The sequence below is a fragment of the Apteryx mantelli genome, chromosome Z (assembly GCF_036417845.1).
Source record: "Apteryx mantelli isolate bAptMan1 chromosome Z, bAptMan1.hap1, whole genome shotgun sequence".
Lineage (NCBI taxonomy): Eukaryota > Metazoa > Chordata > Aves > Apterygiformes > Apterygidae > Apteryx > Apteryx mantelli.
In genome coordinates this window covers 84,832,106-84,958,267 of record NC_090020.1, presented here as the reverse complement: position 1 = coordinate 84,958,267, position 126,162 = coordinate 84,832,106, and the positions used below count along the sequence as shown (strand labels likewise).

Sequence of the window (126,162 nt, the reverse complement as noted above, 5' to 3'; positions counted from 1 at the left end):
ATTTGGGCTTAAAAACAACAATTTCCCAGGTGTTTTTTTGCTCTTTTGTATGTAAATGCAAGGGGAAGTGTTCCCAACCAACACGTGACTCGTGTCTGCGCCCCGCACCAGCTAAGGTAAGTAAAATTGCCTCAGTTGCCAAGCTGCAATAATGATCTTACGTTTCTGCAGCGCCTTCCATCCGAAAGGAACCTAACGCAGTTTATGAGCTTTGCTGATGGGTAGGCGAACAGCACAGAAAAGAAACCGTCCACCTGCCGCTGAAACGAACCCTGCTCAGGGATGCAAACCAGGAGCTGCACTGGAATAAAGGAGCCTGGCACAGTCTTGTCAGACCTGCATTTAAGGTTCTGCACTGCCACCTCCTCCATGCACCCAGGCTCATCGCTTGGGGAAAGGAGGCACCTCTATGAGCGCTGCAGGACTCGCCAAGCTTGTTTCTGGGTGAGAGAGGTGGTTGCAGGCTCCGGCCTGGCCCAGGCAGAGCAGTGACGCCGCGGGAACCTTAGTTACGGACGCGGGTTGCTCTCTCGGAGCTACCTTTGCTGTCACAGGCTGTGGAGCATGCCGTCGACAGCCGCAGTTTGCTTTCCCAGAGCTTTGGAAGCAGCAAACTCAACTCAGATAGGCGGTCAGAGGGCTCAACACCCACCGAATTGGAGGTCCCACAGTAAAGCTCGGCATCAGCCTGTGGATCGCGCTGGCTTCGCGCCTGCAGACGTGGGTGGCTGCCAAGTTCTCGCGTCACACTGACAAACCACTTGGTTTTAGTGCAGTTATAAAGAAAGAATCTCGCGGGCTTTTTCGGAGCAGGGTGCAAGAGCAGGCTAACGACGCAGCTCGTTTCCCCTCGGGAAATGCTAACGGTACAGCATGTTCCAGGGAAAGGAGGAGAACATCTTCATTAAGATGGACGACTCGTGTCATCCTGAGCACGGGGATTTGCTGCTCATCAGCAGAGGTCACGCGCTCGGCTCGGCGGAGCGCTGCTCTGCACGCAGCCCTCGCCGAGAAGGCAGGAATCCCTCTGCTTCTGCATCACCTTTACCAACGATAAAGACGGGGGGGGGAACCTGGTGGGAGAATGCAAGTTGACTTCATTTCTCACTGTGTCCTTCGTAAGGACGCATTCAGCACCAAGATGCTGTGACACTGCCATGGTACCACATGTACAGCCCCAGGCACAGCTTCCCGTTGCCTCCACAGAGCCTGGGAAAGGCCGAGTGACTTCATGGACTGAAGGCAGCTAAGAGCTGCTCATGGTTTTTCAGTCTTTAAAAAGCTGGAGACCACTGACGGAGATGATAGCTGGGAATTCGGTGCAGTTCTGTAGGATGAAATGGGGAAGGGGAGGAGGGAGAAACAGGGCAAATAATTCCACACCGGTCAGGTCAGCTTTGCTAAGCGAATGCACGTGGCCTCGCTCCCGGCTGCAGTCGTCTGGGTGGGGGCTCCAGAGCCCGGAGGAAGGAGCAAAACGCAGCCCTCGGCCAAGGGAAACAGGCCTCCGCATTGCACCCGGCCTCCCCTCGCCCGCTCCTGCCTGCTCTCCTCGGAGGCCTCGGCCGGTAGAGCCGACACGCAGGGGAAACGCTGCGGAAAGAGATGAGCGGCGATGCCAAAGGGAGCCCTCTGCCTCTCTCCCTCCAAACCCTGCTTTGTCACCTGCTCGCTGCGCGGCTGCAGCAAGGTCACCCCTCCTTTGCTGCATGTATTTAAGACCCCTTGGGCTAATCCTCTCGGACACACAAGTAGCTGCACTTACCCGGGGGCCCAAATATTAACGACGCGAAGGTAAGGCATGGCAAAACATTGTCTTTCTCACCTTACTTCGTAATTGTCATTTAGTTATAATTAGAGATGAACTGCCTAAGTCATAAGGAAGCTATAGTAACATGAGACCTGCTACGGCATCTGACATTCAGCCTTTGATGGGACAGGTGAAAGGTTTTCTTTTTTTTTTTTTTTTTTGGTAAATCACAAAAAGCAAATTTTTGCAGCCCTTCCTTGGGCAAAGGACCCAGAGTCCCTCCTCATTCCACGAGGACATGGGGCTCCGGCGGCGACCCCTCCGCAGGGTCCAAGGCTTTCAGTCCGGTGTCAGGAGAACGTAGCAGGTCAGCAACCAGTTGGGGTGAACTCCGATCCCCAGCAATTCCTGCTCTGCCATAAGGAAGTCAAAAGACACTTTTCCTCTGAATTGCAATATATGAATGCACACCCAAACTCAATGCGACCTGTAGGCTCTTGGCAGGAGACCGCCGCTGTCTCCCATGGAGAACAGCCATGGCGTTACTCATAAGAGTAAAGCATTTGACACAAGTGAAGCGCGTCCGCACGCCTGCTGGATGACTCGAAACGAAGGCTGCATGCTTCAGCACTCTCGTTCTGGCCTTCTTCCCCAAGATACCCCAGTCTTAAATCATTATGACAGCATCAAATACCAATCGCAAATCTGGAAAACCTATTTGTGCTTTATTCACAAATAGATTCTTGGCAATCGCTAAGCATGGTAGGTGACGATTCTCTGACGGCCTCTAAATATTTTAAGAGCTTTCAAACAAAAAGCACTTTGCATATATAAGTGCAATGCAGTATAATTAACTCATCAAATATACTCACTAGCCAAGGGCTTGTCTTTCTAGCTAGACCGTAAATCTTCAGACATATACCGGGCAGCCTTAAAAATCAGTGTCCTTCAGAAAGATGGTGCTGCCCCGACAGAGTTCCTCAGCAGTGCATTGCACGGTGTCACCTAGGGATCTGCACTGTCCATGGCAGTGAGATGTTTAAGGCGAGTCTTCAAGGTCCTCTACTTTCTTCTAACTCTGCTTGCCCTGACACCTGTGGAAATGTCACTACTGGCTATTCTGAGAGAAATGCAACCCACACTTTGGGTCCTCTCCACGCCCTGCTCTGCCACGCTAGGGGCACCTACGGGCATGGAGGACCTGCTAAGGTCTAAACTGTATTTTGCAAAGCAACAGTACACTGCAGGACCCCTCTGGCCCTCACGTACCTGCAAATGTCCTGCCAAACTCTCCCCCAGAGGTGCACAAAACTCGTGCGAATCCCTCCTGACAGCCAGCCCTTGCCGCTCTGCTCCCGAAATCAAGCAACCGGTTGGGGAAACCGGCCATTTCCCCACTGCTGCAGATAGCGTGGCAGGCACTCAGGAATCTTTCAAGTAATTCAGCCTCCTCCTCGTCGCTCCGACAGCACCCAGCAGTCAGCTCCCCTCACCCATGCTCCCTGCAACACTCTTACCAACGCGCAGCCACAGCGGGAGACCGGCCTCTCTGCCCCAGGCAAGACCGTGTGTCTGCCCTCCCCGTGCTGCACTGTTCACCCTGTTGCCCCCACAGCTGCCCACCAGTGGTTTCTGCACACGTTTGAATCCCCCCGCACCGTGTCAGCTCACCTCTCTGCCACTTGTGGCACACACCTACTGCCCACCACTGAGCTCACGGTGGGTGAGCCTACGGCGATCACATACTCATGTTCAGGGTACTGTCCTGAAAGCTGAGTTTAAAAGGTCTCCTTGTCTTTTCTAATGGTATTCGGGGCTTCTTATTCACTAAGTACTGTAGAAATACCCCTTGCCAAACTCCTTGCTCTACTTACTGAGCAAAACAGAGCGATTAAGGATCAGTTTTCTTAATTATTTTGATCATTTTCAGGTGCTCTTCTTTTTTCTGCTTCTGACTTGAGACCTCTGCAGCCTGGCTTTCAAGAGCACCGGACACCCATGGAGGAGAAAGTGCTCAGCACCTTCAAATCCCTGCCCCTGGATGTCTCCAGTTGGCTGTTCACCATTGCATGCAGACTCAAAAGCAGAAACGTGGCCAAACCTCGGGAAGAAGTGGTCACAGTGTCCAGGCCAAGAGGCCTCCCACTGTGGGGTCCTCGGGCCGATGATGCCTGCAAGGCTGTGCCACGGAGGTGCCACTAGCCCCCAGGCCCAGGGGAAGTGGTAACATTCCCAAGGGTGGTGGATGTGGGAAGTTTGACAGTTGTTTGTTGTTGCAAAACGCGGGACTCACTTCGCTGGATGACTCTGCTCCCCAGAGCAGCGCAAAACAGAGAAGTTCTGCTTCACTGCAAAACTCCTCCTACGCGGCTCCTGCTGCCGCTTCCCAGAGACACTGTTTGATCCTACCCGGTTCACTCCTGCAGCAGGCAGGAATAAGACCTTAAAGCCTGCACGAAAGGAGAATTAGTCCGTTGACGCACCACTTTTGGGACAAAAGCCTAAAAGGCGCATGAAATTCCAGTTAATAAATTCCAATTTGTGCAGATGTTTCTAACACACAGGGTAGGGGTAATTTTAGCTACATTTATAATTCCCAAGTCAGGCATTTGCTCATGCTCAACCAGCGGAGAGAGCTCTACTCACCTCCTGTGCTTCCATCCTCAGGCAGCCTTCTAAATCCAGAAGATGAACTGCCTTCTTGGACTGCCTGACTATCCACTAATAACCAGGGGAGCTTACCCAGATAGCTAAAGCCATATCTCACCTTCTGGAAAGCTGGTGTTAGGCAAGGCTGCAGTGTCAGGATCAGTTTAGGTCAACCTCAGCGGGGCTGGCACCAAAAGAGTTGATGCCACCCTCCTGTCCCGAGCGCAATCACAGACCACGGCTGACAGCGGGGTGCGACCAGAGCCGCTCAAGCTGCCGTCAAGCCTCAAGCTGAGATGAATTTCTCCCTCCCTGTGTGCTTCTGGAATTGTTTTCCATATATTGTTGTTTTTAATAGCTCTGGGAGAGGTGCGAAGCCAGCCTGCTTCCTGGTACGTGCACAACCCCTAACGCACTCCCGCCGGTTCCAGAGTCACTTCCCCTTAAGAAAAGGGAAGCATCACTAGGAAAACAGGACTGAGAAAATGCAGGCGGGATGAAGCACTGGATAAACACTGAAAGCAGAGGAGGGAGAACAGGCACCGAGCTTCCTGGCTGCTAAGCCAGATGTGGGGAGGCTACATCGCCCTCGCAGGCCTGGCAGCAATAAGGACCCTAACGGCCTCTCCCCAAGACTTCCGATGACGGGAAACATGCTGGGAGATCCCTTCCGCCCTCGGCAACAAGCTCAAAGACAGTGACGGGAGCTAAGATCGTGGAGTCTAACTGTGCTGGTGATTCTTACAGCACTCCTTCCTACGCCTCTAACAATGAATTTTTATGAGGCTTCTTTCACAATGAAGACATTTCGCCAGTTAGTTTTTGACACATAAAGATCAGTCAGCCCTCTAAGAAAGCCTCAAGAATAAAAGAAGCAAAAAAAATCATTAAAAGGCCAAAAAAATGCCCCAAGTCCCTGCAGCCTGGCTGGCAAGGAACTGCAGCATGTTTCTCATGGGCAGATCTGCCCCACAAGCACTTTGCATCACAGAGCTGAGCTTCCCCACGACAACGCTTCCCGGAAAAGCCTTGAAGTAGCGCTCCTGGTTTGATATCCACACTTTGGACAACCTCTCCGGAGTAAAGAGTGAGCTCCAGCCCTGCAGGAGAGGGTGTTTAGGGATTCTGCTTTCAATATCAGAGAGACCTGCCGTTACATGCGGTCTAAATACACAGCATGCGTTGAGCACCCCCATACCCAGCAGCTAGAGGGGCAGGAGAGATACTCTGAGAGATTTTACCCAGCTGACCAGTTTTTAGCCTGGGAAACAAGTCAGAAGCCACCTAGAAGTTTCAGCAACCCAGGCTCAATCTGCCTCTGCTGGTGGGTGACTCGTGACAGGGCACAGCAAACATATCCTCCTTTCAGCTCCCAGAAAAAACTTCCGAAAGTCTTCCTCGTAAGCATCCTCACCAGGTCCTTGAGATCCTGGTAAAAAAACCCAGAGTTCGACACTCAGGAGCTGATCTGTGTCCGATAGCCAAGCTGGGATTTCTCTGTGGATTAACCTCAAACACCAGCACAAATCCTCCTTGCGGCTGCATGGAGCCAGGCTGCGGTCTGGGCAGCTTTCTGATGAGGACCCTCAAATGGAAATTTAACTTCTTGTCATTCTAACAATGCTAAACAGAGGCTTTTTTAGCTGCTTTCTGAGACATCAGCAGCATGAAATAACATTAGACAAATAGCTTTTCACAAAATGGCTTTGATTCCTCTAAAGTACTTTTCACCATTAAGCCAAGCACAGAAGCCCTTGTCATGTGTGGCAGTACATTTCTTTTGCCAGAGCCTACAGAACAGCTAACATTTCTCTTCTAATGGTCTAATTAGGAAAGTTCAGTTAAGTGAGTGTACTGTGGGTCTCTCTCTCCTCAGCAGTTCCTTACTGATTAATCCAGTCCTCAGGATCTCAGAAAATATTGAACATGTTCAATAATCTTGTATGACTTAAGAACACTTTTTGATGTGATTAACATTTCTGGAAACCATGTCGATTCTCAGCGCCACCTTTACAAAGCAGGGGTGTTAAATCCAAGACTTCCAGCCAAATGGCAGTTCCTTACAGCGTAACATATATTTCACATTTGCTTTCAAATTCAAAGGTTCTCTTTTTGCCTGTCACAAGTTCCTCTACAGATGCTCAGACATCACCCTTATGATGGCCATAAAAGGTCCTTGGGCTAGATCCTATTTACATGCTTAACCACACTGCCCAGCAGACTCATCTTGTGCGAGCTAAGAACCATGGCACCCATCCAATTTACTGGGTGAGCTGGATATCTTAAGGAACCGCTCTTCAGAACAGCTGATTTGGGAATTCCTTGAAGGAGATGGGAATAAACAGCAAAGGAAAGAGGCAGGAATATCACAAGTAGAGGGAGGTACTGAAACCTGGAACAAGAGACAAACCCCTGCCTGCAAAGAGATAGGTTTTTCTTCCACACCAGGGTGAAAACAGCCTGATGTTTGAGCCTTACTAACTGCTCTAACCCTCTTTGGCACAGCTGGAGCAAGGACTTGAGTCTAGATCTTCACACCCAGCATGAGCTGCCTGACTCTCTCCTACCCAATGCATATTTATGGCTGCAAAGTGCAATGACTGCTCAGCCTCTGCTAGTGCCCTGCCAGGCTCCCTGGGGACACAGAGGCAAACTCATCTCCAGCTTCCCCTCCACGTTACCCACCACATGCTGTTTGCTGCCCAGGGGCCGTTGCTCCAGCTCGGGTGTCCCCTGGCCTCTCATGCCTTTACTGCTTCCTCTGCTTCACCTCCCAGCCCGAGACCCTCTTTGCTGCTCCTTCCTCCTTCGCCCTTCTTGAAGGCGTGTGCTCTCACTGTCGCCTTGTGCCCGTCTTCTCCTATCTGTGCACCTGAGGGTGTTGCCGTGTGGGGCTCGTTCCTCAGGTGGGCAAGGGCTGGCCCCACCGCTGCAGGATGCCCAGAGACCCCTGCCTCTGAGTATTATGAATGTAAGAATGCTTTACAAAATGGTAGGAAAACACCTACTGTGAGGCAGCTGCCCTGGTTTTCCTTGCTAGTCCATGATCTCTTCATTACCTAGTGACCTTCAGAAGCAGACAGACACGCAGTAAGGCATTTCTGGTGATTTGCAGCAATCAGATTCTCTTAGATGTCCTTTTTGACATGATGTCCACGGGCAGATTTCAATTCTAGATGTACAGATTCCCCGGCCTCAAAATGCACCCATGTTTGTACAGTGCGGTAATAATAGACATCATTTCACATCACACAAAATGACAGATATAACCCAGAGAGATGCATCCGTGACACAAACAAAACAGAGCATTTAGGGAAAACACTGAGATGATGCTATTATGAGCTGTGAATTTCAAACACAGGGAAAACATGGAACCCCCAAAGTTACGGTTTTTCAGGGATACCGAACCAAAGCACTGACCTTTACCCTTACAACACACACTGACATCTGCTATTGCCTTCAGTCATGTTACTAACCAATTAAAGGATTGATATCATGTATTGAAGCAGATAAAATGAACTCTTGGTAGCTGCAGCTGACAGGTAGTCCTGTCTGCTAGCACACACACTGAACAACTGACACCGAGGGATAAAACAAAATTAAATCATTGATTTTTCCGTTAATTTCAGGAAACCAATTTCCCCCATCTGTCCCAGTGTAGTAGCTATTCCATCCAGAGGCATAAGCCAGCTTCCATTTAAGTCATCAAGGAAATTTATTAATCTCTGCAGGACTTGGAGCTTGAAGAACCTCTTGCAAATGTTGCTGTTTCCGAGCAAAATCCTCCATGCCATTCGTGAGACTCGCAAGAGCTTCAGCTGGGAAGAGAGTAACTAGCAAGCAGAGCACGGACAGGCTTCTCCTGTGTCCTTGCTTGTTATTTTTGCCACCTAATGACCCTGCAGGCTCTTGGCAAAGCTGCGTGGGAACCTGTTCTGGTTGACTAGGAAGGTGCTAGTAGCATTTTCCTCTACGCTTAGCAAGAACACATTGTGCTTCAGCGCAAAAGCCAGCAAAGCTCAGACACAGGCACGCAGGAGAGAGCAGACAAGTGTCATTTTGAAACACCGTTGAAATTGGTTTCTCAGCTCCCATTTCCCCACGGCAAAGGGCATTTATTTCTGGTGCTGCGTCTGGTTCCCCCCTTTCCCCACACGAACTGGTGCAGCCCTCCTCCAAACTCAAAGAGCATGAAGAGCATTAAAAAGCACCCACGTCTCCCCCAGCCCTCCCTTTCACCCAAATGAAATGAAGGGTAAGCTGTTATAAGCAGCACAAGCTTTGAGCTAGTCAAAGAATTACTGTAAAAGCAGACCACACACATCCTTTGCTGCAAGATTTCATTACCAAAATTGCAAAATTCACAACTCCAGTTGACTGACCGAGAGCTACAACCTCTCCTTCTGAGCAGATTTTTTGCTATTCTCTTCCTAGAGGTGTCTCTGAGACCCAAGAACTCCTCCAATCAAATACATGTTACAAGACAAATCTAGGGTCTTCTGGTCCCCTTTGCAAGTACAGCTGAATACATATATAATTCTGAACGATAAAACCTTTTTTTAATATGAAAAGGTTTTATAACACTCTTGGCATTAACAAGCTGGAACGAATGAATATGAAACCCAAGATACAAACACATTTAACACATCACAGGTCAACTGGAGGCCTCCAGTGCTGCCTGTATTCTTGACTGACCTGGAATATACCACTGTTCTCATTCAATTAAGACCCTGAGAAAACACCCGAGTTGCATCTGTGTTTCACTCAGTGGAGAGCTCACTTCTCTTTGCCAGGACCCAATGCAAATAAGGTGAGCAAAGCCGGTGTGTTGTGGTGTCTCGAGAGCATAAAACCATGTTTCAAAGCCTCTCTGCATTTCAACTGTGCTAACACACACTCCCATGAGAGCCAGAGGAATGTCTTAACAAGATACACCAGCTTTTAAAAAAAAAAACAGAAGAGCATCTGCTGAAATGATAAGTGATCTGTTGGCTGTCTTCAACCCAGGGGTGACAGGGACGGGACTGAAGTGGAACCATCCTACCAAAGAAGCGTGCCTTTGTGCTGTGCCTCCCTCTGCTCCAGCGGTGCAGGCCCATCTCGTGGCCAAAAGCCAGAGAGGACGGCGAGGGCCTCCAGCTCCTCCGGCAAACCATGAGCAACCAAGGCACCGCATTGACTGTCCCTTCACCACTACGCTCCCCTCACTCTCACAGCTCTGAACGCTGTAATGGGCAAATATTGACTGCTCTTGGAGACAAAGATGAAGATTTACGCAGAGTCATGGAGGATCCCGATACTCACTGAAGGAAATCAATTGTGCCCAGGAACAATTAATGAGTGTATCAAAAATCCAAATGAGAGGCCAGAGATCAGTCTAATTGCATGACCATCAGTGGGGTTTCAAATTAGCAAAGGTTTCCTCAAAATCAGGGTAAATTAGCAGTGGGCTGTAGCTAAACATCCGTCAGTCACTGTTTTCCTGAGCTAGCCACTAACTGCCATTTTTTCCTCCTATACTACAATAATAATTATAATAATGAAGTTTCAAAGGATTTGACCAATGCTTGCATAGTGCTTTGAAACAGCCAAAAAACCCCACAATGGATACATGGATGATCAGGAATCTTTTCCTGACAAAGTGTTATTTTCCATGGGGAAATGTCATCCATGCAGAAGCGGTCTAGGGGAAAAAGGCTTGCCTCTGACAAATTTTCCAGCCAGGAAAAGAGGGTTCAAAGCTGTCAAAGCACTACAAGTTTTCAAGATAAAACATTGCAATTTTTGGTCTGCAGTTACTTCATTTAGAAAGGGAATTAAACAAAAGGAATGAAACATTAGGAAATCACTGGGGTTTTCTGTTTTTTTCCAGATGTTCAGCTCATGGAAGTTTTCAACCTACCACCTTTTCCTGCTGACTCGTACAAATTTTAAGGAGCCAAGAAAGCTTCTCCTGCCTGGCCACGCTACAAAACCACCCCAAACCATACGCGCGCTGCTCCCCAGCACTCCCATGACTTCTCAGACCATTTTGCTACACATACGTGTTGCCGCAGGTTCCTCATGCAAACTAATGCTTTGCCCCATCTGCATCTACAGCTTTTGGGCCTCTCTGGAGTCTCGCAGCCAGGAGCACCTGCAGGTACAAGGTCACAGTGACAAAGCTGGTGACTTTGCACAGTGATGCCCCAGATTAGCCACTGGTCTAAATGACACTAAGAAGAAAGAAGAAAAAAATTAAAGCAAATCTGCTCCTGTTGTGCTCTTCACCCCAGATTAAAGCCTCTTTGTTATAGCCATTCATCACCAGAGCTGCTCCATTAACCCAACAGCGGGTTCACAGCCGGGTACTTTACTGTGCATTTAACAGCATTCTCTTTAAACACCAGGGAATCCTTCCTGAAACCCTTCTGTCCTCCGTCCTCTAATAGAAGTTACAGAAAGTAATGATACGGAAAGTATTAAATGTTAAGCTTTGTTTCGGTTTGCTACAATTAATCATTAAACATGGACCTCATGAATGAAGAGAAATGTAATGTATCAGGCCAATGTGGAGTAGGTATTTGAAGAGGGAAGCAGTTAATGGTTAAAACAAAGATATATGGAACATATGACACTGCGGAGAGATGTAGGCAGGCCAGGGATACCCTCTGAAAAGCATCTGCCAGCAGTTACCAAACAGTTTGGCAAACACTGCTCGCTCCTGTAGTTAGAAGCAAAAATAATTACAGCCTCTCTTCAATCCAGCAATTATCTAATGCTGGCTTTTGAATGCAAGTATTGAACAGAGAAATCAGCTCTTGCAGCCATTCAGTGGGCAACGCAAAGCCAGAGAGATGCCTTAGCTTGTAAAGTCACAGGAGGGAAAAAAAAGGAACAACAGGGAGAAAGGGGAAAGGAAGGCAAACAAACGCCTAGGCTTTGCAAGGACAGCAAGTGAATTGGACAGGTAACCAGAAGAAAGCCATCTGTGAATGCAAACCCAGCTACACCACTGCAAAAAGGGAGCAGGTATCGCTCAAGCCCCAAGAAGGCAGTGGTGGGGTCTCAGGACCGACAGCGAGCTCCAAGGGCAGACGTTGACCCGGTGAACAGCCAGGGCGCTATGAAAGGTAAGCCGCTCCGCCTCACAAATGGAGCGTTTCTAAACTTGCGGTAACAAACCTGAATTAGCTACGTCAGAGCAAAACAACACTGAAGACAATGTAATTTGGGCTCTAACTCGTGTTAGCAGCTTGCATTCAGTTCCACAGCTTCCTGTGAACCTCAAATCAAGCTGCCGATTAAGTTATGTGTCTTCAGGGCTGCTTTATTTCAGCTGCCACTACACATTAGGACATACTTTTTCTTGTACTGAAGTCCTCAGTCTTGGCACAGGTTTCCTGGATGTCTGAGTAGAGAAAACCAAGAAGAAAGTAGCAAAAATCTCCTCGAGGCAAAGAGAACTGGGCCCATCTGAAATGGCACTTGGGCCAATAAGCTTCCACAGCAAGGCAACGCGCCACGTTGGATTCGAGCTCTGTCCCTGCAAACCAGCTCTCAACCCCACCACACTGGGAAGTTTAGGCCACCCGGAACTGAGCACCTTTCTGAGCTTTTTAGCAATATGAACCAAACACTACAGGGAGAGCTGAAACCAGGTAGGCTTGGATGGCACGTTGTGCTAGAAGAACGCCAAATGGTTGGTGGCAGGGAGTAATTTTGCAGGAAGAGAGAGCTACCGCTGTTACCTTTCTGGCTTCTTTTATATGCAATGGAAGGAAACCAAGTTTTGCCTTGTCAGCTTAATTACCAATAATTAGTACAGTTCTAGAAGCACTGACAGGGAAAATGCAATGCGTATCACTAAAAGAGAAGAAAGAGTCTCATTTCACGAGTATGGTACAGTAGTAGTGCTTCTGTACCTCCGTTGCCAAAGGAATTCCAGTGCTCCGCTCAAAACTGTGCCAGCACCAAAAGGCGCAGGGGCACAGTACGGATCTGCAGGTGTGCGGAATAGGGAATGGATGCCAAGAGAAATCCGGGAACTGTTGGGCTTGGTGTGAACAGACCAAGGAGCAGACAGGCACATCTTGCAGAAAGTTCTGGAGCAGAAAGCAGTGTAGAAATGCAATTCTCCTCCTCCAGGCTGAAAGCGGTGTTGGGAAGGTGGAAAATAGCATTTTGCCTCCATTTGTCCTTTTCATCTCTGTCTTGTGCAATCGAGACAGCAGGAAACCCAAAGAATCAGATAATGAAAGGTTAAACAACTTTCTCTGAAGGGCTACTGGAGTTATTTTAACGGTGCTCTCCATTATCCAAATTAAACATCACTTCTGCCTGGTTATTTCATTAGAAGCACTGAAGACATGAAGTAAAGTGTATATGCAATCTGGATGCTGCTCCTGAGTCATCTGAGCAGCTGAGGCCCGGATCTGGCAGTGGGGAAACAAACACCTAACTCTATCTGAAATGTGTATATCCGACAAAGGGCTGGATTCTGGGGGAGCACTGCAGATGATGAAGTGGGAACTTCAGGATGCAACCTCATCATGAGCAATCCCAGTTTTCCTCTCTTCTCATTCTCAAAGCCTACTGTAATGAGAAAGCATTACTTCAGTGGCCTAAAGAAAATAGCTGCAGAGACCAACAGCAGTCATAAAAACAGCAGTGATGCCATTTAGCTGCAGATGATGGAAAATGTAGCCTATTTTCATGGAACTAGTAACCAGATTCCCAAAGGTATTCCAACTGATGAGGCCATGATCTGCCATCCATTTCAAAAGCCCAATTCAATGAGAGCTTCGGGGCAAACTGCAGTACAATACAGCAAACAGGTCTTAAAGCATAATAAAGGATCTGTCCTGGGGGTCAGGATCAGAGTGATAAAACTTGCGGTTACATCTGGTTTTTTTATACTGGTGGAGTCACCTGGATCTTTTGCTTATGAGCTTGACAGAAGGATTCGCTGTAGTGCTGGAAGACATTAAGAACATGGAGGGACACCAGCCTTAGCGGAATTGAGTGCCAACTTTATTCCCACCTCCTACCTATCCTAGTTCTAAAGGTACAAGGAGCTCAGGTCACACTATCTCAGACAACATTGGGCAAATCCCTTAGCCTCAGCTTCTGTAACTACAAAGCAAGAACAAGGAAAGTTTTAGGGAACTTTCAGAAAGCACTTTCCTAAATTTCTCTATAGGAAAGTTCTCTGGTATCTGCAGACCATAAATCTTGTCTTTTTAATAAATACATACGAGCTCCAAAATACCAAGGAAGCAGTAGAGCACGACTGCATTGTCATCACAGAATTTGGGTACAGACAGATCACTGTGCTCCAAGATCATCTCACCAGCTGAGATGTCCCCATTCAGTGGGGAATTCCCACCAAAATCCTTAGGACTCATCTGTACTTCCCATGTTGAACAACTACAAAACATTCAGGCCATGGGAAATTATGTTTCCACGTGATGATTTAGGTTCCTGTGACTGGGTTAACAGCTCCAAAACCACTGGCCTCCTACTATACTGGACCTGCAGCAAAGCCAGAGCTAATGATTAGAAATGCCCGACAAGCTTGTGAAAAACCTGTGTTCAGACCAAGCTGCCCCCCAATCGTGTACGTGTGCCTGTGCACTGAGGTGCGACCAAGAAAGAGATGCAGTTCCTTACACCAAGAATCATAAAACCAAATCCCCAAGGAATATCGTGCATAGAAAAATAAGTTAAGAAATGTAGAGACATGTTACCTGTTTATCAACATTGAACGTATTTTTACAGTTTCAATTTACTTTCCATTCACTTTTTCAATCAGGGCAGCTGCTGCATCTGCCTCCGTTTACATAGCATATCACGAGATTTTCTAATTGGGAGCCCTTGTGCTGTCTAGTGCAAGGACTAGGGAATTCGGAAATTTTCTTCCATTTTTTCCATTCTCTCTCTTCCCTTTCCCTCCCTCCCATTACATCAGTCCTGGTTCGTTCCCATGCCTCAGCCTGGCAGGGAAGTGGCACTTTCACAGGCGTGAAGGCAGCCTGCGCCTGACTCGCGTTACTGATACACATCACCTACGTGCCAGAAAAGCGTACAGGATTTGCCCCGATGCTGCCGTTCTGACTTTCACTGACCCTTTCAAATCCGTTCATTCCTCTGGGCAGTCAGAAGGTCCTTGGGGCCTTTGCACCGGCTCTCGGCTATCGTTTCTGGAAGACATACGCAATTCTCCGTGCACTTCCAGCATTTCCCCGGGTTAGAGCTGAACACTCGGTCACAATAAGCTCTTCCTTTCTACTGAACCTGCTACAAGCACCGGGCGTGCTCTCTCCTTGGATGAATTCATTAAAGCTCAAGTGTTGTAACAAGACGTCTATTATTAACAAAGCACCACAGGTGCTAATTAAAGAAGGATAACAATGCAAAGGGCCGGATCCCGCAAACCAGTAGCCTCGGGCCCAGGATTCAGCACCGTGCTGCAAAGCAGGGCTGGTCTAGCAGGGGTTATACCGCTGACTGTGTTCATCGTATGGACTTAGCTTATCAATTCCCATATGGGGCAGATTTGGCAGGAGCATGATGTGATTCGTTTTTTCGTTCCCTCTCTCCCCCCCCATCCCCCCCGAATCCCTCCCTCCCTTGCAGAAGCCTTTCGAACGTCCTTTATCGCAGCCTCATCCTTACCGGCGCTGCGGCACCATCCCCGCCGGGCACAGCAGTGCACCAGCACAGCAAAGGGCATTTCCTACCCAAAGGAGCCAAGAAGCAAAGACCCAGGGAGTGGATGAGATGCAGCAGAGAGACCGACGGCAGCGGGCGAACGAAGCTGGCACTGGAGGGAAAGGCAGCCCGGAGCGCTCCTGTGAAGGATTCGCACGTTTTGAGGGATTCTCTCAACATTTCAGTCACAGCAGCAGAGTTAGCGAAGCAGAAGGAAATATGGGCAAGTTTCCTGCAGCTCCTACACTCCCAGGCCAGGGAGATTTTAAAGCTGAAACTGAATTAAACCTTCCCACCAGTAAAGAAGGGCTCCTGCTGCTATGTTCTGCAGGAACGTCCACGGAGAGCAGGGTTATTCTTCAGGAAGGGTTATTCTTCGGGACTGAGGGCAGGGAAACACAACGTTTATACTCCCGTCTTAGCAAATAGCTTTTTCCCCTCCCCTCTTCCTAGTTCCTTTCAGCCATGAACCAAAGGATCTCATTCTCTGCTTTGAAATCCCTTGGACCTCGCAGGAACATGAAGTTTCTATCACAGCAGGGGCTCCATCCCCACCCTTCCCGAGGCCCGAACGGCTTTGCAGACCCCCGAAACCCAGTGCTTTGCCAGCCCTGCGATTTCAGGGGACCGAGCTATCCCCCCCAGCTCATCGTGAATACGGCCAGCGATAGGAACAACTAGCCATCGGAAGATGCTAGGGAGCAAGCGACGCCGGTGCGCAGCTGTGTCCTCAGCAACCTCCGCGCCAGCATCTCCATCGGAGACGTCCTGTCCCGAGGCCCCTGGAAGCGGCACAAGCTCGTGCACTGAGCTGCTGGCACCAGGCAGCACTTGGACCTGTATAAAAGCAAGCTGCCAAATTAGAGGGCTACTGTTCTGAGCTCCTCCGAGTAAAGCTCTTTTTTATTATGACAAGCAAAGTCCTCCCCCCCCCGGGCAGGATCAGACCCTCTTACGCAAGAGCCGTTTCTAGCACAACAGTCAAAAATTAAGGACGGGGTGGCTATGTTCGGCCCCTGCCGCTCCGGCACCGCTGGCTCTGAGGGGCCTCACCTAGGACCAGCAACAGATCATATACCTATTTCTTCCCCAAAACAGTATTTTTCAGATTTCTTTAATACCAAGATCCTACTGGAAGCCCAGAGCAACCCTGGTCCCAGTGAGAAGCAAGGAGACGAGCAGAGCTGGGACCAGCAAAAGGCCAGAAGGCACCAAATAGGACTCTACTGCTGCTGCCGCTGAACCTGTCCCTGTCCCCCCGGGACGAAAGGTAGATCCAAAGGGAAGCAGCAAAAAAATGATCCCAGAGTCTTGGCTTGAATGGTAGAAAAATATATACAATTTTCACATACACACCACCATAGTGGAAGTAAGCGCAGCAGCGTCACTCAACGTGACAAAGCCACCTACACTACCCAAACCTCTTCCATGAAAACAGGACCTTTCATTTTAGTGGCTGGTGCACTTGTGGCCAGGCCAAATTATACTAGCAAAAGTGTCAGACAACACTCATTAATCCCCGGAAAGAACAGCAAACAATGAAGAACTTGCTGACACTCGCACAGATTTTCAGTAGTGCAGAAAAGCTACTTGGCTGACCCCCAGTCAGACCGACCGTCTCGCTAAATCAACCGTGGTAGCAGCTTCAAATTGTTGAGTACAGATAAGAAGTGCGGAAAGGTCGCTTTCCCAGGGGGACCGAACACGTGAGAAAACACCGGGCGCCCCGGTTTGCAGCCAGAGAGTAACTAGATAAAGCCTTGAACAAATGTTGGTTTGGCGCATACACCAAACAGCCAACATACCCGCTGCCATTAATCTAAATAAAACATGTGTTTGACACAACATTGTAAAGCTGGAAAAGCCCGGCTTTATATCTAACAAGACGCTCGCAATTATTCCCTTGAGGTCCACATGCTGCACAAGCAGCTTTGCTCTCCAGCTGTGCCAAGCACTTCACAAGAGACAGACGATGTCTCAGCCGGTACCTTTTGTTGCACCTGTAGCCTTGATCCTGCTCATTCTTCACTTACAGGTTTAATAGCTGCAGTTTTATGGCTAAAAAGATGCTGATTTGAAAACAGCAGAATTATTTCCTTTACCTAAATACAACCATTACTTGAATCAATGACGCAGAAATCTCTCCATTAGCCATATATCAGAGTGGAAACGCAACATCTAATCACTTTGCCCTTTCGGTTTGGCATCTACAATCTCCTCTTCTAAGAAAGAAATGAGATAATCCAAGCTTTGCAGCCTGGAAGCCAGACGCTTCATCAGAGAGAGCTGGGCCTTCCTCCTCAAAGGTGCCCCGGGGTTGCATTTTACCTGTGTTATCACTGGTGGGGCTGAAGCAAGGTAAGCAAAAGCAGAAAGATAGAACTATACATATATAAATATATATAGTCTCTTGGAGCATGTCTAACCCCACCCTTAATCTCCCTGTTCGCCGACAAATCTCATGCTGTATCGCAGTTTATTTTGGGGGCCTGGGCTGGACCACTTGCAGATCTGCATGCTCAGCTCAGAAATACCATCAGGATAGGCTTCAGAGAGAGAAAAAGAACTGCATCTGTCTGCAGAAATCATTTCATAAAACGCTCCCATCTTCACTCCTCCCACTGCAGTCCCACAGCCGTGTCCCCACAGCGCTGCAGTCCCAAGACACCAGTAAAAGAGCTGCTCCAGCGACTTCTAACTGGGTAAGAGAGGAAAAGAGGTAGAAATGTGAGGTGCAGAGACTTGCCCAGTGACCGAGCCACAACTCTAACAGTGACACCCCCTTGTGCCTCACACGTTGCACCAAGCACATGTCAAAGGCTCAAGGAATCAACAGGAGCTCAGTGGAGCTATACCTTCAGCTGCAAGCTCCTGCCTTCTTCATCCTTGAGAGGTCAAGGAGCAAATGACAGTGACTTCCGCCTACGAACAACCTTTTGGGAGCCTGATGAAAGCCTTCGTTGAACTGACCTTCCTCCTGGCTGCTTGCGTTCCTCGCCTGCTTGCATCCCTGAGAACAAGGAGCTTTTATGCGGAGCAAAGCAGAGCCTCAGTCCGCTGCTCTTTGCCGTAGGCTTTATGTCTGGGAGACGTGCTGTGAGCTAGAACGTGCTGGGACGCAGGCAGAGCTGTGCTTTACTGCACAAACGATCCGGTTAACAAGACAACGTACACAAGGAATCGTGACCTGCAATCCATCACAAACAGCACCGGCATAGGTTCAAACATCGAAGAGAATGAACCATAAATCCATGAGATTAGTCCGACGTGGTATTTTACCATGAGTTCAGTGGTATTTGGCGACTGTCGTAGAGTCAGCCATTGGTGTCAAATGTTCATAAGAGACTCTCACATACAAGGGTTTAGGCAATTAAGCCTCCCAGAGTGCATTTATACCCCTCTTCAAGGGCTTGAGCCTAGTTTCGAGTCTACACTGGCTTCTCCCCTCCTCCGTACGGACACAAGCCCTCACTCCGTGTCAGGCTTCCCCGGTGCCCAGCTCTGGCCCACGTTATCTCCCAGCACAGCCGAAACTACAGGTCCCCATGGCTGAACCCCATAACCCATCTGTCTGCCATCATACGTCCCGTTTGCCTTTCCCTTAGGAAATGAGTCAGGTCCTTCCCAGTGATGGGGACTCGGGACGGGGAATGTGCCAGACTTGAGCTCTCTCCTTGGGTTGACTCCAGGGAGACGAGGTCCCACAGTTGCAAAAAGATGTGGAAGACCGGGATTCCTAGGCTAATAACAGCACCACAAAGCTTCCCCACTTCTCCCCCAGGAAAAAGGCCTCATTTCAACGCCTCTTGAGTTTCGAGACTTTGGGAGAACATGGTGCGTACTCATGGGATGCTTGCAGCTGGCACGGTGACAGCCAGTGGCAGTGGAAGAAATGTGCTGGCACTGTCAAAAATAACACGGGAGACTTTTCTAGAGAACTAAAAGAAAAAACGTTGCAAGTCCTGGTCCTAAAATAGCCTGAGCAAAACCAAAACACCCCTAGCGACTTTTAGCCATTGACATCATACACGGGGAATAAAAGGCTTTGCTGGACCACTGCTAATGTTTGTTCTCAGTATAATTGCCTACTACTATAATGAGATTATGTGGATTAACTTTATTTTAAAGGAACATCAATGGGCTGAACAGCCCATCTATGCAGATTTTTGATGCTACACAGAGTAATACCAGAAAGACATCAAACCAGACAGCTATTTTCAGAAAGCATCCCTCTAAAAAAACACCTCCATGGAGAGAGACTGCAAGGCAACAGCAGTAGCTGAATGAGTGAGAGAACATTGCTCAGGAAAACCAGGCCAGATTCATCCCTGCTTTCTCTTGGCCGAGTTGCACAAGAAACGAATTTAGCTGGAGCCTGCGCTTGCATTTTTTCAATGGTGTTTTATGAAATGGACTCAAGCTTACTTGACACCTTCTTACTGCACTGGAGGGAACGAAAAAACCCGGGATGTGTTCTACCACGAGAGAAAAATGTGACATTCATAGCCAGGAGGAAACGTGAGGGTCTGGCCTGGTGCCCTAAGGTGCACAGCGCACCTGTACTCACCAATCCTGCAGCATGCACAGGGCAACTTGAAAAAGATGGTCAAACGCATTTCAAATCCTGATCAAAATGATTGTTTAAATTGCCCGCATGGTCTAATGACATCAGCAGCTGTGAAATGGGGATTCTTCCTCCTGCCACGCCAGCAATGAGGAGCTTGCTCCCTCCAAAAGCTGGAACTTGGGTCCTTCTCCTTTCCTCCTCGCTCCTACCTGTTGATTTTGAGTTTGGTGCAGAGGCTTTGAAGAGGCAGCTAGAGAGATGTCCCCTGCAAAACACCTGGCAGCTTCAAAATAAGCTGGATGCCGCAATGCCAGTAGTCCTTTACTCTTTTCTTTTTCCACAACAGAGTCAAGCTTGAGACTCAGGGAATGAAGCCCAAACATTTTGCTCTCCATGTTCTGTTGAAGCGCATCTTTGTGCCTTTCCCCTTGTGACTCAGCCATGCCTCGTGCTCCCGCACGAAACCCAATCAGGGGTTAAGCACCAGAGGAGCACAGTAAAACGATGGCCCCTAGCCCAGGCAGCTCACAGTCCGGGATCTTTAGCTCCCACACTGATGAAGTGACAAAAATAACCCATTAAAAAGTCACTTTAATTGCCTTACCAGTGGTTTGCACGAGCTCCAGCTAATGCTTGAGGTTAAAATGAATTAAGCCTTTAACAACAAATTCTCTTCCATTCCTCCCACTTTTCCCCTTAAAATTTAATGGGGTTACAGAGAGCAGGGAAACAGATCTAAAATGCTGCTGAAGAAAGTTCCCAGAAATACCATCCTCATCATCAGTCACATTTCAACATGTAGTAATTACCACACATCACCAGCCTCACTTGCACAAAGGGTCGAAATCCAGGGGTTAAGGCATGAGCTGGAGCCACTTTGTCATTGAGCAGGCTATCACAGGGACGTCTGGCTGCGTTTTTATGACAAAGCTAGTTTTCCAGCTTCCTCGGCTCCTTTGCAACAACCACATTCAGTCCTGCTGAGCCCGCTATGCCACAGGCTCCCGTTGCACGCATGCAATCTGTTTTGGGGCGTACCATCCACACTGTTGTCTAGATGCAACCAAGACTGTTACTACATTCCCACTCTTCACGCCAGAAGGGATCTTATACAAGATGAGGAAACTGAGAAGGAGCAACCGATCCTCTCTGCATCATTCCACGATCCTCCAGGGCCCTGGGAATGACCGCTTGTGACTGTCCCCCAGGGCAGTGCCACTCCAAGCTCCATCCCATGTGACCATGGGGCTCTTGTGCTTTGAATACGTTGCCTGGCATTTTGCGTGCCAGTTTACCGCTACTCAGGAGGAAAAGTGGTCCACTACCCGGGCTCACTTTGAGGAAAAAGAGATGCAAACAGGAGATGAACATACGCACCAAAGCCCAGGCAGCAATTCACAGGAGCAGAGAGTGTTGTCTGCCTGCTGCCTGGCTATCACCACAGCTGAGACGAGCCCTTAGTAAGAGGATCACCTGAACCACGCGTGATCCTGCTCCCCTTGTGAACTGGGTGCCCAGAAGGGATGAAGAAGGCCAGAGCGGCTCTAAGGCTGAACCGTGGGGCTGCAAAAGCTTTGTGGTGTTTTGCTCTGTTTTGACATCCGATGCTTTGAACCCAGGGCCAGATCGTCAGCTGGCTTTGGCTTCAGCTGATGCGAACTGCGACCGTTTCACTGAGAGCAATGCAATTACGCTCCTTCGCCCTAGCCTGGGGTCTCGGCTGCCAGGGTTTCGCATTTAGCCAAATCCTGCTCTGTAATATCCCTTCTGCTCTACACAGGGCAATAAGAGAGCGATCCAGATAGAGCAATTACAGCAGGCCTAATACATTTCTTGACTTTTGGCTCCAGTGGGTGGTGAAATACCCATTTCTGCAGAAGGAATCATGCCAAGAATGCCTGGCTAAATTGTTTCGTAAGACCCGTGTCTCAAAGACTCACCTTTTTTCCCTTTCAATATTTACTGTTCAAAAACATCTTGTATTTCTAGAGCTTTTCATGTGCAGATCTCACAGCACTTTTCTGGGATCAAGGAAGGCTGCCAAATATATATTACGGCAATAAAGGCTTTTTCTTGTCTGAATGGTAACAGACACACAAGATAGACAAAAGAGGCCAGCACAGGAGAGGAGTTTATATTCCAGGATATAAGCACAAAACCATAGGGGATTTGTACAAATAGAGCTCTATTCCCATTTTACAGGTAAGTAAATCTGGTCGCAGTGATGTTAAATATAGTCTTCGCCATGGTCCAACTGTCTCGCATGCTCCTCCTGCCCACCCTCAAACACCAGCTGTGGGCAAAGCACTGGCATGTGCCCCAGGGCACAAGGAGCAGCTTCCAAACCAGGGGTGCTTCTGGTATCTGCTGAAATGCACAACATTTTCGGATCCTGAAAAGATGCTGCAAGAGTAAGTGGCATTTCCTTGAAACCAGTTCCCTCTTTCCAAAATGTACTCTGCCGCTTTGCTGCATTTGAAGAGTAGACAGTAATTAGCTTTCAAGCACAGAGGCTGAGGTTTGGGGTTTTTTTTGTCCTTAAAACCATCTTTTTAAAGGAAGGGATCATGGCATTTCTAATGATTTCAGGAGACAAAGACCGTAAAAGCCTTTCCTGAATGCAAAATTGCCTCTGCGCTTTATAAACACGCAAGTTAATGAGGGCCTTCAAGTACAGTGATCAAACTCCTTTCTGCCAGCCTGATTAGCACCGCCAGCGCTGTTGTTTGTGCGCTTGTGTGCGTCTCTGCCATCGTCACAAAGTTCGGCCACTGCTCTTCGCAGCATTTCTGTTTTGCTAATCAGCTGTTATTTACTGAGCCGCTTACCCTGAGCTCTTGTTCTGCCCGGGCACCAGCCCTAGCGCTGAGGTACGTAATGATGCGCGGCATAATTCAGGGATGCACCGAAGCATCCAGATGGCAGCGTCTCGGAGCGACCCGGGCGCCCGGCACCCACCGGTCCTCCTCCCGTGGCACAACCCCTTCAGGAACAGACCCGAGCCGGGAGGAAGCACAACGACTCCTCACCCTTGACAGCCTCCCCATTCGAATGAGTGCTGGGAACCCCTCCCGTCCTTAGTTTCTGCAGGAGGAGGATTTTTTACCTGAACGCGGTCACCATGTTAGATAAATCCTCCCCATGAAATGTGACGCAAGGACCGTTTCAGCAGAAGACACGGTGTTGGACAGCTGCAGGAAAAGAAAGCGGATTCAAGCCTGCAGTCAGGCAAACTGCTCAGTGAGGCTTGGCCAGGGGAACTGCAGGCTCAGATGCCTTTCATCATTACTCATCTCTGGAAAACTGGCTTTCTTCCCCCCCCCTCAATTACTAACCCCAAACAAAACTCAATACAGAAGAGGCACTCAGCTGGCGCGGACATCTGTCACGCTTCACGTCAAGCAGGTATTTTGGGAAGCAAGTGAGGCTGTGTCATTACTGCGATGGCAGGCTTAAAATTTTGTTTTCTTCCCTTTTTAAATGAGCAAAATGAACCGCTAATAACAAGGCCAGGTAAGACTCGGAGGAAGCTGGAATTTAAACGAGACAGGTTTAAAAGTCAAACCGTTGATATTGTTCTGAAAATATAACAAAGCACATCAGGTGCCATTCGATATTTCACTGTTTCTTATTCAAGTAGCAGAGGAGACGCACGTAATAGTGGTATTGTGTGCATCGTGATCCCTTCACAGTCACCCTTTAAAACACCGAGCTGTTTTTTCTAAGAGAGTACTGCCAGATTTCCTTGTTTGCCTCTTATCAGGGAGTCCAAGACTGATCTCAGGTATATGGCAAACAGGAAAAAAAAAAAAAAAGAGAAACAGGCATATGAAACAATCTTTTTAAGACTTATCTCAGGGAAGTTTAGAAAACGGCAGTGCAGTCTTACAGGAACGAGGAATATCCTTTCGGCAGACGGAAAGCTCCCAGGCTACCATTGCTGGCGTAGCTGTTTGCACTCTGGGAACCAGCCCTGCAGCATCCCTCAACCCTGCGCACACAAGGGACACCCAGGCTCAGGTCTCATCTCCCGTGAATGCAGCCAACTCCCCGAGGAAGCAGCTGCTCAGAAATGAAGCTCCTGCTTCCCTAATAACCACCTGGGGCCGGCGCACGGCAGCGGCAGCCTGGACGCTCTCCTTGAACGGCACACGGACCGGGACCTGCTCCTGCTGCATCCAAAGTGCGCTCAGCACAGAGCTCGAGGGACCCTGCGGCTTGGGTAGTTTCACCCCAATATGAACAACATCGCTGGGAAACGGCGAGGAAGACCTAGCCCAAAATACGTTATAGCAAGGTGGTGAGCCACGGGTCAACCTCGGCCCGCCGGCCAGAACACGACAGGAGCGAAGCACAGAGCCGGGACGTCTCTGCTGGCGGGCGAGGGCCCTCGCCACGGCGAGAGTTGCTGCTCTTCTCGATCCATGACCGAGTCCATGAAGACCAGACCAGATCCCGGAGGGCCGCTCAGGCAGCCGAGTCACTTCCAGTCCAGAACAGACGCCAGGAGCTGTTGCGTGGGCTGGATTCACGTCACTGGCAGTCTTTTTCACACCTATTCCTGGTGCTTTTATTACAGCAGCTCATCAGAGGACTAAAACTTCTTGGTCTACTTTCAATGAAACGTTTTGCTTCAAGGAGCGAATCCCCAGCTATGGTGTGGGTTAAGCTATCCTGCTTTGTGAGGCTTTTAGCAATTCTGCAAGGCCTCTAGAAAAGCACCGTTTTATCCCTCAGCAACTTCCTTCTGCCTTTGGTGACCTTCCTCTCTTCCAGACTTCAGCCACATCCACGGTATTGCCCGGACTCACCTAAATCCCCTGCTTATTCCCACACCTAAACCCACTTCCCCACCGTTTCTCTGGTCACCCGTTCCCAGGCTTCCTTAGAAAGGCAGTGACCCTTTGAAGTCAGGTAGCAGGAACCCCACAGTAAGCTTAAAAACACTTCATTTAAAACAAATCATTTCACACAAATCAGAAACTGTCTGCATTCGCCACAGCTCCCTGGCTGTATCCATCCCCGGCTGTGTCAGGAAATGGATTCACAGCAAAGGAGAACTAACGAAGCTCCTGGTGTAATTAATCCTCACAGCTTCAGCTACCAGGAGAGAGAATTTAATTGGACAACTTCCATCCTTTACTGGTCTGCCACTTGGTGGCTGGTTTTTAGCCACATTTTAATGTGACCTGGCTGACCACAGAGTCTGGTTTTGCTATTCGGCTCCTCTCCCGCTCCCATCTGCTGTGTTCTTCCATCTGCCCTCGCTTGTTCCCGGAGCTGCTCCTCACCTGCGCGCCAAGGCCGTTTTACAGTGCAAAAGCGCGCGAGCCGTTCCCAGCCGAGGGCTTTGCTACAGAATCGGAGCTGACATAAAATAGTCTTTTACCAGCTATCGGAATGACCTACTAACAGCCCCATGCCACGCTACCTGCAGGTCTGCTCTGAGCCGGAGCAAGGAGAAAGCACATTCGCAGCTCCCGGGTGGAAATGAGGATTTCATAAGCCATAAATCTTGTGGCGCCGTAACGAGGTGACATTCACCTTAGAACAGAGCCACGGGAAAGTGAATCAGCTAACTAGTCCTTGGATCAAATTGCTTTGACATGAACGTTGTTCTCCGCAAGCAGGGAAGCTCAGGGGAAAGGATTTGTTCTCCCCTGCTATTAGCCAGCATCAAGATAAAGCCTTTATTTTAGTTTAGCTGGTATTGGCTTTATGATGCTCGCATGTACCGTTTCTGGTGCACTAACCGCATCGATGGGAATTCTGATGTTATTCCTTTTAAGTATAGCTAAATCCATCCTTTCTTTCAGGAGCAGCATGGCTGGTGGTAAATGAGGCTCTAAGCGCTGAGCATTGGATACTTCACAGCAATAGCACTAGTCTGCTCCATACTTGCAGGCTTACTAAAAGCACATAATGATTTCTAACTGACCACATCCCTGCGCTTCTGACCACGCTCAGCCTGGGAGATAGGCGGAAGGAAATTCATGCTAGCCCCTTCATTTCAGGAGTGGCTCTGGGGAAATGCTTTCTAAAGCCGATACAACCTGGAATCATAAAAACAAGCAAACCAAAAAAGGCAAATTCCCAGAAAGCCGAAGTACCATAATTCTTAAAGAAATCATCTGAAATATTCTCCTCATCAGGTTCATTGCTTAGAGAAGACACTCAAAACAGTTCCAGCGTTTAAACCTACAATACTGACAGCTGCTTTATACCCTCAAGACCGGCAAAGAAACAACTTTTTTTTCCCTTTCTCCTTGATCTCATTTTAATTGGAACCAGCCCCAGCTGAATCAGATCCCGAAAAGCTCAGCACCTACCTTCTGTCCTTGAAGTCATTTTAGCTGGGACCTATTTTTGCATTCACATTTTCAGCCTTGCCTTCTCACAGCAGGCCAGGGTTTAATTTAGCTTTACCCAAAGGCACTCTGTAATAGTTGAAAACTTTCCGTATTTCACAGGACTGGACAGATCAGCAGAGCGAGTTAATGGACCACGCAGCCCTTCCCCACCAGGGCCCTGGCTCTCACCCAGCCCAGGTGAGCGAGCAGGGAAAGCCGGGGCCGTGCAAGAGCGGTTTGCTGGCACACTCCAAACAGAAGATTTAGTGGCGCCAGGTTGTTTTTCCAGAGATATCTGCACCTTTCACACCTGAAATACCATGAGAGGTGTCACCAGGTCACCCCTTTCTCACTGAAGACACCTGGAATTTAACTGATGCAGAGACTGAGCCTTAATTGTACACTTCAAAGTGACTATGGCAACTCGAGCGCTTCTCTGAGATGAAAAGAAGGTACACTGCTGAGCAATGGCTTTCTTGTGGCCAGACTGACACCCTTGTTCTCCTGGATTGCGGAGACAATTCGTTGATATTAAATCCTGCTGCGTGGAGGAGAGCATCCGTGGCAGCCTGGCACTGGCAACCCAAGGCCTTGGGATGGCGCTTCCCTCCAGGTCCTTCAGGAGCAGCCCAAGCTGATTTAACGTTGGGTCCCCAAGCCGACGGGTTCAGACACCCGGCAGCAGCGTGCCCAGCACGTACAGCAGGCTTGGGGGGGCAGCACAGCATTTCTCTGCAGTCTCTTAAGAGCAAAAAGCCAGGGCACCCGACCACACGAAAGAGTCACCTACGGGCCCCTTGCGTTGCCCTCCCCAGTTCACCCCACCCGCAGCGCTACGACGCAGGCTGCTCCACGGCACGTGTTTTCCATCAGCCAACGCTGGAAAATCTCCTGAAGCTCGTTAACTGCCCCGAGCGATGCCTGGGACTTCCTTGGAGGCACATGCAGCCTGTTCGCTCACCTCGCAGTGAACCTGCCGTACCATTAACTTGCGTGCTTTTCCCAGAACGGTACCAAGTGAATCAAACCGAGCCATTCCTCCTTAAATCAGCAGCGTCTACGTTGCAGCAGTGGGATGATTTTCCCTTGCTCGTAAGCATGATCTAGCCTGTGTTTTGTTCCATCTCCTCTCCTACATAAACAGCCAGGCCCAAAAAGCACGTGGTCATGCTTGGCCAGAAAAGCAGCTGCTCGGGAGCCGGGGATACCTCCGGCTCCTTCCAGAGGCAACAGCAGTGTCAGAGGCACAGAAGTAAGAGACAGAGAAGGGGAATATCTTGAATCTGTCCCCCAAAGAGCCAGCCTGTGCTTGCCCTTTGCAGATCCCAGTCCGTGGGCAGTCCGGGGCAGATGCCAGGCCCCACTAAGCATAAACAGAGGTCTTGCTACGGCCCCAAGATTTTACTCCCCAGCATCTTTTCCGGTTGTGAGTCACGTAACCCGCTGCTGCTACTGTGCACAATCCCTGCTGGCTGGAGACTGTGCCATTAATGGGCTGATTTAATTTAAATGCCCGACTGAAGTGCAGTCGGGGGAAAGCTGGTCTCTAAACCCTGCGGAAGCGAGGACAGCTGGCGGAGCTGGAAGCGAGGACAGCGTTCCCGGGGGCTGGAGCAGGTCAAGGGAGAACCACAGCTCTCACAGGGGGAGCAGACCCAGGCAGGTGCCAGGCACCGCTGCAAAATCAGGCAGAGCTTTGCAAAATGGGGCCTTTCAGCAGGCTGATTCAGGCCATATGGGCTACATCTGACTAGGAAACAGACGAGTCGGGAACCTTTTTCTGGCCGTGACCCACACCAGCTGCCTGGGCACAAACCACCTCCACCCAGCTAAACTCTCTTATTCCCTACAGCAGGGTGATCACCTTCAAAGTGCTCCCCAGGAATGGTCCCTGGCCCATACTAGGTCAGGTTTCACCCAGAGAGGTGCTACATGGTCCAGGCAAAACCCACACTACGAACGCAACGGTGCAGACAACCACGTGCCAGCACTTGGGCTGTGTCCTGGCCCTGCCTCATTTACAAGCAGAAACATAGCCGTGACACCCCTCATAGCGAGCGAGGGCAGAAGCAGGCTATCAGTTATCAGGAGAGAGCTGTCGCTTGAGAAACTAGCGCCGAAAGAGCGCAGTGGAGCGAGAACACTGCTACCTGAAAAAGGCAGCCTTGCTCCAGCAAACGACCCACATTTCATCTCCTGGAGCTCAAGGAGAAACACAAACTCACTCCTCGCTCATAAGGCAAGAGCTGGCAGGTCCCATAGCATTCACTGGGCAAACAGATGAAGAAGAAAGGTGTTTAGCTGACAAACAGTATCCAAATACCAAAGATCCAAAGGCTTTTCTAGAGGAAAACGGCATGACAATAAAAGTGAAAGGAGGACCAGGGAAGATGGACAGCATCACCACTGGGAGAGGACCCGGTGCAACCCACTGCCTGATTTCCGTTGCAGCAGCTCTCATCACACCATGGTTAGGCTTCAACGTGCAAACCCTCTCCCCTTCTAGGGGCCAGCGTAGGCTTCTGTACATCTGAGCTTTACTGCCGGGCCTCTGCCCCCTATCCACAGGTCCCAGCTCTGCTCAGGTCGTGCCGGTATACATGAAATGGCTGCTTCCCTCCAGCCTTGATCCGTCCTGTGCCTCCAGAGGAAGCTGAGAAGCCCCGAATAACAAAGCTACACACTTCTGCCAGGTTACAGATATGGAAAATAAATCCTTAGCCTCCATAAGGAATCGGCTCGGGCTCCAAAACACGGAATGTGATTAGCCTTTTTATCTCAGTTGACATAGCTAATTGCTGCAGGTATATCAGTTACCCTGTAATTAACACCATCGTAATGTCAGGTGTAACCAAGAACTGACTACTGCAAACAGAATCAGGGCAGCAGGAACAGATGGACACCGAGGGTTACTGACCTTAGGGCTGTTTGCTCTTCTCTGAATCCGGAGGGATCCTGACACATACTGTGGAAGCCAAGAGATGGCCAAACCACTTCACAGGGAAACCGCGTGGACCTGGAAAGCTTCCTACCACTTAGCCTGGGAGTAAGACAAGGGGTTAGGGCAGTGGAGGCTAATTTTTTTTAGCTGACACAGGTCACAGCCTGTGACGAAGACCCTAAAAGCACACGACCACATGCGAGGCTAAGGATGCAAGACCAGAAGGCTCTCCCCAACCCTCCCAGCAAAAGCATCTGCAACCACGTAGCAGCTGCGCACTCGGTGATGCGGGACGCTACGTGAGCATCCCTGCAGTGACCTACCGGCCGTATGCGCCCACCGCATAACCGGACACCACTTGCCATTTGGCGGGGGATGCTCGCATGAGCACTTCAGGATGTTTTTTCTGGAGTTCCCCCCCTCCTTCCCTTCCTCCCAGGAACGCCCTGGGGATAAGTACGGTAAGAGTCATGTAGCACTCAGATGCTGTAGTGACGTGGGCTGGCCCACTTCCTACAGAGATGACTGTTTTGTATAATATAGAAACTGAGCTGGTTGTTCCAAGCACAACCACGCCGGCTGCTTTTTAAAGACAGCCTTAGCTCTGATGCAAAGTACTGCAGGAACAAGCAGCACTAAATCCCCTTACAGCCCGCAGGTCAGGCAAAGTTGCTGGTAAAGAGAGGGGGGAAGGTTGTTCTGCTTCTGCCTTGGCCCTACGGGCAGGGATCTCCAGCAAGGTCACTCCGGCACGTTTCAGCAGAACTGAAATCAGCTCACGTAAATCCTTGCACGCAATTCTGCCAGGAAAGCCCCCAGAGCAACTCACTGTTTAACCTTGCCTTAGCGCAGATCACGGAAAACTCCGAGCGACTTCCCCGGGCAAATCCTGAACCGCGTCGGTTAGTGTCACACCTGCCTGGCAAAGGCACTTGATGGGTTTTGAAAGGTGCAGTGTTTGGTTAGGAGAGGAGTACGGAGATGCCAGGGCAGAAAGAGGAGATTTAGCACTTAATATGGTTTTAATTATTTTTGAGAATTCAAGTATGTGGTTTCTTCACAAGTGGCATGAAAGACTATTTGCTGGGTGTCCTTAGGCCATAAACGTTGAATTTCATTCTCTTCTACAACATTCAGCTACACTGATAAAAGGAGGATGACATTTTGCCATGATTCATCATATACATAAACCCAGAGAGGCAAGTAAAAATACCACAGTGCAAACAATTAATGAATAATCAATAACGAAACCAATAAACACACCGATAAATCTTTTGGATGAAAGATTTCTGGCGCTTCCAAGATCGGCTATTTTAGGTGGGCTGAGAAATACCTCGTGTTTCGGTGTTAATCGCACACAAAGCAGCAGCAGATCTACGTGACAATGATGAAGCCACTGTGGCAGGCAAAATGAACTGCCATTTCTAATGAAAGTCCTCTTCCATTATACGTTCTTCCCATTTCTGTACTAGCCGTAGAAGCAAGGAGCCCAAAATAATGACAGCAATGTCTAAATTTAAAAGGGCAAGTTTTTTAAAGCTGAAAACACTTGTCAGCATACCTGAGAGTACAGGACTTGCTTAAAACATCTACCAAAGACCCCAAAAGTCACAAGCCCAGAAAGGTAGTAAGAGTGACGTTCGGCAAAAACGATTCTGGTGAAAACGAGATGGGGAAAATCCATGAAAATACAATCTTTCTGAAAGGCAGAGAAAAGGATGAGGAGAAAGGAAAGGCACTGAAGAGAAATTTAACAGTGTGGATGACTAATGAGGGCCTAAAGGAATCCATTAAATCTGAATGGCCACTGGGATTAATTATGAAGCAAGGCACTTTTTAAACATACTAGGAATAGAGAGTTAGCTAGCTGTTAGCCTCACTGTTAGATACCATTAGTAAAACTGGAAATGATGATACCGAAAAAAAAAAAAGGTAGAAATGTTCAATAGCATGTTCAATAGTTACTGTTCTGTATTATGTACTGCCTATATGATGCTGGGGATGGGATAAAATGGTTACCAAAGAGGATGAGAGAAACTCGGGCTAAAAATTAACCCAGTGCATCCCTTTGTCCGAAAGCAGGACTTTCCCGATAGCTTTTGTATAACCTGTCCTAAAAACCTCTAGTGATAGATTTCAGTATCTGCCAAACATCTGCTAAAATAAAGCACTTTAAAACCAACGGGTGAGGAATGGGAAAGCTTAGTATAGTCCCAGTACTTAAAAAAGGGTTAAAGGCAAAGTGCAGGAGCAGCAGACAACCTTGGGGTCAATTCCAGTTAAAATAGCAGGACATTAATGTCAAGTAAACGCAAGAACTGAAGACTGAAAGTTCAATTTAAATCAATCAGCAGTTTCCTGGGATTGGGTCTGTTTAAAAGACTTATTTTTCTTTGACAGGGCAACAGTGCTGCATGACACAGGCAACCGCCTTGATACAGCATTTACCCAGATTTCTCCAAAGCACATAACATTTTGATTATAAAACTTAGTGCTGCACATGCCATTGGAGCAAAACTGGAACCAAAAACGTGGTCCTTGAATGCATGGCGGGAAGAACAGCGGCTGGAGGCAGGAAAGCGATTTCGCCTCAGCACGCAGCATTGCTAAGGTCACTGCTAGGCGGCTGCATCCGGACTGGCATCTGGATGGCGAGGAGGATGCAGTCATACCAGGTGAAGTTCCACGGACAGCCACAAAAATCATACCAGGTGGAAGAGGAGCCTTTCAGCATGAGGTTAAAGGCAACTCAAAGGATGCAAGCTACTGAAAAGCAGGTGAAGAGGCGATTCAGTCACTGCATACAAGAAATTGGGAAGGACTATTCACCTCTGTGACAACAGCATAACAAGATCCCATGTCTGGAAGTTGAAGCTAGGTAAGTTCAGCCTTGAAATGAGATAGCATCTCCCCAGGCTGAGAGCAATTAAATGTTTATCTGTTTATCAAAGAACTCAGCCTGTCTGCTATCACCTCCAAGGACCCGGCTTGCAGCGGGTTCAAGTTCCAGCAGCAAGGAGAGTATAACACAAGCTCTAAAGAGACACGGAGGGACATTTGCGCAGGAACTCTTGTAACATCCCTGGAACAGCAGTGCAGTTATCGAGCCGCAGCTCGACTCTGGGGCGCACGCGGTGCTGCCTCTCCCCATCAGCCACCTCGTCCCGAGTCCTTCCCGCAGCCGCGGCTCACGCCGGACCCCACCTGGCCCCGCAGCCCTGGCCAGGGCACACGTGCCTCTCCCCCACCTGGTACCCCCACCTAACCCGTCCTGCGTTTCGCTGGCCAAGGCAGGGCTGGAGGATCCAACAGGCCAAAGCGCTGTCATGGGGAGAGCCCTGTCAGAAACCCTGAAGCACGTTTTACTTCCAGTTCTGCTACTCACGCTACATCAGTCCGAGATGAATCTTCCCAAGGTGCCGTGCCTACCAGCACGGTAGCTAAGTGCCTATTTAAATGCAGTGTGTTTACCTCACATTAAGTACATTTGATGCCATTAAAGCCTGGACGTTTGCCACCTGTCTTCTCAAACAGAGCAAAACGCATACTCTCAGGTCCAGAGGATCTATTTCAGGCTAAGAGTAAATAAATAAAACGGAGGACAAACACAGACTGCCCTAGAGAGAGGAAGAGAGAGAGAAGCAGGTTGCCCTCTCCAGACACGCACCTGAACTGACTGCACTGGCCAACAGCCTTTTGGTAAGAAAAATCTTGCTTGCAAAGCTGAGGTACAAAAAAACAGCATCTCATATACTCTCTGCCTGGGCATTCACTGTGCTGGATGAAAATAATTGTGAACAGCCCTACCAGTTAAAAAAAAAAAAGGGGGGGGGTGCATGTGCATATATAAGTGCGTATATATATATATATATATAATATGTATATGCACACATATACACATGCCTACACACATTTATATATAAAAAGATTTTTATTTAAAAGGTGGCATAAAAAAGGATAAGGTGAAGTTGCACGTTGCTGCACGAACAGCATCGCACTGTTCTATAGCCTTAGTAAATTATTTTTTCAGATGCAAATCCACAGCTTCTATTCAACAAGAACTTCCTAAAACTCAAAAGTCTCCCCAAAAATCAATGCCTTACGCCCAACCCAGACGGGCGGGCTGAGGTAACAGGCTATCAGCACCTGCAGGTGCTTCCCAGAACGAGCATTCACATACAAACAAGGTACTTGCTATTTTATAACCCCCAGGCTTGGTGTGCCAAAGAAAACAGAGTCCCAGTGACCCTCAAGGTGCGAGAATAACGGGAATTTGTCAGGGCAATTCCCAGAAATCCAGCAGCAAGGGAGGCGAGCACGCGGGCGAGACGCACCGACAGCGAGGCAGAAGGGCTGGAGCGCAGAGCGGGTCACGCTGAAGACGGTCTGGTTCCGCACAGATTTAGACACGTCCGCCCAGAAGCGGGTGTAAAACCAGAGAGAAAGGAACGTTCGTTTATTTGGCCGCCCCGGCGCTAAACCAAAGCTGCAGGTATCGCACGTGTTTCAAAGAGGCGGTTAGGAAAACTGAAGTCTCCAGAAGAGTCATTCATACCTCCCGGTGCCCACCCACGCTCCTCTTCAGTCATTACACCGCTGACAAGGAAATCGGAGCTCGCACGCCAAGCTCTTCGCTGCGCCGGTGTCCCCACCAGCCCACCGCCAACCAAGCCTCCGCGAAGGAGGAGGAGAGAGCGGGACGCGCTCCGTAACGAGCGCCAAGCCGTCCTGAACAGGGAAAAAGCTCGCCCGAATCCCACCTCGGCCATTCCCACCAGGAAGGCCAAGGCGCCTCCGGGGTGGAGGGAGGGTCGGCGGATCTCAGGGTGGGCCAGTGGGCGAACGCCTTCGTGCGGCTCAAAAATGTGGTCCGACTGCGGCGCGACGCTTCGGGCCGTCGGCGAGCCGCCCCGGGGGGAACCGCGCCGGGAAGCCACGGAGCTACGTGGCCGGCGACGAGGGGGCAGGAGGTGCGCGCCAGCCGTCAAATAACAATGATATTAATAATGAGGATGATGATGGTGATAAGCACGGTGAGGAAGAGCATCCCTCGGCTGCTGCCGAGAGCCTGGGAGCGCCCCGGTGCCCCGGGAGGGCTGCGGCGGGGCGGGCAGGGCAGGGGGACGGGGCGCCTCAAGCCGCCGCGGGCGCCGAGCACCAACGGACAACGGCTGCTCGCCGGCCCCGGGGGAACGCGGGGGCCGGGGCCAGGGCCGAGGAAGGGGGGGGGGGGAGACACGGGACACACACGCACTTACCGGGACCGCTCGGCGCCGCCGCCGCCCGCTCTGCCATGGCCCGGCCCGGCACCGCGCGCCGCACCGGCACCGCGCCCCGCCCCCGCCGCCTGACGTCACGCACCGGCCGTTCAACCGCCGCTCCGGGCCCACCTGCCGCGGGAGGGGGAGGGGGCGCCGGCCCCGCCCCGCCCCCGCGTGGCGGCGGCGGGAGCGCGCGCGGAGCCGGGCGGGGGGGGGGAGGAGGGGGCCGCGCGCGCGCCCGGCGAAGGGGTCGCCCGCGCCTGAGGGGGCGGCGGCGGCGCTCGGAGCCCGAGCCGAGACCCCGCGGCGGGTCCCGCCCGGCCCCGGGGTGCCCGGTGCCGCGAGGAGCCCCCAGGGGATCCCAGTGATGCCTGGTCCCTGTGAGGAGCCCTGAGGGGATCCCGGTGATTCCTGATCCCTGTGAAGAGCCCCGAGGGGATCCTGGCCATGCCTGGTCCCCGTGAGGAGCCCCCAGGGGATCCCGGTGATTCCTGATCCCTGTGAAGAGCCCCGAGGGGATCCTGGCCATGCCAGATCCCCATGAGGAGCCCCCAGGGGATCCCGGTGATTCCTGATCCCTGTGAAGAGCCCCGAGGGGATCCTGGCCATGCCAGATCCCCATGAGGAGCCCCCAGGGGATCCCGATGATGTGTGGTCCCTGTGAGGAGCCCCCAGGGGATCCCGGCCGTGCCTGGTCCCCGTGAGGAGCCCCCAGGGGATCCCGGTGATTCCTGATCCCTGTGAGGAACCCCCAGGGGATCCCGGCCGTGCCTGGTCCCCGTGAGGAGCCCCCAGGGGATCCCAGTGATTCCTGATCCCTGTGAGGAGCCCCCAGGGGATCCTGGCCGTGCCTGGTCCCCGTGAGGAGCCCCCAGGGGATCCTGGTGATTCCTGATCCCTGTGAGGAGCCCCCAGGGGATCCTGGCCGTGCCTGGTCCCCGTGAGGAGCCCCCAGGGGATCCTGGTGATTCCTGATCCCTGTGAGGAGCCCCCAGGGGATCCTGGCTGTGCCTGGTCCCTGTGAGGAGCCCCCAGGGGATCCTGGCAATGCCTGGTCCCTGGGATGAGCCCCCAGGGGATCCCGGCAATGCCTGATCCCCATGAGGAGCCCCCAGGGATCCTGCCCGCCCTGGTGGCGACCCAGGTCGAGGTGTCCTGAGGTGACCCCGCTCCCCCTGACGCCCCGCCAGGCATTTAGCGATTTGCGACCGGCTTTTCTGTGTTTTTTTTTGTTTGCCTGTCGCGTCCCCAAGCCCAGCGCGTCTCCTCGTGTCACGTACAGACTCGTGGAGGTCCCAGGGCCGTGTCTGGACCGAGCCAGCGTCCCGCCGCCCCCGTGACCCAAGCGGAGGCAGCGCCGGCGGCAGCGTGGGGAGAGGCGCCGGGACGCATCAAATTTTGGAAAGGATCCCGAGGGCCGAGAGCTATTGCAGATGAGATAGCCGAGGTCTTTCCATCACTAGCTTACGCGACGCAGTGATGCTCCCAGCAGCCTTAATGGAAAAATTCACAACACGCTATATTTACAGTGTGCAAGAATAATTAAAGGAAGCTACTTCAACAGCCTGAGTGGAAGAAGCGTGATGGTTCAAGTTATTGATCCCTTTCGGAGGGGCGTGCAGCTTCGTTAGAGCCGGAGAAGCACTGCCTGCCTCGTCTTCCACAAGGGAAGGCAGTGAGAAAAAATAAAAGAGAAAATGGTTCAGTAAATTAAACTCCAGGGGAATTACACAGAGGGAAATGAAGGTATCGGAATGATTTTTGGTGGGTTAGTAGTTTGTAACAGACCATTCCGCTGTTTCACTGTTTAAGATGAAAACGAATGTCCCCATCCTGGTATCCCCTGAGCAGGAAGCTATCAAAATTGTGCTCATGCCCATGAATGCAAGGGGCAAAAAAAAAAAAAACAGAGATAAGAACAAGTAATGGGAACATTCAAATTATTATTAAAACCTCCCAGAGGGACTGTTTTCATATGCACCGTGTCACCATACGCTTAGATAGCGACAGGCACCCTGGAGGCCTCCGTGGAGAAACACAGCGGAGAAACACGGGGATGTCTGGGCGCAAACGGTTTCCAGCCCGGCTCTCGTCCCTGGTGCTTGATTTCACTGCAAATGGGACGGCGAGGCGCAGAAGGGAGCACGGCACAGGGCTGTCCGCAACGGGCACAAAGAACACTGGCCTGACTTATTTTTTGTAATTAATTAAAATCGTGGCCGCAGAGTAAGGCCGAAGCGCGCGGATCCCGTGTTTTGGGGAAGCGTGCACTGCGCTTGGGCTGCCTGGGAAGGCTCTTGCTGCAAACGGGGTTTCAGCGCCGCTCTGATGCCGCTGAGCAGCAAGCGCTACGGCCGGGGCGGCCTGCAGGATCGGTCCCTAACCCCTGCGGAGGTCTTCTTCTAAACAGGCTGATCAAACGGTGGCGGCTTAAGGCAGCTACAGTTAGCTCCCCGCAATCACGCAGCTGCCAGGTGTGACGCCTGGGTGCACCATGCTTACAGGATGTTTTTACGCTGATGCGACAAACCGTGAGCCAGAGATTGCGGGTTTTGGCACCTGCAGCTCCGGCGCGGCGCCTCTGCCCCCACGTGCGCGCACGTGTGCGGGGAGAGCTAGAAGGACCCGCAGCAAGCGCTGCGCGGACGGGCCTCGGTGGCAGCCGCCGCTCTCGGGCGTGAGGCCGCGCGCGTTTCGGCACCGGATGAGCGCTGCTGGGATGATAACACGATCAGCGACTTAATTAAACGCTGCGGAGCCTGAATAGATAATCATGGCCCTGTGCCGCATCTTAATGCAAGAGGAGTCGCAGCTCTTTCAGAGCGGAGAGAGGCAACGCTCTCGAAACCTGCCTGAGTGTTTACACAAATTTCCCGGTGATTGGCGAGGAGGGCCCCGGAGCGCTCCATCAAAGCACGCGCCGATAACGGAAGCTGCAAAAACCTATTTTTTTTTTCACTCTGCCATAAATGTGTCTCTTAATCCAGGCTCTCACCCTTCATTGTGCCGGACAGCTGAAAGCACAGGTGAGGCAAACAGAGAAAGATGTGTTATTAATCCTGCTTTAAACTCGGTAATTCAACTGTTCTGGCTGCAGGCCGAGGCTATCGGATGACTTCAGAAAAAAAGGTGCTTTTTTTCCACTTTTCTACTCTTTCATTTTTAGGCTGGGCCAAGCTTTCCCTCTGCATCTACGCCTATCCCTCCCTGCATAATGTTGCTGTTACACCCACTGCAAAATGTTTGCCTTGCACGGGATTACTCTGTCTCCAGTTACAGGATTTGAGACCCAGCTACTCCAGCGTATTCAGGCACTTAAATAAGCCACTGAAATAAATAAGAGCCGGGTGCCTACAGCAGGACGGAGTTTCACGAACCCTTCGGCAGAGCCGAGCTCGGTGACGTCTGCGAAGCGACACGAGGCAGCCCCGTGCTGGCCACCACCTAGCCGTTTCCCACCGAATGGGCATCTTTTGGGGTGCTTATCATTAAAGCAACTTCTTTTCCAGGCAGATCCCCAATATTTCATCAGCTTTTGGAACAAGATGCAAAACTTGAATAACTGTCCTGTCTGTTACGGGCCGTGGCCTCCAGAGATGATCTAGTCCAAACCCCGCTGCGCGAAGCAGCTCTCATCGGATCAGGTTGCTCCGAGATTTTCCAGGCGGGTCTTGAACGTCTCCAAGGATGGGAGGTTGTACAGCTGCGTAGGGCAAGCCGAGCTGGCTCTTTGGATTTAACAACATCAGATTTCGTATGCGAGGCACTGAAAAAAAAAGCGTTTCTTTCCTAGACAGCCTCTTCTTGTCTCTAGGCTACAGACTGCCTACCTCGAATGTACATGCTCTTCACCAAATTCTAGCTTTCTTCAGCACTTTTAGCTTGCAGCCCAATTTTGTCCTGTCAGCTGTATTATTAATCAGCAGGTTACAAATTATGCTGCTATTGCTCATGTACTTTTTGCATTTTAAACTGAAAAGAAAATAAATTGATCGCCGGTAAATAAATCCCGGTCCTCCGAGAGGAACACGCCTCCGCCGCGGGCACGGCCGAGCCTGGGGCTCGAGGCATGGGCGTCCTGCTGCAAAGGGCTTTTTGCGGGGAGGGGAATTGCAGACCAGACCCCCCCAGTCCATCCCAAGCCCATTTTTGGGCTCATTTTTTGCTGGAACGGTGCCAAAGAGCAGGCGTGTGTTTGAGCAGTTTATTACACTTGGCTGATATAAGCTGGAGGCGTCGCTGTCCGGACTGGCTCTGTGCAATAAATAGCAAATACCCCTGTGGTTACGTCTCCCTCCGGCTGCTAACCCAAAATGCCGCTTTCTCTGCTCAAATGGAGCTGACAAACCCAAACCACTGGGTTTCAACCAAGCTGAGCCGCCCCACCATCACCCAGAAAGCCGAGTGCTAACTTGCCTCAACCAGCTCCTAAAAACAAAAATTTACTCAGTGACTAGCTGTGCAAATAAAGGTCCCAAAAAAGAAATGGACACTATAAAATATTTAAAAATCCTCTTTGACTTCCTAACCTTTCATGCAGAAAAAAACAACACGCAAAAATACCAAAATACGCTAGCGAATGGGGGATGGACCACCTGAGACAACTGCTTCAAAACTGCAATTTCTGTACCTCTGCCTGATGCTGGCCGTTGCCAAAGGCAGGTCACTAGCAAAAACGGCCATTGGTCTGCCCAAAAATCACGATTCCTACGGCCACGCTTACCTCAGCTCCCATCACGCTCTAAAGCCGGGTGGAGCTGAGCAGTATTAACCGAGTTAGGCTTTTATCATAGGGTCATTTGAATTTATGGCTCAAATCACAACACTCACAAGCTGGGAACAGGCCAAAAAGCAGACACCAACAGCGCTCGCCCTGCAGAAGAGGCTCCCGGGCAGCGCAGTTTGACGGGAAGAGCACGCGGAGCACCTTCAGAGCGTGACCTGGTCTCTGGCACTCGCCTAACCTCCAGCCAGCTGGGTCCGGCTCCTGGCAGTCGGCTCTCAAAGAGGACATGGCTGTTGCCTCTGCAGCCTCCCTCCAATGGCAATTTTCTTTGACGTCTCCGGACTTAGGATCCCTTTGCAGCCCAGCTGAGGCTGACAGCAAACCCTTTGCTCCTCGAAAGCGTCCAAAATCCTTCAGGAGCCCAGGTACATCCTGCCCAGCTCGCCGAGAGCAGTGCCTCCCATTCACCCCGCATGGCCTGCAAAACAGGCGAGAGAGTCTGCTCGGAGATCTCGTTTTGGAAAGGCAGAGCTGGCCCCAGCCGGGCCCTCCTGGAGCCTCCACCAGCCCCTGAGCCAGAAAGAGCTTTTTTTTTTCCGCATGATACGGACTGAAAACTCCCATCCAAAGGACTTTCACTGCTGGCAGGCAGATTCAGGCAGCTATTGAGCGCACAGAGGCTCCACGGCCAAGCAGCGTCCATCAAGGCTCCTCCCTTCAACCAAGACCAGGTTTGCATCATGAAGACGATTTCTGAAACCCGACCTGTCTGGGGTCCGACACCGGCAGCCCGGGGAAGGACCGCAGGAATTACAGAGCAATGCAGGAAAGGCAGAAAGATTAGAGGAAAAAGTAAGCTTGAGATATCAGCTGGGAAGCAAGGAGAGCATGCAGAAGGCCCATAAGACAGCAAGGGTCAAACCTCAACACTGCTATCAGTTGAAGCAAGAAAAGCCTGAGGATGAGGCATCTGGGGTGCTTCCTTCCCAAAGCAACCTGAGAAGATGTTCTCGACAGGCTCAAACGATGACACGGGCTCTGCTGCACCTGGGAATCACCTGCAAAACCACCATGAGTTAGCAAACGGGCAAGCGGTAAAGGCAGGGAGCCAGCTAGCACCTTCTCTGTTCAGCAGAGGCAAGGAGGAGGAGGAAGGTGCTGGAGGATCCCAGAGGATGCCCGTATAATGTGCCAGTCTGTGGTTTGAAGTCCTCAGAGAGTAAAATTTTGTTCATCTTATCATCTGAGGAACGGTGTGACTTAGTTGGAGGTTGCATACTGCAAGAAAAGAGCAGGGACTCTCACTTCACATCTGAGGCAAAAACTGGGCAATAACAAAAGAGTGAAAAAGTCTATATTATTCTAATGGAAAAGAAGAGGTCGAACATGCTGGGGAGTTTTGTATTTGGGCTCTGTCATTAATCAAGATAGTTCGCCTAAAAGTGAGCTTTTCGAGTGAAATTAGGCACAGCACAAGCAGCCAGACCAAAGTAATCAAGGGTTTAGAAGAATGAAGAAGTCTCTTGAAAATGCGAAACAGATTTCTGACGGCTGCTGCGTGAACTTAGGCTCAGAAAGGGAGAGATGGAGGGACTAGAAGCCTATGAAACACATTTGTATCAGAATATTGAGAATTTAGTGGACAAAACAGCCAAGAAAGGCCCTCGATAGCTGGTACTGGGGGGATTTTGGTGCAGCAGCAGGTCTCATCAGCACAGTTGAGATGGTTCAATAGTTTGGATGGGCTGTGGCACCCAGAGTCACCATCCACACCGCGCAGCTCTGCAAAGCCCACATCCCGCGAGCTTTTTTCCCATTCTTTTCCCTCCAGTCTAACGAGAAAAGTTGGCGGCAGCTTGGTGCAAAGAAGCCCGGCCTTGAATTGCTAAACCAACGTCCAGGCACGGCGCTGAGCAAGCGCCAGGATTGCAGAGCTGCCCCACCAAGGGCTCCTCTCGGAGTCAGCCTGCAGATGAAATTGCTTTTCGGTTAATGGAAGGAGAGGCTCTTACGCACCCTCGTTCCGGCCTTTCGGGATTCACTTGCCTGCATCTTCGTTGAGCAACCATGAATAAGTCACGATTCACCACCTACGCGGCGCCTTCGAAAGAAACCCCTCGGCGCGGGGCGCTCGCAGCCGGCATCGCCACACCAAACCAGCAAACGTAATTCCCGTCCGGGGGATGAACGCTTTGCCAATACGCGTGATCACACCTTTCATTCAGAGGCAGAACGCCATTATTTAAGGCTAACTCAGAGGTTAGCCTGCTGTAATCATTGCTTAAAAATAGCTGGAAGGGGAAAACCAAGACTTCACAATTAGGTTTCTGTTGGCGATGTTCTTCTCCCGTACCTACAAGGAGACTTTGGGTCCATGATGAACATGTGGCCGCCAGCAGATGTAAAGGGCCTGGTTGAACCCCAGGACGTTCTCACAGATAGGAGGGATGTGGCTGCTCCCAAAAATGATCTCACCCAGCTGAATAACACGTGAAATTGGGACGGGGAAGAATGTGGGGTCCCTGGTCTCCGTGTGGGGCTGAGTGGCTGACGAGAGGGAGATGCTTTGGACTTTCGCTGGAGCCATTCGGGCTGCTCCAACTCCTAGGGACCATCCCAGCACAACATCAGCAGCCCTAAGCAGCTTATTTGCCTCAAAGTGAAAGTTATCCTTCACAGCAGCTCAAAGGGCCAGCTGGAAAAGTGCCATTTTCCATTTTTTTCCGTGCTTCCGCCTACATTGCAGTAGCGGTGTTGCCTAACAAAAGCTTTTCTGCAGCTTCCTGAGAGCCCTGGTCAACCTCAATCTGGAAGAGCCTCCCTGCAGCGGGGAAAAGCCTGGAATCACGGGAAAAGCACGAATCCGTGGAATCCGCCAGGCAAAGGGGCAAAGGGAAAGCCGAGCGCTGTCGGAGCAGAGCGCGGGCGGTTTCTGAGCGAGCCACAGCTCCCCAGGCTCAGATCCCTGCAGTGGCCGCAAGCGCTGCCGGGTCACTCCTTCCTGGGGCTCCGCGCTCGGTGCCGTTTTCTCGCCAAACTGGGAAGCCCCGAAGGGCTCGTGGGGCTTCACCGCTCTCCGCCGAGAGCCTCGAGGTGCTTCACCGGGCAGCTTGGTGAAGGGGCAAACGCAGGCAGTCACTTGGCCGGATTCATCAGCGCAGGGAAAACGGTCCGTCTCATCATTCATAGGATTTTAAAGAAGCAGGGAAATCGCTCTCCTAGAGTTGTTCTGCCTGGAAACAAGGATTATTAGGATAACAGAGGCTAATATCAGCATATTACCGCGTTGTTGCCTCCCAGGCGCTGGCGGGCTGCAGCCCGTTGCAGGGCCCCCAGCCTTGCCCCGAGCCGCCCTCTCCTTCAGCAGCCAAGCGGCGACTGGAAGAGAATAATGCTGCAAAGGGGAGAAGAAAAAAAAACAGCCCAAAATAAATGTATATCCAGCTTGTGGCAGGCAGCATGTTATTTAATTAAAAAGCTCTATTAAGATCACTGCGAGTTCCCACGGGGAAAAAATATTCAAATTACTTCAGTGGCTTAGGTTTATACGGATGGGCGGCAAAGAAACGAGTTTACAGGTGGGAAGTCTGCTTTTGAGCTGAACTCTGTGGCAAACTGATGTCAAAGGCAAACAACTGGATCGTCCGTAACGCCACATTTTTTTCCCCAGACATTGCGAGCTCCAGCCCAGCAGAAGAAACCATCCTACTTGTTTGGTCCTGTTAGCGCCATTCTTACGGACACATTTCAAGGCAAAACCTCCCCCCTCCTTTCTGCAGGGCTCGGCTGGAGGAGACCGCGCAGAACAGCGTTTATCTGCCCAAACCTGGCTGCTGACTTCCCCCCAAGCTAGTCCTGGCTGGCGGCGGTGCTGCCAGAGAGACTGTCCATCTGTCCACAAAGCATGAGCTTGGTGCCTCTGTTTTTATTTTCGTGCAACGCACGGGTGCTTTAGGTCACATCTGCTGCGCAAGCCGCAGTCCCGATTTTTCGGGTAGAATTGAATAGCCTGACGGTGATTTTTATCTCTTTTTCCCCTCCCTAGTACGGTACCGACAGCCAGGAGAGACAGGCACATGTGTGAGCACCCACTCGTGTGGAGGCAGCAGGGAATCAAGCGGGAAGGCTCCCGTTCTTGTTTTTGTTTAGTTCACTCCCTTGCTTTCAGAGATGGTGCAGAATTGGGTCATCAGCCCCTTGATCCAGGCTGCTGAGACTACCAACATACCCACGCTGCTTGCGGGCGGAAGCAGGTAAGAGACCAGCGATGAAATCGCTCTTAATTAAATAGTCTCGCAATTACATGCTTCTGAGTCATTCCCACCATCAAGACAAACAGCAACTGGATCACACAGAAGGGAGACAGATGGTAAAGGTGAGTGGGGCTTTTGCCTTTGCAGTTATTCCTGGGAAGATCTCGCAGATGGAGGGGCAGGACGTCCTGACGGTCGTTGCCACTGAGCTGACAGGTGGGACAACAAACCAGTTCAAAGAAGAGTTGGACTGAGCTGGCAGATTTGTAAAATTACAGGGCTGAAAGGACAATTTCTTTGAGGCCTTGGTCCAGATTCTTGCCGCGTAACTGGCTTGGTACGACCTAGCTCATGGCCAACGGGTTTCCAGCCAGCTCTCAAAAGCCTCTGGTCCGAGTTGTGCATCATCCCTCCGTAGTATCTTCCTGTGTTTCATCATCTTCACTCAAAGATTTTCTTAATAACAGCTCTAAAATCTCTTCGCTGTAAAACTGCTTTTTCTCTCAGTTACCTATGACAGGTTAGAGAAATCAAACTCCGTAACGGTAAACTTGAACCCACCATTAAGGGGCCTCAACCTCACTGCAAAGTTTTGGACTCTCACCAGCCTGAGTGACAAGAAATTGGACTGAAAAGAGTGAACGCTCACAGCAGGTGTCGCACAACTGCAGCAGTTCAGCAAGTCCTGACCTCTCCTCGCAGCTCGCGAAGGTGCTTTGGCGGGGCTGAAAACACTACGTCTGCCTTTGGAAACCCCCTCGGCAGACGCTGAAACCTGACGCGACAGCATCGCGCAAACGAACAGCAGCCAGAAAATAAAGCAGCCAGCTCATTTCCACTGCCTGGATCAGCACTGGGAGGAAAACAGACTATTTAAACAAATATTTGAATAGTTTTAACAAGTCTCTGACACAACTGACTTTAGAAGTCGTGCTTACTCATGGCTGTCTTCCCCTAATAAACCATCTAGAAGCAAAGTGCGGGTCTGTTTGCTGCCACAAACGAAACGTTTTTCTGCTTTGAAAATGAAAGGCTTCACAGGAACGAAGCCTCGGTGCAGTTCCCAAAGGTTAATCTGACTTGCCGAGCCACAGCTGAATTATTAATGATCAGCGCTGCAGTGTCTCTTATGGAAGGAGCACGCAGGTAGCAACCGTTCTGCCAGCAAATCCTTTAAGCCAGCAGAGCTCCTGTCTGTGGAGAAGCTCATCTGACTCCTGGACTGCTTGGGCCATAGGGAAATTTAATTATTTAGGTTTCTCAGCTGCCGCATAGATAGCAAATACACAATACTGGCTCATAAGCGAAACACCGCTGCTCAGCTCACGGCGAGAGAAGCTGCATCAGCGGCGCGGAGACAACGGTGGCTAGAGCAGAGAGACGCACGGCCCTGGAGGCTGAGCATCGCTCCTGAGCAAATTCCCCTTGAAAGTCAAAAGAAAAAGAGAAAACAACAAATTTCAGAATGGATCAATCCACAAGACTTTTTCCTGACCACAAACCAGCTCTAAGGTATTACCAGGAGAGTCCAAACAGCTCAAGTTCACAAAATGATTTAGGTTTAAATAAAACAGGATTAAGTGAAGGCCACGTGTAGTAACCAACTTGTTCCACGTTTCTGTCTATATGCATAAAAGTGCTTCTGCTTTTACTTAAAAAAAAAATCAGCGTATTTAAAGTAGTTTTATTAAAACAAGCCTTTCTACATTTTAATTGCATCCCAATCCCCAGGAAAAGGCAGTTTAAAACAGGTTATGAGTTAAAAAAAATAAAAAATAAAAACAACCATCAAATAAGAAAGCACCGCTTAGCTTTTGCACTTTGGTAAGCCTAATTAAAAGGATATTAAGCTTTGTAGCTGCTTAAATACATATTCGCCTGGTTATTGCACAAAAAAGCTCCAAATTTAGCATAATTCTCATTTTTTAGTTGCAGTCAACATGCTTTAATGGGTCTCATCCATTCAGAATCAGTGTTCAAGGGGAAAAAAACAAACCTCTAAATGCAAAATTGGATTAAAAATAGATCATTGGAATCAAGGTTTCCTGCCTTCCTATTTAAATCCCTTTGGTTTTCAAATCAATGCACCCTGCAGTTGGAGCTGAAAGGCCACCTTCGTTCTGTGCACTAGCAATAGCTGTACGTCAGGGAAGCAAATAAAGTCCTGGCACCGAGGAGCTTGCAAATCCCAAGAACAGAGAAGATGGAGGGAAAATTCAGATGAGGGTTAGGATTTTTTGTTTTTAAACAACTGGCAATTTTTTTCCAGGACTCACAGCTTAAGCGATTGTTCTCTCAATTTTATTTTGTGGCGTGGATACTCGGGTGTCAATCGCCATCCAGTTAACAGCCCCAATTTTTGCCCAAACAGATATGAAGAAACAAGGAGTCGAAGATATCCCCAAGCCAGCAGCTGTGAACGCCAGGGCTACAGGTATCAGGCCAGAGCTCGATGAACACTCAGGCACCACCAGCATCGCTATTAGCATGAAAATTAAAGATTTTTCTCTCAAAGGTTCTTGATATTGATTATCTTACTTACCTAAAATTCCTTTATACAGCTATTTACACGCATTATTTGTTATTACTCACTATAAGGTAAGATCCAGTGTGAATGGCACGAAATACCAGTTCGCTCTTCCTCCTTGGGAACAGTATGGAAAGGAACATGTGCCCTCACATACAGAAATTACTGCCTCCTGAAACAACACGTAGCTAAACACCGAATAAAGTACTCCTGGGTAAGAGAGCTTTGAGCATTTGTTTCCGCTGATAATTATTTCCATCAGTGCCTCTTTGAAAGAGGAGTTAAGAAGAAAAAAAGAAAATGCATTTTTTTTAACCAACAAAATAGCAAAGCAAGCGCAACAAAGAGCTTTTTAAAGATGACTTTGTCTCAACTTTTTAGATGCAGACATGGGTCCATTAATGGACCAAAGCCTGAATCTGCTGGGACCATGCACGTGACTCTCTGTCTGCTTCGAGGCAGCAGGGCCAGGCAGTCACGCTCCAGCAAGGCTTGCGCAAGGCAGCTCTTCTGCTGTTGTTAAACGGCAGGTTTCCAGGCCTCCAGAGCCACCCACCGCACACAGGGCAATAGGGTGAAGTTTGATTTCTGACCAGCAAGGCCAAGTTTAGCAGGTTTCTTTTTGCCTCTGCCCAAGGCATTTACCACGTCATATCAGACCATCTCCAACATGACGTCCCTTATTTTGTCTAGACGAGGGCAAGGAGGTAAATTTGCTCACCAAATACATATTCATCAGCTGTTTCTCCTCTCCCTTGCAGTTCCCACTGCGCCCATGGGCGTAGAAGGCAACGGGTGTGAAAGCACAAACAGAGTCGCGTCCCGAAGAGGACAGAATTAAGGCTGTAGGAAGAACATATGATTTCTTTCTCACATAGCAGGTAATTAAATTGGTGTTAGCTGTTTTACTTCCTTGTTTTATGAGGCTTAAATATTAGAGAAGCTGACATTTGGAAGAATACAAGTTAGCGCTGGAAAGCTCTAAGTTAGCTAAATTTTGGAGGGGTATTTCATTAAACCATCTGGCAGGACTGTCAGAAATGCTTACTGGTATTTAGCGCTATTGCCAATTGGATGCTGGCGAAAGCTAAAGGGAGGCACAGGCCAAAGAAAGAAGTAAGCAAACATACACCAGAAGAAGCTGAATTGTAATGTTTTGGGGCGACTCCTGTGGTAGAACACCTTGCCCCAAAACACTGTGGTATTCATTCAAGAGAGGAGACAGGAACTCTTGGAGAACCTGAAATTGGGGCACCAGCGCACTTTCCAGCTCACAATTCAACATTAACTGCTGAAGGAAGAAGGATACAAGGGAATAGTGAGCGACCACAATCTGTGGCTAGTCTTCCTCATGAGAAGCAAGAGAAATAATGAAAACACAATGTCAGGATACGGGGTTAAAATAACGAGCACATTTGTGAGAATCTGCCCAAGGGAAAATAGTTTAGAAAATTAAAAACTTCATAGTAAGACTGAAAGCTGTTAACCAACATCTAATTAATCACAAACTGTGCAATACCCAGCACAAAACATTAAAAGAAATTACAGGCAGGAAAAAACAATTAAAGCAGCAACTGAGCTTACTGAGACCAAAACAAGTACTAAAAAAGAAAAAAAAGCAAAAAAAAAAAAAGCAAAGCACCACAGTGATGATACCTGAACAGAAGAATCTTTGACTAAACTATCAGACATTAACTGCGAATAGCCAAAAGCAAGGTTATCTGGTACGGCATCGGTAGCTTTGTTTAGGTTTTTTTGAAAATAGCTAGCAGAAGGCAATCTGTAAGACCTCAGCCTCCACCTAAGCCTGAAGAGCTGCTGCCCGCAGCAGCCTTTGCACTGCAGGGAAGGCAGTCGCATTGCCAGCTGGTCCAGGCTGGACTCACCCGTTTCAGAAATGGCAGTTAGGCTTTGGCTGCAGTTTGCAATTAAACCAGCCGTCAGAGCGCACGCCAGCTGCGGGTTTGACCGTTTTGTTGCTCCCCCTCCACTCCAACCTTCAAATCCAGCGCCTTTCCCACTCCCGAGGTGGGAAGCTGCAGCTCCGCCGGCTCGGCAGCCGCTGGGCCAACACCAACGCTGTGCCGTTCCTCAGAGCTGCAAGGCCTGTAACGCTTCCTGTGCCTACAGCCGCACAGGTACCACGCTCTGCTCATGATCCAGAGAGCTCCTGCTTTGAACAGTAGGAATGAAACATTTTGAGAAGAACAATTTTTAAACAATCTTTGAGAAAGGATCTCGGTTATCTTTCCTTGAAGATAATCAAGGCATTAGATGGCTCCTGTCAGTCTGGTTCTCCCAAACTACCACCTTGCCCATTACAAAGTTCCTCGGAAGCCTTCCAGAGCTCTCCTGTATACCTCGTCCTTTCCTTACTGCAAAGTGTTTGCTTACACTTGGTTCTTCTGTCTCTTCCCACTTCTTCCCCGCACTTTTAAAGTTAAAGCATATAATCACCCAGTAAATCCCTGAGAAAAGGTCAACATACTGTAAATTATTGAAATAGCCCTGCATCCATGAGTCCAGCTGCATTCTCTAGTGACACCTAAACAACAGGATCTCCACCTAGTGCAGGCTGGAGAGATGAGTCAGATGATCAAAGGAGAGCAGAAGAAAAACAGAAGTTAGTCTGGAGCACACTCACAGGAAATTTCAGAAATATAAACATGAAATAAAGGGCAAGGCAGTGCAACTGCTTTATGAAAAGATTTCTTTTTTTTAAATAGAAGGCCTAAAGTTCTGCATTTTCAGTATGAAAGAGTCTAAAGAGCACAAAGAACACAAGGCACTTAGTTATCCATTCTTCTCTTCCAGCCAAACACAACCAAGGATTTTGGATGAAAAAGAGTGGACAAAGCATGGAATGGCTGCTGAGAGGAAAAAGGCAGCTTTTGACGACAAAGAGCAGACAGTAGCATTCTCCTTTGCCTCAGGCTCCATTTTGTCAGTGGCTTGTTCATCAGCTCAACTTTAGCACAGGTCCTTCCTCAAACTTCAACTTCCAGTGCTTTAGTATGCCAAAAGCCCTGGGTGCTCACCTGCTTTCTCACGCAGTAACGTACTGGTTAAGCAAGAGATTCTTTGTAGAAGTCCACCATGGAATTGCCTACAGCACATGAAGCTGGGCAAAAAAATAAAATGGACCTGATGATTCATGGATGCAAGTCTCCATAGCTTATCTGATGTAAAATAAGCTTTGTAGAAAGCAACAGATGGACCAAACTGACAGCTATAGAAACCAAAATTCAGATTTTGTACTTCATCTTATGCTGTGTGTTTATCTGAACATGGAATATATTCCAGTACTATGCAGAGTACAGACCCTAGCTTGGATCTTGGCATCCCAGAGCAAAACATTAAAAAATAAAATAACTAAGAAAATAAAACCCAGGAATCCAGGTTTATTTAACACTTGCCAAAATCTCTTTAGTGAGAAGGTTCAAAGTTCATTCAGGGTCTTTTGTTCATTCATATTATTGCCGACAATGTACAGCACAAGGTATTTTAGATGAGTTGGTTAGTATAACAACAGGTACACACTCAAGGAAGAAAAAAAAACAACTTTTCTTGTCAAAAACAATTTTGACTACTTGCAGAGTTGAAATTTATCACAACCATTCTACTCTAGAATTCACTACACTAATAAGTCCTTTGAAAGCAATCTTCTGTAATAAAAACTGTAAAGAGTTTAATCAATATTTTTAAAGTGAAAGTCAACATTTTCAGCTAAAATCCACTGCTCTACTGTTTCAATCCTAATGGGAGGGGACTGAGCAAAAAATCTGGCTGCATGATGAAGTATGAAAACCATATGGCTAACAGAACTACCAAACATCAGTCTGGAAATGTTTAAACTACCTCAGATCTTCCTGTTCAAGTGATGCAGGAAACTTCAAAACATACAATTAGGATAAGAAGGAAAAGCTTAAGAAAAGGAAATCTGGAAATTGGTTTGAGGCATTAGGGGGAAAGAAAAAAACCCCACACAAATGCTTCCTTTGAGTAACAACACAGTTTTAAATACATTCTCCACCTCACAAACACAAAAGGAACATTAACATGCAGAGACTTTGAGTACTGGCCTGAAAATGTGATTAAAACCACCTGTAACCACAGGTGTGTCAATGGAATATCTGTTCTGAATTTGTAATTTACCAAAAGATGGTAGCTCTCAAGTTTTCAGAACAAAACTCAAATACTTCAAGGTCATTTAATATTCCCAAACCTACTTTAGAATAGATAATCTGAGCAATTTTTGCTTTGCACTACTGCCTTTTAGAAAAAAAAAGGGATGACTGGAAATGCCTCCCCACACCATTTCTCTGCAGACATGTGTCTGCATCTCGTGCTTCAGCCCTCCATATCTTGGGTGGGCAGAGTCCAGGAAGCTTTGCTAGCAGATGACATAGCGGACAAGTCGGGAGCCACGGACTTCTCTCACTCTCTGGCAGTGGCGCAGGATATTGAGGATGCTATGAAAGCGCTTATCCGCTTTCAGCTGAGTGAACTCTTTGATATCAGCCTCCACAATAAAGAATTCACCTGGAAAACAAATAGAGACCTTGATATAGAACTTATGTTGTAGGATACAATTAATATTTCAAAAGTAACAATCCACTCTCTTTCTAACAATTCCACATATTAATGAAAATACAGTCAGCAGCAGGATTGCCTCACACTATCTCAAGAACTTTGCCCTACACTCTAAATTTGACATCAGAAAGCAGGATTACTAACCTTTACATTAAGCACAACTAGCCTGCTCTGTCCACAGGCTCCACTCAGTGAGGTCAGTCTGCTGTCAGCTGTATCTACTAAAGCCCCTCAAACAATTCGTGCTCCCCTACTGGGGCATAAAGCATGTGGCAGTGCCAACCACCACGTGGGGCCAGCACTACAGAGCCCAGACACAAGGTACTCCACTGGCGTACTGCAAGGTGGGGACCGTAGGAAGTAAATGGACAGCACATCGAGAAGAGCCTTGCCGACTAACAGTCAAGGAACTTCTCTTTCAGTGCTTGCCCATATGTGTTCCACTCTTAGTGACGCCCAAAGCACTGACCTGAGCAAAAGCAAATAGATGCTCAGGGTTTGCTTAAGGATCACAGCACAGCTTCACAAAGAAAGGCATCACACTTCAGTGTTTCAATCATGGAACAGAGGTCAGTAGTAGCGTAACTTGAATACCAAGTAATTGCTTGGCAGGTCTCTGACTTCTATCTGATTTGGGGAACAATAATGCTTTATTAAGACAATGTAAGAAAAAAAAATAGCCACTTGGAACAGCATCTTCTCTATGCCTGTTTAAGAAAATGGCAAGAGAAAGATCTGCCATCAGAGCTGGCAGTCCCTCTGTTCTTGTAGTTGGTTACTTACTTCAAAAAGGAAATTCTCATTATCATGTGCTTATAAGAAACTGAGGCCTGAACTGGAGCTAGAGCACTTGAAATGCCTGCAGCAGAATCCCAAGAGAAAGTGCCCACAAGCTAACAGTGCACACGAGAGGAAGGAAGGAAGGAAGGAAGGAGTTATTCCAAGCACCCCATCCCTAATTTCGCTATCTGTGATTTTATATTCAGTCTTTTTACACTGTTCAGAGAGAAAATAATTATAGTTCTAGTAAAACGACTGTACATTTAATACTTCCTGTAATATTATATAAGGTTTTAACCACACATCTCCACAAAACTGTAACAAAGAAAAGCAATCTGAAACTAGGGAACGTGCTAATTAAGGTATGAGAAAGAAACATACAATTATCTTTACATTATTTCCTTCTACTTACTCTCCTTATTCTTCCACAGGATCATGCTTCCCAGTCTTGTAAGAAAGAAGTTAGCAAGGCTAAAGGTGCTCTAGCTTGGAAAAAGGAGAAGGATAACCTTCCTCCTCCTCCTCTTACCCTAGGAGTGAGGCAGAGGCAGCATCATCCTAGATAAGATGGAATGTCTCCTGTTTTCATTAAGTTAAGAGAGAGAGCTTCCAGTTTAACCCAGGAGAAAGTAGCTGATGCTAGCTGCAAAATTGAAGCTGCCAGGAAGGTTTTTTTGATCTTTTTTGGTAAGTACAATATTATTAACAGGCCTACACAGATAAGTTTGTGTTTACGTAAAACATTATTTTATCTTTAAATCTCATCTTGCTCATCTTGTGAGTCATGTAACAGGACACACTCCATTCTGAAGGTACGTCCAAGAATATGACAGTTGTTAAAATGGAGACCCTAGAACGCCCATCATAGGGCATGGTGCCACAATATGTTGCTCAGATGGACCCAAAGCATAACGAGTTGCACTTTCTCACATAAAGAAGGGCCGTTTTGAGAGTTGGTGACACAGATGTCTAATAGGAAGTAGAATCTTCCAGACACAATAACTGGCAAAAGCTTGGAGATCTTCCCACAAACAGAGCTATACTACTGGGAAACTACTGGGAGCTTGCAACACTGTCAAATTCATATACAGATGAGAAGATGTGGAAAAGTTTCATTACTGGTAGGAAAAGAAGAGTCCCGCATAAATAAAATACTTTAAAAAAAAAAAACAACAAAAAAGTTGGATGAAGACTCTATTTGTAATTTCCAGTAATAGGGCAACATATCTAAATGGTGCACTCCAACGGAGATCCATTCCCAAAAAGGCAAGTTGTAAGTATTAGGAATCCAGGGATACTCCACACACCAATTGCGCAATTGGGGGGAAACATCAAAATGTCCTGAACCAGTACGGAATATGATCTATTCTAATGTTTGCCCAGAATTCAGGGCAGCAACATTCAGCACAATCAGGTGTCATTCACTGAAAAACCAGAGCTGGCTAAAGCATCATGGTTTGGTTGGAAATAGCAACTCCATGCACTAAATAAGTAACTAAACTAACTTACTAAATCACCTTACTCGGCGGGAAGCCACCCTGGCAACCTAGACAGCATCTTTTCCCATCTGGAAATCAGAGGCACAGGTCAGCTGGCAACCAGCCCAGGCTGAGGAACAGTGGGAATCCTAAGCACACACTTGCAGTAGAAATTTAAGCAAACAAATCAATGACTGCACAACCTCATCCTGAAAAATGCAATGAATAAAGACATTTAATCATTTTGTGCTGGTCAAATAAGAACCATCTGACAGGCTGCCAGACCTCCCTCTAGACTTTCTAGATGATTAGTCACATACAAGAAGAGCAACCTCTCAAATGCTGAATGTCCTAGTTTCATAACTGAGCTTTCCAACATAAACAAGAAAATGAAGAATGGCTCTCAGGTACTTGAAGAAATTAAAAGCCTCAACAGTTTTCACACACACAACAAAGCATCCTCTGACAGAAGATTCTCTAACTAGTGGTACCTTTCTCAAGGGGCTAGAATGGTGCTCTCTTTGCAACTGATGCTGCCAAGGATCACAGTCTCAGAACTCCCTCCCCGCAGAAGAGCCACATTTAAAAACCTAGGAGCTAGCGATGTTGTCACGATGCCATATTATTGAGACAATCTTGATCAGACAAAATCCAAAGTAAAGAAAAAAGTTTTAGTATATCATAAGGCAACTCTTTGGTATACGGTGAACGCTAAGGACATTCTGTTAAGAGTAGAAATTGAGAAGAAGACATCAAGGTGATGTCGAAGAGCTCTCTTTCAGTGAGACAGAAGAGAGTTTGCTCCACACTATGTCCAAACTTGGAAACATAAGGGCTTTCTAAGGACATCTCCAAGCTAGACATATGCAGTACTCCCAGGAATAGATTACATACATGTACTCAAAAGGAAAGGAATGTCCAAAAGTAGATTCTAATATTGGAGATCTAGTGTCACGTATCTTTGGAAAAATGAACCTGTAAAATACAGCCAGCTTGTACATTGAGACAGACAGACATTTTGGTACAATTATGCTCCCTTATGCTTCTAGAGACAAGACAACTTCTTAAGATACACAGACAACCCTCTCTCTTCCGCAAAGCCACTGCGGCATGACTGATTACATTTCCCAACTTTAGATTAAGTTTTTAAAATAGCTGATGTCCATTCTAGCTTAAAAATTGAAAACTCATTTCATACAGTTTGGTTATCAAGTTTATTCATAGCAATTCCAAATTAAAACTTTGTGCATTCTGAAGTTTTTTGCTACAACACACTGTGAAAGTGATGTGCTTTCAGTCAAAATAGATAAAGCAGCCAAAGTCAGTTATGGGGAAACTATTCAGTCAAAATAATAATCCTTGTTCCTAAATTATACCACCTCACCCAGAAGCTCATAAGCAGTGCCCAGTACAAGATTACATCATCCTGTCTCTGAAGAATGCAAATTCTGCAGCAGGTACTAGATGAGCTAAACATTTGTCAAGTAGCAGCAAAGGAGTAGGAAAACAGTTGGAAGAGTTACGAGGTCTTGCAATGGGATTAAATAGTTATCTAGCCAAGGTTCTTACACAGGAGGTCAGGCGGAAAGCCCATCGTCTTGTTATTAACAGCTAACTAGTATGAGCCTTTGATAAGCTACTGTGGCACTGTTGCAGGCACAGAACCCATGTCCTTATCTAGATATAAATATCCTGCTGGGCACTGGCCAGCATCAGTGGTTTTCATTTAAAATTATTTGGGAAATAATGCTGCTATTTCAGGTACCACTTTATCACTGTCATCCATTCCTCTGTTGTTACTAGCTCAGGAGACAGCATGTTAAGCTAGTACAAAAAGACATGAATAAACTAGGCTCCTGCTGCGATCGTGGTGACTATCCAGGTCTCCATAGTAAACAGACATTTACGGCCTTTGTGGTCTAGCATACTATCTGCAGATAGATCTCATTTTTATTCTCCTTCATTTCTATCAAGGGAGAACCACTCTCTTCAGTCAATAGAGCCAGAACAAAAGTTCACTGCTTTGGGCTGCCAAAGCATTGTTGATGCCTCCATAGGAAACAGGAGCTGTCCAGGGCCAAGTCCGATTTAGACTGTGGCACCCCACAGTGGGAAGGGAGGGAAAGCCCTTTTAAGTCTACAGATTGTTTTGTGTTTTTCTGTTCACCATCTGAGAATTAGTCACAGCAGGATTTCCAAAATTTTTCAGGACTGATGTTTTTAGGCACTCCCACAAGTTAGGCTATTCCACCAACTTCCAGAATGCACCTGATGGTCTGTTTTCTGAAAACAAGATGTTTCAGGTTGAACCATAACATGAAAAGCACCTGCTATCATAAGTCATCTAAGCTCTTCTCGAGTAGTTTTATGCTTGGACTGCAACATCCAAATGCTATGAGTTTGGTGCTAACAAACGTAAAAGATACCTTTTGTATCCTTAGTTTCTTCTTCCAGGAACCGGTGGTAGAGATTTCTGACAGCTGCATTCATAGATTTCAATGGCTGATGCAGGATCCTGTACTTGCTAACCACAGCCTTGTTCATGTCTTGAACAACCGCATTAATTTGATCATATGTTAAACGACCTCTCATGTACCTAATAAATAAATAAATAAATGATTAATCAGAAAGTCTCAGAATTGAAGCGCTGTGTTTATTTTTCTCTTTCCTAAGTCCTAGTTGAACATACTATTCCTAGGTAGAGATGGTTTCCTCTCCTTTGTGTTAATGAATAAACAAAGTAGGTCATTTTGTTCATTTTCTTTGATCATTTAATAATGTTGAAGGAAAAAAAAAATCATGATAAAACCTAAACCAGGAAAACGAAACATTAGAATGTCAAATTAAGAAGTAAAAAAATATCCAGAGCTTAAACTGCCAGAAGGATTCAAAATAGAATAAAGGTTGTGGTTATAGCACATCACAAACTACTAAAGTAGAAGAATCAAGCAACTGTGCAGAAAACAAGGCAAAAAGCCAATTTTGAAATTAAATGTTTCTGCCTAAGAATGCAATTTAGTTCATATCATAATCTTAAATAATCTTTGTTTTATCTCACTGGCATTCCTTTGTTTTTTGAAGAAATATCAGGGTTTTTTTTTTTCCTTTTACTGTGCAGCCTAGCTAACTATATAGACACAGAAGTTCTACAGTACCACCACCCTTTTTTGAGCTCTCGGAGCATTTCATAAAACTAATATCAAAATAGTAATATTTGCTGACAACAGCCTAGAGGTACAAGAAGCACAAGAAGATAAAGTGATGTGCAAATATTAGAACAGTGGACTATCTGCAAGTAAGGCTATTCTGTATTTATAAATGTAAAGACATGTATTCCAGAAAAGGAAATGGACTGCAAAGCTACAAACTGGGAAGCAATTATATGGAAATGAAATCTGAAACATATCTGACAAACAGTAAAGTAAGTACAAGACAAAACTTCAGAAATCACTGCAGTAAAAGCCTAGGCTAAATTTAGCATTTAAAATAAAGCATTTAAACATTTTGTTCTGGTAATTTTTCAGATGTTATTGCATATTTTCCAGTGACACGTTTGGGACACAAGCAGTAGGACATAAACAAATAGCATCAGAAAAAGCTCTGCATTCCACCCTGCTGCAATGTTCTCATGAAGTAAATGCACTCACCCCTGCATAGCACTAAATTATTATCACAAAGAAATGTAAAAAATACAATGAAGAGAAATGGCAATGAAGAGAAATGGCAACAATTTTTTTTTTTAATTTCTCAGAACATTAAATGCCTGTTATTTTGGTAAGCCTGAAAAAACAAGGCTGCCATTCTCTTGTTAGAAAGACGCACCTTTGATCTCTAAAGCACGGAATAAAGCCTCCAAAAATTAGTCTACTCCTTTTAGACTCCACTGGCACAGTGAAAAGCATTCTGCTGCTACCACTATTTTCAAAAAAGGGAAAATGAGGCTTTAGTGCCTTGTTATGGAGTTTACAGTTTCACCACATGCTAAAATGGATATTGTATCACAGGTGCAGCACAAGGCTAACATGCCTAGATTGTTGAATCCTGCATGGCATGGCATGGTGTTGTACAGCCTTACCAATACAGGACTCTGGTAGTTCGGATACCTTTTCCTCATGCTCCAATTCACATAACAACAATGGGAATATTGTACACAGAGAGGGACGGAGAGGCTGAGATGACTGTAAGCTTTCTTATTCCAACTCCTTTAGGCCATTTTGGGGTATTATTCCAATATAAACTTAGATTCACTAAAAATAAGCAACTGCCTTACAGCTTCCACAATCCAACATACAGCAACCCTATTCCAATGTATCATCATCATTTCCAACTCTCTTCCAAAGTGATTTACAGAGAACAGCATCATCTGCCCTCTTCAGCTCCTCCTATGAGGAGGTTATTAAGAAGATGGAGCCAGGCTGTTCACAGTGGTGCAGGGCAGGAGAACAAGGGACAACGGGCATAAACTGAAACAAGAGAGGTTCAGACTGGATATAAGGAAAAATTTTCCACAATGAGGACAGTAAGCAGGGGAGCAGGTTGCCCAGAGAGGCTGTGCAGTCTCCACACTTGGAGGTTTATAAGATGCAGGTGGTTAAAGCCCTAAGCAACCTAGTCTGACCCCATAGCTGACACTGCTTTGAGCAGGAGGTTGGACTAGAGACCTCCCAAGGATCTTTCAACTTAAATTATCATAATGACTGAATGGTGGTAACAGAACAAATCAAGTCTGGCTGTTTGTATTTGGTTCACTACCAGTTTGCAGGTGTGTGGAATTATAAATATTCTATTAAAAAAGTGTTACAATTCATTTTAAAAATTATTATTTTTTTCAGTCAGTCCATCAGGTGACTAAAAGCTGTAGGGCAATAAGACTGAAGAGATCAGTGGACAAGAAACTGTCCCCTCATTTTAATCTGACTGCAAAAACTCAGTCTTCGAAAAACATGCAAAGAATATAAAGCACAAGTAGCTAATTAAAAATTCAATATTCCAAAACAGAATGCGGGTTGGCATTCTGCAGCCAGCAACTAAAAGGAAGTGCTTGTTGTGGATTTTAAAATAGTCACTACTGGGGGGAAAAAAGTCTGCACTGGATATGTAAGAATCCCTGAAATCAAAGCAATTGCTCTGATTTCAAACTGACTTGCCACCAAGTTATTTGCAGCCAGTCAGTCACTCAAGGCCATTGTTTTCCCTGCTATAAATACAAACACTGCGGTTTGTAACTTGACTTTAATGGGAATGCATGGCAATAGTAAAAATACCACAGGATCTTTAGCAACTATACACAAAAGCCAAGTGGTATTTTACAGGATTAAACCTATTATCTTTCCTACGTGAATATGTATGACAACTCTTTCATACCCAAGTGTCTTCTCCAAATCAGTGATGTGACCCTTAAGCCTCTGCCTTATGCAGTGAACACATGCTGCACAGTGTTTGCACAAAACTATGCCGCTCTAGCTGCCTTCCAAGCTTCTTAAAAAGCAGCAAACCCTGACCTGAAGGTGCTGAGCTTGAACCAAGAAAGCGAATCCCACTGCAAGTGCAGGACCTTCAGAACATGAGAAACCTTGGAGAGTAGATCCATCTAAACAACTATGCAGACAGATCAACACTTAATGTCAGATTACAAGTAAAGTTTAGCTTTCAACTTTGAATCTGGATTAATCAAAATATGAATAAAGTTGGAGGTGCAGCCATTTTTATATAAACACTCTACTTTGCATTCATAACAACGTTTCAAATAAAAGGAGCTCTATCACCCCTGAAACGCAGTCACATTCAGCACAAATGAATAACAACCCACAACCATAGAAGTACTCTGCCTATTTATATTAGCTGCAATTTATTGCTCTATTTGTGGCCCTCATCCTTTTTATAAAGTCATGGGGAAATCTGTATACTATGAAGATTAACTTCCAAAGTGTAAAACCACCTTTCTTTATGTTCCTATGTTCCCACTATCAGTAGAGATGTGGCCACCACAGTTGTTAAAGTCAAGGAACGACTCAGCTCATCCTGAAGCAGAAACAGAGAGGCAGGAGCGCCTCTCCTAAAGCTCAGAGCCCAGTGCTGCTTGAGAAGCCTTCAAGCATCCAAGATGCTCACCCAGGGCTAGCGGATGACAGGAGCTACAGAATACGCAGTAACTAAAAACCTGGCAGGATGCGCCAAAGCATCTTCAATGGCACTAGACATCTATGATTTGGTAACTGAATACGCCCTTGGCAGCTGAGTTGTTTTCTGGCTTCACTGACTGACTATACTGACTAGGTATTATAGGGGCTGAGGCACTCGGTGAGCACAGAGATATCTGTGTCACAGACACCTAGATGTAGGTGCCTTCATCTGAAACTAAATGCTGCTCAAAGCGTCTGCAGTTTTTCTTCTACATGATCCTTATAGTTATGCACAAACTCAAGCTGTTCCACAGTCCTCTCATTTTTCTATCCAGCTATGGCTAACAAACTGACAAATGTTGGCATTTAGTTCAATCCATACATTAAAATAAAAATATAGCAGTTAAGTTGATAAGTTCAAAATTCATCCATATAATTTAGATTTAAAATAAATTTCAAATCTGCTTCATTCCACCAAAGCCACACACATTCAAAACTCACAATTCTATTTTTTTTTTAAAAAAAAAAACACCATGGAACTGATTTTTTTGATCCACAGAAGTCCTTTCTGTAACACAACATGATTTTTCCACCTCAATCCATAGGCATGAAAACCAAAACACAGTAGTATGTTCTTCAGAGAAAAGCATAACATTGATCTACTATGTATATAAAACTGGAAAAGAGAAAATCCTCCTAATGGCCAGCCCTCACTCCCTCAAAAATACCTAGACTAAAAGAAACATATATTCCCCCACGTTACCAGCTTCTGAGAAACCAGAGTTATAATGCAAGTGTAGATTCTAAAAATATTATTATATTTTTTAAATGAATATATTTTATTTTATAAAAAAATTTGAGAATGAGTAAAGAGAGCATTTTAATTTGCCTCAGTTAAATGAGACATCTACTATGCAAGATATTTTTTTCCAGGAAGAAAAAAGATATTTCTGGAACAGATTTGAAGGCTAAAATAATTTGCAAATTTTTTATTGTGTGAGAGTATTCTATCTGATCAAGGTACTTCCATATCTGCACCTAAACACAGCATGTGCCTTTGTTAAATATCTCCTGCAGAGTTCTAAAATATCAAGTCACTGGAGATTGTATGTTCCATTTAATGCCCTGAAGACATTTGGGATAGATTCCCATCCACATTCAGCACAAAGGGGGTGAAAACACCTAGATCTTTTAGTTAAAAACTCCCCACAGCTGTAGTGGAAAGGAAGCTGGGAAATGAGATTCTTAGCTGATGCAGAACCCATGATACCAAACTGGTAAGGGATTTAGACTCCTGCACAATGATACAGTCGTGCTTTATTAAGTCTTTCAGATGAACTTAGCATAGGCACAGTCCTGTGCTAGCACAGTCACACAGCTTCGGGACCAGAGCTGCAAAAAAAATGCGGTAGTATCCCTTGTTACTATTGCCAGCAGGTATAAAAAGATCCTACGTCAGAACTACTGCAGACTGACCTGGAGAACTGGGACATGAACCAAATTCTGATTCTTCTAGCAGAATATATTAGGTATGAGAAAGTTTGGGTTATAAACATTTGCTGCTTAGACTGGACTAAATAGTAAGTGAAATTGCAAGCGTAGTAGGCTCCCCAATCACATATTACAACATTGCTAGACAACAGAAAATACTGGTAGATTAATAGATCTATTTAAATTCATGGAAATCTCCCTCACAGTACATCAAACATGCATTTTTCCTATCTGAATAAAAATATTTCTATAGCACAATAAACACAGTCAAAGATACAATCTTTCTATAAGCCAGCAATGAATACAGTAGTATCCAGTTAGCCCCTGTCTCCATTCTCCCCACCCACAAACACCAGTGGAAAACCTTCTACATTCAGGGATAGCGGAACACTTGAAGAGGTTATCGGGGAAGATCATAGCTTTAATTGGAATTTAAAACAACATTTGGCTGGCATGGTCTAGGTCTACTTTCCTTGCTGTAGCATGGGCAAAGGCCAAGAATCTGCATGCTCCAGCTTCACCTTTCCAAAATTCTATGAGGAGCAAAGTACCTAAAGGAATAAACCACCACAAACACTGGAGGTAATCTGCAGAATAAAAATGCTAGGGGTGCGCATTTCTAAGCAGCAGCCAAAAGAATACTTCATTATTAGTTCAACATTCAGGCTCCTTCATTTAAGGACTGAGCAATCAGTGGGAGAAAATGTACATTGCTCACCTGAAAACTCTGGAAGCTCTAGGCAGAGCCCCAAGAAAAACATACACAGACACGCACGCACAAAAATTCTTATTGAAATAAGGGTTGTCAGGGCACAGACTGAACTCAGAATCTAGGTAACAATTTAGCTTTAGGCATGAAAGGAATTTTCTCATTTTTGCAGAAATACTTGTCATTGCCCCAAAATCCCATTTAAGAAAAAGTTATTCCTACATGAAAGCCTTCCAGCAAGGGTACTTATTAACCAGGTCCTGATGGTAGGGAGAAAACCAGCTTCCTAGTCCAGAAACTCAGAAAATTTCAGTGGGAGATGGGTTTTGCTTTTAACAACTTTGATTTCTGTTCCTGTCTCAAAACAGATTCATAAGTCAAAACTTGAATTTTTCAGACACCAATAGCCAGGTCAATTAACACAGCATTTTTATTGTTTTTTCTTTTAAGCGTAGGCTTATCTTTTATCTTATGAGACGATGGCTCATTTTATTAATGTCAGTTCTCAAAAGAAGAGGTGAACCTAACTATTAGCTAATATGTTTCTGTTCATAAAACTAAAGTGACTTTTCAGATAAGCAGTTTTGTTTTAACTTAGTTAACTAATTTAGTTCCAATCTCCCCAACATATACATAAAAAAGGACCTAATCAGCTCTATCTGCATCATTTTCAGGTTCCTTAGTATCACAGAAGAACTATTGGGTGCTACCAGCCTGATATTTCATACTGTGGAACATTTAAAATTTCAAAACATTTCTGTCAGTCTCGGTTCTGCAAGAGTTCACCTTCCCAAACCTGTTTGCCTCCCAAAGTGGCATGACAGGGTCTAAGAAAAACCATGCTTACTTACGCAGGAACACTTTCAAATTCTTCCGCAGTTATTAAGGCTGCCTCTTTAATAAATCTTGGCTCTTTTATAGATTTCTTTGCACGTTCCGGTTCCATGACTTTTGTTTGTTCTCCACATTTCACTGTTAGCCCAGTGATGCTGTAAGATGAACGAATATTAAGTGTATAAATAGCAGGTAAGTAGTCAGGAGAATACCAATATGTTATCAGGTCTGCTCAATCACAGAAGTAAGTTTCAACCAATCTGTTATGTCGGATGAACACAATTCATGATCTTTTCTGAAAGAAAAATAAATAAATAAAGCCTACTCCCTTTCAAATTCTGTATTTTAGCTGACCTCATTACAGCTCTTCATTTCTCTGCAAGAAAGACTGCTATCAGGTGAACTGGAAGCAATCCAAATGCAGTACAGAGCAGTTAAGAATTCAATGTACCATTACATTTCACAGAACATGAGGCCTCACATTTTATCAGATGAGCCAGAGCATAGAGCTGCAGTCGAACAGGCAGATTTGAAATACTTCACAGTTCTTTGAAACGAGTTCAAATCTTAGGAAGCCTGACTCATCCATTAATCTTTTGAAGCAAAGAAATTCAACACCATCCAGCAGCCTCTATGATTCTCTTAGGCAAGATGCAAAAAAAATCCAAGGTATTTCCTGCTTTGAGCGATTATTACAACACTACTTCTTATAAATGTACCCCTCCTCTAAACCCTCAGCTCAGAACCTTGAACGCTGAACTGTTGACCAGCCACCCACCTAGCTGTTCTCCTACTCATTGGTAGCAGGACAGCAAAGAGAAGGATGCATTTGGCCAATTTCAATGTCACCTTGTCATCAAATACAAAGACATAACTGGGGTGAAAAGTGCAACAGAAATAATTAAAGTACCACCAAGACGACATATCACAAAGAACTGATACTCTTCTTTGATCTAGCCTTACCACAAAAAAAGGGATCTCTGTCTCAACCCTCAAGATATAGGGCCCACAGCCCAAGCCAGTGAATGGCACAGCAGTGCCCCATATACTCAGCTGCAGGCCTGGATTTGATTTAGAACACGATGTTACACCTTCAGACCTAGCGTCCCGCTTTCCATGGAACATGACTGCAGTGCAGAGGACAGCGAGTGCCACCTGCTGGACTCCCTACATCTGGTACATAACACAGAGTGAAAGGGGAAGCTCCGTTCTATGCCACACCATGATGCTGAGCAATTCTGAAATCCAGGAAAACGAAAAGGAAATTAAATAGGAACAAGACTTCTCCGGACATATTTTAGAAGGTTGTTTCCCAAACTAAGGGTTCATGTCTAAAGGGTAGCATTCAGAAGATTAAATACTCCTGGACACATCATCACTTTGACCTTACCAGCTAAGACTAATCCAAGTTTTAATATAAACAGTAAGGCAACAGATGAGAATACTGTTATATACAATCAAAAAATTACAGTTAATTTTTCTCTTCTGTAACATTGTTTCCACATCTTTAAGTTTTTACTTTGCCAGAACAAGCCTGTAATGTTTTCAACCTGAGGCTTGTCTGGCACTAGGAGCAAGACCAGATGAAGCGGATAGGTTCAAGGCACATACTGGGAGCACTGAATTCAAACAGACTGATGCACTGCTTCCTGACAAGCTACAAGGGTTGAAACACAGGCTGGCATCTCCCGACATCAGAATCTAGGAAGAGACCCCCATCTGGCATACACTCACATCACTCAAAATTAAAAGGCGATTCCAGCAGGCCAGAGAAAGAGCTGACCGCTCTAAGAAACCTCCTCGCAGTTATGATGTCTTAGAAGCTTTTTGATTAATAGAGTGCTATTCTGTTTCACGCACCTGTGTCTCATTCTCTCATTTCAGCTACTTTATTCTGAACAGCTTTTTTGGTATAGCCCTCTCACAGGTAGGCAGATGTCAGCACTAGCTAAAATGAATTTCAGGCTGTGGGGTGGGGAAAAAAAAACAACAAGTGTAATTCAAGTACCCACAGCAAGATGCTCAAGTTAGAGGATTTTTTTGTTTTATGGTATTGTGAAGAGCTATGTTGAAATTCAGTTCTAAGGACCCCAAATTTGGATCACCAGCCCATTCACTGAGGCACTGCAACTGTCAAATTTGCATGTTTGCAGTTCTAAAGGAAGCAATGCTCAGACTGATATAGAAGAACTAGCTTTCTACTATAATATCACAGCTGCCACTGGAAGCTTCCATCTGAACAAATTGGTATCTTACAGGTTTTATTTCAGGAATTTGACAGGATCCTAGCACAAGCCAAGTATCTGGTAATAATCAGTGGGGGGAAAACTATGGGTCAATATATATGACAGCACAGGGCCCCAGAAGTTCACAGTCAATACCCACTAGAAGGAGTAGAGCTGTACAGTGCTGCAGCTGCACACTGCTAGCAGCAGCCTGCTACCTCCACGCTCAAGTATCACATACCAGCTCTGAGATGGTTTAGGCAGATGGGGAGGAATATTCTCACGGAGGTGATGTGCTTCATTTTGATCTCTCTCAGCAGACTTCTGGAGCTCCTGAAATTAATGTTAGACTTCAGAAATTTGAAACTATTAATGTGATGCAAATGAAATCAGTTTACTATTAGGACAATGCTAGAATAATTCATAACTTGATTAACAAGTGTTGTTTGCTCTCTCCCCATCATCCCAGTTCTTTAACTAATTCCCCTAAGAGCAACTAGCAAAGCTAAGAGTGAGCAAACATGAACCTCTCTGTGCATGTCCTCAAAATGTCAGAGAAATCTGAGTGGGCAAGAAATAATCTTTAACAATATGCCCTAGCAGGTGTGGGCAGGGGAAAGGTTGTGATAATGGTAGGAAGAGGAAATTCTTCCTTCAGGAAACTCATCTACGTTCCCAAAAGTAATTTCAAGAAAACATAACAAATGAAGGCAATACAAAAACAACAGGTAAATATTCTAACTGAACATATAGTTTCCATAGCTTTTGCATAGATCTAAAAATAGAACCACTCATTCAGACCCCTGTATTCATTATTATAAAGCCACACTGTCAATGTGTAAATATTGAAAAGCAGTGCTCTGGATTTTCCATTCAAGCCTAAACAACCTGTATGTCTACCAAACTGGGGAAAAGAAAGAACACCACAAACTCTAAACTTAACGAGCATCTCTGACAGTCTTGGCCCCACTTTGTTGAGCTTTTGGGTTATCTTGGTACAAGCAGTTCTTTTGTCTTTTAGCACAAAAGCAATGAATTTTTCAGGCAGCGATTCTTTGTTGTGCATCATCTTCCTTTCTCTTGTCACCTTCCCCGCTTCTGCAGGAAAGTTCTGACAACACCATTATGTGGAAAGCACAGCTGCATACGAGGTAGGAGAATCAGCAGGCACAACAAGCAAATGCCTTCTCCAAGACTTTATCATTCCAGGTGAGCAACACTACCTGCAATAAGCTTAGCATTTTTACAGCTACTGCCTGTGACACTCATCAGCTTTTCCCCAAAGAGCTGAAGGGTTTCTGTTTGGTTGGTTTTATAAGTGTTCACTGTGCTGGAAAGCTGCTTAATAATCCCCCAGTAAGTCTGCTCCAAGTCCCAGTTTTATAAAAACATTATTTTTATGGGCTATTGTGACCTCTTTAGTCTTCTACTCCTATCTATAACTATGTTGTTATCAATAGGTTCTACAGGGGTATTGTGGGAAGCATCCCATTCTTATCTGGACTGAAAAAGAAAGACTCTGATCAAGAGAAAAAAGCAAAGGACTACAGAGAATGTTTTCTGATTCTCCCAAGGCTTCTGAATCACCATGTGTGGAACAAAACAGCAGAAGAAATACTTCTCTAAGAGGAGAGAATAGGAAGCGACTCAGACATCACATCTAAAGGCAGCAAGGTATTATGAAGGAAGACACCCAAATTTTGTAAACACAAAAAACAGGTGCCTGAACAGTGCTCTTCACTAGCAGTGTAGCGTTTCACAGGTTTTTAAAAGTGTTTGTTGCTGTTCAGTAAAATGTAATCATATTTATTTACTTTGTCTTACAAAACAGATGCATCCCCTACGAAGCATTGATTCCTTCCAAGCTCACAGAGTATGTTCGCAATTACTTTAAGAGTTGTATGCAAGCCAAGTACTGCTTACTAGCAGAATGACATAAAATTGCCACAAAGCAGCATACTATCAAAAACGTGATTTTACGGACTCCATTAGCCATGCCACACCCCAATCCTAAATCGGCAAATAACTTTTCCTAGATTGACAGCCCTCAACATCTAGACACACTGCTGCTTATGTCATGATATCATTTCTCCCAGAGTTTTACCACAGTTTTGTAGAGACAGCTGTTTAATTTTTAACAGTTTTGCTTCATTCTAATGTTTATCCTTCCACCTGGCAGCAGTCTGGAATGACATCCTCATTTCCAGAGAAAATGATTGCTTAAAGAAGTCATATTCTATCATTACTGCCAGCAACTCTTGTAAAAAGACTTAATTTTCAGTAATGAAGCTAACAAGAAGACATTTAAAAGTTGCTGGAGCTACTACACTGAGAAATGGGGAACAGCGGCAATGAAGAAGAGTGTTTATACAATGGATCTATTTTACATCACTGCCTAGTTCTGACATGGTGGCAGACTGCCATTGTCCCTTAGCATCTCCAGATTTTTTTCTTAGTAGTTCACTACTTCCACATAATTCTCTTCTACCAAGTTTGACCAGCAGTGAAATTTAAGAAAAGCAGATGCAACAGCGTTGTCATAACGGAATTATAACCATTACAAAAGCACTAAAAGTACCTAAAGGTCACCAGCATAGCCACTTATAATTGAACCCTGCAGCATGAATCAGGAATACAGTCTGCAGACAAGCTATTTCCTATTTTGCTAACAACAAGGGACAATAGCTGCCCACTGGAAGAAAATTCTGGGCAACAAGATTTAAATGAGCACAAAACATGCCAATCGAATTCTGAGTTTGGTCTCAGTCATGTGGGTGATTACGTACGCTTCCCATCACATGTTTGCTCAGCAGATTTCTTTCTGTAAAAGAATAAAATGATTCCAGAAAAAAGTTTCTCTTTTTACAAATAATGTTATTTCTGATTTGATTAGGAAAGAAAAATCTGATCCAAAGCCTACTGGCAAGATTTGCAGTAACAGAGTACTCTGATCATGACATCACTGTTGCAACCAAGACACCTTTTCACTTGTAAGCAGCCTCCTGAATCCAAACGTATCACTTCAGATCTAGAAAAGAACAACTAGGGGCTTGTCAAGGATTTTTGAATCTTTCAATATTTTACAAACAGGAAAAAAAGATTACCTTGAGCAAATTCTTCAGTTTTTCCTGCTGTTGAACTTCCATTTCCATTTTATTCAGGAGATCATTTAGGAGAACCATCTCATGTCCTATTTTACAGAGCATAGATTTCAATGATGGCTCTTGACCTGTCAAGGAAAGAATGTTAAGCAAGAAAATCCAAAAAACCAAACCACCACCACTACAAAAGCAAAACCACATTTCCCTCCCCTCCCACGAGGGCTGATTACCCACAAACTCTATCCTCTCCAACCACTGTATCTTCCCAGGAGAAGCAGCAATATTCTCTGGTCTGTCAACTGCCTGCTGCACACTGCCAACTGGGAGTTCAGAGCTGCTGCAGGAATAAAGGCTCCTCTCTGGCATGATGCTGAAAAGCACTAAGCTGTTTCTACAACCACCGCAGCTTGCAGATGGAGGATGAAGATCTTAAATGAAACCTGGCTCCCACAGCTGCTTGGCCTGGAGCACCCTGTTCTCCATCATAATCACCCTCTGCTCAGAAGAGCTGGAAAGGTACTGTCCTCTTCAGGGAGGGTCATCTTCAAGCAGGGAGTTAGACCAGATGTCCCTTTCAACCAACATTTCTATGATTCTATGTAACATCGATTTGTGCCTAAGAAAGGTTAAGAGATGAACCTAAAACATTAATATTAATTTCAGTACATCAATTAATTAAATTTGTTACCCACAAATAGTGTGTTTACATCACAGCCAGGCACTCCTAGAACGTTAGAAGAAAAGACCCCTGTATAAACTTCCATCCATTCCTTTGCATATTTTTGTAATTAGGCTTAATGTACTCACTAAGATATTTTTCTTCTTCCATCTGGAGCTTTTCCCACTAAGTATATAGAATACACAGTATATTAACCACCTGTCTCCAAGTATCTCAGAGGAGCATCTTTTCACTTAGTCCATGTCCTCTGCTTGGCACCTGTCTCTAGTTCCCCGATGATGTTCCCATTTTGCCATCCTTGCTCACTCCCAGTAGTTTAGTAGACTTTCACGTCACATTTCACTCCTTGCCTCATCAGAGCATCCCCACTTCCTGCAAGGATGTGCAGGGAAGATTGACACCTTCCATTAACACTAAACTAAGGAGTAGTGTTCTCAAAATTACACAATTGATTTTGGGGAGGAAAAAAAGGCACAGTCAAGATAAGAACAACAATGACTACTACTGCCAAAAAATACCCCATAGTTCTGCACTACTACTAATAGCCCCTTGAGGTGGGCGTTTAGATCTCCAGCCCCTCCTGGAAAACCCACTGACCTTTTCAGGCACATTTCTCTCTATATAAGAACCCACCAAAACCAAACCAAACCCTGCTCTTAATTTCTGTTACCTATGTTTCTCAACTGAAGAGTCTTTTTGATAGTTGATATCTTCATGTTGATGTGCAAGCATAAATCTTCCAGATCTGAAGAGGCCATATTCCTCTACTGTCCTACCGAGGAAAAAAAAGAATGCAGTAATTAAAGACCTACATTGCAAACACTAAGCATTTAAGCAGAATTTTAAAATGGATCCTGATCTGTCAAAGAAGCAAATGGAAATTTTACTTAGCTGAAGCTGTAAATATAGTAACTACTATTTACTTTACCAAATTGAAAACAGGACAGAAAACACAAAGTGATTGATGCTAGACTACACAGAGCAATATGCCCAAATTCGGTAAATAAATAGAGTCTAATATCAGTATAATGAACCCCCAAGAATCTGGTTGAGCCTTTATTGCATCAAGAGGTTCACTACTATAGGAGTTAGAAATTTACTGTAGTAAGGAAGAAATATGATTTATATAAGTCACTGCTATATGGCTCTGAGAGATTGCATCAGATGATCAATATTTAAACTAAATTTAAAGACAAATAACTAAAGGAAAAGGAAATGTGTACTTCCATGAAAGATAGAAGCACAAAAAGTATCACTGTATGCTGGTTAGTCCTGTGTGAGTATATTTTAGCTGTTAGAAAATAACTGAGGGAAAAAAAAAAAGTTGTTGAAATATATCTTCCCCAATTATGCTATAACAAGCCTCAGCTTAAAGGAGCTAATGTTCTAACAATTCTTGTATTTATAGGACTTGCACAGGCTCCCTCTAGTGGAGAGCTGATACCTGAAAATAAAGCTTTTGTTTTGCTTTTTGTTTTAAAAAACACTCTGAACTAGTATAAGCTTGCTAAATTAGTTATCTGCTAATTATCTTATTCTCACGCGACACTTGTGCATTTCTGACATGTGACACCTTGCTGGCGATATCCCACTTACAGAAAGGTAGCGCAGACTAGTGTCTTCCACCTACTAAATGTGTCTAATAAGCTTTCGTGCAGCTGATACCCGTTTGGGCTTAAATTCTAATCCAGTGCAAGTACCTCCGCGTCTAGAGCATTAATAACTTCACAAAATAAGAAGTTAAAAAGAAAGATTCAAGTTATCTCTTACAAGGGGAGAGGGACAGCGGCTTTATCGAAGGGGCCACGCCACGCCACCCCCCTCCCCTCCCCTCCCCTCAGCACGCCCCTCTCTCACCGCAGCAGCGACCAGAGCCCCCCTCGCTAGAGGAGGCGGCGGTGCAGGAAACCCGGAGCCGCCCGGCACCGCGGCCGCCGCCCTCAACCGCCGCCCGGTTCAAACGCGCCGCGCGCGCGGCCGGCCGTTAACGCCCCAGCGGCGCGGCGCATGCGCAGAAGGCCCCAGCGCGGCCGTTGAGCGCGCGCGGGGGGCGGGAAGCGGGAGAGGGCGCCGCCCCCGGCGCTGAGGGGACCCGGCTGCGCCGCCGCTGCCTTGGCGAAGGTGCTGAGGCGGCAGCGGGAGGGGAGGCGGTCGGGTGCCCCTCACGCTCCCCCAGCTGACCCTTTCCATGCCGCCATGTCGGCGCCGGGAATCCATATTACCTTTAAGACCGAAACACACCGCCGGCTCTCTGGTGCGCGGCTGCCACGATGGTTTGCATTTGCCACTGAGGAAAAGTTAAGCTAAACTCTGACCATAAACCTTTTTCTTCCTCTGTGTTGATTATTTGCAGCAGCAGTAACGCACAGAATAGTGTGTGTGGGGGAAGAGATTCATGTGCAGTATTTCCCAGACCACCTGATGATGCCTTAGGGATAAATGATGCCATAAATAAAGGCTGTAACAGCCCTGTTTATTGCCTGCTTCTCGTGTTCATTTTTTTCTGGTCTTTTCTGGCATCAGGACACCCGTGACCCTGACCACCTCTCCCAGTGGCACCAGATGGCACTTGGCACCCGTCCGTACCCTGTCCCTCTCCCAAGCTTGGCTGCGACCCGTGATCTGTCCTCTCCCACCGCCCCTCCACAATTTCTTACCTTCTCTTGCAGCTTGGCCCAAATTATTCTGATATTGCCTCTATTTAATGTTTGTTTCTGAGACTGAGCCAGAACAAAACGTTCATGGTGCCGGTTGCCTTCTCCGTCTTCTAGGTTGTCTCAGCCCCTGGTGACTCCAATATTCTTCCTTGTCATTCCCTCCGGAAGCCCCCATTCCTCTTCCCGCTCTCCTGGTTATCTCCCACCCAACTCCTGTGCCTGCCGTTCCCCGCTTTGCTTTTCAATGCAGCCTGTGGCACAGGTGTGTACTCGGTATGTACATCATGCACGCCGACGTGTACCAGCACCGGCCGACCACCCACACGTACGTGAACGAAACTTTAAAATCAAGCTGGCTCATCTCACTGAGCAGAGCTGGTGGCACATGGCAGGCTACGCTTGCATCGCTCAATTCCTGCTTCTTGCATCACTCTTTCCATGCCAAAAAGGAGGCTGGATTTTACACCATCCCAAAAAACACACACACACAAAAAAAAACCCCAAACCAAAATACCCCGTAAGATAGAACCACCAACAAAACCAGCATTTATTACTTGGTTAAATAAATTTGGTTTATTTTGGCATTAAACAGAAGACAAAACCCTCAATAAAAATTAAAACACTTTCAACATACACATACTTATACCGGTATGTCTCCTATAGAACATCATCATCATCACCAATTCCTTCTTCCATCTCTTGGTGGTGGGGGAGGAAATAAAGAAAAACAGCTCACACTTACCCCAAACTCCTTTCTTCTAAATAGCTACATATGTAAGTGTTTGCTACAGGAGAGACAGCTTATCTCTTTAAAGAAAAACTATGCTGCTGCTTTTCCACAATTGTCTAATCAAGAATAGCTCAAAGCTCCCTCCCTCCCCACATCTTAGCCCTAAAAAAACCCCTAAAAAACTAAAAACCCTTAAAGAACTGAGAAACAGATTAACATAGAAATGTGATAAAGAAAGCTCATTTTTAAAGAGATAATGCAATCCAAGAAATGACCATATTAAGCAGACTTAGGAGAAAGAAAAACTAGCAAATAAAGAATCACGTGACACAGCCAGACATTAGGTTATTGAAGTGGTTTGATCAACTATCCAGTACGGGAATGTATCTGAATATTTTTAACAGTGAGAAGCAGCCAGATCTTCACTGAACCCTGCACTAACCCTTCCAAGAGTCCTCTTTCTACATAACCATGTTGACCCAACATTTCCTGCAACTCCCACCTTGCAGCCTGTATCCATCTGAATAACTCTTGCAACTTCTACATTAAATAGAAAGAAAGTGTGCCTTTGTGCAGGCAAAATATAAAAGCATCAGTATAAGGGGGAAAAAAATCAAAAGCCCTGCTTCATAAGCAATTTTTAGTTAAAAAAAAAAAGAAAGAAAAAGACAAAACAAGAAAACCCCAAAACAGAGATGCCCAAGCCCAAAATACAGGCCTGCTCATAACCTGGGGTTGTTCACATTTGCTAGCTGCTTCAAAAGACAACACAAATTTCTGTTTTAGTTTTTAAACACTGCTCCAAAGGCTTGTCTTATACTAACAGCCTCTACAATAAACTGAATGACACGATATGACCACAGCAAGGAGGAAAAAAAGAAACACCACCAGATACAGGAGAAATGTATTCTGACTGCCAGGGCTTATAAGGAATATTCAGTCCTCCTATTCAAGAATTTCTTTTGCTGTTTAACCATGTCATGAGAATGATTTGGTATTTGTGCAGTCAGTGAATCCCTCCTGCTTTCTCAATCAGTTTAGTGATTAAAAACAACATTTCTCTCTGCATGTTTTAGGGTATAGAAAGGAACTGCAGAAGTAGATTTCTTCCTGGACTCTACTGCACCATCTCTTGCTACGTACAGAAAGTCACAAATGCAAATCTAAAATAACTTTACAGGAAGTTGCAGTGTGTAAGAACAGGGTAAGTTACTATATGGCACTAAATATTGAGTGTCATTTCACATAACACCCACAAGAAACTTTTCCAAACCAATACACTATTTTCTTTCTGTTTCATGTAAATAAAATAAAATAAAATATTTAACCGAAAGGTCATAAATTGCCCTTTAACATGCATCTTTACAAATCTATTTTATCATCGGGAAGCGAAAGAAAAGTGATCTTTGTATTTTATCAAGCAAACACCCCTGAGTAAAGAGGCTGATATCCACTATCTTCTCTCTTGCAAGTAAGTACACAGATGCTCAGCATGCCAAAGAACTGAAAAAGAGAGAGCATGAGAGAGATTTAGTTTTGCTACATCTTTCGGTTTCATTCCTCAGATCCAATACCTAAATACTAATTAGACTTTTATCACCGTAACAAGGACATGCCTTTCATATTAAGAAATACTTTGAAAATGAAGTGATTTTTTGTATGTCACATTTGAATACTAGTTCCAACTCATTTTTTTCTTCCCTAGATTCTCCCATTAATTTACACATCCACATTAATTTCTACGTATCTTACCATGGGAATAATTTCAGGAAAAGTATGGGACTACTCTGGACTTAGAGTGTAATTCTATAAAATATTTAAGCATATGAGATAGATAAATAAAATATAGTGCAGAATATGCTATGGTAATCATAGGAGATGATCACAGGAGAAATTGTGGTGGAAGGATTCATCACAAACAAATAATAAAAGGGACATGTAATGAGAATATAAAATTGATCATTTTACAGAGGGGAGGGAAGTGATGGAAACTTCCGAGTAATTTAAAACTCATACTAGGAAATATAATGCAGAAAAAACAATTACCTCCCTCCTCAGGCCAGAATTAAGAAAAGGAAATTTTAATCAAGTCAAGCCCCCATCCTGAAATGACGTCTGAACAGACAGACTTTTGCTTCTTCATTGAGTTCAGGAATGGGATATTAAATAGCAAGTGTTCTACACTGGCTCAACTTAACGATATTCTTTTACTGAAAACAGATACTCAGAGGAGAAACATTTTGCTGTTATTAAATGTTCATCTCTATCAACAAGGAAGAGGTTACAAAACTTGGTAAAAAGGTACAAGTAACAATGACAAACCACCAATGGGTCAAATCTTCATAAAGCTGCGTGCTCATTTCTTGGGTGTACCAGTTACTAGAAGTTTTACATCAGGACTTCTAAAATCTGTTTTTCACCCGCAGGACAACTTGTTTTGGTTTCCCACTTCTTTTCATTTAATTCCTATCTTACAATTCTATAAATAGTCTAGATGTTTTCATTCCTGGTCATGTTTGTTGTCCATTTTGATTCCAAGTCTCCAAACGTAGGACTATTGACTGGCTTGTGTCCAAGAACAAACTTTGAAGAGCAATTTTTAAAATCCCAGTTAAGTATAGGAAAGCTTGTTATTGTTTTAATAAAGGATTTTAGATCTGGGCCTTCAAGCACACCTAGCTCGTTGTACCTCCTACCAAACAACCAACACAGCCCTATTTACTTCCCACTCCAAATCCCCTACTATTTTTTTGGATCCCTCTCCTGCTCATCATGCAGACAAAGATGAGAAAACTGGAGGAAAAGAAGGAAGGAATAGAGGATGGGGTCTATTTCACAGCCAGAGAGAGAACACGGTGGAAGAAAAAGCCAGGGGACATCAAAGGGGAAGCAGTATTATTTTCCATGAGGGAAGAAATAGAAACATTTAGTAGTACCTTTACGATGGCAAATCCCAAGATTACAAGCATAGCATAGCTGAGTACACTCTGCAGCCCAGACTCCAGCTCCTCCGCACAGCCCTGCCAAGAAAGAAAGAAGTGAAAACAACCCAAAAGATAATTCTGCTGGACAGCTTGTCTTTTTTCTTAAAAAAAAAAACACAACAAAAAAACCCCACACAGTTTCTGAAAGGAAGCAGGACCTTGCAGAGCCTGTCTAACCAACCACTGCAGACTTGATGGCTTCCCTTCTTGCTTTCCGGACTTGATGGCTTGTCATTCTCCCCTTGCTTGGGGAGATGCACCGACAAACTGTGACTCACTAACATTTGCTGCTTCTAGGAATCTCCTCTGGCTCAGTTCACTTATTACACAAAGAAGTACCCAAAACTCAGCGCCATGAAGACCAGCAGTGATCTCTATAAAAGGAAATCTATGGGCTCGTGCCCCAAACTGAAGAATCCAGTATGTAATTTTCCAGATTAAGTACAGTCAGTCCTAAAAGAGTCTCTTCCTTGACTCCAGAACTGTTTGAACAACGACTCGCCCACACGTAGCTCTGGCCTAGTCACATTGCTGCTGTAGCAGCTCCAAAGGGAGGACCGTCATCAGTAGACAGAAGAGGCCAAACATACAGATTGATGCCTGGGAAGACACCTGGTGCTCTCCTTTGGTTATCCAAGTGCTTTTATAGAATTATGCAAGAAGGAAACTATCTAGTGGAAAACACATGGGGAGAAGAGATTTTGGGATTCAAACTGCTGGAAAGAACTGGAAGAAATCATCTCTAAATCCTGCCCGAAATGCTTCCTCATTGGCTCTGGCTGATTCAGAGAATGATCATGGGCCAGTGTAACATGGAAATGAGAAACTGCCTTTCACCCTCACCCGGGTATTGAGTTCCTGTGGCTGATCCAGACTCCCCGTGCAGTTGCTCAGATCTCGTCTGCAGCAGCTCAGAGGGACGCTGTTGTTACCCGTGGAGTTAAACCACTGTGTGGTCGTCCAGTCACTGTAGTTCCTTACCCCGCAACAGCGAAGCTGCCAGACACAAAATAGTTACACGGATGCGTGAATACACAAGAACACGAACGCTAGTGTTGAATTAAATCTCTCTTAAGCATATGGTGCAAGAGCTGCCTGCAACATGCAGCAGTGAGGGTTGGTAACCTTTCAAGAATGGAGTTTCGTCTTTTATCTTTTCTTCCTAAATTAGGAGGTACATAAGGTACCATGGAGCTGACGGCTGTGCTCTGTAAAACAGGAGGCGAGAGTGGGCCCTCTGCTCCCACTGGACTGGGAAGTTGGGTCATTCAGGTCTCTGCAGGAGTGGGCCAAAGCAGCATGGCCTTCTGCTGCTTTACAGGCTAGGGAAAAAGAAAGGGGAGGGAAGTGGCTCCGGCAGTTTTCAGCTGCTGTGTAAGAACAGCCAGTGGAAAAAGAGGCAGCAAGTTAACATTATCATTTGTTAGCAACGCTATCCGTACGGCTATCGCCCTGAAGGGGATGGATTTACAAGAAGTAGCAGTACTTCAGGGAAACAGCAGTCGATATTACAGATCAACTTCCCTTCAGACATTATTGTCACCTTGTCAGTTTATTCGCTGTAAAAGATGGTATTTAAGCGACAGGTTGCGGGATACACCCTTCTGTCGTCTTTCTGTTTTACGGTACAGGATTCTCAGCAGCAGTTATTCATATGCACTCATCTGTCTGATCCCAAGGCCACTCGTGTCAACAAGGTCATTAATTCACATGAACTTCACATCAGGACCCTGAAGGCCAACTCTGCGAAGTGAGGAGCACCCCAACTGCCATGGAGAACCAGATGCTAAATGCTGCTGCAGAGCAGAGCTCTAGGATACTGCCATACGGAACCTCCTTCCCTCCCACTCCCAGCCCAGATTCCTTGTTTAATGTCCAATCAATTGATTTCTAAATAATTCTCAGTTGAATTTAAAGACTTTCTTACCTGTTCTTGCAAGTAATCCACAACCGTAGACTCTGGATTTTTCCCATCATACTTTTGGAAGACTGAACGCATTGTGCCCTGTACGTCAGTTTTTACCTATTTTGAGAGAAAAATATCCATTTTGTGTTAACACAAGAGCTCAGAATATTATCTAAAGGAAACGGCAAAAGATCTGTATCTCCAAAGTCAAAAAAAAAAAAAATCTAAGTTTTAGATAAAATCTGGGTAGCACTTAATCAGAATAATTTCCTGGATATAAGCTGATCTGCCTTGATTTAAGAGCCCTCTTTTGTGAGCATCAACAACTGTTTAATCCACCTTAGAGTTTGTTGTGATGCCTGCCAGATACTTAATGTATTCATCATGTTCCTGACAAGGGTCAATTCGTATACCCAGTGGTGACATCCCCGTTCTGCATCCCCACAGTAACCCCTTGCCCTGCAGATTTCAGAACAGAGGATGAAGGGCAAGAAAGCTGGATATACTGGAATGCTCCAACACCACAGGAGCTATTCTTTACTTCTGTGTTAGTACAGAGATGCTAATTCTTACCTTTTCCCTGTAAACAAATCCCAGGACAAAAGCTGATACTTCTGCAATGAAGATAACCAGGATAATGGCCAAGAACTGAAATCCAAAGAGAGAGACTGTAAGGATACACCGCATGTGAATGCAATTGCACATTTCCCACCACATGGATCGATAATGTTGAGTAAGTTATCATTATCCACTGTTGCCTCGCCGATTAAAACAGTCTCCAGAAAGTAGTTAGAAAAAGGAGATTATCATGCGTAGCTGTGGCGGTAACTGGAGTTCTCCAGATCTTGGACTCCTGAGAAGATGGATACCTGGATCGTTCCCCAGAGATGGGGAATCCAGGCTGTTCTGCAGGCAGCACCACACTATTCGTCAAAAACTATACATGGCTGAGGGCATTGGTCTGCACAAGGCAGTGAAACTCTAATAATTTAGCCTGCACCTCACCCACCATCAGTCAGTGCCTCACAGCAGTACGCAGCTCCCATGAAGGAGCAGCGCTTCAACAGTATTTCCAAGTAACATCTTCCCTTGCAGCCCTGGGCACGCAACTTGCGCCCCATGCAGCAGGGTGTGAAAGAGGACACGCAAGAAAGGACAGGACTTACCAGGCCCAGCCCAACTCGTGACTCCTGGAGGGTGGCACAGCAGCCGATCAACCCGATGATGAACATGACTACGGCAACGCAAATAATGATCACCGCTGGCAGCAGAGCGTACTTGTCTTGCAGGAAGTTGTCATAACTCTTGTAGGTGTTAATGACATATCCCCCAACATAGCTGAGACCAGCTGCTGCTGCCTGAAATGCAATAAAGTTACTTGCAGTTATTTGTTGTCTTCCCAGAAAAATTAACCTGAGCTTTTTTGTAATAGCATAAAGTAATGACTACAGATGCAAAGATCTAGAAAAAAGGCACTTGAAAACAGCTCCCCATCCAAACTTTAACACAGAGAGGACAAAATCCACTTATAGTGAATCATTCCTCTACTAATGAAATGCCATTTCAGCCGAGCTGACACAGGGGCGCCTCTCAGTGCACATAGCTAGCGTCTCTGCAGAGGACCAAGCTCACACTTTCTACCCAGGATCACCTACATCCTACCTAACACTGCATTTGGAGGAATTAACTTCTAAGATGATCACCACAGGGTTGTGGTTTGGTTTGGTTTTGTTCTTTTGAGAAAACCTCATCCTTTCCACTTTCTCAACAGCGTTACTCTTGAACACGTGGAAACTCTGAAAGCCAAGGTGGGATTTAAGCACAAGAGAGGGATTGTTCATTGCTAACCAAGATGACTGGTTTTTGTCTAGCCTTGCTCTATTATTTACTCCAGAAGAGGCTTCTTAGACTTTCTTCAGAAAACGGAGGAGGGGACCAAAAAAGCTGTCATGCAATCAGGTTTTCAAGTGTCTCAATAAACCCTTCTTGGCAGTAATTCCCTCTGCAAAATTGGAAGCAGGTAAAAATGATAAGAAGCATTTAGTTCAGCTGTGTTTGAAGGCCACCACCAACCACTAAGACATGCACAACTGTCCCAATCCCAGCAAAACCCAATACTTGTTCATCCTGAAGGAAACAGATTGCTGCTTCCTCTAAAATCAAACTCCTTGAAAAGGATGTTTTGCCAACTGAAGTCAACGCATGAGAATGGCACATTGGTGACCAATGCCTAAGAAGCAGCCCTGGAGACTGAAGCCTTTTATCCACAAAACTGGCTACGGCCTTGGAAATGACACCGAAAGGCTCAGCAATGCCCAGCCAAAGCCTCAACAGTGGTATTAAAAAACTGAGAGTTGCAGTCAATCCACCCCCTGTGACCCATCAGGCCAAGCCTGGGCCTGTAAAAATGGGGGCACCGGCTGTACCCACCTTCTTGAAACTTGAGGGAAAACAGCCTGTTGTCAATAGGCTGCAGCTGGATTTCATCATGCAGCCTACAAGCAGTTCCTTACTTCTCCCAGCACTGTACGTTTTAATTAAATCAAACACTCCTCGCACTAGAGCTAGAACTTGCTAATTCCTTTACCATGTTTGGGCTCCTTCCCTGCGGCCAGGTCTAGTGCCTGCCCTTAATTACCCCTGGGCGCGGGGCACATCCTTCACCTCAGACAGCTCTCACCCACACGCGCCTGCCATTCCCGGACACTGCCCGTACCTAAAAATTACTGGGATGAGATGCACCAAGTGATACAACCAGGATCAAGCTAACCCTTGAAGTCATTTATCACGTCTCGTGTAAGATCCTGCTCCACATTTATTTCAGTATTCTTCATCTGAAAGAAAAAGCTGTTATCTTCCACTTGCTGCACTAAAAGATACATTTTATTTGAAACAGGTGTTAAGACTAAAAAAGTTAGTTTACAAAGTTCATCCAAGCAAAATCTTTTCTCCAAAGAAGGGAAAAAAAAGCATATTCCTGAAAGTTTTAGCCAAGTTTGTGTTACGTTTCCATTTTTAGAACAGCAGAGAAACTTGGAGATTCAGAAAGGCCCCTGGGGAAACTGTGCATCCCAGTGTCTTCACCAGAAGAACCAGGAGCACCTGCTCGCAGCAAAGGCAAAGCAGTGGGACCTTCTGTGCCCTTCCTCCAGGCGAGCTCCCTCCAGAAGGCTCTGGAGCTTTGCAGGGAAAAATAGAGCAGCTTCCTGCAGAAAATTTGCAGCCTCTAGTTTGCAACTGTTTGCTTACTCCTGCGTGTTTTTTAGTGCAGCGTTAATATCCAGAACCTAACGAACATGACATTTATTAATTTGAATCAGGTAACAGTCAGTTGGGCCACAAGATTCATGACCGGAGGTGCAGTGGCTTTTCTTAACCGCAGAAGTGCCCCACTCGGTTGGGCCCAGCATGAGCTCAGGGAACGGCTCAGAGTTTGGCCCCTGCTCCCATGGAAGCAGAGAAAAACATCCAAGTGGCCACAGCAGGAGCAGAGTTAAGAGTGCTCTGGGTTGGCCTAACTTCTTCCTAGTTTACGCTGTGCATGGTGAAACCATAATATGAATAATGCTGTAGATACTCTCATACTAGTCCTGCCTTGACTGTAGTACCTGACTGCATGTGTTGCTGGGTTTTGAAGCCTTCCTAATAAACACAGGTATGGCTGGAGAGTAATGGTATTCCAGCCTCTCCGGTTTTGGGGAAAGTTCAAGTAGGTCAGCGATGGTTCCTCAGCATGTGCCAAGAAATAATCCTCCACCAAGAACACAGATACAACACAGTGACACTCCCAGCCATGGTGCTTATATCCCAACCCGAAGGCATCACCTCCAGTCTTTGGTCACTTTGCTGCTGCCATCACTGCAAACCTAACGCCGAGCTGAGTTACAGCTTTAAAAGTTTCCGGCTGGAGCGAGAACTCCGAGGTATTTGCCCCGACACACTAAGGTGGAGCCGGCTGCCAGCGCACGAAGCCTCCTGTACGTGCGTTACTGCATGCACGTGCGCTTCCAAGCCAAATGCTTGCATCTAGCCACAGCTACTAAGAAGCAGATTTTTCCTGAGGACATCAGCAGACTTTGGCTGGTGCAGCCGAGCACTCGGGTTAGGATGTCACCGACTGCTGAGCTCCCGTTGCTCCTGCTGAGGGAAAAACGCAAGGGCTGCGAGACCCTCAGAAAGGCTCGCGATGGAGAAAGGCAAAACCGAGGGGAACGGAGCCGTGGTGACTTTAGCTAGCGCGGGAAGGGCAGGACAGACTGCAAAGCCAGGGTACAAAAAGCAGAAACCATGTTTCTGGCAGATAAATGAGTCGGCTACGTTCAGAAGCAGCGTCCTGTCAAAATGCGCAAAATAAAACAGCCGCGTGACTTAGTTAATGTGCAAAAGTTAATGGGCAAAGTGCAAAGTTAATCCAGTTAGTTTGTCATATTCAGAGAGTTTAAAGCCCTAATGTTTTGTGTCACTAGTTCTAGAGCCTTTGCAAGGAGTTCTGTACTTCTGTGGCACAAGACAGGACTACAAATCCCAAACCCTCTGCATCATTTAATCTTCTTTTAAGATGGAGACACACGTGGAGACATGTAAGAATCTCCCGATACTTCCACTAGGTTTCTGCAAGTGATTTAGATAACAGGTGTGTTCTTTGCTCCTCTGCTGTACTTGACGTCCTCCGTTTTCTACCTGTTTTTTATGTGCTCAACTCCAAATGCAGAGAAAGCACGCACAGGAGATGCTAAAGACAGATAAACCATGAGTCCTGGATGATAAGCAAGCCTGTGCTGCTAGTCAAGGGCTACCACAAATTTAAAAAACACTGTGAAGCCAATTCATGGAAGTCCTACAGAGCCAGAGGCAGCAAAGCTCCGCGACAGGAGGCCAACGTCAGAAGGTCTAGCACCGAGGTCGCAGGAGATTCCTCTCCAAGCTTCATCAATGCCTCTTGCAAACATGGACAGGCAATTTCACAAGTTTTATTGCAACATTCAGGACTACCTGCACCCTGGTCAGGCAGGAAGCACAGCCAGCAAGTGGTCTATTATTATAATTGCAGAACTTCTGCTTCCAAGCAGAAAAAGGGAAGCAGAATGATGCGAAAATAAAAGATATTGGGTAAAGAGCTGGCCTAAGGGAAGTTCAGATTTTTCTCCAGAAACTTAGACACACCCAGGACTTCACCCACAGTTTTTAAATCAAAGCGAAGATTTTGAAGCCTGAACAAAAGGATCACTTTGGAAGTGGAAGGCATTTCAGGTGGATATCTGTTCTCGCTTTGTTTTGGCAGACGAGTCCCAGCGCCAAACCACAAAAGCAGAGGAGAAAACCGTTTCAGAACACCGGTCTCCAAGCTTCCGCCTGAAACTTTTCCCACACTTAGGGAAAGCTCGAAATCCAGGGGAGGGATTTTCCTCTAACATTGCAAAACCTGTCAGCCCCATCCCTAAAACTAAAACTCGCAAGCAGAATATCCCGACGTTGCCCCCTTCCTGCCCCAAACATCCCCTGGTGGACGCCATGGGGCTCCACCGGCAAAGCCTGCTCGCGCGTCTTCACAACACCGCCGATTCCCCCAAGACAAGCTGGAGCGATGAGAAAAGGGAAATTTTGTCAGAAAGCCCCTTTTCGCAGCTGAGCAGCAGAGCTGTGGTCGCCTCTGCTCTCTCTCACCCACAAGGGCTTAGATTGCTTGAGGCCCCGACGCCAGAAATACTTGTTTTTCGTATCCGGTGCCTCTTTTAGAGGCCAGATCTTAAATTAGTTGAGTTTGCACAACGAACTCGCTGCTGGGCTGAGCTAAAAGAAAGCAAAGCGCTAACACCCAAGTTCTCCTGAGCTGATTTCTGGCCAGGGGCTGAGCACGGTCGCTCGGCGAGCCTACGTCACCCGCGCGTGAAGGCGACGCTCTTCTGCGGTGACACACGTAACTAGTTGTTTAAAAGACGCAGCAAGATTTTTGCATAATGTCCCACTCTCCTCCTACCCACTGCCAGAAGGGGAGTTTGCTGATGACCGGGACCCTCTGCCCTTCCAGAGAGCAAAACAGATACTTCTGGCCATGCAAATACTTCACCCCCTTCGCCTTCTCCATGCACTCAGTGTCCTTCATGTAGAAGGGGCCCCTTAAACTTCCCCCCACGTAACTGCTCTGAAAAGAAAGAATTAAAAAAAAAAGATTAAAAAAAAAGTAATATTTGCATCTCTCAGTCAGGCAGAACAGATCCTCTTCCACCTTCCCTTCTTTGACCATTTAAATAAATTGACCTTGTGCGATTACTGGAAACAGGGGTTTTGTTTGCTTTTTGCATTTATCAGCATAGGTTTCTTTTTTCCCCCATATCTGAATGCAACAGAGCAATGGAGTCAAACTACTAGTTATAAAAAGGTAGCGTTTCTTGTTTGGTTGGTTGGTTTTAAGGTTTTTCCCAGTATCCTCTGATTTCAGAGTGTTGATTTGATACTTAGGTCTGCTAACAGGGCCTGGTATGGTTTTTACTGTAAAGGACCTGAAGGTGGAAAGTGGCCCTCGTCTTCAGGCTGGTCAGTCCAATTTGGGGTAACGAAACTGAACTGTTAAAAGCTGCAAAAACCAGGTAAATTGTAGATACAATTTAAGAATGGAAGAATAAGGGTGATTCTGAGTATTAGAGCACAGTTTTGCAAATGCAGAAGCTTTTTTTCCGGTAATCCAAGCGTTCACATTAGATGAAGCTGGGATAACAGCTCTCCGCTTGGCACGACCACAACATGAGAAGCGTTACCGTGTTGGATGGTAGATCACAGGAGGGGCCAATTTCACCAAACAAGTGTCTTCAAAAAGATGCATCCTCTATACAGTAAAAGAATTGAGATGATGAGTGACTTAAAGGGCATTTCTCCCAAATCAGTGTTAGGACAGAGTTTTCCCAGCGCCAGCACTAATAGCTACCAGAACACGTAACTTGGACTGATTCAGCTCTATTTTCCGTATTGTTAACACTTTCCATGAGCAAAGAAACGTAGGGTAAGCAATTCTGTTTGTCTTTAAAGAGCAATACCATTTGTTTTCTGTAGCAAACACTAATACAAAGATAGAGTGGAAAAACTATGCATCACCACATACACAAAAGCTTTTTGAACTGTTCCCTTGCACCTCGTCATTGGGGGATCTGACAGACGCCCTTGGTCTGGGGCAAGGTTGTTTCTCCCCTACCATCAGGGCAATCCTCATTCAGCTCCTGCCCTCTCGCTCGCGCACACCCACGCAGCAGAACGGATTCCTTCCCGTGTCCCGGCACCGGCTTAAAGCTCTGCCAGATGCCAGAGACCTGGTGGCTTCAGTTATTGTTTCTTGCCACGCTTATGGTATTCATTGAACTGAATGATAAACGAATTATTGCCACTCTTCGGTAACTCAGCTTCATCCAGGGCAGCCCGTGGCCCTGCTCGCCCCTTAAACGCAGGCTCTTCAAAGTACATGAAATAATCAGCCGCATTGCACAGCTCAGGGGCATGTTTAAGCTTGCCTTCAAAATACACCACTGTGAAGCTCGGCAGGTACACGAGGAAGCGCTTGCTTTTCCTTCTTCTTCCTCAAATAAAAACATCGAGCAGCAGGTTATGCAAAGCCATGGCTCTCTTTCAGGAAAAAGGCGAAACAAAATGAAAAACAACATCGACTTGCAGTTTTCAGCACGCTGCAAACCCTCACGCTCAAGAGGGGATTTTGCTTTTAATGGTTTTCTGTCCAAGTTGTGTTAAATAACTTTCTCCTTGGAGTCTTCCAAGTTTGTCTTGCTGGCTTTTGCTCCCTAAGCTTAACTCGGTTTTGCCCCCTCCTAAAAACCAGCCCGTATATCCTGAAGGGCAGTGCTGGAGACGCTGCCCACCGGGAACAGGTGCTATCCAAAAATCACAGCACATCAGGAGGTGCTTTTTTATCCTTGGAAGGCCTTTAGGTTGCCTCTCCCGTCATTGCAAGGCATCATATCAGCGCCCTTGATTTATCCGGCAATGGGCTGACGGCAGCAAGGAAAGCCCTGCAGCTTCCTTCTCACTCTCATTCCCAGCTCTTTTCCCCCTGCAAATAAAGATACAGACGGTGGAGCCAGAGGCTGTGGGTGTCGCTTCGGCCGAGCATGGTGGGTTTATCAGCCGCTGTTGATCTGAACAGCCGACTGGGACGCAAAACGCGCTCCAGCTCAATGTTTGCCTTCGGAACCACCCTGTTTCCTTACTCAGCCGCTCTGGCTCAGCCTCGGGATCCAGCGACTTTTACGTCACTAGTTGCAAACCTAAGAGCAAAGAAGTTCACCTAAACCGCAGCCAAGCTAATCCTCACGCTGGGGAAAACTTCTTGCAGCTGGTGAGTAGGCCGACACCTCGCTCATCTGCTGGGAAACGTTGCTTTGCAGCGGATGCAGCAGTGTCCGCAGTGCCTCTGCCGCGGGGCCGCGAGGGAAGGAACGGCGGTAGCAGGAAAGCCTGGATGGAGGGGATGCACGGCCGACATGCGGATCCGCCGTGAGAAGCGCGGCTTGCTGTTCTGCTGGTGTAAGAACGATCCTGGCAGCTCCTCTTAGCACGTTTGATACAGTAAAGCAAACTCGGCACAGCTTAGCGGTGCCACACTGCTGGGAAAATGCGAGGAACTCCCAGTTTACATATAAACTACAATAAAGATCCCCTTTTTATTCCATCTGGATAAAAAGTGTCCTCAAGCTCTCAGCTTCTTGCAGAGGAGTAACCTGGAACTCATCAGCCACCGTGGTTTATCAGGGTCTTTCTACATTGGACCTCAGGTTTCCGAGTGGTGCAAACCATAAAATGTGCGAAGGAACTGAGCCGCATTGAGGACCTGCTCTGCAACACAACCATTCGCCAGGAATGGCTTCACAGGCTTCAGAGCCCTTTGGGGACAGTCGGGCCGAGACTGGTCCTCAGAAACACGCAGAGAAGGGCCAGCGGTGTCACACCACACCTACCAAACCACCCCAACACTTCTCCTTTTCTGACCGCACCGCTGTCTTCCTTTTAATTTGCTTTCGAAGGCTCCTGCACATACAGCAAAGCACATTTTCCCAAAAGTCAGTTAAGTTCTGCTTTGCGGTTTTGGGCAAAATAATTTAAAACATGCGGGAACTTTGCCCTATCCATTTTATTCCAGGGGTTCGAGGTATCCTGCAAACGTAACATGATGTAAAGCACATTAATGGAAAACCTCCGCAAAGAAGCCCAGCCTGAGATTTCCAGGTGGTCTCTGGCGTTTTCCTGGCTGCCGTGGCCAAGCCGAGGCCCCACGAGCTGCACGAGTGCAGAGGTGCTGAGCACCTTCCTCCCTCTTACCGCGGCTGGTGGGGCAGGGCCATCAGACCTGTTCAGCGACCGCTCTGGTTTTCACACCCCAGGCACAGTCCACCCCCCCAAAATCAGGTCCCGGGTTAAGCAGCTCCTTCCACCGCTGACCCAGGTGTGAGTCAGATGGACCCCGCAGCCCATCAGCATCTTTTCCGCGACACGAGGCAGGGAGCTGCCGTGTGTTTTACGCTTCCTCGCCAAGGATCTCACGGAGCTTTGGAAACACGGCAGAGCAGTCCGTCGCCCGGGGGCACAGATGCAGGCAGGATTAAGGATTTGCCTAAGAGCAGATGGAGGGGAGGGGAGGAAATGGTCACAGGTCTCCTGACTCCCTGACCTGCAATGACTCCTTGGAGAATATCTCCTCCCTTAAAAACAAACCTGTCTCTATTAGCAATAACCTCCAGTATAGCCTTTGCTATTCGCTATGATTTTAATCCCATCCACAATTAAAAATTCTCCTTATCTGAGGATTTTTTATTTTTATTTCAGTATCCCTCTGACTTGTCGCTGACTGAGTCTTCAGCACAAGCATTCCCAAACCACCTGTCAGTGGCGAGAGTGATTTCAAACCATTGATGGATGCAGGAACTGACACATTTATCCCTCCCAGTTACTAAAAATGATTGAAAAGTGACACCACATCAATACTGTCATCCCTTGACCTTCCAGCATGCTGCCAGAGATCACTCAGCAAACCACCGGGAGGCTGAAAACAAGCGGATTTTAGTCTTGGATGCACCAAGAAAGGATAGATTAAGCACAGACGGAGCTGACAAATATTCCAGGACTTCCAGACCAGTGCAAGTATCTCCTCAAAGCAGAGAGGAGACTAGGACCCCAAAACGCACTTGACTTGTGCTCCTTGGAAAGTCACGGGCCACAAATCCAAAGATATTGGGAAATACCACCCGATTTAGGGGGCCCGGAGGGGCTGGAGAAGGGAGATGGGGTAGCTGGCCACAGAGAGCTTTGCAGCCCTGGGCTCCTCTGACCAACAACCAGAGAGGTAAGGCAAAGCCACCTCTCGACTCTCCAGTGAAGGGACGACTCCAGCAATCACCTGGAGTCATATTTCGGCCCGAGACTGTAGTTCACAGCTTTTGTTAGAAATAACTCTCAGCGAGCTCTGCCTCAGCCTCTGACCTGCTGCGGGAGCCTCTTAACATCCTCCCCCTTCCTCTCTCCAGGCGGGACGGAAGAGGAGGACAAGTGGGAGCAGGACAGACCAGGCCAGGAAGGCACATGCTGCTGGATTTGGTCCTCCGCTTGCACATCGCAGGAGGAAGGGCTCCACCGCCTTCTCTTCCCATCACCTTTTCCTGAATCAGAAGCAGGCACCTGGCTCCAAACATGCATCTTTCCAGATATCCACCTTTTTGGTAGCTGCAGCAAGATGATTGCTCCTAATTGCGAGCATGGAGAGTAACACAAGCAGGCCCTGCTGTACAGGGAAATGAAAATACAGAAGCTTTTCAGAAAACCCATCTTCTGGAGACTGACTACTACTCTTGCAAATTCTCTACAGCAAAGGAGGGGAAAAATAAACACCGTTTGTAGGGCCAGCATGACTCAAAGCCCTTGCCACCCCACAGCAGCAGTGGGGCAGTATTCCCGCAATTATCCCAACATCGTTACCTGCTCTGGCAGACAGACACATCAGCTGGCCAAAAAAACTATTGCTCTGGATGAAGCAGCCAGAGCAACGTGACCGCACTCCATCCTGCTTGGGACAGCTCTGCTAACCCCACCACAGCACGCCATGATCTGCCCAAGCGCACTCGGAGCGTGGGATCAGCCAGGGAAAACAAAGTCTGGCTTTATCGCTCGCAGGTCACACCGTGCCAGGGAATAACCTGCGGGAACAACCCTGGCCTGCTACCCTAGACAAGGCGGCTTCTGTGGACAGTCCCATTACAGTCAACAGATCAAATTCTGCTCTCTCCAATCCAGATTATACACAAGTATCAGAGCAGGAAACCATCTAGTTTTTAGATTCCCCATTTCTTCCCTTGGACAGGCTAGCGAACCCCAGTATTTTCCTTCTCCCCTTCCAGCAGGGTCAGCGTCATCGCGTCCCGCCCAGTCAAGGCTCCCTCACGGCACCATTGCCAAGTGTATTAAAGACACCGGAGTCCCATCAGAGCCTTCCTCCCACTCTTTTAGGCTACCCAAGGTAAATCAGTGCCCCCAGTCTTTGTCTAGAATTGGCCACCACCCATCTACCAAAATAACCACACACTTAAACCTAATTAGCAGGTGCTAAAAGATGAAATGGGGAGAAGGAGGCAGATCCAGCACACCTGGAAGCACACCACTTGGTAACTCCAGTTAAAACAACCTCAGTCGAGCCCTGCTCTCAGAGGTCCTGCACTCCCCAGCCCTCACCTCTTTCTTTTTTTTATGGCATTTCTAAGCAATAACCTCTGTCAAAGCACCGTAACAGCACTAACTGCTGAACAGACAGAAGGTGAGTTATTTTCCATAATCATTTCCAAGCTGGGCAAGATTTGCAGCATGCGATGCCTAGGCATGAATTACTGCTCCAAGAAAAACCCAAGTGCTCTTTGTAAATCTTGTAATTTGATAAAGATCTAGAGCCTTGCACACAGAGGCCCAACGATTACTCATAAATGTATTCTAGGAGAGCGTAAGAGCCAGTTCCTTCTTCCCCGCCTTGCTGAAACCTGAATTCCAGGTTCTGCAGTTCTGCTGCAGGATCACAACTACCCCACGTAATGGTCTCTGTAGCATCGAAATGCCATGGGCCTTCAGGGCGAGTTGCCTAGAAGAAAACCAAGGTCTGTTCTGGGTCAGCCCAAATTCAGGGGTTACAAACATGCATAAGGCAGAAGAGTAATTACTGACTGTCCACGGAGCTGGATGATCTAACAGCTCCAGTCAAGATTAGAGAGTTTCCCTACAACAGAAGAAAAGGTACCAGAGACATTTCTAGGAGGCCGTAAAGCTGTTGTTTGATATAAAAAAATAAAATAAAGCCAAGCACTAGTAACGATGTAAATTTGAGGTGTGCCTGACCCATGTAATTCCTGGCAGAAGCTCGTGGGATTGCCACATACACACGGTGAGGTGCTCCGATGTTCCTCTCCAAGTATTTTGAATAACACCACGTGACAAATGTACACTGCCAGCTCACATTACTTTACACACAGCAGGAAATACAGCCTCCCGCACTGTTCAGGCTATTGATATGAAAGTTATCTGGAAAACACATGGCAATAAATTGCGATAAACACCTACAAAGGAGGCACAGAACGGGAGTGGGGCGAAGCTACTCACTGCAACCACCATCCAGCGGCAAGCCCATATTTACAATATAGGACACAACACCGCTCAGGAACATGGATTTAATCCAAGCTGTAGATTTTTCCCTCAGTTTCCTTCTTTTTCCTTCCACCTCTGTTACTGAACAGGACTGCTGAGCCCTGCTTGGTGGGACTCCCAGATGAGCAGCAGAACAAGTCCGTGCTCCTGCAGAGTCCTCACCTTGGCTGCAGGGCTCTTGACCTTCACTTTCAAGCCTATTGAAAGCGTTATGTTTAAAATGCTGCTCGAAAATGCTCAAAGTGTTGCAAAGCACATGTGAAAGCACAAAGGACCCCACTGATCCATCACATGAGGTTTAACCTCATCCCTCTCCAAGACCTGCATGTTATCCCCCGGCTGATGTTGGTGGCAGCACAGGAGCACCCTCTGAATCCAAGGGGAAGAAATATACTGTAAAACCGCAAATCTGTAAATCCCCTTTGAATCCCAGGGGAAGAAATATACTGTAAAACCTCAAATCCGTAAATCCCCTTTGAACCCAAGGAGAAGAAATACACTTAGCGCTGTAAATCCCAAAGCCTTGAGGAGCGTCAGTCACCCATCCGGCAGCACTCAGCCAGCTCAGGCTCTGGTCCTCAGCGAGCGCCAAAGTGAAAGCAAAAGTTTTTAATCGCTTCGCAGAAATAATTCTTCCTCGCTTCTGCCCTCCCGAGCACCCCCGTACCGGCACGTCCCCGCACCTCCGCCCGGGAAGCCCCGGCATTCCCGGCTGCTCAGTTCCCCCCTATCCTCAAACCCCCTGTGCTTGCCAGCCCTCCTCCAGCCACCCAGTTGTCTCCTTCCGACTACTTATTAGCGGATTACGCACATTTCCCCACGCAGTGGAAAAGTCCAAGGCTAATTTTACCGGAATAATCGGTGGCCTGTTGTGACCGGCCGCCCAAGCGCCTAGAGTCACGGTCACATGAGGCTGCCCTTCGACAACGCGCCAAAGCCCGCTTCCCCTTCTCCTCCCGGCCTCCCCGCCGGCACGCAAACCGAGCCAGCGGGCTGAAGATAACCTTTTCTTGGGGAGTACTGGGTGGGTAAGGTTAATTCTGGCGTTCCTGGGGATCTGAGAACTGACGGCGTGGAAACACCAGGGAAAAATCCTCCTTTGCAGCAGCAGCACCCTGCACTTGGGCTGACTTAACTTGAGTTTGGAATTCACGGCTGAGCAAGACCCTCCAAACGAGCAGAGGATTTGGCCAAAAAGTACGCAACCCTGTGCTTTTTGATTGCTTTTAAGTTATTATCGGGGAGGTGATTTGGAAGGGCAGAACTGTAAGAAAACTATCAGCTGGGATCGTCTTGAACGCCTGCAGCTGAGCCCATTTTATCCCCAAAACGCTCCTCGCCTGAAAGTGCATGTTCAACGTCGCCACTTCGCCGACACCTTGGTTTGTTGGCGGCCACAAAAACTGTTATTTTGAACTACTGCTGAAGTACCGGTAAAAGCAGTTTTTCCACCCCAAAACCCCACCTTCTGAACCGCGACAACTTTCTTTTTTCTCACGAGTTTACGACAAGAACATAAGTCTTCCTGCTCGTTAACAAATATATATAGGGACATAGGGATTTCGTGTGGGACCGAATCGCGTCCACCCGCACACGGGTAACCAAATGCTCGATCAACTACTTGCCTGGAAACGCTGGTTAACGAAAAGGTGGCCGCACGCCGTAACACTCCTCCCGCAGCCGAGCCCCCCTTTCCCCCCCTCCATCAGACCCTCCGAGGTTGCAGCCCAGGGAATTCCCGCCCCGTGAAGCGGGAAGGGAGGGAGGGAAGGGAGCGCCGGGCTGCCGGGAGGCTCCGCCGCTCCGCCACTAACGCGCCCGGGAGAGCACCGTACCCAGAAAGCGACGCTCAGCAGCACCAGCACCGTCTTGGAGGTGATCACGCCGCAGTCCATGTCGCGGGTGGCGCCGGCTCTGGGGCGGGCGGCCGGGCAAAGCGCTGGCTCCCGCGTGGGGCCGCCCCGAGCCCGCCCCCATCCCCGTGGGAACCGCCTCCATCCCCGCGGGAACCGCCCCCATCCCCGTGGGAACCGCCCCAGCCCGCCCCCATCCCTGCGGGAGCCGCCCCGGACCCGTGGGAACCACCCCGATCCCCGTGGGAGCCGCCACGGAGCGCAGCACCGTGTGGGAGCACCAAGGATACCTGCCAGAGCAAATTATTTACTCCAACTTATTTATTATTATTATTTTTTTCCCCTCCTGGAAGCTCAGCTCAGCGGCGCTTTGGCGCAGAGCGTTTGCTGCAGCCCAGAGGTTCCCAGCTGAAGCCGCCGGCTGCTGAGACGCGAGGGTGGTTTGAGCCGGGGAAGGGCTCGACGGCAGAGCGTCGAGGGCATCGCGCCGGCCGCGTGCTTTCGGAAGCCAAACAGTCCAGGTCCCAGCCTGCCTTAGGACTTTTTGCCTTAGGTTGGTTGTTCTCGTTCAGTTTAAGTTGGAAAATGATTCAGGAAAAACTTTGGGAAACCTACCGTTTTCCTTTTTTTTTTTAAATTTTTAATATTTGCAACATATAAGCTCAACAGTTTGGATTAGAAGCCGTAACATTTGGCAGGAAAGTTACTATATCATGCTGTAGTTCACAGGTTGAGACTCGGCGCAGAATACGCAGCCTGAAAGTCATGAGAGCACTCTGGAAATTTGGCTCCCTCTCCTTTCCGTGTCAGAACCTCGGAAAAAAGTCAAAAAATTCTGTGTGTCTTCAACTATCAATCTGTAAGATTTTTCCTTGTGTCCAGCTTGAATTTTCCTTGCTATGAGTTAACCCCACTGCTTTTTGCCTTATCCACCAGCCATTGAAGATGCAAAGATGAAATAACTCTTTGCTTCATCATTTTCATTTATTGTCTTCATCTTCTGCACATCAGCCCATGTATCTGAAAATATCTGCCAAAGCTCCCCCCCGGGTTTCTTCCCTGTCGACAAAACTGCTCACTAGCTCATGTTTCCCCAGCACACCATTTTTTCCAGGTCTGATTTTCTCCCGTTGAGCCCCATCTTTCTTGAAAACCCTAAAAATGGACAGCGTATTCCCCGGATGGGGGTCCTGCAGCCCGCGGCATGGACAAGCTTCGCTGCTTCTGCAGCGCCCCGGCGTTGCTGACTCATTTCCAGCTCGTGATCGTTTCTTCCTCTAGATGGGTTTCTGTAGAGCCGCTTCCCACCCGCTGTCCCTGTCCGCTGTTTGGTGTGTATCCGTGTCCTCCTGGGGTGTGTAACCGTGCCCTTGTCCTTACTGCACTAAATCCTGCTTTTCAGACCTTTCCTCCAAAGGCTCAGGGTCATTTGGAAACTCTTCCTGCCCTTGGATGTAGCTCTAGCTCATGCAACCTCCAGATTTACTCTTTCTTGTCATCCAGGTTTTGAATGGAATTGCTGCCTCCAGCCCACGGAGACCTGCACAGAAGCCCAGGTGACCGGGAACCACCGGGAACCACTCTGGCTCTCCGGGGACAGCCTGGGCCAGGGGTTGCTCCCGCCGGGCAGCAGGGAAGAAGCTGCCACGCAGGTGTGGGGAGGTGTGTGGACGCGGCCGCAGAACGAGCCCTGTCCCTGCTTGGTTTGCTCCTACAGCTATAGCTGTAAAGTAGTTTTCCAGTTTTACACCCTGCCACTGGTATTTTTGGCTAGCCGTGTTTGCCGGCAAATTTATAAGACGATCACATGAGACTGTGTTAAAAGCCTTATCACATGACGTTTATTGATTCTTTCCCCACAAGGCCCCTTTTACCCAGCACGGAAGGAAATTAGATTGAAGTGAAACCATTTGTCCTTGCCAAATCTTTGTTAGCTGTTATTCGTTGCCGTATTTTCTTCTAGTTGCTTATGAATGATTTCCCAAATCCTTATTCCATGCTTTTTGTTGTTGTTTTTGAGGAACTGAAGTTAATTTAATTGGTTAGTAATTTCCAAGCCCCCCTTTTTTTTTAAAAAAAGGGACCTATATTCACCCCTTTTCAGTCTTGTAGCACATCCCCTATCTCCCCCAAATTCTCCTTGTGAACAGCTCTGAGACTGCTGCAAGCAGTTTTGAAGTATGCTGGGATAAAGCACAACAAAGAAAGTTCATGAGAGAACCCTGAATTTGGATAAATGCAGTGTAACCTGTCCTTTCCTCATCCTGCGCTCGATTCTAGCCCTCTCCCACCTCTTGGTGTTGTGTCGGCTGCCTGACTGCGACTGACGTCTTGGTGACTCGTGGTGCAAGGTCGCTGCCTGTTGCAATGCAAGCGGCGTGGGCGGAAAATCGGTCTCCTGTGATCAGCGCGTGAGGGGGATGCAAACGCGTCTTTAGTATTGCATGACTGTATTTCTCAAGACCATTTTAAAAGTTAAGTCTTTAAAATAGTCCTATAAGAATAATGGAAAGGAAAATTTACAGTCAGCAAGGACTTTAGCTAAAACCACTGAAATTTTATGGAGATCACTGATTTAGCAAAAAGTGAAGACCGAAAAAGTCAAATGCAGAAGAATCTTTCAAAAGTCTTTCAGTTCCTCCTTAACTATTCCAGCTGGCTTTATGGACTCAACTCTTGGCCCACTTGTGAAAAAATGAAGTTTCCTCAGCAACAGTTACTCACATTTTCTCATCTTTACAATAGGGAAGCTATTCCTACGCTGAGCTTAATTAGCAAGCTGAGGACTCCGGCTTTTCGTCAAGCGCTAGCACACAGCTCCCCACGGCAGCTGTAGCCATCGGTGCGTTCATGCATGAGAGCTTGCATTTTAAACCTTTACCACTTCGCTATACATAGAATTTGATTTCTTTCATACGTCTGGACTGTCCTGAGCAGATACTATAGGCAACACTGCGCAGACAAATCCAATAGCCGTTACTGCAGTGCGTTCAAGAGTGTCTCACGCTCAGCCGTGGTCGCTTGACACTGATATGCCACGAGGGGAATTTTGACCGAAATACTAGTCTTATCCCACTTGCTGACATGGTGACCAAGGACAGATAGGTAGGACTTAGGTGATGAATCCCTGAAAAGATGCCTGCTTAGTTTGTACAGTTTTTCTGTAATATTCCATTGTAGCTGTAACAGTTGAGATAGAGCTAAAGCAACTCAAAGATGTTTTGGCCTGGATTTCCCATCAGCGAGAGGCAGGCACCTAAAACCACGTAAGGCACGTGACTGAAACCCTGCAGCTCTAGAGGCCGGAGATGAGAATACTACAGCCCGGCCGGGCGGCGTGAGGGCACCTCGGCAATCCAGTGCGGTTCTTCGACAAAATAAGAACAAGAACAAGTCGTTCCACAGCAGAGAAAGACAGAGACGGGGGAAGAGGACAGGGTCTTCTCAGTCAAAGCTGGAGAGTGTAGGGAGGAGAAGGAGGAGACCTTTGCTGAGCAGAGCATTGGCAGCTCAGCCCTTGGGCAGGCAGACTGTCAGAAGCAGCTGCAGTTTTAGTGGCCGGATCGACCAAACTGTGTAAATACGCTTCCAGAGCAGCCCTGAGACATACTCTGTGTATTCATGCTAATCTTTTGACGCTGAGCTTAAACGCCCTTTCTTCACGTTGTGTTCCCCTTTTTGTGCTCACTCTTTGCTCTTCCAAGGTCAAGAGAAAGAAGGGAGAATAACATCTTTTCTACTTGCCAGTGAGCATGGAGAGAGAAGAGCAACTGAGCTCTTCCACTGCCTTCAGATGGGCTGGTCAGGGGTAAATAAGAGCGTTTATCCGATGGGGCCTTTCTCAGAAGAGGTCAGGGAAGGACTCCAACCTTTGCACCGCTACATTTAAAGCACAACAACCAAGCGTGACCAGTGCACACAGCTGACACCACCATCCACGGCCAAATCCAGATCTGTGCCATCAGCTGCCTGGTTCCTTTATCTGGTCAGTAAGTTCACAGACCTCTTTTCAACTCCTAACATTTGAAGGCCAGCCAGCTCCTGGGCTGCAACTCACAGCTTCTCCTTAGCCCTCACAGGAAGCTCAGGGTTATTAAACATTAAGAATTACTGTTCTCCAAATGATGTCCCAACGCTAAAAGCTTGAGTCTTTGTTTCCATGCGATTTCATGGAGCGAAGCATAGAGACACATGGTTCCAACAGAAACCAGTGCTTTATTAAAGATAACCCTGAAGAATAATCAACACTGCTTACAGCTGTGTAATTAAACATTTCAGAACTCTTAGGCTGCCCACTTACTATCAGCACAAATTGCTGGATTAATCACAAAGGTGAGAGATGAGAGCCAAGATGTGGGACTCTACTTTGCCGGGGAAATTGCGGACATTCCTGCCACGGCTGGGGCTGCATGGCCCTGTGTCAAGACGTGTGGTCCAGGCTGGCATGTACTGATCATAACTCTGAGTGAAAGAAAGGCTTCATCTTTCATCCGTGGCTGAAATTTGTATGCTAGTAAAAGTTCCGATCGCTACTACTCATGTACTGCGTGTTAACGGAGACATGTTTATGTGACTCATATCTCTATTTCTGACTCATTTTGAACGTTCCGTCAGTCATGTGGATCTGGTCAGACAGCAATTCCTTCAAAAAAATGAATAAAAGTACCCAAAAGACACAAGAAGCAGGAGTCATGATTTCCTTCAGCGTGTATTTCAAAGGTGGCCTGAAGCCACTGGCATGAAGGATGAAAAGGGAGCATGACAGGAGGAACCTGGGATGGTTTGAAGTGGGACGGGTGAGGAAACCCCAGGGGAATTCAGAATCGGAGAGGAACTCTGAACTTCTCAAAGTCCCAGCCTGGGAAGCCCAGAGCATGTGCGAGACAAGAAGGACTTTTGATCCTGTAGAAGGAAGGGAACTGATGTGTTCAAGTGCTGGCCCATGCAGCCGACCGCAATACCACACAAAAGGAATAAAGAGCCACTGTAGGGTACGTTTTGTCTTTTATGAGGGATGAGGACGACTTTGGTTCATTCAAAATTCTTTAATTATTCTACTGGAGGGATTAGAAGTGAAAGGTTTCCTTTGTACAAAAAAAAAGAAACAGAGGAATTGTTCATCAGTTGATATCAATCAACTTCATTTACTTCCCGTAGGAGCAGAAAGGCCCTACTGTCCTTGGCTGGATTTTCCCTTCTAGCACAAAAAGGTGCCAGCTAAAGACAACACGACAGATTTTGCTCTTAAAAAGAAGCTCTGGGTTTCCAAGTTGCTTTAAATCATCACGTGGTGCTGTCCTGTCCTCCACTGGCTCCAGGCTGAGCCTTCCCACCCCTTCCCGCACGCCTTCGTTAGCAATCCTGCAGCTGAGCCAAGGCAGATCAAGACCACGGAGCCAAGTAATCCCATTATTAGGGTTTAGCTGCATGAGCTCTATCTTTGTGCTGATCTGTCTGAATGGCAAGAGGAAGGAGAGAGGTGATGCCATCCCTTTTTGTGGCTGTCCGCACCTGGGTGGGTTTAAAGCAATTTGAAACCTTGACCCATGCCTAAAGCTTTGATTTGGTGCAGCTGTTTACGCCTAAGTGCAAAATGTGGCTTTTTCCTGGAAAGTTGTTTGGCTCTTCCTAAAAGAAAGGTGTCAGGAAGCAGAATTCATGTTCGGTTCAGAAAGGCTTCACTGCCTTGACAGAATTTAATGCTTTCAGAAAGGGGTTGGATTGAGAGTTGCCAGAGGACATACGGAAAGGGTGAGAATGTCTCTCAGCATCGACTTCTTATTAGGACTTAACTACATTTTTTTGGCTGCATTTTGACCTAATAAGAATGTAGCTACTTTAAACATCCCCCCAGTGTCCCCTGTCGATAGGGCTTGTATAAACGGTTATAAGAGATTTTTACTATTTTGTTGGGACAAATCCCCCCAAATAACGACTGTTCGGATTTGACAAGGCATGCCTGCAGTGCCATCCAGATTTACAAACTGGGATGGTTCCTTGTGGAACTGAACCCCCCCCCCCCCAAGTTATGCTGTTTGGGCAAACCTAGGAGCAGATAGTTAGGGAGGAACTTGTGGAAGGAAAACTCAAGTTCCTACTGTCGTTCCAGGATCCAGGCTAGCAAACCCAAGATGGACCATGTGTTACACATCCTATCTTTTCCCAGCTGAGCAACCACCGGAGAACAGCGCTGTGACCAGGATCCCCTCTGGCATGTAAGTTAAGGAGAATCTGTTTTTCATCTAATGTTAATGTAAAATAAGCTCAAAGTCACAAAACATCCTTAATGCGTTTACACTAAAAATAACGCAGCAGTAATGTAGCACTAACGTATTGTTGATCCTCTTTGTTTCTGCAGCCAACTCTGCAGCCCTGGATCCTTACTTCCTCATAAAAAAATCTCGAAATATCTCTTGACATTAGCACCAACATTTTGTTCCTTCTATTCATTTAAGTAAAAGCTGTGATAAAGTGCAGTGTGTTGTTACATAATGTGGAAATTACTTCCACAAAAAGACAAAGAATCTAAGATTTTTAAACCTGTTGCCATATCCTCATTTTGTCCACCTATTTTGTCAAGTTTGTCACCTATTTGATCAAGTCCTGTAACATTTGTGGATAGCTGCAACACACCCCAAGAAGAGAACAAAAGGTTCAAGTACCAGAAATTCTGGAATTGCTTTATTTTTAATAATCAGTGAGTAGCATCCACCAAGAGTCACTGTTACCAATATTCACTCTACCGATGTAACAGTAGCTATTCTGGTTCCCATTTAGAAATATCCTCATTACCATAACACGTCTTGCTGTCCTTCTTTTGGACCTAAATTCAAACACCGCAGAAGCTAATATTCACTCCTCTTCAGGTAGGATAAAGTATAATTTATGCATTTAATATCTGACATTCCCTGTTAAGGGGATTGCATTCTCCTCTTGCAGAAGGATATTCAAGCTAGTAGTTTTCTCAGGAGTAAATCTTCCCAAAAGTGGTGTAGGGACTTCACAGGAAACATTAATTTGGGGGCTGGAGGATCCTATAAACCCAGTTTTTTTTTTTTTTTAAATTTCCAACAGACAAGCTGCTGCACATTTGTATACCAAATTTTGTACATAAGATTGATCTGTGGTTTTGTGTAAGCATTAAGACCAAGGCAACAGGTTTATGTTACCATTAAAAACCCCATAAAATATTAGGCCAAACTATATCAAGAAATTCAGCCCTTCCAGCACTTGATTGCTAGGATTTTCACTTTGGCAAAAAGCCGTAGTTCTCTGCAGCCAAGCTGTTTCCCTCACCCGACCACCCCAAAGAGTAAGCCACAACAGGATGATAGTACGATAGGTCTAGGTTGAAATAAACTCGAGACTTAGTCATTTAAGCACTACAGTGATGGCATAGCACATATTCAACAGCGTGTAACTTCTGTGTATCACACAGCTCTGGTCGGGCAAGAATCCCATCACTGATACCTAAAGTAACTGCACGGCAAATTTCCGTAGGATGAGAACGAGCTTTACAGTCAGCTTTGAGCATTGATCCTTCTTTCTGTGGTTCGTTTTTTTCAGCTTGTAATCGGACAAGCGCTGGAAGAAAGCAACGTTCCTGGCAGCGTCTGCGCTCCTGGTCTCCAAAGCTTCTGTGAATTTCTCCTCGAGCCAAGGCTGCGGGGCAACGAACCCGAAGGCATTGTCGATCCACAGCCAATGTGATAACAATTCCCCGTTTTCACCCGCTTTGGCTGGCAGCGCCGGAGCCCCTCGGCAGGCCGCAGGCCCCAATCGCAGGCCTGGCCCTGCCCGTCCGGGGGCCCCTGCTGCGGGGCGGCGTGCGGCGCCCCACGGCCTCCTGCCACGGGGAGCCCCTTCTCGCCGCGAGGCCTGAGCTCCCTTCCACGTGCCTGCTAACTCAGATATGTACTTTTGTGGGTGCCAACTGTCGCCGGGCCCCCACTAGGTGTCACCGCCGCCGCGCGCCCGCCCCGCCTTCCCGCCCTCAGGCTCCTCGGAGCCACTGCGGCTGCGCGGCGCTCCGGGCCGACTGCGCGTGCGCGGCGCTCCGGACTGGGTGCGCTCCCCTTCCCGGCGCTTGCGCAGAAGGGTTGCGGGAGGCGAGACTTGGCGCGCGCGTCCCCCCGCGCTTTGAGGTCACTTCCGCCGCTCCGCGTTGCCATAGCGACGGGCGGCGCGTCCCGGAAGCAGGGTGGCGGTCGGTCATGGAGGCGGTGGAGGCGCGGTGGCGCCGGCGGCAGCGCGAGGTAACGGGGCCCGTCCCGCGCTCCTTGGCGCTGGTGAGAGGGGCCCCGCGGGGCCGGGGGCCGGGCTGACCCGGTGCCGACTGGGGCGGGCTCCCGGGGGCGCCCCGGCACCGAGTGGGGCAGGGAGGCCCCGATCCGGTTGCCCCGTGCTGCAGGGCCGCTCCTCCGGGGGTGCGGGGGCCCCGCGGGCGCGCGGTGACGTGAGGAGGGGCCGCTGAGCCCGGTGGAGGTGCGCTGGAGATGGAGGCAGTGGGGCTTCAGCCCGCGGTGTAAGCCAGGCCATAACAACCCTCTCGGATGACAGCGTCGCCCTGCCACATCAGTGCGGTGTGATTGAAGCCAAAGCCTGGGCAACAAGCAAGCTCCAGCTCCCTAAGCCGTTTCATTGCACTGCTGTCACGCACTTGCTTACACTCAGGGCTTGTCCAAACAGTAGCCGTAATGTAACGCTGAACTGTGGTCGTTTGGTGTTATACACTTACTTGGTCACGGATTCAGTTTAAAAAAGCAAGCAAACAGAATAACAGATTTTTGTTTGCGCCACTAAAATACGCTTTCTCTTACAGCGAGCCAAGCCTCCTAAACAAGATGTACGTGAAAAGCTTGTCTTGGCCCGCAGACAGAAAGAAGAGGAACGCCTTAAATATGTTGATTTCTCCATGCTGTACAGCAAGTATCACAATATCAATGAGTGGCAGGAACACAGTGACCGCAGAAGACTACACAACAGCGTACAGAGAAGGGTGGAGGAGACAATGCAGGCGTATCTGGCAGAGACTGAAGACAGGAGAGAGAGGTAACACACAGATAGTTAATATTTGCCTTACTAGTTTCAACTGCACTGTATCCTTAGAGGAATGATTGCAGGAAAAAACATTCAGTCTGTATGTTACACCGTGCATTGGGCCACTGTGTTTGTTCTTCGTCGTGATGGAGAGCGTAGGTATGCTTACTTGTCAGTCAAATGGTGGCAGCCACTGGAGCAAACAAGAGCTTTTGGGCTCTAGTTACTGCTTCTAGAGACTGAAACAATCACTAGAAATATGTATTAAAACACAGGAGCTGGTGCCATCTATGTGGCGTTTACAGCCATGTCTGCCAAATGCAACAATAAGAGTAGTATTTTAGTACTTTCACTTGTTGAAAAAGAAATTTTAAAGAGAATGAAAAGTACTTTGATAAAGGTGTTGGAAATTCTAATTGGTGGGTGTAATCGTGATGTTTGTTGCAACCTCATTAAATTAATATTTAGTTCTCCTACAAGTAAGTTTGCAGCACAGGCAGTTGAAAAAAATTTTTATTCAGAAGTCATTCAAAAATAATAAAGGTGAGGCATATTAGAATTTCACTGTGGTGATCCGAGAAAACAGTCATATAGTTTAATTCCTTGTTTATAATCTTTCATGCTAAGTGATTTTGTGGCTGCGAAGGTTATGAGTTTGGTATCGTGGTTTGACGTTCCTTCATAGAACAGGAGTTGTTTACTAACTTCCTTCTTCTGTAGCTGCTCAAGATCCCCCCGTGGTCTTTGCGGTGGGACTCGGCTCAGTGTGGCGGGTGTGTATACAGTAAGAGAGGGCAATTTGGTTTCGAGAACGAGTCAGTCTTTGGCTGACTCCCCTTGCTTAAAAGTGAGGGTGACTTGCTGGCGGTCGCTGTGGGCATTAGGGCTGCAATTACTGAGTTCCTGGTTCTTAAACCCAAGTTTCTTATTGAATTAATAGAGAGATAAACAGTGATGTATATTAAAAATTGCCAATTTGCCATAATATTCTTGTTAAAGGACTGTCAGGATGATTAGAGGAACTGGTTTATGGAGTGGCATTAAAATAACAAAAAGAGGTTTGAGAGAAGATGCAATTATAAATCTGTTAAGAAGAGGGCTAAGTAGCAGGGAGCGATTAAATGGAGGGGTGACAATGGTACAAGATCAAATTGACATCAATTGATGACGAATATAGACTGGAAATTAGAAGAAGGTATTTAACAGTTTTGAAGCAGGCTGGGAAATAGATTGGTAAGATAAGGAGCTTAAATTGTGCCAAGACAGAAACTGCTGTGCCCAGGAAGGGGTTCTTGTGGCATAACAAGAATGATTCTTGAGCTAAAATTCAAGTTTATAATATGGGGTTGGACGTTCCCTGCTCATGCATTCGCAAGAAGTGCTGAAAGTAGCTCAGTAACCATTTGTTGATTGTTTTTTTTGCACCATATTTGTATTGTTTTAGTCCTATGCCCGAGGGCTGCTGAAGAAGCCCTTTTTTAGCTCAGTTTGATAATGCTATGATGTTTAAACCCCAAATTTAATTTAGTTCCCAGCCTAAAGATCTAGACAGCTACACTGGCATTACGTTTCTGATCCCTTTCTTTAAAAAATAGAAAAATGTGCCAGCATAATTTAATTGTATTAACTTTTAAAGCAGCAGTCTTGACAAAGATGCCCAAACCTGCATTTGCTAACAGCATGACTGTGTTTTAGACCAATGCATTATTAAGATCTAAATGACTTCTTTATCCTTTACTACGCTACTTGCATTTTCAAGAAAAACGGATATAAAAAAATCTGTATGTTGCACTAATAGCTATTTATTGCTGAACTAATATCAGATATAAAAAGATTAATGATATATCCAAAGCAAAGCAGCATAATGTTAGCAAAAAAAGGTTTCTTTGGCTTATTGAAATTGAATGAAAAGATAAATCTTTCCAAACAAAATATTAATGTACTTAACAGAAGAATTGTAATTCTTAGTTATAAAATCAAGATAGGTCTCTATGGAGTGGAAGTACTGACTCATCAGTGTGCTGATAGGATTTGCCGCCACATAAGAAAACTAACAGTTGAGGTACCTGCTTCTCTTGATTATGGGTTTTTCTTCCTTTGTTGAGCAGAGATTCTTCTGGACAGTGTCTATGGAGAACTGTTTCAGTCTGTTTGCATTCGCAATAAATAAACTAAAACTTATCAATTGACAGAGAAGGTTGTTTTAGCTTTTATTAAAATGTTTTCTTCGTTATAGGCTTCGTGAACTTCTGGAATCGGAGGAAAAGAGGTACTTTGCTGAGATGGAGTCACTTGAAGAAACAGTCCTGGAAAAACAAGCGAAAATGAGAGAGCGAGCAAAATTGCTGAGAGAGAAGAGAGAGCAAGAAAGACAAAAATTGGTTGCTGAAAAACGAGAGCAGCAATTCAGGTATCTCCATAAAATATCTTATTAAATAGAGTTTGGGTAAGTAAATACAAAGAGGCAATTTAACAAGCAGGCGACACTATATTGAGGAAGGAAATGGGATTGAAATGATAAATACAAAGTTAAGGCGGTTCGGATAGAAGCGTGCAATCTTTGCCCGCTTGGCTGCTTGCCGAAAGTTGAAAGGTCTCAGGTGGTTTGCGTACATTGGACCAGATTGTAGTCCTTCTGATTTTTATTAAAGGGTTGCAGCATCAGAGACCCAGGATCCCAGTCTGCAATGCTGTAACACTCAGTGAAGTCTGTGAACAAAACTCCTCATTAATAGTGATGAAAGCAACAGGTTCACAGAGCTGTCCTGTCGCCATTATTTAAGTGTTGAGATACCATGAAAAGATTCTTCCAAGTGTAGTATGGAAATCTTTGTCCTATGTGAGTATCCCTGCGCTTTCCCCTGCCAAATCAGCTGCTTTTGTAGCTTCTTGTTGGGGCGTAGAGTTCTATTTCTGCTTTATACTTTGAGCGTAAGAAGAGCCCATGGAAGCTTAATGTGGCCTAAATGGACAATCTTAATTTTTCGAGGATCTTCTAAAAAGACAATTTTTTATTTATTGCACACTTTTCAAGAGTTCTAGTTGAAGCTAAGGTTTTAATGCAACCTGAAGTTCTGAGACAAATCTTCTGGGATGTTGAGTTTGGCAATTTTCTTTGAAGTCATTAAGATTTGCAGGTGCTTATCAGGCCCTGAGGCCTCAGCATGAAATCTGACTTGTTCAGTTCTTGGAAATCTGTTTTTTTGAGGAAGGGATGAAAATACTATTAATGCGGTTTAATTATCATCATTTGAAAAAATCCTTTCCAAGCCTCCTACAGTGGTATGGAAATCCACAACACCTACTCCTTACTGAGGAGAGGCTGGGGCGTTACATTTCACTTATGCATAAACCCTGACTGCCTAATTTGACAGATAAATGTCCTTTTCTTAAATGTGTTTTTTATTGACTGAGACTGATGTTGAGACAGTATATGCAGTTCTAAATTCTCATGCTGGCTTGAAAATGTGGCCCTCACAATTTACAATCCCTAGCTTGTTCACTACCCACAACCCAAAATGATTAAAATTCACTTTTAAGAAGGTTTAGTGAAGACATTTCTGGAGTGCCCTTTACTTCATACTTGTAGCCAATCTTGCATACCAAGGAAGGGATTCTACTTGAGATTAAGACACCTAAAAGTAGGTGTTTAAGTGTTGGTATTTCCATATTCACTGGCTATCTAAAATCCTGTTCTGATCAGTATATCTCCATTGAGATCAGGACAGTTAACGAAGCCTAAGTGCACCCTGCAGTAGACATACGCTGGTCTGGCAGCTGAACTCCACCCTAAACTCTACTGACTGTATTGACCAGATCTCCATTGACTAGAATGGGAATTTAGCTGCTTGGCTTACGTGTAGATTACTATTTTAGATGCCTTATTTTAGGTGTTCTAGTCACAAAATGAATCCTGCCAATGAATCCCATTCTCTGTTGGTATGTATTTAGAATTGCATGCTGCAGTTACCGGTCTTAGTTTCTCAGGTCCCTGTTCTTCCCAACACAATTCTAATGATCTACAGCTCACTCAGTGTCTCGCGGGATCAGTCCATCATCCTTCTACCTTTCCCAGCCTGCGGTTGGATAGGGGCAATATTCATGCCACACAGTTCCCCGTGTACAAATGTTGCTGGAGCTTTCACAGTTGATGTTCTGCTGGCTGCATTTTTTTTTTTTTAAGAGGATTTAGAGGCAGCCAAATCACCTTTCTCCATGGCTATTATAAGTGGCAATACTTGGTGAGTATCTTTGCAGAGGAATCTTTATCCTACGATGCACAGAACTTTTTCTTTGACTGTGCTGACATAACAGAAATATGTGTCTACAGTCAGAGTCTCCCTCCTTCTCTCCCTTTATCTAAGCTCTCTCAAATTTTATGTGAAGATCCCTATAAAAAAAGTATAATAAAGACTGCTTCTTGCAGTCTGGTCCACCCCTCTGCAAATTCCCAGCTTGGTAGGGTGAGGGAGCTTTGCCACTTGCTGGGCAAGTCCCTTCGTTTCAGATATTCTAAGATATTTGTTGCTGGCAATGCTTTCTCCTGGCTATCCCAACATCTGCATGAGTTTGGGATGAGATGGAAAGTGAAGGGGAACACGTGTGGGAGAGTGAAGTGTTTGAAGAACTGGTAAACATTGCAGCATGACCCTCTCATGTCTTCGGAAGGTCCTTATAATTCACAGTGATACTAATCTCTGCTGTTCTGGGTCTTGGTATTTGTTAAAATGTATTGGTTTAAAGCAGTTTTAAGTATGTCACTGGTACTTTTAATTACATGAGCAGATTGTCTTTCCTGAGACATTGTTTATTCTGAGTTAGTGTGCTTGTAGTATCCTTCAAAGCAGCGAAGCAGTCATCCCCTCCCCCAGTCTTTTTTTAACTCAGCGATTTATTTGCCATTATGTCTGGTCTAAAATAAGACCCGTCAGAAGGCTGAATCCCATTATCACCAGTTATACAATGTAGAAAAATTTATGGCCTTGCTTTGAGCGGGGAGTTGGGCCGGATGACCTGCAGAGGTCCCTTCCAACCTCTGCTATTGCGTGGTTTTACGGCCGCAATAAGCGCTTCATAAAAAGCTGGTCTTAAGCCTCATGAGAAAAGATGTTCAAAATTTGGTTCTAGTTCAGGGGTTTTGGTGGGACAGTCAGTCTTTGTTAGCAATGACAATACAATTCTGAATGTATCCTGTAGTACATTGGAGCAGGAGAGGGCAAGCCAGATAAATCCAGTGCATCATATTCAACTTCAAGAAAGGGAAGGATGTCAAAATGAAGCAATTAATTAAAAAAAAAAATTAAAAGGAGCAGTCCAGAAAGCAAGAAGCCTACAAGCAGTTTGGAAGTTGTTCAAAAATACTAGAAGCCAAAGTGAAATGTACGCTATAATTTGAAAAGAAAACAAAGCTTTTCAATAAAGTCCCTCTCTACATGACTCAGTAGAAATATCAAGGAGGCTGTCGCTGGGAAAAGACTGGCACTTAAATATGGAACGTTTGCCCGTATGGAGAGAGTAGGAAAAGCTCGTAAAACATGACCGTTCATATGTGAACAGGAAGTTAAAAGGGCTAAAAAAGATTACGAAGGCACCTTTTAAAAAGATTGTTAAAAGCTGATAATAATTTGTTTTACTATATTAAAGCAGAAAGCTAGCTAGGCACTGATGGTCCCATTTTGTGACAAAGATACAAAAGAGGCCCTCAGTGATGATCAGAGCATAGCAGAAAATGAATTCTCAGCATACATTTTCACCGCTGAAGATTTGGGGGAAATTCCTGCCCCAGTGCATTCTTTTCAGCCAATATGTTGGAGGAACTAGATCAGTTGAAGCAAAGGTGAAAAAGCGTGAGATCCAGAACACAAGTCAGTGAGTCACCTGGCCTCTGCGGCATGCATCCTCTGGCCCAGAGGAGCTTGAACATCCTTGCAGCAGGAGGCCATGGGGGTAGCTGGCATCAGCAGATCCAAGGAGAGATGGGGCAAAGTCATGGACTACGGAGCCGTAAACAGTAAAGGGAACAGACGGGGATGCGATGTACCCTCAAGTATCCTTAATACAACAGCTCTGGATGCTGGGGAACTATGAGGTAACGGACCACAGTGTGGCCAGATTTGTGGGTTCTCCCTAAGTGGCATCTCCTGTTGCTCCTGGCAGAGACAGAGCACGGGGCTAGACGGACTGCTGATCTTATGTTGTTGTATGAAATGCTATTAGAGAGCTAGATGGAAATAAGCTCTAGGGGATGAAAGGGCTTGGGTTTGGACACGGTGGGAAGGGGTGGCCTGTTTCACTTGTGGGCTTGAGCACCAGAGCAGTCGTTTATCTGCCGCCAGGTGACACCTGGAGCTGGCTCTGCCCAGAGCAGAATGGATGTGTGGTCGGGAGAGAATGGATGGGTGGGGAGAAGGTCAAAATTCCTTCCCAAATGAGATGAGGATTAAGGAATCATTTTGGGGGGAGGTGGGAGGAGAAGATCTGAACCTTGGCCGTCTGTCTTTGATAGGTTTGGGTTATTAGAGGGGCGTAGGAAGTACTCGCGTTGCGAGTGCTCATGCATGACCATGACTTATGGAACAGGAGCTTACTGGAGAACTGGATCCACAGCCAGAGAGCTGTAAATGCGTCACAGCCTGTCATCTAGGGCACGCCCGGAGGAACCCCAGCAGGTCACTTCAGTAATGGCGAGATATGCATGTATTTTTCTGTTCCTCTGTCTCATAATTTTTCAGCTATGTTGAATATGTCTCTAAGACCTATTAGAGACTTCACATTTCTCTTAACTTTAAGCAGGGCACTCCCTTCTTTTGCAGATACTGATGCTTAAACCTGAGGTATAGGAATACCTATAGTGTACTCCAGGGTACTCAAGAGGCAGCTTTTTTACTGGCCTTGCGGGCCAGGTTTGCAGCTGTAACCTGGGGGTACGTATAGAACTGCTTTTCAGTATAGGTATTGGCCAGGAAAGGTCCTTTGTTGCGAGGAGCTACAGAGTGCAGTGCTTGAACCGGCAGAGTCCTGCTGTAACTCATAGCCGTTTTGTGATGGGCTACAACTAGTCTGGAAAAAAATTCGGTCAGTGTTAGTCGGAGGGAATGTTCCTTAATGATATATATATATAAAAAGAAAATTACAATGTCTTGAAATGTGCATAAAACACACAGTACATCCTCTTTATCGTGATAACATCAGAAGCATCCACATAAAGAAGTTTGTTATCACAGCAACTTTGTACCACAGCTATAAAATGAATAAATAACCGGGGGTGGGGAGTTGGGATAAATGTAGTTTCTGCCTTTGGGAAGTGACTACAGGGAGGCCGGAATTTGAATGTTAAGAAGCTTAGGTTAGCAAAGCGAGGAGTAGAAACAGCCATCTGGGGGAGCAGATGTTTATAAATTGCTTTAAAAGCTGCTTGGAAGGAATTATTTTGATGAAATCAAGCAATTACAGAGTTATTTTATATTAAAATTCTAACTGTGCCAAACTCTTATTCGTTTAACTTCTCTTCCCCTCTGAGAATTCAATTGCATTGACGTTAGCTTAAAATCATGGAAAAGAATAACTGGGTTTTTATTCTTTCAACTGCTGAGGGAACTTTGAACCCATATAGTTATTTTTAACGGTATGAGACTTCGAATCTGAAGAACAGTACGCTTTCCTCAGAACATTTTAGAAATTATATTCTTCGAGAATGCTAATTAGTACTGTTGTCGCTAATCCTCATTAACTTCTCCCCAGAAGCTGGAGCAACGTTTGGTTAGAGGAGGCAGTGTCCTAGGATTGGGGGAGAAAAGTGCTGTCTGTAGGAGGCTTTATGTTATAGAGACTTGGTGTTGGCAAAGCGGATGTGACAGGTTACTATTGTTTTTTTTTCTTGGTTAGAAGCAGTTAAGAGGTTAGAAATGCCTCCTGGATATTGAGCAAAATGCGAATTTTGTTTCCTCTTTTTATCACTCGTGTACTGTGCTTAACGCCTTTCACTGCAGCCTTCACGGCATTAGGCGCTTTACAAACAGCGAATGAAGAGAGAGGTGCCCCCGGCCCCAGCAGCTTACGGCTGAACCATGAGGTGGAAACAGTGGATGCTGACAGGAAGAAAACGTGGTGAGACCTCGGCTTTTGCATGAAATGAGAGGTCCCGGCTGGTGCTATTTGGCTGTATCTCACTCGTGCAGCACCAAGGTGGAGCAACTCTTCCCCTCCGCAACCTCAGCTCTGCTTTTGCACCCCTCCGCTGTAGGCTGGACCGGATGGGTGGCTCTCACGGTGACGCTGAGAGCGGGGTCAGGCCGGCTCTCGGCGCTAGCTGTCGCTTCGGCTGGCTGTCAGCAGCCCCTCCGGCCTCTTCTGCACTGGAAGAAGGTTATCTGGGGAAATGCTCTTTGCAGTTTATAGGCCTTAACTTATTTTTATTTGGCTGGCTTACCGTGGAGTTTTAATGCTAAAGCTTTGGAAGGTCCTGTAAGCCAACATATAGTCTTTACACATTAATAGGTGGTTGAGACAAGGGCCGGTGAGGCTAGGAGCTGTGCTCCTTCTGCGCTTGCTAGTGGGAGGTGAATAGGAGGTGGTAAAGCAGTGGCGTCCGATAAAGAACCCGTTATTCTAGGCTATGGCAAAATCTTGGTGCTGGTTGTTAGAACGGAAATGAGTTAAACACCAACAGTCCCGTCCTATTTTGCTAAACACTTGCCCCGTTTGCCTCATTGCCCTTCTTTGCGAGACAGTTGCCTTACAAAATTTGAGGAAGCAAGAAAGTTATGGACCGCTCCAATCGGAAGAGCTTGCTTGTCATCCACTACTGAGGTATCGTGTGGTCTTCTTGGAAACCTGGGAACGCATCGGAGGTCACGGGCTTAAAAGAGAGTATGAGAAGGCATCTTGTGTAATATGTCCTGCAGAAGTAATCCCGCGAAGTCTGGGGAACGCGGGGTGACACCCGGCAAAGGGGGTCTGGCTGCCGGTTTAGGAATAAAGAGGATTCAGCAGCTGGCCCAGGTTGCAGCCGTGCATTGACACGGTTTGTGTAGCCCCTGTCGAGGTGTGAACCCATGCTATATGGCCCTGGGTAGAACCAATAGGAAAATTATTCTCTGCATCCAAACCTCCGGTCAGGGAATATATACATATATCTGGGCATGGGTGGAGATGGCAGCTGTATTGGATTTAGGAACCATTTGGGAAAGTGAAGACTTTCTGATGCTGAGCCCCTTGCTCTCACGTGGGGATGCGGCAAAGGCCTTCTTGACGAGGGGTGCTGAACCATTGGGGGAGGAATATTCTTGGTATGTACGGACAAGGATTATGTTTTTTATGACTTACTTGTAACTTTTCTCCCAGTATCTAAAACCCAGACTTTGCATCTCACAGAACGAATCCTTTTTTAGTTTTACTATTAAACCTATGTGATGTTGGGGTGAGCGAGAAAGCTGGGGTGAAACCAAAGAGCTTTGGGAAGTCTGCCTTCCTGAACATAGTGATTTAATAGAGCGTGCAGCCGCTTTGGGAGGTCCTACATCCCCGTACGTGTTTAGGGAATTCCTGTCACCCTGCGGAGGGGTCACTGCGACGGTTTGTGCTCGACTCAGGGCCTGCAGGGGTACCTGTCCCGTGAGGAGCAGACTGCAAAGACAGATCCTCAGCAGAGCCATGGAGTAGGAAAAAGTAAAACGCTGAAAGTCTTATTTCAGGGCTGGCAAATTTCATTTTGCTTTTAAGTTAAAAAAAAAAACCCAAAAATGGGTAATGGAATTCATTCAGATTTTGTTTTATTGTAGTTATGAAAATTAAATAACCAACCTGATGTTGAGAACTATAGTACTATGAGATATTTGCTAGATGAATATTTAATATTTTTGCTCTATAGAATTGTCAGATTAACATTGCATAAAGTAAAAATATTTCACATTGTACAAATAACTCCTGCTGTCACACAATGGCTCCAGATTTGGCCAACGATTTCTTATGATGCCTGCTATGAATTCTTAAATAGCATTGCAACAATCCGTAGAAGATGGTTTCATTCAGCATGAAATAATTTGAGATTTTTTTTACTTCGCAGCATGCATGTGTGCTTATCGCACATCCCTAATGCTTATAGATATTCACCATTATCTGCTCCTTTCACATTTTCACTTTATGAAAATCTATATCCTAATAAAATCCTAGTGGCTGCTGTTTAACAGTGTAACATAAATTTCTGCTCTCAGAATAGTTTCTGAATGTGGCTGAGCTTTCGAGTGACTGGTAAACCTAGACTAAGTTGTGATTTGAGTAAAGGACAGTATAAATGTTGGAACAGATGTAGTGTTAAATATATAAATGCAAATGGAAATGCAGGACCTGCTCTTCAACTGATTAATGTCAAAATCTCCATCAAAACAGGCTCTCCGTGACTCCTTAGGTCTCCCCAGGAGTTGGCGTCAGACCAGGTGTAGACGTTGGCATCCTGAGCCGCAGTCCTATGCGCGGTCATGAGTTTGGGACCCTCCATCACTCAAACACCACCAGACTTGATTATCATTATTTTGTTTTACGTCTTATTTTGCCATTCAGAGAACAATGTGAGGAGTTTCGCACGTGGTGGGCGCAGAAGCACCGGAGGGAAGTGTGCGCAGACCGACTGGCCCAGCTAGCTCTTAAGGAGGACCTGAAAAAGCAGCGGCAGCGGGAGGAGGAAATGTTTGCCGAGCTTTGGGAAGAGGACAGGTTGGCCAAGGAGAAACAGGAGGCGGCGGATATGCAGAAAGCGGCAGAGCAGCATCGGGAAGTGCTGAGCGTGCTCGGAGCCCAGGTAGCCGTGCTGAACGCTCACAGAGAGGAAGCAAAGCGGCTGCGAGAAGAGGAGGCTCGCTTGCTGGTAATTTCTATATCGTTCGCCATTCGGCGGTCTCCAAAAGGCCCTCCTAACGACAGGCTTACTAGACATTTAGATTAATCCGTACCTTATTTGTATTTTCACCGACTCCATTAGTATCTGAGACCCCTCCTATTATGCTAAGCCTCTTTTCCAGAGCTGTGGCACATGCCCTCCTGTTTACAGAGGGAAATGCATCTCTTGAAATTTAGCATGTCATGGAATTGTAGCATTCAAAGCCCTTGCAGGAAACTGAAGTGGTTTTTGGCTTTTGCCAGCCATCTTTGCAATTTTCCGACTTCCACTTTGCAGTGGGATAGCTAGAGGTTCTTGTGTCCCGGCTGCAATGCGCCCCAGGTCTCGGGGTGAGCCACTGAGCTGAACCGCAGCCCCCGGGCGCCGTCTCCCAGCTCGTTCTCGCCCCGCTCTTTCCCAGCCGTCTGATCCAAGGCTGCTGCTGGAGCTGGCCGGGAGCGTGGGCAGCCGAGCCCTTGAGCGGGGAGAGGTTGCAGGGCCTGTTCGTGCCCATGGGGCCCTGACACACACACACAAAAAACACACCCCTCCTCATAGCTATGTGTGAAAAATCCCGACTGCTTATGCAGTGGGGCTTTGCTTGCTCATACTTCCATTTTTCCCAGTTGCACTGCACCATTCAGTGGTCACTAACATAGGCAGCAATGTTTTGCAGGAGTAGACACCGCAGCTGACTGAATTTCAGAGTCTACACTCTTTTTTAAAGCTCTGTCTTTCATCGATACAAATCGGCAAGCAACGCCGAAGCTCTTTCACCCGTTAGAGCTGGCTGGTGGCAGGTGCCACATCATGGGAAATATTCGCCTCATTTAGCTCAACTCTCCTGGCCACTGCCCTCATTTCTCATCTTCCTCCAGCGTAGGCTTGGCTTAGTCACGTTGACTTTGGAGCTCGCTAATTCACAGTACTCTGCGTTGACTTAATGAGTTATGGGAGTCTGCTTGGTTCGGACTCGGTCCTCATTTTTTAGGTAGCCTGTGTGAGCGGTATTCGTGTTGCTGCTGTTCACGTGTAGCAATCAAATGATCAGGCCGGGTACTCCGAGGTGTTCAAGGCTGATATTGGCAAGGTGCGAACTCCATTTCTTTTTAGAAGTAATGACGATAGTGAGTCTCAAGCTCTGAAGGTCTTGGCTGTAAAAGAGCAGAGACCTTTTCTCGAGCTAGACTGCAATGTTTCACTTGTTTAACAACATAGAGAAGAAAATTCTTTTCTTTTAACAACTTCTAAGGCACTGCTAGTCCTCTCAGGCAAAAAACACTTCTTAACTGGCCTTTTCAGAAAAATGGTATTAGAACAGAAGACTTTGTAGCTTCCCCTGAAGACAACTGCCTTGAGCTCAGCAATTCCTGGTAAAATGGTATAATCTCTGAAAAAAGCTCTTTTCAAAGGATCCATAAAGGAGAGTTTCTGTTTTGAAAACAGGGCATAATCCTTTTTCCGCGGAAGAGCGATGTGACAGCTGGCTGCATTACGAGCATCTCAGCAGAGTCCATAGCCTCCAAAGATCAGAGCTTTCATCAGAGTTAAGGACAGGCAACGGACAGCTAAGCGTGTCTGTGTATAACTGCTTTCTGCTGGTTGTTGCAATGGAAATCGCTTGTTTAAGGAAGGAAAACTTGCTTCCCTAGCTGTAGCCACACAAGCGCTGGACAAGTTTCTGCCGTGGCATTTCAGTCCTGGCTTGCAGAAGGATCATTGGTGACAATTTCTTTGCACGTTTACAATGCTGTATTAACACATCAGATGAACTTTCATAGAAAAAGCACAGTGGATCCCACAACTCCACTGATGTCAGGATTCAGCTGAAGACACGTATGCCATATTGCCAACTTCTGCAGTAGTTTGCTGCCCATTCCCACCTTCTTTCCTTCTTTACTGTTCAAAGTCTTTCAGATTGCTTATTCAGTGGCTCAGAATACAGTGAGTTTCAAAGCTGTTTTACCAGCTTCTGAAAGTGAACGTGGCCATTCAGACGGAGCCTCTTTCACCACCTGGGAAGAGAGCAATGTCAGCTTTGCCTCCGAAACCCTGCAAGAGTCAGGGTGGGTGTTTTGTGTCCAGCAGAGCAAGTTATGTTCTGTAGGAAGCACAGCTTGTCCTTCCATATGGAAAAGATTAGAAAGGCTGTTTATAACAAACCTGCCGATGCATTTTAGCAGATTTATTCACATTATGAAAGAGCCATTTTATTTAAAACTAGGCTAACAAAAACCCAGCATGTACCCTCAAGACAGCTAAGATGTGGTTTCCGAGACCCGTAGGTAAGTTAATGGTGGCCCCATACTGTGTTACTGTGATGTTTGAGTGCAGCTGTGCCTGTAAACTTACTCAAATGCAGGATGTTCAGGAATTATGCTAAGTTACTTTATTGATTCTACATGGTATTTTTTGGTTAAATAGTCTTGTGTGTGTATCTATATACATATATATATCTGTAACATCCATTAACATATACAGCATATATAATATTCACAGTTATAGGCAGGAGAGCGTAGCTCTGCTATTGGTTAGTGGTTACGGCTGCGTATAAGGACTTGGATATGGATCATGTGCATTGCAATTCTATTAATTTCTGTAAAGAAATGACTTTATCTATCCACTTGAAGTATTTAGAGAGTGTCAGGCATTCCAGTATTTTGGTATGAAGCACATGGGATAATTCAAGAGAAAATCCTGAATTCTGATGAATGATACGCTAAAATGTTCATGCTTTAACAGCTCTAACAGATGACATTAGTACTTACAAAATCCTCTAATGTCAGCAAGAAAGGCTTTTAATATTTATCTTCCCTCTTCTGCGTTCCAGTTAAACGAATCCTACCTATCATTTTGTTTGAAGTTATACGATGTTTTGCAAGTTGACTCTTTTTATTGTTGTAGGAAGAAGAAAAGCAACTGCTTAAACTAGAAAACGAACGCCTTCAGATGGAGAAACTGCAGAAGCAGAAGGAACGCAGGGACATGCTGGCCAGTGCAGCCCAGGACAAGATGAAGCGCCTTAACGAAGAAAAACAGGAGGAACTGGCCCTAGATATGAAGATCCTAGAAAAAACTCTTCAGGAATCCCAGGGAGGCGCTGAGGAAAAAAAGAAAAGAAAAGTAAGGGCAAGAGATGTTCGTTTCGAAGTTTGGGGCGATGCCTCAGCCGGACTAATTTGGTGGCTGTTAGCGGAATCGCGCAGTATAAATGAAATCGGGCACGAGGCCTCTTCTCTGATCAAGGTGGTACTTTTGTTGCGTTGCCTGTTGCCTCCGCTCCTGCCAGCGCTCTCCCTCTCTGAAGAAGCCAGCTCTCCATTGCAATCGCGGTGAGCGCTTTAAAGCTTGTCCTGCACTCGGCAAGGCCGCGAGGTTAGACCGAAGGAGAGGGCTCCCAGGTAATCCTGGCATCTTGTCCCCCCCGTGCTGATTTCATTGCGTATAAATTACTTGACCTTTGGGGGCTTTATACTGTGTGGATGTATTGGAGATGAGCAAAAGTTTTCTGTTTCACGGACCTAATTTATTAAATATTTGTAACTGTGGAGGAAAGTAAATACTTAACCTACTCTAATGCATTAAAATACTAAGCAACAGTTTTAAATCTTTAATTATTAGCTAGGTATAATTGTAGCTGAGGAATACAAGTGAAAGTTTTTGCATGCCACAGCGTGACTCGAATTCAGGTTTTTATATTGCTGCAGAAGTGTCACAAGCAGCTATTGCCTCATTTTATGTGGTGCTTCTTAGTGTTCATTTTTGTTATAAAAAGTTAAGAATGTTTTTCTGCAGAAGAGGAGGGCATCTTGGTTTTATTTTTACTCTAAAAATATATACCTTGTTTTAAAGCAGATTGGTTTTCATTAACAGCTGTAACCTGCCCTTCTTTATTCCTGGGAGAAAAGATGCCACTGCCAATGTCTGCGGCTATTTCCTTCAGGTTAGGCTCAAGACCTCGCATTAAATATCTTGGAGATGCCATGAAAACGTGGATGTGTCTGTCACTTCTTAAATTTAAAACAAGTAGATTGTCCAGCGTTGAGGTGAAAACAGGTCTCAAGGTACCTTTAAGACCGAGCAGGGAGCTGCATTCCTTGTTCTGCTCAGGTATCTAGAGGCTCTTGTAGGTTAGAAAAGTGGTATCAACTTCTTCCGTGACCACCAGTCACTGAGACCTGGGCACAAAATTAGCAGAGCTGATATTTAAAACTCTGTCAGCTCCCATGGCTTCTAATGTAGGTGGAGTGAAGTCGTCTGGGCAGCTGTGGAAAGCGTTTGCCAAATTTCCGTGCTGTGGGCAGCTGAACTGCTAGGAGGAGAGCACGACTGTCACTGTGTGTGTGTGGCTCTCACACTGTTCTCCAGGCATCGGCTGTTGGCCAGGGGACAGATTCTGCGCAGCCCTTTCTGCAACAGGGCTCTGAACAGAGATCTCGGTTCCCACACTGACCACAAACCACCATTTCTCTTCACTTTTTTGAAACACCTGGTTGAACTCGTTAACTCAGATCTGCCAATGTCCATGTGTTTGCAGCAAGAGCTTTTCAAGGAGCAGCAGACTTACCGGGCACACCTGGCGCAACAGCTGGAGGAGGAGAAGCAGCAAGAAAAAGAAGTGGACAAGCTCCTCGGTGAGGAGATGGCGAAGGTTTGGGCCAAGAAGGCTGAGCAATTGCGATTAGAAAAGGAAGCCAGAAAACAGCTACTGAAAGATGTCCTGGATACAAGGCAACTGCAAATTGAGGAGAAGTGTAAGTAGCAACAGCTGCCTGTCTGTGCACCAAACCGGGCTCTTGCTACGCGAATGCAAGTCTTGGCGGAGGCAGAGGGGGTACAGCACACCGCTTCTGGGAGGACTGTCTGGCCCGGCGTGCGCGGGCTGCACGGGTGAACGTACAACGGTGCTATTGTGTCTGAACCTGCTCCTGAAACTTTACTCCTGTGGGCAGCCCTTGCACTGATTTCTCGTTGCCGTTACCAGAACAAAGCCTAGTAAAGTAAGGATTGCACGAGCATGCAATCATTATTATTAATTACATTATTATTATTATTATGAAGTTCTGAATGTGAAAGCTTTTCTTAGCGATGAAAAACGAAGAGGCTGAGAATATCCTTCCTGTTGTTTGTGTGCCTCTCCAGAAACAACAAAGCTCGGGCTTGCTATTCAGGCCACTTGGCTTGAATACAGCCTCGCTGTCCCTTCAAGCTTATCAGGGCTGAGTAAGTATCGTCTAAAAGTATTTTTTTTATTTTTTGCAGTGGAGAGAAATGCAAAGGAGCAGGAAGAACTCGCCCAAGAAAGGAAGCTATTAGCTGAAGCAATCACAGAACTCAAATGTATAGAAGAAGAAAAATATGCAAGGTATTTTTCTTTTATGCTGTTGGTTCCTTTCATTGCAGGCCAACCTTTTAAACTTCCAAGTTGGCTAATTCTCCTTTTCAGCTGACTGTGCAAGAGAGCACTTGGCTTTCTTCTGTGTAGAGAGGCTTTGCTACAAAGCGTGACAGCTCCAAACTGCTCAGTAGCAGCCCAATTCTATTGCAATTGGTATTAGATTACCAGTTCTGATCTCATCGTACAAATAATGGTGTTTCATTACTTATACTTGTTTTGGACTCTTTGGACCATCCTGTGACTTACACTGATCGTGTTTAGTAAACACATCCCCTGCTACTCTGAGCTGTGACTGGGAGTGGCCGAGGTTTGGGGAGGAGGGTTTAATGAAAGATTACTTCATTTCTTCCCTAGGAGAACTTGGGCGTTCAGGCTTATTGCTGAACTCCACCCACACACCTCCCTCGAACAGTAGTACAGTCAGCCACAAAAATATCAGACTAGCACACGACACCCTGTTCCACGGGCTTCCCATTGCCTTGCTGTTCCTCAAGGCAAGAATATTGTTATTCGCAGTAGCTGAAATGCACCTCTGGGTGTCATGCCAAACCTAGGGCAAAGTGCCTTTATTTCACTCATTCAAATAGCTTTTGGTACTTCTGCCTGTTCTCAGCACACGTGAGCAGGAGGTAAGCGCGCGTAGCTCCTTCCGGAGCTGGTATCTGTTGCAGCTCCGATAGCTTTATCGGTGACAAGCTTTTGGGTATGGCAGAAATCTCGCCCCGTGGAAGCAAACGTGCGGGACTTTGCTTTGGATACGCTTCACTCTGTAGCAAAGACGGCATTCGGTGGGGTCGGGAAGTGCCGTGTGGTTCAGCCCGTATTGTGTTAGCACACAAGTTTTGAGTAGACTGCTGGCATTTCAGCGTCTGTGTGCTTTCTGCTCTCGAAGTGCCCGAGCACGTAGGTAGAGTGGAAGGCTGATTTCTTCTGACAGCCTTTTCCTAGCGTATCAGCACAGCCCACACCCTGCCTTCCCTGTCGGAAGCGCGTTGTCGTCGCCTTCAGAGCGAGGGAGCGGAAACCGGGTGCGAGGATGCCACAGCAGTGAGCCACAGCTAGGAAAGGGCTGAAACCCGTCATACTCGTTCTCTGTCTTCTCATTGCCCCTAGGGTGGGCAGAGAAAGCTGATGACAAGGGGTGGTTCTTGCTCTTTTTTTTTTGTTAAGCACTGGTTTTGCAGTCTGCTTTGTAAGAGACAACAGAATGCAGTTCATGCTCCAGAGAGCTTCAGATTAATTAACAATGTCGCATTTGTTTAACGGAGTAGCAGTTAACTCCTAACAGGCGTTTTGAATAGTTCTTTCGTCTAAGGTAGCACGTTAACAGATAAAAAACACAAGTTAGTTATTTTTAACACGTACCTCATAACTAACTTATTCGTATGTCATTTCCAGAAAAGTAAAGGAAGCAAAAGAATACCAAGAGCAACTCAAGGCTCAGATTGCCTATCAACAACACGCCCGTGATGCTGAGGAAGAAGAGAAGCAGCGAGAATATGAATTGGCCCTGGCAGCAGAGAGAGCTTACCAAGAAAGAATAGAGGATGTTCTAGCAAGGCCTTCTGCGACACCAGCGGAAACCCATCCCTTGAGAAGGAGACTCGTGTCTAGCACGCAAGATCACTTATGATATTGTTGCCCGTAAAGAAACACATAACTACGAAAGCAGTTATATGCGGTGCTTTATTCAGGGCCCGGGGTCTCAGGGACTCATGTCCAAAGCTGAGAATCCCAACCCCCGTTTACCTTGGTTACATATTTATAGTGTTTGGTTATATAACTTCATTTCCATACAATCAACATAGTTGCTAAGTTAGATATTTGATTAATAGTGTTTGGTTATATAACACTATTTTAATACAATCAACAGAGTTGCTATAGTATTCGGTTACTTAACATAATCAACAGAATTGCTAAGTTACATGTTTGTTTCCCATTTACGGTTTCTTCAGTTACTGTTGCCAAGATTCGTTTATCATTTACCTAGTTCATCAGACCATACAGTTACCCACCACCTGTGATTATACTTTAATGCGAGAATACCAAGTATAGCCTATTTTAATCAATATAATGTAACAATTCCCCCCTTTGAAAATACTTCAAGTCTTCCAGACTGCAAGGATTTTCATCTTCGGTTCCCCACGTTTCTTCATTCCAGGGGTGATTGTCTTGAGCTGGTGATTATAGCTGGTTCAGGATCTTCATATCGCGGTGGCAATTCATGAGTCTTCCTGGTAACGGCTTTTAAAATTTTTCCCAGGCGTTGCCGTTCCTTAGTAACAATATTTTGAATCAAACGCAACACTCCCATAATAGCTATCATAATAATTATAATTAATATACACCATTGAATTAAAGATGCTACCCAACCAGAGATGTTCAATCCAAATGACTTTGCTAAGGCAGCAACCCAATTATGGGTACTTTCTTCTCTTTCTTCCTCAGTTGCATGTTCAATTTGTGTTAACTGAGACAAATCACTTTCTACTGCGGCTGTAACATTCGGAATATGTACACAACAATGATCAATCTTATCTCGTAAATAACCACATACTCCATGTTCTTTTAGTAACAGCATATCTAATGCCATTCTATTTTACAGGGTCATTTTTGTGGTTGCCTGTAATTGTAAGTTTATTTCCTTAAATCCTTCTTTAGTCACTCTTGCTAGCCTTTCCGTTTGTCCTAACAACCGGTATAACATTTCTCTATTCCGATAAGTACTAATTGGAGCAAACAATGATTCTAAAGCCCAACCTAGCTTTACACCGGATGATGGTTCTTGCCAATCATCATCCTTTATTTCTCTCTTCATTATCCGTAAATTTTCTAATCTACCCTTAAATGGCGCTTTCTTCCAAATTGGGCAGAGAGTTGGTAACCCTAAAGTTATTTCAGTCACCAACCCATCCAAGGGGAGGTGAGTCGTCCATTGTCCATCACTTGTAACCCAAACTAAATTTTCCTATGCTCCTGATCGTAGTTCTACAATCTATTCTCACTCCGAATTGTATTACAGGTTCACTCATTGAGTATTTAATTCCTCTACAGGCACAACCTGTCCTTAATGCAAGGACTGGGTGTTTTTCAGCTAACTTTCTTTTGCATTAGATTTTCTTGTGTTTCCTGTTGTGGCGCCTGGATTATTTGTATTGGTTGCATTTCATCTTTTTCCAAATCTTTTAATTCTCTCCTGGCTCTGTTTCTTTTCTGCATAGGCTCTGATTTTGCAGTAACCTCTAATGCCCTTTTTCCATAATCAAAACTCTCTTTAATCCAAACAATACAGGTGTAGTTTCCTACATCTGTCTTACTCACATTTCGCAATGATAAAATCATAGTACCCCTTCGTGTATCACTATCCCATCGGATTGTAAACCCAGTTGACAATTTGGACTCATTCTTCTGCCAATAGCAACTAATGTCTTGGATTGAACTTCCCGTATCTCCAATAAAATCACAAGTCAAATTTACATCCATTCGTTCTTCTATATATACAGCAGCATATGTATGTATTATTTGAGCGAAACCATTACTTAATCCTACCCAGCATAGTATTACCAAGATGTAAATCTCAGTTTTGTAGGAGTGATCATTTTTACCCCCCATTGTGATGGTACCTTCTTCACTCTGGTATAATGAATCCAATTATCAATTCCTGCTACTTTCACAGCGGTAAATGTTATCAATAGTACCAAATAAGGTCCATGCCACTGTTCCTTTAAAGGCTCCATTTGCCAATTTCGAACATACACTTGGTCTCCTGGTTGAATATCATGCACCGGATTCTCCAGTGGCAAAGGGCGATTCCAGATGATCGCGGCACGTAAGGCTGTGAGTAATCTGCTTAAAGAAATTATATAACTATAAACATCTTGATCTCCTTGGAGGTGTAAATCTGCACTTCCCATTCCCTTCGTTGGTGCAGTATATGGCTTACCATACAGAATTTCATATGGACTTACAGACAACCCTTCTCTAGGTTTTATGCGAATTCTCAATAAAGCAAGGGGCAATGCCTGTGGCCATTGGATTTTAGCTTCCTGGCATATCTTTTTAATTTGCCCTTTTAATGTTTGATTCATCCTTTCTACCTTTCCACTAGACTGTGGCCTCCATGGTGTATGTAAATCCCATCTTATTCCAAGCATTTCACTAATTTCCTGTACTATCTTAGCTATAAAATGTGGGCCTCGATCTGAAGAAATTCCTAAAGGTACCCCAAATCTAGGTATGATCTCTTTTAATAAAGTTTTTACTACTTCTCTAGCTTGATTCGTTAAAATGCTTCTGGTCATCCTGAAAAGGTACATACATATACCAGTAAATACTTAAACCCTTTTGATTTAGGTAACTCTGCAAAATCCACTTGCCAATAGTCACCTGGTTCTATTCCCACTTTCAAAGTTCCCATTTGTATTTGTTTTCGTATTACCGGATTATTCTTTAAACATACTGAACACTTCGCATTAACCCCTTTTGCTATTGTTAACATTTGTGCAGATATAATGCTCCGCTTTAAAAACTGCACCAATGCTTCTGCTCCCCGATGGCATTTATTATGTTCAGTTTGTATTATTCTTTTCATAATTGTAGCAGGCACTACTATTTGTCCATTACCTGTTACATACCATCCATGTGAATTCTTCTGTGCCTTTACCAAATCGGCTAATTTTTCATCTTCTTGGGTATAAAAGGGATTTACAGAGAGATGAGCAGTAATCGGGCTTACCTTTGTAGGTATTAGAGCTAATTCAGTCCATACTTGCCGTGCAGCAATTTTGGCTGCCTGGTCTGCCTTCATGTTTCCTTGTGCCACATCGCTGTCATCCCTCTGATGTCCTCGACAATGCATTACGGCCACTTGTTGAGGTAGTAACACAGCCTCTAATAACTGTAAGATCTCGGTTCGATATTTAATAATACTACCTTGAGCCGTCAACAATCCTCTTTCCTTCCACAAAGCTCCATGTATATGTATTATTCCAAAAGCATATTTAGAATCTGTCCAAATATTCACTCTCTTATCCGTACTCAGTATTAAAGCCCGAATTAGAGCGACCAGTTCTGCCTTTTGCGCTGACGTTCCTGGCATTAATGCCTTTGCTTCGATTACTTCAAGCTTAGTAACCACAGCATATCCAGAATATCGTGTTCCATTTTCAACAAAGCTGCTACCGTCAGTGAATAATGTCCAATCAGGATTTACAAGAGGAATATCTTTCAGATCTACCCTACTGGCGTAAGTTTGTTCAATCACCTCGATACAATCATGTTCCAGCTCGCCTTCCTCTATTTTGCTACCTAAAAATTCAGCGGGATTCAAACATGTTGTTATCTTTAAAAATATATCATCCTGTTCTCTCAATATTGCTTGATATTTCAACATTCTACTGGATGACAACCAATGACCCCCCTTTTGTTCCAAAACTGCAATCACCATGTGGGGCACAAATACTTCCATTTTTGTTCCCAATGTCAATTTTCTAGCTTCTTGGACTAACATTACAGTAGCAGCCACTGCTCGGAGGCAAGAAGGCCATCCGGCACTTACCATATCCAACTGCTTGGAAAAATAGCCCACCGGTCTCTTCCATGATCCAATTCGTTGAGTTAAAACTCCAAGCGCTAGTCGTTGCCGCTCATGTACAAAGAGTTGAAATGTTTTTGTCAAATCAGGCAATCCTAATGCTGGGGCTTCTTGCAGAGCCTGTTTTAAGTCTTGAAAAGCCCTTTTACACTCTAAACTCCAAACTAATTGTGGCTCTTTTAAAGCTTCATACAGTGGTTTGGCTAACAGTCCATAATTCAAAATCCAGAGTCTGCACCACCCTGTCATTCCTAGAAAAGTTCGTAACTCATGCAAATTTCTAGGTTCAGGGATGGCACAAACCGCTTGTATTCTGTTCACCCCCAACCGTCTTTGTCCTTGGGAAATTTCACATCCCAGATATATTACTTTTTCCTGGGCAATTTGGGCTTTTTCCTTAGAAACTCGATAACCGTTCTGGCCCAGTAAATTTAATAGCGCGACTGTAACAGTAATGCAGTTTTCATACCTTTCTGTCGCCACGAAAATGTCATCCACATATTGCAACAATAAGTATGCTTCTGATGGTAATTGGAAATATCCTTGCTCCTTCCAATCCTCCAATTCTCGTGCCAGTTGATTCCCAAATATCGTAGGACTATTTTTGAAGCCTTGTGGTAACCTGGTCCAGGTCAGCTGTCGTTTTCTTCCTGTATCCGGATTTTCCCATTCAAACGCAAATAGTTTCCTACTTTGTAATGCCAATGGGATGCAGAAGAAAGCATCTTTTAAATCAATTACAGAAAAGTATCTAAATTGTTCTGCCACAGATGTTAACAATGTATAAGGATTTGCTACTACTGGATGTATATCTTTAACTATTTCATTTACAGCTCTTAAATCTTGAACTAACCTATAATCTCCGTTAGGTTTTCTTATAGGAAATATTGGTGTATTATATTCAGATTCACATTCTTCTAACACATTGTGCATCAAAAATTTTGCAATTAATGGTGCTACCCCTTTCCTAACTTCTAACTGTATAGGATATTGTCTAACTCTTACCGGTTGGACACCTTCTTTCAATTCTACTATGACAGGTTTTGCTGCTTTCGCTAATCCCGGTACTTGTGTCTCCCATACCCATGGTACTACAGCGTTTTCTACCTCTATTGGTATTGTTGTATTAGCTATTTCTTTTACTATAAATACTCTAGCTATTTCTTCCTCAGGTATTTGCAACTTAGCTTTTCCATTTTCAAATATTATTTTAGCATTGAATCTTGACAATAAGTCTCGTCCTAACAAAGATGTAGGACAATCCGGTACATAGAGAAATTCATGATCTAATTCTTTACCCCTAAAATTTAGATGCAATGGCCGCAGAAAGGGCCGTTGTTCTGTTTTTCCTGTAGCTCCTACCACAGTTATCATTGTATCCCCTATCTTTCCTAAACAAGTATTTAAAACAGAATAAGTTGCCCCAGTATCTACCAATAATTGTTTCTCTTCCCCATCAATTTCTATTGTCACTTTTAATCCATCATTTAGTCAGCTACTATGTTGCCCCAAATGTCCCAACATCATTGTTTCTGCCATTGGTGTTCCTCCTACTGAAGTCTGCTGGGCCAAATTCATTTTCACTGGGCGCTCATTTTTCCAATGTCCCTGTTGTCTACAAAATGCACACTGATTTATCCCTAGCTGATTTTGAGGTATTCCCCGCATGCCTCCTACCTTGTATCCCCCTTGACCTCGTCCTCTACTTCTGCCTCTTATTCCTTGATTTACTCGTTGTAACATTGCTAATAATCCTGCCTGATTTCTCTTTGTGGTTTCTTTTTTTTTTTTTTTCCTATTATTGTACACTTTCCAGCTGATTGCTTCCAAATTACTAAATCTCCTGGGGAAAAAGGAACTTTCACATATACTTTATCAGTCCCCGAAATTGCCTCTCGTAAAGGGGCTAATAATACTTTACTGCTTTGCTCTTGTTCCTTCCTCCCTTGTCTTGTTCTTTGTGCAATTGGGGTTCGTTGCGCTTGTCTTGGGCATGATGAATGCCCTGGCGAACCCTTCGGTGTTAACTTAATCTGGATCGCTCCAGTATTAATTGATTCTGACGGTTTTACCGCCTTAATACTATCAGTATCACTATCGTCCCCTGCATCTATATCGGACATCACAGGGGCCGTCGGTGATACTAAAAGTGATACATCCTCTGGCTCTCTTATTGAATTTTGTATTGCCAAACAAGTCATACACTTCTTATTACCTACACATCCTTCACATTTTGTTTTATCTTTTTCGGGATGTACCAACAACATTCCACATTCTCTCTGCATATCTGGATGATTACGTAAATCATAAAATAGATCAACATATGGTACTTCATCCCATTTTTCAAGTTCTTAACAATATCTCATTAATGGACCTATAACACCCGGATCTAAACTTCCGTGTTCAGGCCACCGGGGTCCATCATACTCATATTGTGGCCACCAATTCGTACAGTAATCTATAAATCGACTTTTACTCATACTCTGAAAATATCCCGCACTTTTCCAATGCTTTAATAAACATCCTAACAGAATTATCCGGTATTACCATGGTCTTACACATTCACTCCACACACACACACTAAATCTACGGGGTAGAAAACGGAAAGATAGCCTCTGATGGGAAACAAAAGACCAAACCAAACTCACGAGACAGCCACGTATGTCCGTGAGTGCTGGACCTGCGGGGCTTTCGCTCCGTCTGACGGCCAGCGCCTAGGCTTCCACAGACCAGACCTCGAGCTCGTTAGCCCAACCTTGCGTGAATCGCCGTCACGTCTTATTAGGCAGGCACCCAACCAAAATATTACAATAAAGCACCTTCGGGCTTACCACTTTGGTACGTCAGGAGCAGCGCAGAGCGGACGCAGCCGATGGCTCCCCGAGAATTCCTCGGTGCCGGCGCGGAGCAAAATCAGGAAGCGAACCGTCAACACTACTCCCGAGGTCCCACCTGGGTCGCCAGAAAACTGTTGCCCGTAAAGAAACACATAACTACGAAAGCAGTTATATGCGGTGCTTTATTCAGGGCCCGGGGTCTCAGGGACTCATGTCCAAAGCTGAGAATCCCAACCCCCGTTTACCTTGGTTACATATTTATAGTGTTTGGTTATATAACTTCATTTCCATACAATCAACATAGTTGCTAAGTTAGATATTTGATTAATAGTGTTTGGTTATATAACACTATTTTAATACAATCAACAGAGTTGCTATAGTATTCGGTTACTTAACATAATCAACAGAATTGCTAAGTTACATGTTTGTTTCCCATTTACGGTTTCTTCAGTTACTGTTGCCAAGATTCGTTTATCATTTACCTAGTTCATCAGACCATACAGTTACCCACCACCTGTGATTATACTTTAATGCGAGAATACCAAGTATAGCCTATTTTAATCAATATAATGTAACAATATCTTAGCTCACTCTAGACTGCATTTAAAAACATTTTCTAAGGGCGTTTATAAGTGATTCTAATTAGCAGGTTCCTCTCCCCTGTTATGCTCAAAATATTTCACTGGCAAATAGAAGCGTGATATTTTAAAGGTTATTTTCTCCTTATTGGATTTTCTTTGGCAAAATGATTGATCCCAATCAAAGTGTTTGACATTTTTAATATAAGAACATTGTACATTCTCCATAGTACAATACTTTATTATTATGGCATGAATGATATGCAGGCATTCCTTAAAATCTGCAAAAAGGAAACTTTGCAGAAGAGTTTCAACAAACTTTTATTAAAATGCCTTTCAAACTGCAAATATTTGCAAACCTTTTCCTTTTGTAGTTAGACAAAAGGCACTTGGTGACACATCTTCATTTTCCTTGTTAAATATAAAATGACGACTCTATTTTACTATGGCTAGACAGTAATGAACAAATATAACTTTGTATGTATTCAGCAGCTTTTGAATGATCTGTGGGATATCAGATTCCCTAAGCTAGTCCGTGAGGTCTCTGCTCAGACAGATTTACTCGTGCAGGACTAAGGTCATCCTTTTTTTTGGCAAAAAAAGGTTATTCTTTATCCTGTTGGTGGCAAGCCTGCATCTTCGGACTATCTTAAATTATCACCAATTCATGGTTTGAACACACGTGGAACGGGGGGCTAGGGCACTAACAAAGTTTTAAAACACAGCAACAAGAAAAGTGGCCAGATGTTAACAAGAAGGATTCGGAAGGGGGAAGAAGGGGCACATCCTTGCGGCCCTCCCCACTCTCAGCTCTCCCATGGTAAGGACCAGATCTCCCTTTAGGCAGGAGGAGCGGAGGGTGACAGGGGAGGACAGGTGAGAACAACCCCCTTTCTCCCCGTGGTATTCCCCTCAGCCAGCTCCCTGGTTTTTCTTTTCTTTTCCCCTCTTTGCTTTTAAGAGGAAGGAAGTGAAGAATCCATTTATAACCTCATTCTTTTCTTGCTAATGGGCTTTGTGGCATCCTGAAATGTTTCATCTTTCCCGCATTTTTCCGTTTGAGCCTTTGGTGCTGCGTGTCTGCAAATACTCCTCTCTCTTCCCTCAGCTTCTACCATCTCTCCTCCAACCTCTGCTTTTTAACCCTTTCTTCTTCAACTCCCATCCCTACCTAAGCTCTTCCTCTACCTTCTTCTTCTTCCTCCTTTCAGATTGCTTCCTTCTCTTCCCTTTTCAGTGTTTAGCTCCCCGTTGGCAAGGACCAGGGATTCCTGTGTGTTTGCTGGGTGGGAGCGTGAACAGGTGCACGGA

The 126,162-nt window shown here is 46.0% G+C and overlaps 3 protein-coding genes and 1 long non-coding RNA gene across 6 annotated transcripts; 1 reads left to right on the top strand and 3 right to left on the bottom strand.

The window, feature by feature from the left end:
- Nucleotides 1-49,097: 49,097 nt before the first annotated feature.
- SKA1 (spindle and kinetochore associated complex subunit 1) lies at nucleotides 49,098-69,717 on the bottom strand. 3 transcript variants are annotated; one of them, XR_010886864.1, is made up of 8 exons: nucleotides 69,586-69,717; nucleotides 68,399-68,500; nucleotides 67,053-67,177; nucleotides 64,190-64,281; nucleotides 61,741-61,878; nucleotides 54,994-55,163; nucleotides 50,779-50,936; nucleotides 50,179-50,258 (listed from the first exon to the last, which is right to left on the bottom strand). XR_010886864.1 is itself a non-coding variant. In XM_067315605.1 (7 exons), exons 2-7 carry the CDS (start codon nucleotides 68,484-68,486, stop codon nucleotides 50,110-50,112), a joined length of 762 nt encoding a protein of 253 aa, XP_067171706.1. In that variant the 5' UTR covers nucleotides 68,487-68,500; nucleotides 69,586-69,717; the 3' UTR covers nucleotides 49,098-50,109. The 3 variants fall into 3 exon arrangements, 2 of the variants coding, with proteins under 2 accessions (XP_067171706.1, XP_067171707.1); XM_067315605.1 differs by lacking the exon at nucleotides 50,779-50,936 and having other exon boundaries at nucleotides 49,098-50,258; XM_067315606.1 differs by lacking the exon at nucleotides 50,779-50,936 and having other exon boundaries at nucleotides 49,098-50,258; nucleotides 68,399-68,495.
- Nucleotides 69,718-70,937: 1,220 nt separating this feature from the next.
- LOC106482179 (tetraspanin-36-like) lies at nucleotides 70,938-90,628 on the bottom strand. The gene is made up of 7 exons (XM_013939710.2): nucleotides 90,516-90,628; nucleotides 77,172-77,363; nucleotides 76,579-76,653; nucleotides 76,027-76,122; nucleotides 74,943-75,095; nucleotides 74,052-74,135; nucleotides 70,938-72,618 (listed from the first exon to the last, which is right to left on the bottom strand). The coding sequence occupies exons 1-7, from the start codon at nucleotides 90,573-90,575 to the stop codon at nucleotides 72,532-72,534; spliced, it is 747 nt and encodes a 248-aa protein (XP_013795164.1). The 5' UTR covers nucleotides 90,576-90,628; the 3' UTR covers nucleotides 70,938-72,531.
- Nucleotides 90,629-98,745: 8,117 nt separating this feature from the next.
- Nucleotides 98,746-117,476, top strand: CFAP53 (cilia and flagella associated protein 53). The gene is made up of 8 exons (XM_067315693.1): nucleotides 98,746-98,821; nucleotides 99,355-99,584; nucleotides 101,809-101,982; nucleotides 110,130-110,433; nucleotides 113,350-113,568; nucleotides 114,983-115,199; nucleotides 115,708-115,810; nucleotides 117,242-117,476. Exons 1-8 carry the CDS (start codon nucleotides 98,747-98,749, stop codon nucleotides 117,474-117,476), a joined length of 1,557 nt encoding a protein of 518 aa, XP_067171794.1. The 5' UTR covers nucleotide 98,746.
- A 35-nt stretch (nucleotides 117,477-117,511) lies between these two features.
- LOC136995319 (uncharacterized) lies at nucleotides 117,512-119,879 on the bottom strand. Its single transcript, XR_010886886.1, has 2 exons — nucleotides 119,467-119,879; nucleotides 117,512-118,118 (listed from the first exon to the last, which is right to left on the bottom strand). It is a non-coding gene; the product is annotated as an uncharacterized lncRNA (long non-coding RNA).
- Between the last annotated feature and the right edge of the window lie 6,283 nt (nucleotides 119,880-126,162).

Coding starts and splice junctions, on each gene's coding strand:
- CFAP53 (XM_067315693.1), top strand. CDS start 98,747: ATGGAGGCGGTGGAGGCGCGGTGGCGCCGGCGGCAGCGCGAGGTAACG. Junction 115,200..115,707: donor ACTGCAAATTGAGGAGAAGT/GTAAGTAGCAAC, acceptor TATTTTTTGCAG/TGGAGAGAAATGCAAAGGAG. Junction 115,811..117,241: donor GAAGAAGAAAAATATGCAAG/GTATTTTTCTTT, acceptor TGTCATTTCCAG/AAAAGTAAAGGAAGCAAAAG.
- LOC106482179 (XM_013939710.2), bottom strand. CDS start 90,575: ATGGACTGCGGCGTGATCACCTCCAAGACGGTGCTGGTGCTGCTGAGC. Junction 76,654..77,171: donor CACGAGTTGGGCTGGGCCTG/GTAAGTCCTGTC, acceptor TTTGGATTTCAG/TTCTTGGCCATTATCCTGGT. Junction 72,619..74,051: donor TGGGATTTGCCATCGTAAAG/GTACTACTAAAT, acceptor TCTCTTTTTCAG/TTCTTTGGCATGCTGAGCAT.
- SKA1 (XM_067315605.1), bottom strand. CDS start 68,486: ATGGCCTCTTCAGATCTGGAAGATTTATGCTTGCACATCAACATGAAG. Junction 67,178..68,398: donor TCTTCAGTTGAGAAACATAG/GTAACAGAAATT, acceptor TTTCCTTGACAG/GTCAAGAGCCATCATTGAAA. Junction 61,879..64,189: donor CCTAAACCATCTCAGAGCTG/GTATGTGATACT, acceptor TTCATCTTACAG/CATCACTGGGCTAACAGTGA.